Genomic DNA, 144,179 nt, shown 5'->3' on the forward strand with positions numbered 1-144,179 from the left:
GGGCAGATTAATAAATGGGAAACCCAATATTGAATTACCTTAGTCTCTTATGTCACGGGTGACGCCACCGTTTCTTCTGCCACGGAGAAATTCCTGGGTGGCAGAGTAAATTCACCCTTTCGCAGCCTCCGTGGGGGAATTCCTAGCTGCGGCTCATTGAAGACAATGCGTGCATTCACTATAGTGCATGCATGTCTTATCTTTGCAGACGCACGCCTGTAAAGCACGGACATGTGAACACACCATAGGGAATGCACTGGTCCTAATAGAAGCGAGTTTTTGAGCGAGTTTATGCACGCACAAAAACGCACTCATGTGAAGCCACCCTGAGCCCTAAGAAGGTCAGACATTAACTTATAGGGAAGCTATCTTCCAATAGGTGGTGCTGCAGAGCATTATACCATTTCCCAAGTGTATACTAAATTTCTCAGGGGATCATTATATGGCTTATAAGTCTTACGACTACTTGATGCCCTGTACAAGGAAAAACAGTACCCCATAATATAAATTTGTAATACAGAATGAAACATGATCATTTTATCTATGTGACTATTACATATCTTTTTAAACGAAGTAAGCAATAATGCGCAATAAAATAAAAAATGAGTTATGTAAATTGCAAACTTTAAAGGGATTGTTCCTGAATTGCATTTTTATCACCTATCCATAGAAGAGGAGGACATGGGACCCGCGTTCTTGGCATCTGTGCATGTCTCAGTGGTGAGAACCCACCGATCAGGATCAGATTTTTATCACCTATCGTATGAATAGATGCTAAAATGCAATTCTGGTACAACTCCTTTAACCCCTTAAGGGCTCAATCACACGGGCGTATTTTATGTGCATATGTTATCTGCGTTTGTGATCTGCATCTATATAGAACCAATGCTTTTCAATGGCAGCGGTCAGATGCCCTATATTTACCGCTGCGCATTTTCGTGCGCAGGTAAATATAGGGCAGTGGATTTTAAAACGCAGGTAACAGCGGCATCCGTCATTGAGAACATGTAGTGCCAACCCCATTGAGAACATATAGTGAAAATCGCCCTCCTCTGGCACAGCTGTGGCAGAGGAGCGTGATGTTCTCCCATTGAAGAGCAATCTGTAGCGCCGGCTCCATTGAAAGCAATCGGCTGCCAGCAAGCCCTGCAGTGATTTTCGGGGAAGGGCTTTAAATATAAGCCCTTCCCTGAAAATCATCACTAAAATGTGTAAAAAATAAAAAAATATATATACTCACCTCTCTGCAGCTGCTGGGGCTCAGGCGCTTCCAGCCAGGTCTTCTCCTGCACTGCTCTGAAGTGCTTTCAGCAGCCGGGGATTTAAAATCCCTGCCTGCTGAAAGGGCTGCCTCTGATTGGCTGAGCACTGTGACCAATCAGAGACAGCGCTCAGCTATTGAATGACAACTGAGAGCTGCCTGTGATTGGTCCCTGCACTTAGCTAATCAGAGGGAGCACTCACCCATTCATTGAATTCAGCCATTGATTGAATGTGACAGCATCCAGAGGTTTCACATCCAAGGAATCCCCTACTGCACCAGTCACAGCCGCGGAAAAACGTGGCCAAGTGCCTTTTTTTCTGTGTGCCACCCGCTTCGGTCATGCAAATTTATATGCGTTTGCGTTCAGCGCACAAAAAATTTGCACATTAAAACACCACAGTGACTGAGCCCTAAGGACGTGGCCTTTCTTTTTTTACATTTTAGATTTTTCCTCCCCTATTTAAAAAAATCATAACTCTTTTAGTTATCCATCGACGTAAATGTCTAAGGGTTTATTTTTAGCAGGATGAGTTGTATTTTTCAATGGCACTATTTGGTGTACCACATAATGTACTGAAAAACTTTTAAAAAATTTCAAGTGAAGAAATATGGGAAAAAAAACCTAAATTCCGCTATCTTTGGGAGGGTCTTGTTTCTACTGCGTAAAAACTGCAACAAAAATGACATGAGAACTTTATTCCATGGGTCAGCACGATTACTACTATACCAAATTAATATAATTTTTTTGCTGTACTACTCTGATTTTTTTCGAAAGACATCTCATTTTTTTAAATTATTTTCTGCCGCCATTCTCTGAGAGCCATAACTTTTTAATCTCTCCGTCAACATAGTTACACAAGGGCTATTTTTTTGACGTCCTATAGTGGGGTGCTCAGAACTGGACACGGTATTCCAGATGATGTCTGACTTAGGAAGAGTAGAGAGGGATAATTACCTCACGTGTTCTAGACTCTATGCTTCTCTTAATACATCCCACAATTGTGTTTGCCTTTTTGGATGCTGCATCACATTGTTGACTCATGTTCAGTCTATGATCTATTAGTATACCCAAGTCTTCTTCACCTGTGCTGCTGATTAGCTCAATTCCTCCCATTCTGTATATGTTGCTTTGAAAGATCGGACTTTTACGAATGCAATGATACCAAATCTGTTTTCTGTTTTTATTATTTTGATTCTTTTATTATAACTATGGCACAAGTTTTTTTTTTTTAAACTTTTATTACCTTTTAGTTTTTTATTAATTAACAAAACTAATTTTTACATTTTTTTTTTAGTTCCATAGGGACTGTTGCGGGTAGGTGCCTGCTGTAAGAAACAACCAACACCCACATTGTATGGATCAGGAACAACCCCCAACCTCCCTCCTTACAAACCCGAACCTCCAAAATGTAACTGTACGTCCTGCAGCGTTAAGGGGTTAATAAAATGTGATATATTACAAATCAAAAAATATAATTCTGTTATGTTTTTTTTTTATTATTGTGATTGTTGTCATCAAAGAGAAACAAAGTAATCTTGTGGATATGATATTTTTAGGCTGGGTTCACACGGGGCGGATTCCCGACGGAAATCTCGCGGTTTGGCCGCAGCAAAAACCGCAACATTTCGGAAAAAGCCGTGGCGGCTTTGAAGCGGCCCGGCCGCTCGCTCTTCCGTTGCGGCCGGCGCTCCCATAGAGGAGAGCGTGGCCGCAGTGTAAAAAAAAATAGACATGCTGCGTTCGGTAAATCCGCGCCGCAGCAGCAGCTTCTGCCAGCTTAGCCGCAGTGGATTTGTCATCCCGTGTGGACGAGATTTCTGAGAAATCGGCCGCATGCGGATTTGCCGCAGCGAAATTCGCACGGAATTTCCGCGGCAAATCCGCCCCGTGTGAACCCAGCCTTAAAGGCAAATAAAAAGAGATGATGTTGCAACAAGTCTTCAAAACTGCTTCAGTTTCTTCCTCAGGTCCTTTAGCACATTTTATTCTACTGCCTAACAAGGTACCAAACTGAGGTCATTTTTAAACCTCTTTATACCTTTTATGGATTATTCAAGTGTGATAATGATATTAAGATCGATATGGAATCCAATGTTACTTTTTAACAGTAGTATTTTACTACTGTGACAAAGTCTCCATTATCATCAGACTAGTCTCCCATGCCCTCCAATCACACTGTGGGGGTTTTCATTTAGTTCTGACTTAAGGCCATCAATCACCACCAGTGACAGTGAAAGAACAGAGGTCAGGATGAGGTATCACACTGTCCAGTGGAGCAGGAAGCAGCTCAGGTTTACTTAGGACCAAAATAGTTTAAACATCCTCTGCACTTTAGGAGGGGGTGCTATATAGGAGATAAGACATTTAACTCCTTTCTAGTCAGGGACTGTAGACAGATAGATACATTTTCATGACGTTACTGCATTAAAATGTCATGAGTTTCATCTCTCTAAACTACATTAATAGTATAACTGAGGTCCCAAGTAATAAGAGTCTACCAAGTCTGATACAACTTGACGCCATCCCCATTTACAACCAATTATTCGACCAAGCTGATATCTTTGGGAAAGACAGGCGTGTTTATGTGTCATGGGGGTCACATTGGGTAAATTGTTTATGTTTGGTCTTAATTAACTAGTAATTATTTTGCACTGAAGGATGTCCTCTATTAATAGTACATACTGGTTAGGGATGGTGATCTCTCTGGTGCAGGTCGCAATAGGATCAACCAGGCCCAATAAAACTAGTTAACAAATCAGTCATTTTTCCCAGGAAGTTAACGCTAGTTTTGTGATGCCTAGATCAACTGGCATTGTGTTTTTATTGAGTCATAACTTTGAATTTCTAACAATTGAGCCGGTATTTAAGCTCAACTGCAGCATACCAATGCAGTATATCACTGCATGCATCACATCCAGGGGCGTAACTATAGAGGATGCAGGGGATGCGGTTGCACCCGGGCCCAGGAGCCTTAGGGGCCCATAAGGCCTCTCTTCTCCATATAGGGAGCCCAGTACTATGAATAAAGCATTATAGTTGGGGGCCCTGTTACAGGTTTTGCATTGGGGCCCAGAAGCTTCAAGTTATGTCTCTGTGCAGCATGGTTTAGGTATGGGTACGGGTACAGGTACAGATAGAGGGGGGGCCTAGCTTACATTTTGCATCAGGGCCCCTGAGCCTTTAGTTACGCCCCTGATCACATCCAAGCATCACAAATTGCAAACATATGTGCAAATTAAGCCTGGCACATGCATCTGTTTGTTTTTGTAAACGTGTGCTTAAAACAGGAACAATTATGGTTCATGAAAAATCGCTGGATCGTTCAAATTTGAACGATAATGGTTCAGTGTAAACACGGCCAACGATCGAACGATGAACGAGAATTTGTTCACTTATTGGTCATCGTTCATTTTATGCAAACATGAAAATCATCGTTGGCCTGTTCAGTTTAAATACCGATAGTTCAGTCGTTCTCATTTACTGGTACAGTGAATGTGAAAAACTGAATGATTTCCTAGTGAACAATGTATCTGCCTGTATAAACAGGCTGCAAGAGCGAACAGGAGAACTCTGACATCGCTCATGCGAATGATAAATCGCTGCGACTAAAAGCACCCTAAGTTTGGACCTGCCTGGAAATGTAAAGTATACTTTGCGGAATAAGTTGGCGCTATACAAATAAAGATTATTATTATTATTATTATTATTCTTTTCAGGAAACAATCAGGCAAAATATTCACATTGGTTTTTCCGTGGCTTCCAGATGTTGTAAGTGTACTTCAGATTTCCAGGCAAGTCTAAACTTGCAAAAAACAGAGGCATGCGCCATGTGCAGTGATATGCTGCATAGGATATAGTGCCAGCTAAAATGCCAGCTCAGTTGGTACAAAATGAATGTTATGACTCAATAAGAGAATATTACCAGTTACCACACAAAATATGCATCAAGATCAATTATTTTGATTTTTTTTCATGGCACAGATTCTAAAGGCACTTGTGGAAAAATCTGTGCAATATGGAGTAAAGTGTGGATTTTCATTAAGCTCATTAGAATCCTAAAAATGCATGGATTACATGAGGCGTAACTTGAAGCTCCTGGGCCCCAATGCAAAACCTGTAACAGGGCCCCCAACTATGATCTTTATTCATAGTACTGGGCTCCCTATATGGAGAAGAGGGGCCTTATGGGCCCCCAAGGCTCCTGGGCCCGGGTGCAACCGCATCCCCTGCATCCTCTATAGATACGCCCCTGATTACAACACAGATTTAAGCATGGAATCCATGTCAGAATCTATGCTAATAAAACTCCATGTGAACAGGGCATATCCACTTAACTGAGTGGCCATCCATGCAAAACATAGACTGTCTGGGTCCATAAGAACAGGAGCTACTGTATATGTTAGGATCTATCAAGTCTCGCTCGTAGAAAGAGGGTCCTGTGTGGGAGACTCCCTCTATTGCATCTATATGCCCAAATAGGACATATAGAAAAGGGTTGTCTGGTTTCCCTCCATCCACTGGACACTTTCCTACATGTAGTTGTAGCAGAGGTTTTCCTTGTTATTAGAAGTGTGCACGTATTGTACATGCAATGTTAGAAACATTAATGTCTTGATTTTTGCAGGCTCCATTTGCCAGGGAGACGGAAAGAAAAACAGGCTATCTTGGTTTCCCACAAGCATTGGCAGGAGTAGTGAGAATATAGAAAATCAAGTAGAAAAAACAGGAAGTGGTGGTGGTGATACAGCAAATACTTGAAAGATTGACAGTTCTAGTGATCATTTTGCATAAAGTACTAATGGGCACTAATGCCCAATAGCACTTTATCAGCTTCATTTGCAAGTAAATGAGGCTCCAGCATGTGTTCTGGACTTTGCACTCAGCTGCAATGTCTTCGTATGGCCTGCCACTAGCTGTCAGCTAAATACAATGTAATCAGCTGCTCCCATGGAGAACACAGCGTGCGGACCCTGTTATCTCTCCCCAGCTAAACAATGGATTTCATGCTCACCTAAAAATCATCTTTCAGCCGAAGAGTGAAAGATAGAAGCATTTAAATGCAACGATTATCACTCAAAATCCATTGTTTGAACAACATAATTGTTGCGTGTAAATGGGGCTTAAGTCTGTGAGGTCATCAAGTGGATAGTTCTTCTTTGAACAAGTAGTGCTGAAGACAAATAAGATTGGACTTTTAAAATGCACTAAAAAGAGAAAGGGTAAACTAGGATCTTGCTGTGATGTTGCTGATCAGTTGACCCTGAGGAGAGACGTTTTTTCTGGTGGCAGACCCTGCAGCGACAAAAGTTATACTGTGAAATTCCGTTGTTCCATTAAAAGTTCTTCTGCATCTTCTTAGCCTGCATGTCACCATGTGGTCAAGACCCCTGAAAGCAACCCTACACCAGCCGGAGATCAAGAACCTCTGCTCCTGGGACTTCTATCGGCAACATGTCCCCCAAAGTTACAAGTCCCAGGTAAGCTTGAGAGTTATTGCGACTTCTTACACAGTTCCCCCTGAGCCTGATTTAGTGAAAGACCTCTAATACCTAACAAAACTTTGGAAACACCCAGTTTTTCAAACTGAAAATTGCTAGTCAGAAGCATCTCTGAGAAGTTCTCCACCATGAAAAGAAATGTATCCAGACTGGAGAACATAACAATGAATCCACCACATGCCGATAGTATGCACGGTTGTTGTACTGACAAAGGGTGGATATTTCAAGGAGTCCAAAATTTGAAGTAACGATCTAAGAGTCATAGGCTAAATGCCCATGGACGGATAATCACTGCAGGACTTGCAGTCAGACGCCCGCCACAAATCCGGCAGCAATAGACATGCTATGTTAACAGATTCTCCCCTACACACGAGCGGAAATCAACTGCGATTTTTCGCTTGCAGGGGAGAATCGCAACATGTCCTATTTATCACAGAAAATTGTCCGTCCGTCCCATGATACTCCGCGCTCTGAGCACAGCGGAAGTATCGTGGGAAATCGTGTCAACGCTCAGCACTAGTGCATCATGCACTGCACTGCGCGTGTGCCCCGGCTCACTGGCAGAGACTCTCACTGTGGATCCGGAGAGGTGAGTATAGGTGAGCACGGGGTCTGATTCCGCTGCAATATTTTGCAGGCGAAATCTGACCCAGCCGTTGGCAGGAGGCCATATGGAAGATTGAGCTGCTTTTATTTTGCTTTTTAACTATAATAAACACGTCCATCCCGAAATGTTGAGATTTTTTGCCTATCTACAAATCTCTGAAGGGTATTATACTTCCTTTATTGCTCTTATGTTCTTTGCTTCTCACACAACTGTCTCCAAGATTTCTCCTGTGTGCCCCCATACTCTGGAACTCAATACCCCAAATTATCAAACTCTGCCCCGCCATTGAAGCCTTCAAAATCTGAAAACCCACCTTTTTAGAAAAAACCTACAACCTACCATAACCCTGCTGCCACCACATACCATACAAGCAGTTTCTACCCTCACCTGTTGTTTTCCTCCCGCTTCCCTTGTAGATTGTAAACCCTCGCGGGCAGGGACTTCTCTGCCTCTGTTTCAGTCTGTCACTTATTTAGTCCACGATTATTGTACTTGTTTTTTCTCATGTTATGTACCTAAATCCTTTTTATATTTACAGCGCCCTGGAATTAATGGCACTTTGATGGAACATTGACTTCAGTGAGAACTGCGCCTGTCTGTAGCCACTACACAGGGGTCTAAGCAGCTGCCCGTATGTAGCGGCGCTGATAACATGCACCCGCTCAGCTGATAAGGCAGGTTTCCAGCCGGCAGATCCCAGCAAATCAACTATTGATGACGTATTCTCAGGATAAGTCATTAACAGTATTATGCCTGGAAAACCCCTTTAATAATACATATTCTTACATCCGTGCCAGAAACAGCAAGCATATTGCTTTGTCAAAATCAGAAACAATTATTGTATCCTTTAAGCACCAATATATATTCCAAGTACAAACATGGTTTATGCAAAATATTTTCTAGAAGAAAGGTAGAGTTGGACTAGGGTCATCGTGTCCAACCACCTGCTCAGTGCAGGATTCACTAAATCATCCCAGACAGATGTCTGTCCAGCCTCTGTCTGAAGACTTCCATTGAAGGAGAACTAACCACCTCCTGTGGTAACCTGTTCTACTCATTGATCACCCTCACTGTCTAATATCTAATCTGTGTCTCCTCCCTTTCAGTTTCATCCCATTGCTTGTAGTCTTTCCTTGTACACATGAGAATAGGGCTGATCCCTTTGCACTGTGACAGCCCTTCATATATTTGTAGACAGCTATTATAAGGAAACATAAAAATGGGGAAATTGGGGAACCTAACCATAACCTACTAATATGAGAGGACCCTACCTAAACCGGGGAGATAGACAGGTCTGGAACCAGGTCACATGTTACACAATAAACTGAACCACAATAATACAGGAGAAAAGATGTTTCAACACCCAAGATAAAGCAAATCACCAAACAGACTTATCTGAGTTAAGACGCAGGACAGAACTTTGAAATGCCAACTAGACGAGAAGAACCATCAGACTGAGGGTATAACTGGCGTCCTCTATAAGAGTATCTGGAATAAATATACACACACTACTGCTGATTGGTTGGCTGGGAATGCCCCCTCCCCACCGACTAATCAGTCCTGTAACTGGCAGAGAAGTGTCCTGGTCATTGTCCAGTACTGAAATGACACTGAGCATGTGCTGACGTGAGGATCACATGGGCCGAGGCCAATGTTGTGACTTTATCCCACACCCAATCTTGCGATGGGGCCAGCAAGCTGTGACACATATAGATACGAACCTGATTAATCAAGTGTGAATTTATTCAGTATTTTGTAGCAAAAAACATCCAAAAATAGTATTTATTAAAAAAAAGCCCTACATTCATAAGAACAACCGGAGATGCTGAAGGTGGAAGGTCTTCTCCAGAGGTGATATCTTAGAAACAGGATGTATTTCAATTAAATGTTTTAGCTACTGGATAAGCCATTTTATTGTTTTTAGAAAAAAAAAAGACATCACATTGGAACCGGCAGATAAAAATAACACGAGCTGCCAAACAGGTCTGATCCCGGCGTCCTGTGCGTTTATGAAAGCCCCTAGTGTCTGCTGAATTCATCAGTCCTTATTGACAAGTCTGGTTAAATTATCAAGTTGTATTTAATTTTGTACAAGCTTAGGAAAATGGATGTTACAGCCAAGACCTTGGTGTTTTCTTTTCCTGAAATGATGATTTATACGTCTTGGCTTCAATAGATAGGGTGTCAGGGAGACTTTATACCTCTCCGTCTCTGACACGTGAAGCACTTGGTTTCCAGTTGTAACTTCCAACCTCAAGCATGTTTCCCATTATACACTTCCAAGTGACTGCTATACTCACTGACTCACATAGCTGTTTTACATTTTCACTAAATATATATCACAATCAAAATAAAATACAGATGGTGTCACATCGATCAAGCAAGTACAGTACCGAATATTCACGGTTTTCTTTATCCCTCTTGATTTTTCTTCTATTCATTTGAAATCTTGTCGGCAATAAAGCTCGTTTGAAAACAGACACAATGGGCTGAATATAATGCAAATAATGTGTTCCCTATGGCCAGGGCAGAAATTTTCCATATGAGAAAGCTAGGCATGTGCCTAAATCAAGGACATAGTTATAGTGGATATAGAGGTAGCAGTCACACCCCAGCCTTGATGTTTGAGGGGGCCCAAAGGCTCCAATGCCAAGTAAGAAAACACCAGTATTATAAATGGCACATGGTAGTTGGAGTCCTGTTGCACATTTTACATTAGGGTTAGGAGCTTCAATTTACATCTCTGAAAATACTTAACAGGGTTGTCCAGTTGGGGTAAAAATACCCTAAGGGAGTGGACTGCGTTAAAATAACAAAGTAACTTATCAAACTGGTAACCACGACCTGTCTGTCCGTGCGTGAGTGAGTTTGTGAGTGACTTACATGCTCTGCCCCTGATCACATGACGGTGACAGCATCAAAGGTCCTTCATCCGCAGTAAGGGAGTTACATGCTCCGCCTCTACAAAAACATAGATTGTGAGCCCGAATGAGGATGGAAAATATCGAGTGATGTAAGGCATTGCATAATATGTATGTGCTATATAAATAAATGTGAAACACAGTGAGAATATACAAACTTCATGCAGATCTTGTCAGATTTGAACCTAGATAGCTACAGGAGAACCACCATCTTCTTCTTCCACAGTGGATTTGACAAGGATGAACTGAACTTACAGCAAAAACAGGATTCAACTTGTTCAGTTCGCTCAACACTACTGACCACTATAAAGAAGTATTAACACCTTAGTAACCAAGCTTATTTTCGTTATTCCATTTCCATTTTTTCCTCCCTCCTTTTAAAAAAATCGTAACTCCTTTATTTATCCATCGACGTAACTGTATGAGGGCTTGTTTTTTGCGGGATGATTTGTATTTTTCAATGGTGCAATTTAATGTACCATATAATGTACTGAAAAACTTTAAAAAAATTCTAAAAGGAGAGAAATGGAAAAAAAATTAAATTCCGCCATATTTCAGAGCGTCTTGTTTCTACAGTGCACAAACTGCAACAAAAATGACATGATAACTTTATTCCATGGGACAGTATGATTACTATGATACTAAACATATAGTTTTTTTTGCTGTACTACTTGTATTTTTTTTCAAAGACATTTAATTTTTTTAAATTATTTTCTGCCACCATCTTCTGTGTGCAATAGTTTTCTTTTTTTTCCCAATTAAAATAGTTGTGGGCTCAATTTTTGTAGGACATGCTGTAGCTTCCCTGGTATCATTTTGAACTACACTTTTTAAGCGCTTTTAATTGCATTTTATCTTGGAGACAGGGTGACGATGACGTTCATTATGCAGGGTAAATAATGTACTACTTTGATAGATCAAACATTTACGGATGCAGCGATACCAAATATGTATTTTTGTTGTATTATTTAGATTCCTTTATTATAAACATGGCAAAAAGTTTTTTTTATCTTTTATAACTTTTTTTTTAATAATTAGAAAAACTTTATTGATCTGATTTTAACTTTTTTCTTTAGTGCCCAGAGGGGACAACAACTTTTGATGCTTTGATTGCTCCTGCAGTATCATGTCATGCTATACCATTACATCATACTCCGATCGGACAGGCAGTCTATCAAGCCACCCAACAGGGATGGCTTGATAGACATTCTGCCATGACAGCACTGGGGCCTTTCAGAAGGCCCCTGGCTGCCATGAAACCTACATGGCTCCCTGCAATCCGTACTGGAGCCCCAAACATTGTTTGGGGGGTTTAAATGACAGCGGCATTTAAATAGTTAACAGCTCCAATGGGCAGCACAGCTTATTGGAGCTGTTGCCGCTGAGTGTCAGCTGTAAGAAACAGCTTTGATGTATGGAAGGAGGCTGTCAAAAGGCGTATCAGTGGTCGTTAAGGGGTTAAGAAATGAATCAGCACAGATTTATGTTGGACCTAAAAAGTTAACGTGTTAAAATGTGATCATGGACAGAATTACTAATACTGTCTGATAATCACACCTTGCAAATTTATAGTAGTCAGTCTCGAAATCTGCCAGATTCCTCCTAGTAAATCACGCTGTATGATAAATCTGGCACATCTATTACTTAATCATTAAACTAATCCCATCTAGCCCTACAGAGGCTACTCACTTGGCATATGCAATCATTCCATGGTTGGACGCTGGTGATGGGCACACAGATCCCAATACTCCGCAGCCTATTACACATTCACTTATTGTTTCACTGTCTTTGAGCAATTACGCGTCTCCAGGCCAAACCACAATGTTTAGAAAGCTGCATACATCGTGCCATCTGAGATAAAAGGAGGAAGTAATGGGCTGATTGTGGTTTACAAAGCAACACGTCTTCGTCGTAGGAAAATACTTGCTATTATACTTTCAGATTAAGTTCTCTGTTAGTTTTGGATGTGACTGCAGCACAGAAGACAGTCAAATTATGACAACAGTATTGTGCAAAAATCAATTTTTATTCTCTTACAGCAATTTGCCTAATATACCGTATTCATATTTATCCAGCTTTTTCTCAGGATTAGTCGTAGGGAGATATTGACGTCCGCAGCGAATTCTGTGCCCACATCTGGATACCTGGTACTGCATATTCAGAAATGAATCTCTTCATGCATCAAGTTGATTCATTTTCTCATTCTCTCTCTACATTTCCATTCAGACTTGCTGGAAGACTATTCTACATTGTATACTGAACATAGTCCACATCCGGCAATATTCAGTGTCGGACTGGAATGCTGGGGGCCCCGCTTAAAAAATTTATTCTGGGGGCCCCTTTACATGCAAATATTAACCGATCCTTGTTCACAAATATCTTGCCGTGGTATTCTTTATATATATATATATATTTCAATAGAAAGGTATCTGTGTTTGTATGCGGCCCTGTCTCCACCTAAGTATATGGAGAATGAAGCAGGTAGGATTTGTTAGACTCCCATTTACCCCAATATGTGCAGGTCCTGTGTGCATCTGGGAGGCTGGGGGCCCACCCTGACTCAGGGCTTACTGGGGAATTCACCTGTTCCCTGTGGGCAAGTCCGAGCCTGGTCATATTCAATCTACTGTATATCTTCAGTCTGTATGCACTTTGCTTGTTAATAGCATAAAGTGAATATCTGAACACTATTTTGCTTTTTTTTTGTTTAAATGAGTCCAAAGTTTTTTGCATATGCATTTCATAATTTATCTTTTTTTATTGGTGGAGTTTTTCCCATACAGAACTCCAAATTCCCTGCGTAGACATAAAGTTAAAGGGGATGTATCATCAGAAAATGGCCTGCTGTTTAAATCAAGTTTTTATGTCAATTATGTTTTTTGACATTTTTGGTATTTTTCTTTACATTTTCTGTCATTAGCTTATATGTAAAAAATTCCTGAATTCCTGCAGTTTCACACTGACTTCTAAGGCCGAAGTCAGATGAGAGATTTTTTGTGAATCGCGTCTATTAGAACCATTGGTTCCCTATGAAGTGTTCACATGTCCATTTTTTACAGGCACAAAATGCTCGCTCCTGCAAAAGACAGGACATGCGTACGCAGGTAAGGTCCGTGCTGCTCGTAATATCGTATGATGTTACAGGAAGTCCCCTCATCACTGAACACTGTGACAGCACTGTCACAGTGTTCAGTGATGAGGGGACTGCAGCGGGGACAAAAGAATCCCCTGTCACAGCTGTGGCAGAGGACCGCGATGCCATTCCATTGTTTTCAATGGGGCCGGTGCTACAGCTGCCCCAATTAAAAGCAATGGGATGAAGGCAACCCCCGCAGTGATGATTTTTGGGGGAGGGCTTGAAATATAAGCCATTCCCTGAAAATCATCCCTAGCTTTAGAAAAAAAACAAATGTTAACTCACATAGAAGCGCTATGCGGCTCTTCTCCCTGTCTCGGCAGTCTTCATCTGTCTTCTGGTGGCCAGGGATTGAGAAATCCCCGCCTACAGAAGGTGAGGGCTCTGATTGGCTGAGTGCTGTGACCAGATGCAGCGCTCAGCCATTGAATGACAGCTGAGTTTTGCCTCTGATTGGTCGCAGCGCTCAGCTAATCAGAGGCAGCGCTCAGCGATTCTTTTTTTTTACGTGCGTGCTGTTTTGCGCCCTTTAAATTCTGCGCATATGAATGCTTCTATAGGAACACATTGGTTCTTTTAGAAGCGCGAATTATACGTGCGCAAAACACATGCTCATCTGAATAAGCCCTAAACGAGAAAAAAAAATAGTGGAGCAGATTTAGTATGGAAAATATAACATTTTTTCTGGCGCAAATTGTGCCATAAAACTGTCTTGCATGCTTTGTGACAAATTTGCTGTGTGTTTTAGAGCCTTTCAGACATTTTTTCCACTTATCCAGAAAAGAGACGTGACTTTGTGAAAGGGGTGGGACCTAAATTGTGCCAAAAATTGTGTCACATTGCAAAAAATTGCAACTAGACAGTCTTAAAATTCAACATACTGACCACCCAAACATCGATCTATACTTTTAGCTGACAGGGCAACCTCTGTAAGTGTGCAGACTGGCAACTATATGAATATTAAAGGGGTGTCCAGTTCTAAAATGTTGATGACCTATTCTTCAGATAGGTCATCAATAGTAGATCAGTGGTGGTCCATTACTTGGAACCCCCAACAATCAGATGTTCACCAGGCTGGTGCTTTTGTATACTAAGCAAATTTCTGGAGCTCTGTTCTTACAGCAGTGGCCAGGCTTGGTATTGCAGCCCAAGTTCCTATTAAAATAAATTGGAACTTGGTCTGTAATACCAAGTCTGACCACTGCAGTAAGAATGAAGCTGTCTGCTTCCTACAGAAATCAGCTCGGTGCACAGGTACGCTGTCCAAGTTATCAGATGGGCATCGGGGCGATAGACCTCTGCCGATCTACTATTGATGGCCTATCCTAAGAATAGGCCATCAATAGTTTACAACTGTACAACCCCTTTAACTATCAATTTTTACATATAGAGTCAAGATGGCTTCTGCCTTAATCATACAAAGAAGATAGAATTAAAATATTGAGAACAATCAAAATATAAAGACATAAGAAAAGACAGATTTAATCAGTGATGCTTTCCCTTTAAAGAATGATGCTGGATATAATTTACATACTGTAGTTTAACAGTCTATACATGGATTTCAGCACCATATGCTGCATGTTTGAACATAGAGATCACATATAGTACTGCCATATGGCTCTAATGATTTCAAGTACAAGAAAAGTGAAGGTCTCTTGACAAAATAAACACATTTAATGCCTTGTGAAGGCACAAGTTACTATTCATAGACATCTTATGTCACTTCGTGAAATACAATGCAGACACCAGTCAGAAGAAAGAAGTTACAATCATTGCAAATGTAAAAGAGTCAGAATTTGAGTGAGGCCAATGGCACACTGGAATATTCTGCAAGATGCTACGGAATATTTCGTTGGTTGAAAATGGGTTAAATAGCTTAATACCACCAACAATTCTGAGTCAAATTTAGCATTCCATCATACAGTTTTTGACGTGGATTTTGACAGCGGAAATACATTGAAGAATCTTGTGGAATATTCCAGTACATGTGAAAGCAACTTATCATGATACCCTACTTACAGGATTGGCTAAGAATATCAAGTTATCCCTAATCCACAAATCCACTGAGACCCCTACCGATCCTAAGAACTGGGATCCCATGTCCCCCGAATTATATTGCAGTGAGGAGGAGACTGAATGGAGCTCTGGTTGTTCAAGTGCACCAGCGCTCCATTCACTTTCAATGGGACTGCCGGGTACCTGAGCAGCGCATTCACTCAGGTATTTCCGTCATGCCTATTGAAATGAATGAAGCGCTGAGCACACATGGTTGGCAAGCACTCCATTCAGAGTGACATACAGTGACCTACGTAGTGACAGAAGAGCGGGACATGGGAGTCCTGTTCTGCAGATCGTTGGGGGATCTCAGTGTTGAGACCCCCACCAATTAGCAAGATATCCCCTGTCCTCTGGATAAGGAATAACTTAATATACTGCCAAGGATGGTGAAGTTTCTTTAATAGACTCACAAACTTGAACAGAAACTTACTCTGAACGAGGCAAGCAGCATAGAGTCTGTCACAAAGGGCACAATCTTAGCATTTACACACAGAATTGATGCACAGAGCTTGATGGTTACACTTAGAAATGAGGCACAGCACTTGGCAGTTATTACAAGCAGTGCAACCGTTTCTATCAATCTAACTTCAACAGGTGGCTGATAATAGTAGTGGGAACAGTCTCTTCGCATTGGCCACAGTGTAACTCACAGTAGACATTCACAGAGCCCCTATATACAGTCCACTGTGCAATTCACAGTAGGCAGGCCTTGGAAGTCTGGCTGGGTCACAATCTCAAGTCTCTCTCTTACAGTTATAGACTGGAAGTGGTCTATAATCACAATGTCCAGAGTCACCTCTACTTAAAGAGAACTCATTCCAGGATGCCCAATCAGATACAGCAGGCCAGAGCAAGGTGCATGGCGTATTCACTGGTTCTTAGTCGCCCTGTCGCATCTCGGGGTTCCTTCTCCTCTCACTAGGCCCAACTCTGGCCACAAATCCTTAACACTGCTCATTAGCTCAGGACAGGTGTGTTATAGCTCTACAGCACTCTACTCCATATACTCCCTATAATTTATAGTACCACTGAAGCTTTAAATTACAGAATGGAATATGGGCCCCCTCAAGCATTACAAAGCATGCCATTAGGTATGGACCCCTCATTCTGGACCCCTCCATAAATGTCATACATGTTCTGTTTTATGTGGATGCACTGTGCAAAACTGTCATGTCAATTTCTGTATGTATGTTGCACAGCTGTAATGTCTAAAGGGTTAACTCCCCTAAAATCATTGCATGTCAGCTCTGCTGCTGCTGTTCAGTCTTCTTCAATCTGTGTTAGAGTAGGGTTCCATCTTACCTACATTAGGGAACTAACACAGAGCTGCATTGAAGCACCTTTAGCTTCCATGTTGGTGAAAATGGAGGAAGAGGAACGACTACCCGCAGCGTTTGGAGTATGGATGTAATCAGGGTGAGTCCCATCCAAAGAGAGAGAGCATAACCCCCCAACTTCCCAGTTTCACTAAAACAGGTACCCGTTCACACTACATGCTTTATTTTTCCTGTGTGACTGTCCCTCAATAGGATCACCACACAGAGGTACGTGATTGTGACACCCACACAGATGAAGTGCGGAGTGCATCTAGCCTTAGCCTTTTCCTTCTAAGTAATTTTCTTGCCAGAGAGTATGTGGAGAGCATCCTGTCTTTTTACCTCCTCTGGAGTATACTTAATGTCCAGGACCGGTGACATATAAATAACGTGTATTTTTCCTGTGTATTTTTCCTCTCAACCTCTAAGGTTTTGCCTGCAACTGCTGCCATGAATGATACCTGTAATTTCCTGTATATTCAAGATTATCTAAGTAAAGTTTACCGGGTCTAAACCGTTCCTGAGGTCATGAGGTACGATACACAAATCTCTGTGTTTATTACTCCGCCATATAGAATAATGGTGTGGGAATGGTGGTGTCACAACATGATATATATATATATATATATATATATATCAATAAGCATTCCCCTACATGTTACCACTTGGCTACACCGTGACAAGGGCTAGGCCTCCGGCCATACATAAATCCAGTGGTTTACGTTCCCAGTATTCCATAATCCCCTACCTTGGGCATCACCCTAGCGGGGAGTTACATAGTCACCAGTCATCTCCACTGGCCATATCACAGTCCAAGGATAGATTATATCAGAAGGGGGTGAATCAACTTTGTGTAGGGCTGAGGTATAACGTCTACCAGGACCCCACCTCTATCAAATATAATTTATAGTACTGCTCTAGCCTTAAACTACAGAGTGGATTATGGGCCCCCTCAAGCATTGGGGTGCAGTGAAACTACAACCTCAGTACCAGTATAGTTACGTCCCTTGATGTAGGCACATAGATGTCATAAATTGTCATGACTTTTTTTCTTGGCCGACAATCATCTGAAGAATGTAGTAAGCAGATTTTTGAATTGGCTGCCATAATATTTCCCCGAGGTCTCTTCTTCTAAATCTAGATTATTCATAAGAAGTAACACAAAGCTTTTCCATCTTATTTAACATTTTGGAAGCTCTCAAACAAAGACTTTCATACTTGAACTTTGGACATAGCTGAGCTGATTTAATTAATAGTCTTCTGAAAATCAATGTATTCCCCGAGTGCACAACTTTCCGTGTGTTCATCATAATTTCTTTATGAATATATGATAATTGGGGCTAATTTCGCTGGCTATTTTCTTGATGTTTTGAGGTCACCTACTGAGATGTGGAGTTGGATCTTCTTTCACTTTTTTGGCCTTGGTAGGTTCCATGGGACGTTTAAGCTTGTTTGACCCTTAAAAATGAAGAAAAAAAGAAACATGTAATTTATCACCCTGAAGTTCTTGAACAATCTTTCTGCAGTCCCTTTTCAACTAGCTGCCAAGATCACGTTTTCTCAACAAATGTTCAAACCCTCCAGAAGTTGCTTTCATTCCCAACATCCTTCAAGAAAGGAGTTTATTTGGAAAGCCCTAAAAAATAAAGAACAGATGGAGAAGGAACTGAGGCCTGGAATAAATGTTTCATCAAAATGCTGCCTACTTCAGTATGCACAAGGATAGTATAAAATGCTGAGCTCTTCTATATTATATGTCGAATGTGAAAAGACAAAAAAAGTGCATAGATTATATTCCAGGCCTATAGAATTACACATTTTACATTTTTCTTAAACCTCTTGCTTATCTTGTACGAGTTCTGAAATAAATGTTGTAATTCATGTCTAAGACTAAATTAATTTTGCAGGCTTCCTCTAGCCAGGAGGCAGGGCATTGTGGGATCTCACAAGACACACTAAGTTAAACATTTTTGTTGACATCTGCATTGGAGATTCCATTTCGGAGCCTCCATTGCAGACTTCTATTAAAATTCAAGACAAAATAGCGCTACATGTGTAGTGTCCCAGAACAGCATCATTCTGGACCCCTCCATAATTGTCACACATGTATTGTCTCATGTGGATGCACTGTGCTAAGCTGTCATGTCATTTTCTGTATGTGTGTTGCACAGCTGAGACATCTGAAGGGTTAACTGTGTTAAAATCATTGCCTGTCAGCTCTGTCTGCTGAATGTATCTATTCTGCTGTGTCATGTGGTATAAGTGAAGTTATAAATGTGAGTGTCTGAGAGCGGGAACAGAGATCCGTCTTGCCTGCTACAGAGTGCTAACACAGAGCCACATGGAAGCACTTTCAGCTTCCATGTAGGTGAAGATGGAGGAAGAAGAGCGACTACCCGTAGCGTCTGGAGAGTGGATGTGAGTGAAGTGAGTCCCTACCAGAGAGAGAGAGCACTACCCCAGTTACTAATAAAAGCTACCTATTCACATCACAGGCGTCTTTTCTGTGCGGCCGTCCATCATTAGGATCACTGCACAGAGGTAATTAATTGTGACACCCACGCGCATGCTGTGCGGGGAGCATCTAGGCTAAGCCGTCTTCTTGAGTAATTTGTCTGCCAGAGTGTTTGTGGAGTGATCTGTACCGCTTTTCCTCCTCCGGAGTGCTCCCAATTCCAGGACCAGTGCCATATAGATAACGTGGACTACAGGGTCGTATTGTTCCTGTGTATCCTCCCTACCTCTGAGCTATAGCCTGTAACTGCTACAAGTGAATTATACCTGTAATTACCTGTTATTCAAAGTTTATTCAAGTGAAGTTATACCGGGCCTTAACCATTCCTAAGGACCCAAGGTACTAGACACAAGTCTCCATGTTATTAACTCCGCCGCATTGAATAACGGTGTGTGGGAATGGTGGCGTCATGAGTGATATCTACTACAACCCCCCTCATCCCCTTAATTGGCACTGCCAGCCAAAGGAGCGTCGAAGCTTGGCGGGCAATCTACACTGGCCTTGGCAGCGTGTCAGCCCTCCAGGGCCAGAGCATAGTAAGTGCCACCATGGCACATCAGCACTTAACCCTCCCAGGTCTTCACGTTAGCCAGGTGCCCAGGGTCGCCTCTCTGGGGTGTTGCACATGCAGCTCTACTTTATGCTGGAAAATGCTGGAGGGCATAATGAAAGCTGAACGAACAGCATTAAAGTCAATGGGGTCCATTGGGTGCCATACGGTTGTTATAGGACAGAAAAACAGAATCTATTAATTCCAATATAAATGAGTGTGATAATCCAAAATATTTAGTCATCCATTTGGTCCTATTAAAGGAATACTGGGCAAAAAGTAGTGCGGGGTTAAAGGGGGTGGCAAGAATTTGGATCCTTTAGATAGCTGTCAGCCGAACCTGACTCTCCCATACGCATGCTCATGTGGCACAGAGTGTTAAGTTTTAATGCAGTCCTAATGCAGTCCTAAGTTCTCGCTTATGACTAGAAGGTTGTGAGTTCAATCCCTGAATGTTCAGGTAGCCGGCTCAAGGTTGACTCAGCCTTCCATCCTTCTGAGGTCAGTACAATGAGTACCCAGCTTAAATTACCCCTTTCGGGTAATAAGTTGGTGCTATACAAATAACAAGATACACATCCTGCCTTGGCTCGGCTGAGCGTGTATGTTTTCTCAATGGGAGGAAGTGAGTAAGCCGTGTCAGACTCCTATCGGTGTCTTATCTTCCCCAAGATCTGACATCAGAGAAAACTTGGAGGCCTCATACACATTAGATGTTAGTGGATTTGGTCAATGTTATTTTATTGTGAATGGCCAGCTTTAGAATCATACACTTCCCCTGCAGACTCTGCACAAGGCATAACACAGTGGATCAGTATTGCACAAAGTGTTAATGCAGGATAAAGATATTTCATTCTATATAGTTGAATAATATGGAGAAAAATCTTAAAAACTGTTGATTAGACGTTATAAGTGTAATAGAAAGAGATGCCACCTCTGGGCCTCCTACTATCACCAAGTAACTTGGCCATGCTTCTGAAGCGACACTCCATTATTTGGAAAACAGCCACCACTGCTAACCCCATACACGTCACGATCTCTGTGACGTCATCGGAAGCCCGCAATGTAATCGCGGAGGGTCGACGGGTTGCCATGGCAACAGGACACCAGATACAGGGGTCCTGCTTTGCCATTGCCTATGATCGTTTTACAAGCAATAAGGCATTGCAGTACATAAGTCCTGCAATGCCTTATAATAGCAATAATAGCTTCTATGGATCAGGTCCCCTTCATGGACATAAACACTGTAAAAAAAACAAAAGAAATAATGTAAAAAAAAACATCTAAAAAAAATAATAAAAAAAAACTTTTTTTGATCATTTTCTTCTATTTGTATGAAAAAAAATAAACATTTAAGAAAAACCCCACATATGGGGTATCATCGTGTCCGTAATGACCTGTACTATAAATTGAGCGTACTAAATATCCTGTGCAGTAAAAACTGTAAAAAACAAAGAAAAATGCTTATTTTATTCTTCATTTTACCTCCCAAAAAGCGCAAAAAGTGCAAAAATAATTATAATTCCAAAAAAGGGTTTGTATTGTACAAAAGTGGAAAAACCTAAAAAAATCATGTTTTTGGTATCATTGTAATCGTACTGACCCACAGAAAACATGTATTTTGTTATTAATGCTGTATGATTGACGCTGAAAAAAAAATTAAAAAGCATTGGTAGATTTGATGTGTTTTCTCTCCTTGCTCTTATTGCGTCCTTAAGCCCAAAATAGGCCATGTCCTTAAGGGGTTAAAAGGGAGCCTGCCAGCATCTTTGCATTCATAAAACTGCCTAAACCAGTACAATAATGAAGTCACGTACTTTCAAAGCATATTATTTTTAAACTTTTCAATCAATTCATAACTATAAAAGGAAAGTATAAACTTATGCCACACTCCATGGTAATTCCCAGTGAGTAGTCCGGTGGGTGAGATGCATAGTCTCTGGTGGACTGGCCAGACCATCTCTACTTGCCGGAATATGTCCCCTAATGCTGCCCCTCTCAGGCACTGCGCCGTGGATGACATAGCAGGTAGAGAATAGGCTCTTTTGACTTGAAACACTTTTTTTTGGCTCTATTTAAATAAAAGTTAGTCAATTGTACCAAAAAGTGCTATAAAAATGTTTCTTTGGAGGTCTGTGCCTTTTATCTAGTGTAATACAGTGGATGACATAGGAGACTGCGCATGCACCAGAAGAGCCCAGATCAGCACATGCGCAGTTCATCTGTCCCTTTAGTGGGCACATTCACTAGACTAAACTACACATGTGCCGATCCCACATCCAGATCTGTGATCAGCGGCACTGATTTTGAGCAGCGTGTGGATGACTTCACATATGTCATCCACGTCGTAGTGCCAGAGAGGAATGGTGTTAGAGATCATAGTCCAGTCAGGAGAGTTGGTCAGGCCAGCCCACCAGAAACGGTTTAGCCCACCCACCGGACCACTCACTGGGAATTACCAAGCAGCACAAGAAAAGTTTAAGGCTTCTTATTAAAGGTACGAATTAATCAAAAAGTTTAACAAAGTACATTTTAAAAAGTGCATTATGTCTTTATTTTACCAGTGTTTACTATTATTACAGAAATTTTACTAGGGTCTGCCTGCCTTTACTTCTGCTAAAAGCATGTTACAGGGCTCTGCCTATACTGCTGCCACTTAAATGTTACAGGGGTCTGCCTATACTGCTGCTGCAAAAATGTTACAGGGGTCTGCCTATACTGCTGCCATGTAAAAGTTCCTTTTAGGGCTCTTTCACACGAGTGCATGTGTTTTTACGTTCCCTCATCCGCGCCGTAAATTCGCATGAAGGGACGATCACAGCCTGAGATGATTAGCATTGTATAATTACCATTCACATGAATGGTAGCGAAAAAAATACGTCGCACCCCAGAAAACCCTCACTCGGCATAAATTCTCGGAATGCCTACATAGAGGCACCTGTAAGCTTTTCGCAGCGTTGGACGCTGCTAAAATAACTCCCCCCTCCTTTTTTTCCAGCTCCCATAGGAGTCTTTGGGAGCCGCCGCCATATATCTGCCAAAAGATAAAACCAGAACTATCTTTTTGGCCACCGTGTAAGCGTTGGCGTTTATTTCGGTTGCATATGTTCCATTTTTCACGGTGCAACGTTTTTATGCGTTCACTCCTGTGAACGAATGCATTGGAAACCAATGCCTCAGATGGTTGCGTATACTGGTCAGAAACACTATCTTTTCTCCTTAGGGAGAGCAACTATAAACTAGGTAAGGAGACTCAAATGGCCATGCATGCTCCTCTGGGTAATATGCAAATAAGAGAGATGGAATGAATTCTCCACAGTGCCACCTAGTGAAAGGCAGCATTCCTTCAAGCCAAAGTCAGACTTTTTATACAAGCCTTGTTACAATGACCGGTAATTTCCGGTCATTGTAACAAGGCTAGTATAAAAAGTCTGACTTCGGCTTGAAGGAATGCTGCCTTTCAATAGGTAGCACTGTGGAGGATTTATTCCATCTCCCTTATTTGTATACTGGTCAGGCGTGAATAAAGCCTAATTGTGAGATATACAATTGGTGGGAATGAGACTGGACAATAGAAAGTACTGTTATTTTTAGAAGGTAGCAATGAGCCGCCTATTGCAGGGCCCCTGCCCAGCTCCATTCCTGATTGGGTTATTTAGGAAACCTCCATTTATGACATTGCTATCTCTTTAAAGGGGTTGCCTAGTGGCAAGGATTTTTTTTTTCTTACAGGCTAGCACTGGTGTAAAATAATAATCGGAGCTCTACTCACCAGTTCCATGTATCCACAAATCCAGTGTTTCGTTGCTGCATACTTCCGGGTAGTACCATCACATTCCGTCTAGGCTCATAACCACTATAAGCAATCACTGGCGTTAATGTCGATACCGCTGAGGCCAGTGATTGGCCACAGTAGTCACAAGCTTAGACGGAATGTGACCACTCGACCCAGAATCATGGGGAGTAGAGAGGTCGGGACGTGAGCAGGTGAGTATAGCTTTGGTTATAATTTTACACTTGTGCCAGCCTGTAGGGAAAAAACCGAGTACCAGCTGACAATCCCTTTAAGAACTTTATAGGAGATTGCAATGAAATGTAATCTACTAGAGAAGCATTCCTGGCTTCAGAACCACGAGGGGATTAAATTGTGAATATAAACACACTTATTTCTTAGTTTTGCCTTCATCTTAGCAGTGATACATGAAATTCTCCTTTCACAAGCCTGTAAGATAAACCTGCTGATACATTGGTTCATTGCATGAACGAAATTTATTATGGTTTCTGACACCTCACTAATCAAAACATGTTTCCCCCCTTCACAGCTTCTTGCCAAATCATACGGCTTTGTTTGCTCATGTAACATACGAAATAGAGATTCCAGAGCCAAAATCCATCTGCTGTAAGGTGGGAGTATGGGGGAGGGCCGGGGGTTAGGGAGTCATTCAAAAATATTCAAAAGTAAATGGTTTCCTGCATTTAGGCAAATGCATTTCCCTTAGGATGTCATTAATAATTAGCCGTAGGAATATATGATTTATAGGTATATAATATTTCATCACAGAGCCATGGGTGTAAGCAAAGGGGGGGCAAAGGTGACAGTGGTGGATAAGAAGACAGCAGTACTATAAAATCAATATCCTCGTTTTAGGATTCTTTTACTGTATATTATGATTTTGCATTGGAATCTAGGAGGTCTTTGATTCCGGCTATTGCAGGTGTGTGTTGGCTGTCATAAGATAGCTCAGATCACAACTGTTAACCTTTTAAATGCCGCTGTTAATTCTGACAGCGGCATTTAAATGTCCCGAATAGCTCAGTCGCAATCCGGGTTTCATGGCAGCCTGGGGATGTTTGGAGGCCCCAAAGATGCCATGATTATTTGCCTATTAACACATGCCTGCCAGCATTAATAGGCAACCTGTAACACAGTATAATGCAATACCAAAGTATTGCAATATACTGTTAAAGTGATCAATTGATCGCAAGTTCCAGTTCCCTATGTAGAGTGAAATAAAAAAATGTATTATATTACAAAAAAATATATATTAAAAGTTTTTAAAAAATTTCCAAGCTGTCACATCTAAACATTAAAAAAATTGTAAAAATGATAATGTGTAGTGATGAGCAAGTATACTTGCTAAGGGCAATTGCTCGAGCGAGCATTGCCCTTAGCGAGTACCTGCCTGCTCGAGACAAAAGGTTCGGGTGCCGGTGTCGGGCGGGGAGCTGCCGGGCAGAGCGGGGAGGAACGGAGGGGAGATCTCTCTCTCCCTCTCTTCCCCCCACTCCCCCCTGCTGACTGCCACTACTCACCGCTCCCCCGCGCCGGCATCCGAACCTTTTGTCTCGAGCGGGCAGGTTCTCGCTAAGGGCAATGCTCGCTCGAGCAATTGCCCTTAGCGAGTATGCTCGCTCATCTCTAATAATGTGTATCTGTAAAGGTCCAATTTATTAAATATTGCATTATTACTGGTGAACACTGTCATATAAAAAATATGCAATGCCAAAATTACACATTATATGGTGACGCCATTTCTTAGAAATAATTGAATAAATGCAGTAAAAAGTCTTCTGAACCCCAAAATGATACTAATAAAAACTACAGTTCGCCCTGCAAAAAACAAAGTTATGATTTTTTGAAACTGTCAATGCCAGAACTACCAAATGTGACCTGGACGCAGGAGCAGCAATGACCATTGCTCACTAAAGAGTTGATGTTGTTCAGTTCCAATTGTATGAATTTTATATTGTAATAATTAAAGTGTGTGTGGACTCATTGTGAAGCTGACTGATTTGGCTTCGTGTTACTCCTGAGGGTTGCTCTAAGGGGTCCCGTAGTATTCAACCTTTTATCCCCTTTTGAAGGATCTGGCCATCGTTGCGGGGAACCTCTAGGTTGTTTTTCCCCCGAGTAGCCTCAGTGCAGTGACAACTGGCACAGGCAGGCCAAAAGGCACCTGGGCATGGTAATGAGAGACAGGCAAGGACATAGTCAGTGTAACAGAATGGGGTCAAGTCAGATGGAGTTCATGCAATATGGAAAATCTAGCTGGATGTCCGGTCAGGCGGCAATCTTGACAGGATGTAGTCAGAAAACAGGCATAGTTCAGTGAAACTGGTTGTGCAGGCAAGGAAACCAATTAGTAGATAGATAATCAAAAACATCTTCATTAAGAACACTATGAATCTTCAGCTCAGGCACATTCCAGTGAGGGGGGGGGGGGGCTACCTTAAATAGCCCATAAATGACTGTGATAGGTTGATGACAGGAAAACAAGTATGCATGCTAGCCCTTTAGGAGGTGGGTGTAGCATGCAGGCATCCTACCGGCAGAGGCAGTAATCACAGCAGTAGTGCATTGTCAACCACAGCTGGAGACCATATAAAAGGGTGCTCTAATAGAACGAAATGTAAACAAATGGCCATTAACCCTTTCCAATCCACTGTCTGACGTGTGAAGACATTATGATTTAAGGCTGTACAGCTCCGATGTTGGAAGACGTCCATTGGGGGTTCTCTTACTGTATATTGCCAGCCTCTCTGCTGTCGGAACCTATCCAACGTGTCACCTCATGCAGTACTGGCTTTAGCCAGCATATAGCGCCGTTGTATAACAGCAGAAAAAGAGTAAGCCCCCTACGAAAATCAGGATACAAATTGGATTGGAGAGGGTTAAAGGAAGCCTGACAGCAAAATAGACAAGATAAGGTGCTGCCAAAATTAGCGAAGAGAAGGTGAATCATACAGTACCTTATTTTCATCTGAAAGTGCAGGAATGAAGGAGAGCATGGTCATTTCATGCCCCACTAATGCGATGTATGCAAATTAGCTGCAATCTGTCCAATAGATGGTCTTGCGGTTAGTTGTTTTTTCAGGCTGTGTTTGTTCATTAATCAACAGCCAATCCCCTTGCCTAATTAATGATGTCTACAATTCCTTTGAGCTTCAGATGTCAAGGAGTGGAGTTGTGGATTAATGAGCAGATCAGAAACTTTCGATTAGCTATTATTAGACAAAAAACATTTATAACTTGTAATTTATTTTGTTAATCAGAAGAATTTTCTATATGTTGTTTTAAATGGGTTGTGCCATTCCCAGCTGTTTTACTGCAGCAAGCAGACAGCTCCATACATTAATAGTGGTGTGTGTTGGTACTGCAGACTGAGTCCCACTCACTTCAATAGAACCCAACCTGCAGTACCAACCTGGCCCAGTTGGCAATTTATGGAGCTGTCCTCCAGTGTGACAACTTTACCTATTCCCTACGCTGTATATATGCAGTGCAGCTGGCACATTATTCACATAAACTGGTAACAAAAAGTCTAAAAAATGCAAAAAGTAAACTTAACTGGTATCACCGCGTTCATAAAAGTCCAAGTATAAAACAATTTGTGTTATTTATCCAGCACAGTGAATGCCATAAAAGTAATTCAGAATGACAGAATGACTATATTGTGGCCACCTCACTTCTATAAAAAATGGAATAAAAAGTTATCAAAAAGTCAAATGTACCATAAATAGTCCCAATCAAAAATAACAGTTTGCCCTGCAAAAAAAACACAGCTCCATCAACGGAAAAATGAAAAGAGTTATGGGTCTCAGAACGTGACAACCCAATGGGATTTTTTAAAATATTTTTTTGTAAAAGCTTCAAAACATTAAAAAATCTTTAAAAATATGATATCGTAATTGTAGTGACCTGCAGGGAACACCATAAAACAACCCCCAAAAACTATGGCATAATTGTGGAGGGTGGTAAAGGGGGGGTCTATTCTACCCCCTTTTTTTTTTTTTACGCTTCTCTATATATTATATGGTACATAAAATGGTTCCACTGAAAAAGTACTACTCGACCCACAAAACAACAAGCCCTCATACGGATATATCGACGATCAAATTATAAGCTATGACTCTTGGAAGACAGGGATGAAAATAGAAGAAAGAAAAGAAAACTGGCTATGATGCCAAGGAGTTAAGGCCGAAAAGAGTGGCATCGTTAAGATTTTTAACACATTTTATAATTTATAACATGTAAATATTGTGCTATTTAGAAGAAAAATGTACAAAAATACTATAAAAGAAAAAATAGGAGACGACAATTTTTACAAAACTTTATTTTTTTAGAAAAATAAAAATTTCTAAAGCAGAAGTACAAAAACAATCTGTCTGTACAAATTACAAAACAGTATAATAAATGTCAGTGGCAGCTTTCATTGAAAGCAAATATATTAGATACCAGAAGTACCAATTAAATATAATGACCTTCAGCACCAAACATAACAGTGGTACCACTCAAAGCAACCAAGTAGCTTGCAGCGTTTTCTAAAAAAAATCTAGGAGAATGTAAAACAGCCGTCTTATCAATTGTTATGGGCAATTTCATCACTTTTCTTTTATAAATGTTTCCAATTATGCTTTGCGGAGAATATCTAGTCACTGACTAAGGCCGGGCTCGCATGAGTGTATTGTCGTAATATGCAGGCTGCGAAATATACACACGTGGCAGGCATTGGTATTCAGTGACATTGCGTTCTGGCTGTGTGCCACCTATAGCCATGTACTATTTTGGCGTGTAGGCTTGTGAGCATATTTTGTGCAAGTCGTGGGCACGTCAACATGGCCGCCTATGGCAGATTGGTACAGTGTATTACGTGCGCAAGACTCGCATGCAGAATACGCTGTACTAATACGTTCGTGTGAGCCCAGTCTAAAGGATCTGTTTACACCGATTTATCATTTGACTCGTTTATACAGGCAGATACATGGTTGACTCGTTCAAATGAGAAATTGTTCAGTTATTCACATTCACTTTATAAGTGAATGTGAATGACTGAACGATTGAACAATCGGTATTTAACCCTTTCCAATCCAATGTCGGGCCTGCCCCGATATCATCATTTTCCTCCACAGCTCCGATGTTGGGACAGGCCCGACACTGCCGTGCAGGAGTGCATCTGCACCTGATCATCAGACACATGGGGTGCAGATGCACTCCTGCACTGGTCCTGATCGAGGACCCCTGAGGAGAAGGCAGAAAGGGTTAAAAACCCTTTCTGCCTTTTCCTTTACACATTACATAGCGCTTAATTATCGCTATGTAATGCATGAAGATTCCGGCCGGCGATCATGTGACGGCCGGTGTCACCTCACCCTCAGCAGTCACATGAACACTGAGCCGGGAGCCTGAAGGGAGAATGCGGAAGTAATACTTCCACATTCCCCCCCATGGTGTAGTGACCACTTGCACCCTCCTGAACTGTCAGATCAGGAGGGTGAAGGGAAAACTTATTTTTTCTCATCCATTCTCCCCAGCTCCAATTTATTTGGAGCTGGGGAGAATGAATGAGAAAAAATAAATGGATTGTAAAGGGTTAAACTGAACGATTAGGGAATGAGCCAATGATGATTTTTTTTTATGCCTGCATAAAATAAACGACTAACAAAAAGTGAACAATTTATAGTCTGTCATTCGATCGTTGGCTGCCTTTACACTGAACAATTATCGTTCATTTTCGCTTGTTTGAACGATTTTTTGAACGAGAATCGTTCATGTAAAAGGGCCTTAAATCTAATTGTAGCAAGTAGTAGCCACAAGGACACCTAAAAGTTGTAAAAAAAAAATCTGAATCACCAAAATTCTTAGAAAGTAAATAAAATACCATAGGTTACCAATTATGACAAAAACAGGATCATACAACAATATAAACTCTTAATCAAATAATTTACAAAATGTGAAGGTTTTTGGTTACAAATTAGATTTGACTGTGGACGAGGCATCATATCATTAGGTAGCATTGAAATAAGTTATTGATTAGAACTGGCACATATGTCACATGCAGTAGGGAAGCCATTTTGTTTGGTGAAGTAGCATTTGGCCTACAGCTGTCAATTCATAATACTTAAATAGGTCCATAATACTGTGTCCTGTGGAAGAAGGTATAAAATCAGAGGCATATAGAGGTATAACAGGGTACATACTTCTAACTTGGGACGCTGTACTTTGGAGCTCTAATATGTGAAGGTGCATGATGCCTTACACCAGCTGATTCGGCAATAAGTTGCAATTACGCAAACTACTCTTTTCTCAGAGTAGAGGAGGTTTCGAACCCACTGGGCAAGCAGTAGCACTGTCAAAAACGAAAACCAAACTGCATGGAAATTTATTAACTAGAGATGAGCGAGCACCCAAATGCTCGGGTCCGCATTATTCGAGTCGAGCTTTTCGTAAAATTCGAGAGCTCTACTCGAGTAACGAACCCCATTGACTACAATGGGAGACTCGAGCATTTTTGTATGTGGGATGCCAGGTCCCGAGCATTTTTTTCCCTTGGTTGGTGTATTCTCTCTCTCTCTCCCTGCCAGACAAAAAAAATTTGCCATTGACGTGCATTGCGTCGCGGCAGGGAGGGGCCAAAACAGGCACGTCACAGCGGGGAGGAGCCAAAAACTGGGGCGGGGTCGAACATGGCTTGATGCTCATTCGAGTAACGAGCCCCATCGAGTATGCTATTACTCAAACGAGCATCAAGCTTGGCAGAGTATGTTCGCTCAACTCTGGTAGTAACGCAACTAGGGCACAAGGTGCCAAGTGCATTGGGTGCTTATTTTGGTCAATATGAGTTTTAGGTATAAAATGGTTTCCTCTCCTGTGTGTTTTTGGCAGGCACAGTTGCACAAACAACAATACTCTTTAGTTTGAAAAGATCAATTCTTTTGAAAGATCAACCATTAGTTTTCTGGCCATTCATCATATATGGTTGGCATAGAAGAAAACGTTGGTCTGGCTTTTTTTGGAGCCATTTAAGCTTTAGACACATATAGTACATATAAAGTGTACGGGGACGGGGAAACATCCAGACTAATCAGAATATTAATTTTATCAGACATCAATAAGTTACAAGTACAGTACAAAAATGGGTTTGTGTCTAAAACAATTAAACTACTCTGAAATTCTTTTATATTCTTGGATACTTAACATTTTTACATTTTTTAATATAAGATGAGTGCACGTGTGTGCATAGCTACTGTTAGTATACTAGTTCTGCCAAAGTTCTAATCTAAGAAAATGTAAAGTCATTCTTTTTTATATTTTGTGAGGTAAGTGTTATATTTGGTCATGAGTATTTTATGTTATTTTCCACTTAAAGGGGCTGTCTTACTTGCAGAACCCCTTGTCTCATGCAGCATAAGAGTATATGGACATTATAGATGGAGGGTCCCCCAACTGCATAAACCCCAGCTTACACTTTGGAAAACTGAACTCAATTCAGTTGGTTTTCTGTTGAGTTTTAATTACAGATTTAACACAACAATTAATTATATGGCTACCCATTCATTTAATGGCACCGTGTCCCCTTTAACATTCTTACACTTAAGGCCCATTTACATGCAACAATTAGCACTCAAAATTCGTTCAAACAAGGGAATATGAGAGATAATCGTTGCATGTAAACTCTGCTATCGTTCACTCTTCAGCTGAACAATGATTTTAAGGTGAGCTTAAAGTCCATCGTTCAGCCGTAGAGAAATAACAGGGACTGCTCGATGTGTTCTGCATGGCAGTCGGAGATTACATTTTATTGTGCTCTGCAAACAGCTCCAGAGGCCCTTTTACATGCAAATGAAGCTGATAAAGTATTAATGGACATTAGTGTCCATTAACACTTTAGGCAAAACGATTGCTAAAACTGTCAATCTTTCAATCGTTTGAAAGACTGTCCTTGCGTTTAAATGGGCCTTTAGCTTAACCCAGCCATATCAGCTGAGCACTAGAGGTTTGATAAAAGAGACCCATGGAGATCAGTTGATTCTAAGAAGGTATGGTCTAGATGGGACAACCGCTTTAGCTTACACCTATCAGAGGGTCTTTTATATTTGGTTCAAAACTGGAAAGGCATATATGTTTTTGGTACAATATTGGTGTTTACTTTGGTATGTATAAAATTGATGTCTTGGCTCTAATTTTGTTTGTTTTTGTTGGCATTTTTAAGTAGTAAACCACAAACTTTGTACATCTTTCATTGTAGAAGTCCATTTTTATGTTTTTAGTGAGGTACTTTCTTAAAACAAAGCTTGACCATATGGCTTAGAGAAAGAAAGAGAAAGAGAGTGAGGAAATCATATGGCTATAAGTAGAAAATGTCTAAACAAAAATGCACAATTTATAGTATTCTCTATAACGTTCTATGAAGTTTTTGCTGATTGTGAGTGTTGTGCCAGTATTTTTTTCCCAAATATACCAAAATGTGTGATATATTCAAATTATTCATTAAATTTATTAAAGGTTTTCCGGGACTAAGACTATCAGATTGGTGGGGATTCACTTCCTTTACTGATCAGATTTTGAAGAGGCCACAGGGCTCAAGCTTCTTCTTAAGCATGACAGCACATTTATTAGTCAGATGGCCTGAAAGAAGCTTAGTCCAATTTAAGTAAATTCAGTCTCCCTCTACAATGTATTGTACCTGGTATGCACTGAAGTGGTCACAGCAGACCCCACAATCTGATATTGATTACCTATTCGGAGGATAGTTCATTAATATATCAGTCTTGGAAAAACCCTTTAATTCAAGGTAAAATTGCAAAATCCTTAACTATAGACTATGCTTAGGGATGAATGGCAAAAAACATTTTTTTTTACTCGAATCAGTTAAAACCAGATGCTTTCGGCAAGAAGACAGAGAGATGGACATACTTAGCAGCCAAGAGCAGGGCAAGACATGCATTAGGAAGAAAGAAACAAGAGGAATGAAGAGGATACAATTATTAGGAGGAGAACGACAAGTGAGAAACCTGTATTAGGTAGCAGCAACTTGTATTACCTTGTATGACCAACTGCTTGTTAATGAGCCTGAGCCTACAGAACCAATTGGTTTTCTATGGAAAATTGCTTTTTAGTGCAATTTTTTAGTTCTGAAAGTTTTGAACATGCTGGATGGTGTTGAGTGAACCCAAACCAACCTTTAAGTAAAGTTCTACCTGAAACAGGGATCTATTGGTTTTGGTTCGCTCAACATTAGCTATGAACACTGCTATATAACACTGTCTAAGAGCTATATAAGCCGTGTATAACACTCTCAGTGTTATAGGGTGTTTTTATGACTTTTAGATAATGTTATGCACTAATTTTAGGGGTTTGGGTGAACATCTGGTTCAGTTTGAACTAATTCAGGCAAACAGGCCCAACTTTTCAAAAGTTTGCTTATTACTAGTGTTGGCTATTACATATTCCATCAAATTCTGATTGGTGGGAATTTTATACCTAGCCTTCCTGAATTCTTGAGTCTTATTGTATACTTGCTAGGTATCCTCAACAGCTAAGAGTTTTTCCTCTAGGTTGCATTTGATGAGCACTAGTAACCTAGCATAAAATCTTTTGAGTCTCTGAACCATGTGACCCATGTAATAGTTTTATACCTCTTTGGAAGTCTTGAAACATATAAGGTATGGCTTTGTTTTGGTAGAATCCTCATGGATTGACATCTTAAATTAAGATGTTTTATAATTAAAATCTCATAATTTACAATTAAACTAACACACAATTAAAACATAACAAATAATTACTCATCCCTGTAGAAAAAAAGGAAATATTATACACTGGACACAAATTGCCAGTGTACCATTGGACAGTCACACAGATTGTAAAGCCAGCAGCCTACTGACATTGGTGTGCAGGAATCAATCCAAATGTCATTTTTCTTCACCGCAGAAACAGCACTATATACAGTTTAAAGATAATCACCATATCCACCATCTTCATTTCTAACAGTGTATCACATTTTTGTCTTTTAAATCACATTTTTTTTTCTAAATTGCTGAATTATTGCACATCCATCCTGGTAAATTCAGGTAAATTTGAATAGCACTCTAGAAATTAGAATGAATATTAGTGCATTTTCCCAATTCAATCCATGGCAAATGACTTTAATAGAATCACTTTGGTCAAACTGTCATTTTCAGGTAGGTTATTTTGCTTTGATCAGCCGTAAAATTTCTTGAGCCTGCTTTGAAGAAAATAAGTTGTCGCCCTAAAAGGAGAAGAGAAAAAAAAATAAAAAAATTGTAAAAATGTTGTACAATATTTTTAGACGGATAAACAAATCATATTTTGGCTACAGTGTATAATTCTGCCGAACCCCTGAAGGAATGCCACCGTCCCTTTCTTGCGCTGATTTGTGGGGGTCCTGTAGTTTTTATTGCACATATGCAGAATGCTATAGAGGAAGCCTGTCATTTTGAACATGAAGTCTGATGTGAAAGGGAAATGTGATTGCTGCAGCCAATCACTGACCACATGGTGTTCACCTGTTACAACCACTGATTGGCTGAAGTGGTCACATGTCCATGGCAACAAGGATCAGAAAAGCCAGTGATTGGTTGTAGATGTTTCATGTTTGTGTCCATAGAGACTATGTAAAGCATCCTGTTGGGAGTTGTGGGGGTTTGTTAGGTTTAGTATTACTTTTTTATTATTTTAAGCCATTCTAAACATTTTTTTTTATCATTTTGGCCAGCTAAGAAAATCAATAATGTAATAATTGCAGAAATGTACTAGTCCATTCGCCAACACTTAGAACCAATAACTACAATGTCACAACCAGAACAAATTGATTTAGCAGGAGGGTTGGGGCTGTTGTTGCTAGGGCAGTAATTATCTTATGTGCGCCAGTCTTGAGTGTAATAAAGTGAATGTGGCTGTACTATAATATCAAACAGAGCTTAGACAAGAGTGGTGCTGTTTCTAAAAAGAAACTGTAGACCCTTGTTTCTAATCTTAGATAACCCCTTAAATAATCCCCTTCACTCTTCAGGCACTACAAGCCACTTGAGAAATCTAGAAAATTCAATGGTCTATGGAAGCTTTTTCAAAGCTTTATTAATTCCTTTTAGAAGGAACAAATCATATAATAAAATAGGTTTAAACGCATTAGAATTGGAAGACTTTCTGGATTAAGGGTTCAGTCAGATGAGCGTTTTTGTACACGCATCTAGGTGCGAGAAACGCATTCGCAAAATGCATGTTTAAAATTTGCATGACTGAAGCGGCAGATGTGTTTTTAAATTCGAACTTGTGCGGTCACATGATGGCAAAATTCACGCATAAATGTGCAGTTCCATCGCTGTCCCCTGCTGCAGTTGTGACAGCTGCAGCAAGGGATTCCTTGGATGTAAAACCCCTTGATGATGTCACATCCAGGGGTTTCACCTTGTTGTCGATGGGGCCGGCGGCAACAGCGTCGGCCCCATTGAAAACATAGGGAGAAGACTGCAATCCTCTGCCACAGCTGTGGCGGTGAATCCCTTCATCCCTGTGGGGAGTCTCCTCATCACTGAACACTCTGACAGCACTGTCACAGTGTTCAGTGACAAGGGGACTCCCTGTGGGGATGAAGATTTCCCCTCCCACATCTGGCGGCACTGTTGCCGCCCCATTGAAAGCAATTGGATGGAGACAACCCCTGCAGGGATTTAAGGGAAAGGGATTGAAATATAAGCCCTCCCCTGAAAACATGCCCTAGCTGCTTGAAAAAATATAAATAAATAATATATCACCTTTCTGGCGCTGTCCAGCTCCAGCGCATTTTCTCCCTGGCTCAACTGCACTGTTCTAAAGCATTTTCTTCTGGCTGGGGATTTAAAAAACCCCGCCTCCTGAAAGTGCTGCCTCTGGTTGGCTGAGGCTGTGACCAATCAGAAGTAAACTGTTACCTACAACTTCCAGCGTGCATAGAACTAAGATTTCTTCCAGGCATGACTTACTTCTGCACACTCCCCCCATCCTACTGATGCTACCTATAATGCACTTCTCATTGTCCATCTACAGAAATATTATACCCACTGTGGTTACCGCTATGTATTATTCCTCTCAGTATAGTCCCACTAAGTAATAGTGCCCTTGCTGTGGCCCCAATCATTAATAGTGACCCCACTGTGGTCCCACTAAATAATAAGGCCACCTCAGGTCCTGTGAGTGTGTGTATATGTGTAAAGGAGATGTTGTGTGCTCTACTAGTGGCTGCAGTTTTAGAAGTGGGGGCCAGACGGCCCAAAACATGAGCTGGGGGGTCAGGCCCTTAGTACCCATACACACACTAAAATTAATGAAAATGGACAATTTCAACCAAAAACGATTACAACAAACGATCATTTTAGCCAATTGAGGATACACCCTCATTGTCTGCATAGAAGTCATCCACATTTTACAATTTCATCCAAAAGTCTGTAAAAGAACATTTCCTTCACTCAGTGTCATTAAACATGTAGGGCCAATTTAAACAAATGCATGCCTGAAAAACGCAAGTCAATCGGGATTCAGCACTTTGTATTATGCTCATGCAAATATAAATATATATGCGTCTATACGCCCATGTGAATGGGCTCTAAGGGCTCAGTCACACGGGCGTTTATTGCCGCGATTTGCGCATGCGTCCGGCAATTTTTTAAAACCATTGCTTTGCAATGGTATCGGACACATGAGCGCTTTTTATGCGCTCGTCCGATAAATTAGAGAACAGAAATCGCAGATCGCACCTATCTGCGATCTGCGATTCCTGTTCTCTTCTCTATATGCGCTCAATGGGGCCGGCGGCAGCAGCGCCGACCCCAATGAGAACATATAGAAGACAAATCATTCTTCTCTGCCACAGCTGGAACAGCTGTGGCAGAGAAGAACGATGTTTGCCCATTGAATTCAATGGAGCGGCAATACAGCCGCTCCATTGAAAGCAATGGGCTGCCGGCGTGCGCGGGGTTAATTGTCGGGAAGGGGTTAAATATATAACCCCTTTCCTGCAATGCATCCTGAAAAGTGAAAAAAAAAAAAAAAAAGGATGTACTCACCTGCTCCCGGCAGCCTGAGATCCCCGCGGCCGTCCTGCAGTGGGTGTGAAGGGGGTGTGACTCAGGCTTGCCCCTGATTGGCTCAGCCTGAGCCAATCAGAGGCTGATCTCAGTCACACCCATTCATGAATTCATGAATGGGTGTGACTGAGACTTGCTTCTGATTGGCTCAGCGCTGAGCCAATCAGGTGCAAGCCTGAGTCACACCCCCTTCACACCCACTGCAGGACGGCCGCGGGGATCTCAGGCTGCCAGGAGCAGGTAAGTACATACATTTTTTTTATTTTTTCACTTTTCAGGATGCATTGCTGGGAAGGGGGTTATATATTTAACCCCTTCCCGACAATTCATCCCACACTCGCCCGCAGCGCTTGCATTCAATGGAGCCGCTGTATTGCCGTCTCCATTGAATGCAATGCGCTGGACAGCTCCGGCCCGTTTCTAATGAAACGCGGCTAGGAGCAGATTTTCGGGCGATTTTTGGGCCGATTTTTCGGCGCCGGTCACGCGATTTGCGCATGCGCATCCGTCATGCGATGCGCAAATCGCGTGAAAAAACGCCCGTGTGACTAAGGCCTAAGACTGTGAAGGCAAGCAGCTTCAGTCACTAGAAGGCCTACTATGTAGTTTGCTTTATAATCTGAGGCATTATTTTTGTCATTTAGCCTCCAAGTAACCTGTATTTGCAAAGTATATTTAGGTTTGCTATAGTTACTACATATTGGCATTCATAAAACCAGGCTTTTTATCCAATGTAGAACCAGACATAATTACTTTCTTGTACTCAGGTGCTGAGATCAGCTGGCTTTCTGCGTAGTTTCTATTACACAATCAATCCTTCTTCACATCCATTTCAACCTATCTTTCAGTAAAATGTTGTATGTTTTTGTTCCCAAGATACTTCTGTCTGATCCAATGACTGTTGAACTGGGCATCAACTCCATAGTCTGCATCCAAGTCAATGACTTCTACAGTGACATGGAGGAATTCTCACCTTTTCTTGTTCAGCTGCTCGACTTTTTATGTCCAATGTTTTTGATTTTCAAACTAACTCATGCCTACAATATTCTACAATTGGATTGTATCTTGTTCAGTTCTGTCTAGGAAGTTTTAACACAACCCTACTGAGAAATTCAAGCAAAATCAATGCAACAAGATCTACAAAGTCCAACAGAGAGACAGAAATAAATATAGAATTACCAGTCCAGGTTGTCTGATTAGCCCATATAAAAGCTTTACACTGCGAATGGCTTTCACAAACTTCTATGGCTTCATTGATATCAAACACGGAAAGTAGACATCCATTGTGGTGGTAAGATGGCCAACATCTGTAGTCTTCTTCAAGTATCGAAACATCTTTCACTTGCCTGTATTCTGAATGAAACAAAACAAGAGTTATTAACTTTGGTTCATGTTATAAACTCTACAAATACAAAGATGTAACTTACTGAATATTTCACATAGACAATCAAGGTGCGTATGTATATATATACAAGATATATATGAGACATTTGGCAAAAATTGGTAATAATTGCCAGCATTATATGGTAACTGTTGACAGATTAACAAGACTATGGGTTTCCATAAAATGTAATAGCTGTAGAATCTTTAAGTTGACTACTAATTCACCCTACACCCCATACACCACCATATACCTGTACATTCAGCTCAGTTGAGCATGCACATGTTCTGAATGTAGAGAGGTAAGAAAGATACTTTCATTTATTAACCAAACCTGAGCTCCCCCCATCAACCTGCATACTTGGCTGAGCGTGCATGTGTTCTTAGTGGGTAGAGAAGATTACATGTAATCGTTGGATAGCGCAAAACTGAACAGTAATCATTCAGTGTAAATATGCCCAACAATTGAGCCATCATTCATCGTTCAATTCATTCAGGGCTTAGTCACACGAGCGCATCGGCGCCCGTGTTACTGCATGAAGAAGACGGCCGCACTTCAGGATGGACGTCTCTCTGCAGCGCTGGAAGAAAGAACACATGACCGACAATGGAGCCGGTCACATGTTCTTTCTTCCGGTGGTCCGGAGATTCGTCCGCAGCGGCAGTGCGGCCGTCTTTTAGTGCAGGAACACGGGCGCCGATGACTAAGTCCTCAAGCATAATAACTTGACGATATAATCAGCCCATGTAAACAGGTAGTTGTTCGTTTATGAATGGTCTGTTTACTATAAATGTCGGCGGATGGCCGGAAGAGATCGCCATTGTGTTCCTCCTCCATTCAGTGAGCGATATTGTTCCTTTGTGAAAGCACAGAAGTGATAATCATGATGATGATTGTCGGGTGCTTAAAGCAGCTCTCCAGGCTGGGACAAAAAAAAAAATAATGGCCACACACTTCGCTGACTACCAAACTCATACCGTGCATTAGTATGCATTGGTAGTCCAAGTCTGCTCATGTGGGCAGCACTAGTTAATCAAATCAGGTGCAGTGTCTTAGACATTTAAGAGCATGGTCAAGCTGTTCTTTTTATTACCTAGCTAGTATGGCATAGGCTGACTACTTCCAAGACAAAATAGTTCTTTAAGGCGCCCATACACATTAAACTAAAGTTGACGAAAATTGATGATTTCAAACAAAACAACTGTTCATTAGATGAAATGTAACAATGAACAATCCTTTTAGCCAACCAATGAGAGACTGTCATCGCCTGGAAAGAAGTTGGTCACATTTGAAATCTTCATCCGTCAGTCGGAGAAAAGACCTTCTGTTCAAAGAACGATCTTCTGGGCATGAACGATCTTTCATCAAAAGAACGTTCCCAGAAACATCTATCGTTTCCTCTCCAGTGTCATTGAACATGTATAGCCAGTTTTAACAACCTTGGCGGCCAGTATGGACTAAAATGTGTATGGCTGCATCTGAGTAATGAACGTTCACCAGATCCTTCAATGGTTGTTCAGTTAGCAACCAACGTCTAATGTTTAGAGCCAGCTTTAGACATGCATAATAAATTAACACGAGCTTCAATTTACCCAAAGACCTGCCATTAGCTCTAGATATCTTAATACTGGGCAAACAACCCAAGGGTGAATAAGGCTGCAATTAGTTTTCACTGGTCGATAAGTATGTACGCTCTACCACTTGATAAAAGCAAAATGAATGGCCAAAGCCGGGCCCGCGAAAGCAATCACAGCTGCTTCAGAGCAGCACGGTCTTAATTTTTGATGTAACGAAGCAACACATTCACTAGACTCTCTTAATTAACTGGAAAATCCTAAGATTCCCATTAATAGATCATGATTAGGACTACACGGAATATGTCACTTAGTTTCCTCACCCTCCTTTTCTGTACTGACTAATATATTACCAGCCGGTCTTGGCTGCCGTTCAGTCTCAGATGGAATTAAAAGCCACCCTCTTGTTCCCTGTTCACAGCTCCTTCAAGTTTCCCGGCCATCACTGAGCTTCCTTTATTTTCCTGCAACCATCAGTGAATTAATCACTTTTAAATATAACAACTTAGCTCATTTATACTCATGCGATTTAGTTGTAATAACTCAGTCGGAGGATTCATGTATTTCTATTGCATGTAACATGCGCCATGCAAACTACACAGCTAGGAGTTGTGCAAAGCCTAAGTAAATAGTGAGTTATGCTAGACCCATGTTTATGGAGGGCGAAATTTAAACCCTCTAGCACCCCTCCTTCTGGGTTTTAATGAGGACATAGTAATGAAGCCAGTAAGACAGACTTTACATCTTGTAAGGGGATCTTATCTCAACCATGTCTATCTGAATTTCAAGGGGAGCGCAGATGTGAAAAATTTTCAGTGACGTCATTTACAAGCCATATGATGGATAGATTTCCCAGCAGATGGGTGAATTTTGAAATCTCATTGAATATTTACATAAATATACATAAAAAAGTTGAGTAAAACATTTTTTTACCAATGGGTCCTGTGTGGCACATCATCACAAAGCAGCTGATACTCAACTTTCCCTGCAAGTCCCCTGCTGTTAGCTCTGGGTCTCTACTGTGCTGCTTTGTGATATCCCATAAATATGCTGCTGTGGCCAATGGTAGAGCTTAGCAGACATCATTGAGCTCTGTCATTGGCTGCACCAGCCTGTTTATGGACATCACAACCTGCAATAATTACATCTTTGAAGAGACCTGGAGCCACCAAAGGGGGGTGAGTGGGGCGAGGGAACATCAGCTCCTTAAAGGAGATGTCCCGAGGCAGCAAGTGGGGTTATACACTTCTGTATGGCCATAATAATGCACTTTGTAATATACATTGTGCATTAATTATGAGCCATACAGAAGTTATAAAAAGTTTTTTACTTACCTGCTCCGTTGCTAGCGTCCTGGTCTCCATGGTGCCGACTAATTTTTGGCCTCCGATGGCCAAATTAGCCGCGCTTGCGCAGTCCGGGTCTTCTGCTGTTCTCTATGGGGCTCCGTGTAGCTCCGTGTAGCTCCGCCCCGTCACGTGCCGATTCCAGCCAATCAGGAGGCTGGAATCGGCAGTGGACCGCACAGAAGAGCTGCGGTCCACGAAGATAGAGGATCCCGGCGGCCATCTTCAGCGGTAAGTATTGAAGTCACCGGACCGCCGGGATTCAGGTAAGCGCTGTGCGGGTGGTTTTTTTTAACCCCTGCATCGGGGTTGTCTCGCGCCGAACGGGGGGGGGGTTTAAAAAAAAAAAAAACCGTTTCGGCGCGGGACATCTCCTTTAATTATGTTGTGGCTTGGGGGAGTTGTTTGGGAAAAAATTATTTTATCTTGGAAAACCCCTTTCAGAATTTTAAAGACATCCGGCAAGGCAAGTATCCCCCCCCCCCCCCTTCAACATGACCTTGTGACAATGTATTAACACAATATTCAGGATCCATGTTACACAACAGGGGTCACCGTTGTATCAAAAATTTGATGACATTTAGTGACGTGTAAAAGACCACACTTATCATTGGAATGGATGGAGAGATGGTCCTGGCTGAGGATCATGCCCCTTTTATACTAACAGACCCTGTATTATCAAGACTGGTATTTCCTACGCTTGCCTTAATAAAAAGTGTGCTCGAGTACAATGCACTAAAATTTATTAAGAGGTACGAGCCTTAACCCACTACTGTTCGCATATAAAGTCTTTTTATGGTGGCCGCTTACAGGCTTTCTTCCCATACATGCTCCTTTTTACAATGCTGCTTTGCAAGTCCAGAGTGGGTGTCCTCTGCCGGATATAGCAGAGCTTAAAGGGGTTGTCCCGCGGCAGCAAGTGGGGTTATACACTTCTGTATGGCCATATTAATGCACTTTGTAATGTACATTGTGCATTAATTATGAGCCATACAGAAGTTATAAAAAGTTTTATACTTACCTGCTCCGTTGCTGGCGTCCTCGTTCCCATGGAGCCGACTAATTTTCGCCCTCCGATGGCCAAATTAGCCGCGCTTGCGCAGTCCGGGTCTTCTGCAGTCTTCTATGGGGCCGCTCGTGTAGAATGCCGGCTCCGTGTAGCTCCGCCCCGTCACGTGCCGATTCCAGCCAATCAGGAGGCTGGAATCGGCAATGGACCGCACAGAAGCCCTGCGGTCCACGGAGACAGAGGATCCCGGCGGCCATCTTCAGCAGGTAAGTATGAAGACGCCGGACCGCCGGGATTCAGGTAAGCGCTGTGCGGGTTGTTTTTTTAACCCCTGCATCGGGGTTGTCTCGCGTCGAACGGGGGGGGGGGGTTAAAAAAAAAAAACCCCGTTTCGGCGCGGGACAACCCCTTTAACTGTTAGAGGTTAGCTGGTCTTCTGCACTAACTAGCAGGATCTGAGCTAGGTTTGATTATAGCAATTTAATTCTTTAGATACTGCAGTCAGTGAGACCGCAACATCTGAAGAGGCTACGGCTCGTCCCTCAAAAAATACGCTCCTTCAATAGAAGAAAAAACGTTATAACTCTAAGGCCGGCGTATTTGTGTGCATATTTGTGCGCAATATGCAAAAAATAGAAATCATTGATATCAATGGTTCATTCGCATTTCTGTATTCTGCGTGCGCATTTCGGTCAAAAAAAAAATGTTACATGCTCTCTGCATATTAGCGCGCCATCTATGAGCTGGGTTGGATTTACGTAATAATTTAAAGCAGTCCCTGGTGTAAATTACAGTAGGCATGTTGCGCCATAGGAGGCCACGCTCACTTGAAAGTGACTAAAAACTTAAAATATCACAATGTTTTTGCGCCATAAATGAAGCGCTAACATTCGCAGCTTTTTTACATTAGAAAATTGATGTAAATGCTTTAATAGTTCGGGTTCACAGCTGTTTTTTGCTCCCCATATAACATCTACAGACCGCATGTGGTAGCCCTACTTTATCCAGGACAGGCAAAAAAAAAATGCTGATCAGAGCGAAAGTGGCCAGTGCTCTACCTCTTCGTTCCATCGACTGGCGGAAGCAACAGCTCCATCTACTAAAACGTCTGAAAAGCCAAAAACTTTTCTGAAAACAATCTTTTAACTTATGCATTGTAACCACAATACGGGGAAATTACATAAAATAGAATTTAAAAAAATATCTAATAAAAAACAATATTTAAAATTCTGTAAAAACATAAATAAGTAATTCAAGTCCTAAAACCCAATTCTCTGACGAATAGCGGAAAATGATGGCTCTGGATCGGGACTCTTTCCTTTTTTATTTCTTCCTACCATAGTGAATCGGCGAGACGTCTGTTTCTGTTTCTTTTTTATTCTGGAAGTAGAGCTGCCGCTAGGAAATGGTTGTAGATTAGATCAATATTTACCTTTTAATTTTGCCCTAAAGGCTTTCCAAATACCGTATAATTGTTTGATGCCAATTGGAAACTAATTGGAAACAAAAGTCTTGTATATTTAGACCAAGTAGCGTATGCTTTTTCTCAAGTGACTCTGACTTGTGCTATCTGCTATACAAATATCAGGATATATACATATATATATATATATATATATATATATATATATATATATATATATATATATATATATATATATATGTAGATATATATATATATATATATCTAAATGTAGATATATATAGATATATATATTGGTTCTGGTCAGATTTTCACAATTACTGTATGTTGGTAATAAATGTTATTTTTTTTACAAAGAGCAAATCGCTGGAACAATTTATAGTCATATTTATTTACTAGACTATTAATCAATCCTTGGGTTTCTGCACACTGGACCATCGATTCATACACTGGTTTTAATTCAAAGAATGCTGGCGTGAAATATGCCAAATTTATTAAGACGTGTACGCCACTTACAAAATTTGGCACATCTTTCAGCGTTCTACGTGCCAGGAACACAACTATAGTCTATGCCTATCGTTGTCTCAAATTATAATAAACCTGGTAGCCCCACATAAAAGGTAGCAAAAGCTACAAAAATAGTTGCAAATTTTTGTGCAATTATTGTGTACGCAAATTATGTCCAATAAATTCTCCCAATAACAATGTAATCACCATGCGAGTCACTTATGACTCCTTTAGCGGTTGAAAGGCAATGTAGTAAAAAAAAAATCACTGCAGTTTAAGTGTTAAAAGGGTTACTCTAGCTTTATTTTTTTTAAAGAACAGAGCCACCTTTCTCCATGGGCTGCGTCTGGTACTGCAGCACATCCCCATTCGCTTGAATAGTGCTGTGCAACCTCTTTAAAAAATATATGGATGTTAGTACCAGGGCTACATGACAAAAATAAATTTCAAATGGCATAAGTTTTTGGGATTTCAAGCTGTGCTGTAGAACCATATAATATTATACAGCCAACATGATGGAGGCAGCAGTGGTGACATATCAGCTAGTAACTAATATCGAAATGTGCCTCAAGGCGGATGTAGTGTTGTAGGAAAAAATTTTAAAGGGTCATGTGACATTAAAAAATTTCTGCTTTTTACAAGAAATAGTGCCGCACTTGTTTACAGGCTGTGTGTGGTACTGCAGTTCAGCCCCAATCAGTTGAAGTCTATAGGAGTTTTGAAAAAAAGCACTATTGCTCACATTGCAGAGAGCAGTGCATATGCTCAACCTGCTTTCTCCTTTGCCTCTCTTTTCTTATTTTGGTCACTTGAAATTACGGAATAGACCACTGGAACCCCCACCTAACAGATATTTATGATGTAGACTATGGGTACACCATAAATATCTGGGGTCGGAATATCAGACAACATAACTTGTTCAAATTCTGATTAAAGGTAACTTTTTGAATGTCTTTAAAAAGGGTTGCCTGCATGAAGAAAGAAAAATGTGCCTAAAGCCAAGAATTTGGATAAAATAACAAAAGCAGGTGAAATCCCCCACTTAATCCACCATGGCTCCAATGCTGCTGCTCTGGTCTTCCCTGCTGGGCTTCGTTTATTTGGTGGCAGAGGTGACATGCCTGTATACACCTGAAGAGACCTCTGCAGCCAATTACTGGTTTTATCGGGATACAGTGCAAGACCCCAGTGATTGACTGCAGTGGTCACATGGGGTATAAGGGCATGTCAAAGCTTGATTGGATGAACTGGAGTGATAGTGTTGGAGTGGCAGGGGGAATAAAATTTCACAGCAAGGATGACAGATGGGCACCCATCCGGGTGATGTCACTGTGTCAGCCCCAGCCCGCATGGTTCACCAAGCCAGAACATGGTCATTGTTATTTAGTGCTGGACACTGAGGAGTGAATGGCTTCTTGCAGTTAATTAATTAACACGCGGGGCAATTAGCAGCCCAGCCCAAGCCAGGCAGTCTTCTCGCCACAACTTCTCCTCACCCATCTTCTCCTGGCTCCTTCAGTCCCCGGGTCAGGTCATCTCCAGCTGGCCGGATCCTCTTCTTCCTGTTATTAAGCATACATTCGCGGCTTTCTGCTTCCTGCAGGTCAGTGTAGACTACGTCACTAGTTATGTAGCATTCACTGCCTAGCAGGGAATGCTGACTCCTATGCTGGGCTATTGCCAGGACTGCGCATGCATGCTGTCTCATGGCAATAGTATATGAACATTCACAGCGAGACAGCATGCGTGCGCAGTCCTGGCAATAGCCCGGCATAGCATTCGGCATTCCCTACTAGGCAGTGAATGCTATGTCACTAGTGATGTAGCATACACTGACCTGCAGGAAACAGAATGCCTGCGAATGTATGCAACATCATAGGGAGAAGAGGATCCAGCCGGCTAGAGGTGAGGTGACCCGGAGGGACTGGAGGAGCCATGAGAAGATCGGTGAGGAGAAGATGCAGTAAGAAGATGGACGGGGGAGGAATAGGCAAGTATTGAATTTTTTTTTCTAATGACAGAACCCCTTTAAGTATGAATACTCAACCATAATTTGTTTTCATCAAGAAGTAGAATATAAATTGGTAAGGCACAAAATCAGAAGTGGTCCTGGCATGGGCAAGACATCTACTCAACTAGGAGTACCACTTTGTGGAGTAAGGAGAAGGACAACTTTTAATACCGCTGTTCATAGCTGTTGACACTGCTTAGCTTTTGGGGATGACTAACTGGTATGTCAATATAATACTCCACTGTCTGCACCTTTTTATATATCCTCAAATTCGAACAGTGAGCTCTTTTGGCCTTAATACATTGCAGCCCTCTGTATATATGGCTTGAATGACTTGACATCTGGCTTGCTTGACATCTCGCCTTGTTCAAACATTCCTAACGTGGACTGGAAAAATTCTAACAACTGAAAGAAACACATTCTATGTACAGAATACAGGTCAAGCGCTCTGACAATTAACATTCTTTTGCAGAAATTGAAATAATGTTAGAAACTAGAGATGAGCGAACGCGTTCGTCCGAGCTTGATATTCGTGCGAATATTAGGGTGTTCGGGATGTTCGTTATTCGTGACGAACACCATGCGGTGTTCTGGTTACTTTCACTTCCTTCCCTGAGACGTTAGCGCGCTTTTCTGGCCAATTGAAAGACAGGGAAGGCATTACAACTTCCCCCTGCAACGTTTAAGCCCTATACCACCCCCCTGCTGTGAGTGGCTGGCGAGATCAGGTGTTCGCCTAATATAAAAGTCGGCCCCTCCCGCGGCTCGCCTCAGATGCGGTGTGAGTTAGATGAGGGACAGTGCTGTTTATACCGGAGCTGCTGTAGGGAAAGAATTGGTAGTTAGTGTAGGCTTCAAGACCCCCCAAAGGTCCTTATTAGGGCCACTGATAGCTGTGTGTTGGCTGCTGTTAGCAGTGGGATTTTTTTTTTCTCAAAATCGCCTCTGCAGACCGTTGCACCTGGCATTAGGGACAGAAGTGCTGCATAGGCAGGGAGAGTGTTAGGAGTGAGTGTAGCCTTCAAGAACCTCAACGGTCCTTTCTAGGGCCATATTTATCCGTGTGCAGTACTGTCCAGGCTGCTGTTGGCTGTGCTGCATTTTTTTTGGGCTTCTCAAAATCGCCTCTGCAGAGCATTGCACCCTCCATTGATACTGCAGGGAAAGAATTGTATAGGCAGGGCCACAACACAGTTATTATTCATAGAATATACGCAGTGCTGCCTGTTGGTGGGAAAAAACTGAAAACAAATCTATTTGTCCAGCCTCTGTCCGTCCTTACGGGCGGTGGACACGTGTGAGCTGCGTGAAAAACATTGCTAAATCATACGCAGCCAGCTACGCTTTACTGCTGGGTTCGCCATTTGCTTTCCTTAATTGGGAAAAAAAATACCTGCTCTCCAAGAGTTATAATAACTCTGCTACCCTCACGTTCTGTGACACATAAGCAGGGACACAGCACAGTTATTAAACTTCTCATGTTCATTGAATATACGCAGTGCTGCCTGTTGGTGGGAAAAAACTGAAAAGAAATCTATTTGTCCAGCCTATGTCCGTCCTTACGCCTGTGGAGACGTGTGAGCTGCGTGAAAAACATTGCTAAATCATACGCAGCCAGCTACGCTTTACTGCTGGGTTCGCCATTTGCTTTCCTTAATTGGGAAAAAAAATACCTGCTCTCCAAGAGTTATAATAACTCTGCTACCCTCACGTTCTGTGACACATAAGCAGGGACACAGCACAGTTATTAAACTTCTCAGGTTCATTGAATATACGCAGTGCTGCCTGTTGGTGGGAAAAAACTGAAAAGAAATCTATTTGTCCAGCCTGTGTCCGTCCTTACGCCTGTGGAGACGTGTGAGCTGCGTGAAAAACATTGCTAAATCATACGCAGCCAGCTACGCTTTACTGCTGGGTTCGCCATTTGCTTTCCTTAATTGGGAAAAAAAATACCTGCTCTCCAAGAGTTATAATAACTCTGCTACCCTCACGTTCTGTGACACATAAGCAGGGACACAGCACAGTTATTAAACTTCTCAGGTTCATTGAATATACGCAGTGCTGCCTGTTGGTGGGAAAAAACTGAAAAGAAATCTATTTGTCCAGCCTCTGTCCGTCCTTACGGGCGGTGGACACGTGTGAGCTGCGTGAAAAACATTGCTAAATCATACGCAGCCAGCTACGCTTTACTGCTGGGTTCGCCATTTGCTTTCCTTAATTGGGAAAAAAAATACCTGCTCTCCAAGAGTTATAATAACTCTGCTACCCTCACGTTCTGTGACACATAAGCAGGGACACAGCACAGTTATTAAACTTCTCAGGTTCATTGAATATACGCAGTGCTGCCTGTTGGTGGGAAAAAACTGAAAAGAAATCTATTTGTCCAGCCTGTGTCCGTCCTTACGCCTGTGGAGACGTGTGAGCTGCGTGAAAAACATTGCTAAATCATACGCAGCCAGCTACGCTTTACTGCTGGGTTCGCCATTTGCTTTCCTTAATTGGGAAAAAAAATACCTGCTCTCCAAGAGTTATAATAACTCTGCTACCCTCACGTTCTGTGACACATAAGCAGGGACACAGCACAGTTATTAAACTTCTCAGGTTCATTGAATATACGCAGTGCTGCCTGTTGGTGGGAAAAAACTGAAAAGAAATCTATTTGTCCAGCCTGTGTCCGTCCTTACGCCTGTGGAGACGTGTGAGCTGCGTGAAAAACATTGCTAAATCATACGCAGCCAGCTACGCTTTACTGCTGGGTTCGCCATTTGCTTTCCTTAATTGGGAAAAAAAATACCTGCTCTCCAAGAGTTATAATAACTCTGCTACCCTCACGTTCTGTGACACATAAGCAGGGACACAGCACAGTTATTAAACTTCTCAGGTTCATTGAATATACGCAGTGCTGCCTGTTGGTGGGAAAAAACTGAAAAGAAATCTATTTGTCCAGCCTGTGTCCGTCCTTACGCCTGTGGAGACGTGTGAGCTGCGTGAAAAACATTGCTAAATCATACGCACCCAGCTACGCTTTACTGCTGGCTTCGCCATTTGCTTTCCTTAATTGGGAAAAAAAAATACCTGCTCTGCCACAGTTAATAACTCTGCTACCCTCACGTTCTGTGACACATAAGCAGGGACACAGCACAGTTATTAAACTTAGATAATTCATTCACTAGAGGCAGTGGGGCCTTTCGTTTTCCAAAAAGGGCAAAAATTATATTTGGCCTGCAGTCTTGCGCCAATTTATTTCCTGCCTGGGAAATCTAATCACTGGTAATACAGCATGCTGAGGGGTAGGGGTAAGCCTAGAGGACGTGGACGTGGACGTGGCCGAGGACGCGGAGGGCCAAGTGAGGGTGTGGGCACAGGCCAAGCTCCTGATCCAGGTGTGTCGCAGCTGTCTGCTGCGCGATTAGGAGAGAGGCACGTTTCTGGCGTCCCCACATTCATCGCCCAATTAATGGGTCCACGCGGGAGACGGTTATTAGAAAATGAGCAGTGTGAGCAGGTCCTGTCCTGGATGGCAGAAAGTGCTTCGAGCAACCTATCGTCTACCCGCAGTTCTGCGCCGTCCACTGCTGCCAATCCGAATCCTCTGTCTGCTGCTCCTCCTTCCTCCCAGCCTCCTCACTCCACTACAATGACACCTGCTCAGGAGCGGGAACACTCCCAGGAACTGTTCTCGGGCCCCTGCTTAGATTGGGCAGCAGCGGTTCCTCTCCCACCAGAGGAGTTTATCGTCACTGATGCCCAACCATTCGAAAGTTCCCGGGGTCCGGGGGAAGAGGCTGGGGACTTCCGCCAACTGTCTCAACAACTTTCTGTGGGTGAGGAGGACGATGACGATCAGACACAGTTGTCTTGCAGTGAGGTAGTAGTAAGGGCAGTAAGTCCCAGGGAGCAGCGCACAGAGGATTCGGAGGAAGAGCAGCAGGACGATGAGGTGACTGACCCCACCTGGTGTGCAACGCTTACTCAGGAGGACAGGTCTTCAGAGGGGGAGTCAAGGGCATCAGCAGGGCAGGTTGCAAGAGGCAGTGCAGTGGCCAGGGGTAGAGGCAGGGCCAGACCGAATAATCCACCAAGTGTTTCCCAAAGCGCCCCCTCGCGCCATGCCACCCTGCGGAGGCCGAGGTGCTCTAAGGTCTGGCAGTTTTTCACAGAGACGCCTGACGACCGACGAACAGTGGTGTGCAACCTTTGTCGCGCAAAGCTCAGCCGGGGAGCCAACACCAACAGCCTCACCACCACCACCATGCGCAGACATATGATGGCCAAGCACCCCGCAAGGTGGGACAAAGGCCGTTCACCGCCTCCGGTTTGCACCCCTGCCTCTCCCCCTGTGCCCCAACCTGCCACTGAGATGCAACCCCCCTCTCAGGACACAGGCACTACCGCCTCATGGCCTGCACCCACACCCTCATCTCCGCTGTCCTCGGCCCCATCCAGCAGTGTAGTTCAGCGCACCGTTCAGCCGTCGCTTGCGCAAGTGTTCGAGCGCAAGCGCAAGTACGCCGCCACGCACCCGCACGCTCAAACGTTAACCGTCCGCATCGCAAAATTCATCAGCCTTGAGATGCTGCCGTATAGGGTTGTGGAAACGGAGTCCTTCAAAAGTATCATGGAGGCGGCGGCCCCGCGCTACTCAGTTCCCAGTCGCCACTACTTTTCCCGATGTGCCGTCCCAGCCCTGCACGACCACGTCTCCCGCAACATTGTGCGCGCCCTCACCAACGCGGTTACTGCCACGGTCCACTTAACTACGGACACGTGGACAAGCACAGGCGGGCAGGGCCACTACATCTCCCTGACGGCACATTGGGTGAATTTAGTGGAGGCTGGGACAGAGTCAGAGCCTGGGACCGCTCACGTCCTACCCACCCCCAGAATTGCGGGCCCCAGCTCGGTGGTGGTATCTGCGGAGGTGTATGCTTCCTCCACTAAAGCACCCTCCTCCTCCTCCTCCTCCTCTGTCTCACAATCAAGATGTGTTAGCAGCAGCATGTCGCCAGCAGTCGGTGTCGCGCGGTGTGGCAGCACAGCGGTGGGCAAGCGTCAGCAGGCCGTGCTGAAACTACTCAGCTTAGGCGATAAGAGGCACACGGCCCACGAACTGCTGCAGGGTCTGACACAGCAGACCGACCGCTGGCTTGCGCCGCTGAGCCTCCAACCGGGCATGGTCGTGTGTGACAACGGCCGTAACCTGGTGGCGGCTCTGCAGCTCGGCAGCCTCACGCACGTGCCATGCCTGGCCCACGTCTTTAATTTGGTGGTTCAGCGGTTTCTGAAAAGCTACCCACGCTTGTCAGACCTGCTCGTAAAGGCGCGCCGGCTCTGCGCACATTTCCGCAAGTCCCACACGGACGCTGCCACCCTGCGCACCCTGCAACATCACTTTAAGCTGCCAGTGCACCGACTGCTGTGCGACGTGCCCACACGGTGGAACTCTACGCTCCACATGTTGGCCAGGCTCTATGAACAGCGTAGAGCTATAGTCGAATACCAACTCCAACATGGGCGGCGCAGTGGGAGTCAGCCTCCTCAATTCCTTTCAGAAGAGTGGGCCTGGTTGGCAGACATCTGCCATGTCCTTGGTAATTTTGAGGAGTCTACCCAGGTGGTGAGCGGCGATGCTACAATCATTAGCGTCACCATTCCTCTGCTATGCATCTTGAGAAATTCCCTGCAAACCATAAAGGCAGCTGCTTTGCGCTCGGAAACGGGGGCGGGGGAAGACAGTATGCCGCTGGATAGTCAGGGCACCCTCCTGTCTATTTCTCAGCGCGTACAGGAGGAGGAGGAGGAGCATGAGGAGGATGAGGAGGAGGGGGAAGAGACAGCTTGGCCCGCTGCTGACGGTACACCGGCTGATTGCCTGTCATCCTTTCAGCGTGTATGGCCTGAGGAGGAGGAGGAGGAGGAGGATCCTGAAAGTGATCTTCCTAGTGAAGACAGCCATGTGTTGCGTACAGGTACCCTGGCACACATGGCTGACTTCATGTTAGGATGCCTTTCTCGTGACCCTCGCGTTGCACGCATTCTGGCCACTACGGATTACTGGGTGTACACACTGCTCGATCCACGGTATAAGGAGAACCTGCCCACTCTGATTCCCGAAGAGGAAAGGGGTTCGAGAGTGTTGCTATACCACAGGACCCTTGCGGACAAGCTGATGGTAAAATTCCCAGCCGACAGCGCTAGTGGCAGAAGGCGCAGTTCCGAGGGCCATGTTGCAGGGGATGTGCGTAGATCGAGCAGCATGTACATCCCAGGCAGTGCAACAGTCTTTAAGGGCCTGGCCAGCTTTATGGCTCCCCACCAAGACTGTGTCACCGCTCCCCAGTCACGGCTGAGTCGGCGGGAGCACTGCAAAAGGATGGTGAGGGAGTACGTAGCGGATCGCACGACCATCCTTGGTGACGCCTCTGCCCCCTACAACTACTGGGTGTCGAAGCTGGACACGTGGCCTGAACTAGCCCTGTATGCCCTTGAGGTGCTTGCTTGTCCTGCGGCTAGCGTGTTGTCGGAGAGGGTGTTTAGTGCGGCTGGGGGAATCATCACCGATAAGCGTAGCCGCTTGTCAACCGACAGTGCCGACAGGCTAACACTCATCAAGATGAACAAAGGCTGGATTTCGCCAGACTTCTGTTCTCCACCAGCGGACAGCAGCGATACGTAAGCAATACGTAGGCTGCACCCGCGGATGGAAGCTACGTTCTCTCTCACCATCCAAAACGGGGACATTTGTGCTTCATCAATCTGTGTCTAATATTCCTCCTCCTCCTCCTCCTGCTCCTCCTCCTGAAACCTCACGTAATCACGCTGAACGGGCAATTTTTCTTAGGGCCACAAGGCTCACTCAAATAATTTTTCAGAACAATTTTTATAAGTTTCAATTAGCTTAAAAGCGTTGGAACTTTAACTTGAACCAATTTTTCGTTACACTGGGCTGCCTCCAGGCCTAGTTACCACTTAAGCCACATTAACCAAAGCGATTCACCTGCCATCTTGGTTGGGCATGGCCAATTTTTACTGAGGTACATTAGTACTGTTGGTACACCAATTTTTTGGGGCCCTCACCTACAGTGTAATCATAGTAATTTCTATGTTCTTCGCCTGCACTCATGGTACAGAAAGGTGTGTGGGGTTGGCCTACAGTTTAGCTACATAAATGTCACTTGTGCCTTGGCTATACTAAGGCTACTGAAATGGAACGAAGACTGCGCTCCCGCTATACTGCTGCTTCAGAATTGTTACTGGGGCCTGTCTTGAGTGCTACTATTGCTTACATGGAACGAAGACTGCGCTCCCGCTATACTGCTGCTTCAGAATTGTTACTGGGGCCTGTCTTGAGTGCTACTATTGCTTACATGGAACGAAGACTGCGCTCCCGCTATACTGCTGCTTCAGAATTGTTACTGGGGCCTGTCTTGAGTGCTACTATTGCTTACATGGAACGAAGACTGCGCTCCCGCTATACTGCTGCTTCAGAATTGTTACTGGGGCCTGTCTTGAGTGCTACTATTGCTTACATGGAACGGACACGTGGAGAGGACACGTAGTGCCTCAAAAACATCCCCCTCCTCCTCCAACAGGGAAAACATTGTTGGCAAATGCCTTTGCATTGGTTCGTCTGGCGGCAGTCCAAGAATTTCACCTTTACCGACACTACAAGAGAGCCCCCCCACCATCCCCCCGCCACGGCCCACTTAATCCTGGCCACATTCCGAAAACCAACAAAATACAACCGTGGTACTAGGTCCGCAGTCACCACCACATTACCACCAACGCGGTTACTGTTAAGGTGCATATAACCACGGACACGTGGAGAGGACACGTAGTGCCTCAAAAACATCCCCCTCCTCCTCCAACAGGGAAAACATTGTTGGCAAATGCCTTTGCATTGGTTCGTCTGGCGGCAGTCCAAGAATTTCACCTTTACCGACACTACAAGAGAGCCCCCCCACCATCCCCCCGCCACGGCCCACTTAATCCTGGCCACATTCCGAAAACCAACAAAATACAACCGTGGTACTAGGTCCGCAGTCACCACCACATTACCACCAACGCGGTTACTGTTAAGGTGCATATAACCACGGACACGTGGAGAGGACACGTAGTGCCTCAAAAACATCCCCCTCCTCCTCCAACAGGGAAAACATTGTTGGCAAATGCCTTTGCATTGGTTCGTCTGGCGGCAGTCCAAGAATTTCACCTTTACCGACACTACAAGAGAGCCCCCCCACCATCCCCCCGCCACGGCCCACTTAATCCTGGCCACATTCCGAAAACCAACAAAATACAACCGTGGTACTAGGTCCGCAGTCACCACCACATTACCACCAACGCGGTTACTGTTAAGGTGCATATAACCACGGACACGTGGAGAGGACACGTAGTGCCTCAAAAACATCCCCCTCCTCCTCCAACAGGGAAAACATTGTTGGCAAATGCCTTTGCATTGGTTCGTCTGGCGGCAGTCCAAGAATTTCACCTTTACCGACACTACAAGAGAGCCCCCCCACCATCCCCCCGCCACGGCCCACTTAATCCTGGCCACATTCCGAAAACCAACAAAATACAACCGTGGTACTAGGTCCGCAGTCACCACCACATTACCACCAACGCGGTTACTGTTAAGGTGCATATAACCACGGACACGTGGAGAGGACACGTAGTGCCTCAAAAACATCCCCCTCCTCCTCCAACAGGGAAAACATTGTTGGCAAATGCCTTTGCATTGGTTCGTCTGGCGGCAGTCCAAGAATTTCACCTTTACCGACACTACAAGAGAGCCCCCCCACCATCCCCCCGCCACGGCCCACTTAATCCTGGCCACATTCCGAAAACCAACAAAATACAACCGTGGTACTAGGTCCGCAGTCACCACCACATTACCACCAACGCGGTTACTGTTAAGGTGCATATAACCACGGACACGTGGAGAGGACACGTAGTGCCTCAAAAACATCCCCCTCCTCCTCCAACAGGGAAAACATTGTTGGCAAATGCCTTTGCATTGGTTCGTCTGGCGGCAGTCCAAGAATTTCACCTTTACCGACACTACAAGAGAGCCCCCCCACCATCCCCCCGCCACGGCCCACTTAATCCTGGCCACATTCCGAAAACCAACAAAATACAACCGTGGTACTAGGTCCGCAGTCACCACCACATTACCACCAACGCGGTTACTGTTAAGGTGCATATAACCACGGACACGTGGAGAGGACACGTAGTGCCTCAAAAACATCCCCCTCCTCCTCCAACAGGGAAAACATTGTTGGCAAATGCCTTTGCATTGGTTCGTCTGGCGGCAGTCCAAGAATTTCACCTTTACCGACACTACAAGAGAGCCCCCCCACCATCCCCCCGCCACGGCCCACTTAATCCTGGCCACATTCCGAAAACCAACAAAATACAACCGTGGTACTAGGTCCGCAGTCACCACCACATTACCACCAACGCGGTTACTGTTAAGGTGCATATAACCAGTCTGACTGGGGCATGCAGACACCTTGACAGAATGAATAGTGTGTGGCACATAGGTTCCCCATTGCTATGCCCACGTGTGCAGCTCCTGATGGCGGTGGCACAGGATTGTATTTCTCATTGCTTCTGTACAGCATTGTGGGCTATCGCCCCGCCCCTATTAAAGAGGGTCGCTACCTAGCCGTGCCAACCCTGTGCAGTGTGTGCCTGCGGTCCCTCGTCGTGGCAGACGCACTTCTAAATAGACATGAGGGTGGTGTGGCATGAGGGCAGCTGAAGGCTGCGCAGGGACAGTTTGGTGTGCGCTGTGGGGGGGAGGGGGTGCGGTTGGGCAGCATGTAACTCAGGAGAAGTGGCAGTGGAGTGTCATGCAGGCAGTGATTGTGCTTTGTTGGAGGTAGTGTGGTGCTTAGCAAAGGTATGCCATGCTAATGATGGCTTTTCAGAAGTAAAAGTTGTTGGGAGGGGGGGGGGGCCCACTCTTGCCGCTATTGTGGCTTAATAGTGGGACCTGTGAACTTAGGATGCAGCCCAACATGTAGCCCCTCGCCTGCCCTATCCGTCACTGTGTCATTCCCATCACTTTCCTGAATTGCCCAGATTTTCACACATGAAAACCTTAGCGAGCATCGGCGAAATACAAAAATGTTCTGGTCGCCCATTGACTTCAATGGGGTTCGTTGTTCGAAACGAACCCTCGAGCATCACGGGAAGTTCGTTACGAATAACGAACACCCGAACATTTTGGTGTTCGCTCATCTCTATTAGAAACCCAAATTTTTCCAAAAATGTTGTCAAATATTTTTTTTTTCTACAATGTACAAAACATTCAGCTGGAAAAAATGTCTTCAATGTTTCTGTAGACTAAGTCCCACACTGTCTTACCACTAACCATCAAGGTTTTGTCTCTCTAGAAAGGAAGCTTATTTAAATGAAGTCAATGGAATTTTGAAATCTCTTGGCAGTAAATCACAACATCAAAAGGTCAAAGTTCTGGTTAATTTCCAGACTAATGATGTTTAAGACAAATAAATACTTGTCTGATACAATAAATGTAGTCATAAACGTATAGGTGGCATACGTCAAATGTGAACATTCGACTGGCAAAGAAAAACAATGTGGAGAAGATTTGGAATTCTTGATTATTTCTTGTTTAATATTAACATGATGAGCTTAACACTTTCATGGCCAAAGGTCATTGATCACTTAAACTGTATAATGCAATACTCTAGCATAAGAAACGCTAGCTTTTATCCTTAGGGAGAGTACCTAGACGGTGAGTGAGGAGACTCGAAAGGCTATTCATGGTCCTCTGGGTAATATGCAAATAAGGGAGATGGAGTAATACCTCCACAGTGCCGCCTAATCTCTGGCCCGAACATGTCAGCTGCACCTCAAGAACATCACAAGAATCCGCCTTTTCGCTAAAAACGCTCACTGTTGCCCTCACCCATTCTCGGCCCGATTATTGCAAATCGGCCTCCCCCAACCCAGACTCTCCCCTGTCCAATCCATCCTGAAGGCAGCAACCAGGTTCATCTTCCTGTCCAGCCGCTACTCGGATGCCTCTGCCCTGTGCCAGTCACTGCACTGGCTACCCGTCAAATACAGAATACAACTCAAATTCACCACCTTCACCCATAAAGCCCTCCACAGCACCGCGCTGCCCTACATTACATCCCTCATGAAGGGCAAATACCCTGAAACAGCTATGTGTTTACTAACACTGCTCACCCATCCTCTCACTGCAGCTTCTTCAGTCCTCCTGGTCTTTCTTTACATGTGAATACTATGTGACTGCTACAGCCAATCAGTGGCCGCAACAGTTATGTGCCCATCCTAAGGGCACCACCGCTCAGTGATGGGAGTCATGATGCCAAGACTATGGCATGTGACTTCTGCAACCACTGAATGGCTGCACCAGTCACCAGCAGTACAGAATGTCACTGCTGGCCTGTGGTACTATAAGCAAAGACTGACTGTGGACAGTGGGAGCTGCAGTGCTAGATAGTCAGGGCAAGAATTTTTTGCAGGATGACCTGTGGTTTCTATTGGTATCATTTTGAAGTGCAGAAGACTCCTTGATCACTTTTTATTACATTTTTTCTTGGAGACGGGGTGACAAAACAAAAAAGCACAATTCTGCTGTTGTTTATTTTTTCTGATGACAGGGGAGGGATAAACTTTTAATATCCTTTATCCTTTACAATAATAAGAAACTTTTTTCACTTGTTTTTAATTTTTTTTTCGCTCCCCATAGGGGACTTACACTTGTGATAGTTTGATCCCTTATATCATATGCTGCAATAGGTATTGCAGTATATCTTATTTCTCCAGGCATTCTATTAAGACTGGCCTTAAGCCTGTCTTACTAGGCTGAAATACTTAGTAGCCCAAGAGACTTTCAGAGGGCCCCCTGCTGCCATAACAACTGGGCATCACCTCGTGACCTCGTCATGAGATGCGGTCATTCGGGAGCCCCAAGCGCTGATTGGGACATTTAAAGGATTTGCAGCCATCATTGCTATGAACTTTGATTTCGACTGTTATGGCTGGGCGTCAGCTGTCAAAGACACCTGACAATTGGCTGTGTATGGAGTGGGCATGGCTTCCACGGCTATATTATATTAACCCCTCGCATCTGGGACAGAAATGGGATGTAATTATATGTCCTGTACGCTAAGGGGTTAATAATATGTCTAATATTCACTTTCCATGCTTTATTTTAAATACAGTGGCCAGTAATAGTGCTTAACCCTATAAATCTTTTTTATGCACTTCTCATAACTTCTCCCACAGCCCCGTACTTTACTCAACCTTTGTTTTCTTTGGTTTATATATAGAATTTACTCTAATGAGGATTTGTCTCTCCACCAAAAATGCCTTGTGACCAGATTTTCATTGTTTTAAATAGCTGGAATTACCTTCAATCTGATTTTAATCACACTTAATGACCAGTTATTTCAGCCCCAGCAAACCTGACTGGATTTTACTACCAACTTTAGCTACCAACTGGAAGGACGCCCAGCGCTCTCTTCTAGCCCTCCAGGTCAGTGACCCCCAAAGTCATATGGCGTGCCATTTCATGACAGTTCACACTGTACTTGTTTTTGTGTGAATCGCTGCAAGTCCGTGAACTTTTCTTGTCATAACATGTATTTATCTCACATGTTGTAATAGGATATTCGTATGTCAGGGTTTATCTTCTCACAACGGCTCCTACTTTCCAGGTTCTATGAGATTAAAATAACATGGCGGCTTTCTTCTGGAAACAGAAGCACTGCTGCCCATCGGCTGTTTCTGGTATTGCAACTCAGCTATGTACAAAGTGGGCACTGTTTCTAAAACTATATATATATTTTTTATGTTTTGATACTTTTCCCACTTTAAAAAAAAAAAAAAGATGAATTTATTTGGTATTGCAACAATCAAATACCCCTAACTTTTTTTTCGATCATTGGTGCTGTCGGAGGGCTTTTCTGTTTGACAAGTTGTACTTTTTAATTATACCATTTGGTGATTCGTATGATCTTAGAACCGCTTTCTATTTGTTTTTTTTTTGGTGATGCGAGTGATGCAAGATTAGTTTTTTGGCCAGTTTTTTAACCCTTTCCAATCCACTGTCTGACGTCTGAAGACATTCTGATTGAAGCCTGTACAGCTCCGATGTAAGAAGACATCCGGCAGGGTATTCTTACTGTATATTACTGGCCGCTCTGTTGTTGGGGGCCTGCAGATGGCAGAAAGAGAAAGCCCCCTAGGAAACCGTGAATCCAATATTGGATTGCAAAGGGTTAATATATTTTTTCCACAGTGTTCATCATGCAGGCTAATTAATATATAAACTTTTTAACATAGGTTATAATAAATGTAGCAATACTAAATTTGTGATTTATTTTTTTTTACTTAGTAAGAGGGTAAAGGTGGGATTTTGACTAGTTATATTTTTGCACTTCGTATTACTTTTTATTTTTGTTTTATTTTTTAATTTTAATCACAGTGATTGGTCTTATAATACACTGCAATACTTCATTCAGCATTGCAATGTACTGCATTGACCTATGGGTCCCTGGTTCTGGCTGAGCCTCATAGGCCACTATAGAAAGCAGACCCAAAGGAACCCATCAGCACTCATGATTACATTGTTTGGGTCTGATCGGTGACAGAGGTAGTCCTCTCCCTCTATGGGCTTTCTATTTACGGCAGTCACATTGACCAAGGCATGCAAAGGGTTCTATGGCCAGGATAGGAGGTTTCTCTTCTCCCAGCCATTAAAGCTGGAGCCTGATACAGAACACCCGTGCCAGCCTTATTCCAATGTGCAGTTAAAAATGTGCTTGCATTGGAACCAGGCACCTTAGTCACCACTGTAAAAGGGCATATCAGTGGTCGCTAAGTGGTTAACCACACATATTCTTTTCAGACATATATACAGTATGTATAAAAAAAATCACATATAAAGCAAAGTTCCATTTAGCAAATGGAATAAAAGTTGAAAAAAAAAGTTCCTGGATCTCAGCTATAGAAACCCATTGTATTGTGCTTGGCATTTCAGTGTCTTTGTTGCAAAGGAAATCTAACAATAGGCTTCCAAATCTCCCCACGGTAGTTACGTCCGTGGTTCCAGAGCGGAGCCGCTTTGTAAGCCTCGGAGTACGGTGCGCCAGGGCTGCTGCTGAAACGACGTTCGGAGTACATTAGAATTTAAAGCACTATAAATGTTTTACAACTCAAACATTTTTAAAGCTTAAGACCTACATTTTTTTGTAACCCGATCAGGGTTCACCTTGTTAAACCTTGTTTTATGTGAACGCTGGGCTTCACATGCTGTTTCACTGGATTTTCAGTGTAATTGTTAATATCACTTTTCACACTTGGTGTTGTTCAAAGAAATCGCTTTTTTCCTATCGAAAACAGTGGGGTGACGCGTGAAGGGCAGCCGCTCCATATGTTATGCAGCAAGCTCTTTTTTTTTTTTCCTCCTTTAGTATAGCAGGCATTTTATAGAATATTTGGAACACTAGAGGAAGGATAAATCAGCCATTAAAAGGCTTGTGTTCTCTTTACTACAAACAGTTTAATTTCCTGTTTACAATTATGGGTTAATGTTGGTAAACAGAGACGAAACTGGGCCCCGAAGCGGAATCCCTAAAAGGACCCCCCAACTCTCATGGGTAATTTATAGTACTAGTCGCCTCCTATGGGACAGAGGGATCTTTGGGCCACTTTAAGCTCCAGGGACCTGTCTGCTACTGCAACAATTGCACCTCCTTTATTTATGTCCCAAGTTGACTCATCTAGTGTGACGGTAAATAATAATTCTCTTTGGCTGATGCCTGGGCAACACCTCATGTCATCTTGGGTATGACAGGATCTAATATTATATATTAATAAATAAATATATAAATATAAATATATATATATAATCCTTGCCTGATGGGGTGCAGTGTGTTATCAAACCAACCGCCTGCCCTTAAGGAGTTTTCCAGTACCCCAATTGTTTCTAAAACCTAGCAAGGGTGGTGTAACAACATAAGAGAAGTCATATTCACTGCACCCAATCCCCGTCACTCTTCTTCCACTGGTGTCTGAACACCCGCACATCCTGCTGCTGCAGCAGTGATATAGCGCCTTGATAGTTGGACATGTGACCGCTACAGCTAATCACAGGCAGTTATGTCATCGCTGCAGCAGGAAGTATAGAGCAGCGTGGAACCAGGCATTGCGAAAGTGAGCTGTACGGCTTCCAATGAGTTGAGTATGACTTTTATGCTTCTTTTATATTTTTTCACCACCTTGCCAGGTTTCAAAATTTTAGGGGAAGGGCTGGATAACCCATTTAATAATAACTCTAGAGAATTTATCAGAGTTGCTGTGCTGCGTTGCCCACTTAGCTCCCATCCGATATATTTGCAGGTAATTGTTGATAATACAATTCTTTAAATACAGTTTTCAGGTGGAGCTCCGTTTTAAATAATGTTGGGGGTACTTTCAAAACTGTGGTGACTTCTGTTCACACAAACATGCCGGTAGTCTATAATAAACCACAACCACCGTTCAGATCTGAGACTCATGAGAATTAATGATGAGCAAACTTTGAAATGTTCGGTCCGCCAAACTTTTGCAAAAAGTTTAGTTTGCTCAAATTAGTTCAATCTGAACCTGAGAGTGTTATATTGGGCTTTTTTGGCTCTTGGACAGTATTATACACCAGCGTTCAGGACTAGTGTTGAGCGAATCAAGCCAGTAGAACCCTGTTTTGGGTAGAACTTTGCTGAAACCTCGGTTTGGGTTTGTGCCGAATCGGACTTTTAGCAATGTTTGACCGGAAACAGGGTTCTATGGGTTCAATTCGCTAAACACTAATGAGGATGTATCCTTTGGATGTTTATTATATGTTATGTTTGCTTTATTTTTAATTACGGAATACAATATATTTTGCAGGTTTTATATTTTTTTCACACTTCTGACTTTTATGATGATTATCTGTGCTTAATAAAACGTATTTACATTCCACTAATGCATTGCTTATGGACTGGATACACGTACAGTGCCTGGCTTTACTATGTAATCACTCTACAAAGGAATGCTTGTATTATTTCAGCTATGGCGGACATAATTACACGGTGATGACAGCTATCACTCAGCAGACAATGAAATGAGGATCAGTTAGAGTAAATACTTACCAGCTTTAGGTACATGTGTAACATTTGACAGGTATAAGCCGCTCTTGTATAAGTAAAGGACTTTTTCAAACTGTGCAGCGGTTTCATCGATGCCCCAGCGCAGTTCACCTGAATAACATGGAAAAGTCAATTTATATAAACTTCCTGTTCTTGGAGTGTTCTAAGTCATCATTGCATTTCAAGTTGGCGTGAAGTTACCCGAATACAAGCATACAGCATATTTATGAAAGACGTACAGCAATTTCATATGGCAAAAACAACAGTTTCGGTCTGGCAGGGGCCATGTACAAATATGGCTATTCTTAAAGACGTTTTCAGAGGCTTTAAAAAACTTACAGGCTTAAAATACTATAAAAAAAGGAGAAAAATGTATACTCACCCACTGCAGTGGATCCCCATTCCAGCACTAGAGTCTTAGTTCCCGTTGCTCAGAACACAGAAGAAGCTGGCGGGCAGATAGGTGCTATTCATTGTGCATGTGACTGCTCAGCCAAATAACAGGTTTCAGCAGTGATTCCTCCATGGCCACTGAAGCCTGTCTGAGCAGTCACATGCACAATAAATGGCACATGACTGCCCGCTAGCCTCTTCCTGGGTTCTGAGAGGGGAGGACTAGGGCTACAGAACTGGACGGGGAGGCTCTAAGGCAAGTGAGTTTACATTTATTTCTTCATTTCATATCATTTTAAGTCCTGAAAAATCCCTTTAAAAGTATTTTTTGAATGAATGATCATCTATGTGTGATCTTAGGGATCTGATTCCAAGAACCACATCAGAGAGAAACTAGGGGCCATGTCCACTTCACTCATTTAAATGGTCTTGAATTGCAGTACATAGCACAACCACATGCACATATATGGAGCTGTGTAAGGTACTACAATGAAAATTGTTCCTTCTGCCCATCGGTAGGTGTCCAGGAGTTCAGACACACAATGTGTATGAACTTGTGGCCTCAGAACAAGTTTTCGTATCTATATTCTAGACATTCCCTTTCCATTTCTGGTCTAGTCTTCATTTTGATTCATCACACATACTGAATAGTTGACCGGTGAAATCTTGCTCAGCAATTTTTTAAAAACCCTACTCTGATTTCTAAAAATTGTACTAAAGGCACCATTGTTACAGGAATGGAAAAACTAAGAAGAAGGCAGGGAAGCACTTATTTTGGAGACAGATGCAGATCCAGAAGCGAAATCCCCATCTAACTAATATTTATTAAACATTCTGTATATAAAATGTCTAAGATAGAAATACTCCTATAAATTGAAAATTACATCTTATTATTGCCTCTGGCTGCAGGGGTGTAGCTATAAGAGGTGCAGACAGGCGCGTAACTATAGGAGATGTACAGAAGATGCTGTTGCCCATGGGTCCAGGAGCTTTAGGGGGCCCATCAGGCCTGTTTTCTCCATATAGGAAGCCCAGTACTATGAATAAAGCTTTATACTTGGGTGCCCTGTTACAGATTTTGTACTGGGGCCCAGAAGCTTCAAGTTACGCCATTGGGTGCAGAGGTTACCATTGCAACCAATCCTTGACCACTGAAGGGCCTCAAAGGTCCACCTGCCACAAAAGAGCACCTTAGTAGTATGAATAGTGAGGAGCAAACTTTTGAAAAGATTGACTTGGCTGTTTCAATGAACTTTTCAAAAACTTTGGTTCAGTTCGAATTAGTTCGAAATGAACTGGAGGTTCAAGAAAACCCTAAAACTGGTGTATAACACTGTCTAAGACATGTAAAAGCCCTGTGTAACACTATTGGAGTGGTTATATACCAGTATTTAGGACTGGTGTTGAGTGAACTGAACAAGTAGAACCCTGTTTCGAGTAGTACTTTGCCCAATAGAACCTTTAGCAAAGATCTAACCAAAACAGAGTTCTACTGGTTTCGTTTACTCAGCACTACTTATAAATGACCTATGGTACATGGTGAGTCACTTTTACAGATTGTACAGAGCTTACACTTCCATCTGGCACCTACCTGTTGCATTCACTATAGCATCCAGCAACGGCCTGAGGGATGGCGGTGCACTGTGAGGAAGGAGGTAAGTAAAGAAAAACCTGGAAAAAAAAACACATTCATGAATGGAAAAAATATTTAATGTTGGTTTGCACCTCACAAGTAAACTGTTCACAATAAAATTCCAACAAGCAGTAAATGGCTAAACTCTTCAGGAAGTATAGTTGTATATCATAATGAGAAGAAATCCACAAGTGACCGTAACCCAGCAGTCTGCCGCAGCAAAAATAAGGCCGGCTAGACACAAAGCTGCCTTGTAATCACCTGTGAAGGCCCCATTAACACAGCAGCTTGCTCTGGAGCTTAGAGGATTGTGGCTATTTTTAAGGATGTCTGGTACTTGGCTAAAATTTATGGCCCTTGTATCACCAATGGAAGATGTTTACATTTTTGGGTGTGCTCCACGACTATTTGAAGCTGCTAAAGCTGGAAAACTTGGAAAAGGATGTGGAAATTATAACAAACACAAGTAAAATGCATATAAATCAGAAAACAAGAGAGTAAAGTCCATGAACTCTCTGAAAAAGATTTTATATGAATACAATGTTTTATGCATTTTGTTTTCGTAAATATAAGGTTGCTGGATCAGTAAAGGGATCGAAAAATGAAGTAAATAGTCTTGTAACGCGAGAATCAAAACGTTTTGTTATATACTTCTATTAGGTATGTAAATGGGAGATATTACAATTACAATATACTCGCTAAGGCACATTACTCGAGCGAGTAGTGCCTTAGCCGAGTATCTCCCTGCTCTAAAGATTCAGGGACCAGCGCGGGCAACAGGTGAGTTGCGGCGGGGAGCGGGGGGGGAGGGAGAGAGAGATCTCCCCTCCGTTCCTCACCGCTCTCCCCCGCCGCTCCCCGCCCCCCGCCCCCCGCCGGCTCCCGAATCTTTAGAGACGAGCAGGGAGATACTCGGCTAAGGCACTACTCGCTCGAGTAATGTGCCTTAGCGAGTATACTCGCTCATCTCTAATTACAATGCCTCGGCAGCACCATCTATTGGAAGGCAGCTTCCTACAAGTCAACGTTCGATCTTTTTATAGGCCTATCACCACAACTGGGAATATAAGCCAAAACTAGAGTCTTCTCCCTCTTTCAGGGTTTTTGCCTCTCGTCAGGGTACAATAGGTTTCTGGCTGGCTGATTGAAACGCCTATAACGTTATTGGTTTCTCCTTGTGGAGAGCATTTAATAGGCGGGCAAAAACATGGGAAATTTGGTGGGGAAATGTTACAATGTCTTGGCAGCGCCACCTACTAGAAGAATATTGACTTTTAGAAAAGCTGCCTTCTAATAGGTGACACTGTTAAGACATAGTAACATCTCCAATTTGCATACCAAATTTCCCAGAGGAGCACTGCATGGACTATAAAGTCATGCCTACTAGGAGGCATCCACAAGAAGAAACTGTACCCCTCCCGATCCGCATATCTAAACTAGGAATTCTTCAACTTTACACTACTGTCTGCCATAAGCGATGATGGATTTTCCATACTGACAACAGTGACCCCACGATTTCTGCTGCAGATGTCCTGCTGTGTGTGCAGCAGATACAGATGAGGATTAGCCCCGTTGTTATTCAATGGGGCTAATCCTCGACATTTGAGCCAGAAATACTGAAAATTATTTCCACACCGGCACCAAAAATTTTCCATTGCATGCAAATGGCATTGCGGAAATTCTATTCACATGCATGGTATGTAGACAGTCATCGGATTTCAAGCAGATTTTGGCATGGATCCTGTAATAAAATCCATGTGAAATCTACATGTGTGAACTGGGCCTACAGAAGGAAACAAGCAGCAGGAGTCAGCAAGTGTAACTAACTGTATATAAGTTGTTCTCTCCCGTCAAGGTCATTCAAAACTTATATTCAGCCATTTCTAGGAAAGTTGGGTGACAGCATCATAACATTGTGAACTGAATGCCAAATCAGCCTATATTGCTATATGAGATAGGAAGATGTATTACAGCAAAACTAGCAGTTAAAGGGGTGGTCTATTGACGATCTATCCTCAGCACAGGTCATCAATAGATGATCGGTGGTGAACTGCCATTCAGATCCTCGCTGATCACTAGTACTGCTGCCATGATTAAAAGTGCAGGACACATATCATGCTGACCATAGCACAGTGGTGGCATTGGAGTATTGCATTAAATTAAGTGGGAGCTGTACCTGCAATGTGCTTTGTGCTCTTTACATAGTAACAGCGATACTGGTAATCAGTTTATCAGCGGGGATCTGAGAGGCGTACTTCCCACTGATCAATAGAAAAAGGATTTTTTTAAAAAGCCCCAGACAACCCCTTTAAAGGAGTCCTCAGAGTTATAAAAAATGCACAAAGGGTAAGAAAGGGTTAAAAAAAATCTAAGCCATACTCACTACACCATTCTCCAGTCTGTTGAGGGCCGCCATTTTTGTTCTCACAGCTGGTCCTTGTTAACAAAATGCAACAGTCATGTGTCTACATACACACATGACCACTGCAACCAATCACTGGCCTCAGCATTCTCGAGTCACATACCGCTGAGGCCAGTGATTGGCTGCAGCAGTTGTGTATATACAGAACGTCACAGCTGCGGCCATTGTCAAAAAAGACCAGAGTTGAGAATGGAAGTGGCAGCGATGGCGCTGAAAGTGGCAGCGATGGCGCTGGACCAGCTAGAGAACAGACTATGGCTTAGTTTTCTAGTCAATTAGTCTACTCTCTGTGCATTTGTATAGTTAGAAACCCCTTTAAATAAGAAAAAAAAACAACTTTTGTTTTAAGTTCTGATATTGGAGGGGTTGGACAATCACTTTTTGTTAGACGGGTACAGTAACACTAAATTAGTCCCTGGGTGTTCCCCAAGGACCCCTTTGTAATCAGTAGTAATCTATGGAAGTACATGAGAAATGAAACACTGTGCTGTGACCCTTGGAATCAATAAGCCATGTGTACAATGCACAGACATGGCGGGTCCTCCAGTGAGTGTAACGCTCTTTGTATCCACTCTCATGAAATTACTATATTGTATCATACTTTAGCAAACTGTTGCAAATAATAATAATAATAATCTTTATTTGTATAGCGCCAACATATTCCACAGCGCTTACATAGACGGGGGATACAGAAAGACAAAAGTACAAACATTACAGAACCACGGTTACATAGTAATCAATTGATGGAAACAATAGGGGTGCGGGTCCTGCTCCAACGAGCTTACATACTACAAGTAATGGGGTGATACAGAGGGTAAAGGGCTGGTGATGTGCACGGTATGGCGAGGTGGAGAGTGAGGGATGTTATACACATAGACAATGGTCAGACATTTAGCCGTGTGACGGCAGAAACAGTATGACTGCAGGAGCGGTTTATGATGGCTAGCAGGGATTGCAGTCAGTAGGTCAGGGAGCATGTTATCAGGGGGAGTACAGAGGGGTTTGTTTAGGGAATTCGGTATGCCTCCCTGAAGAGGTGCGTTTTTAGAGCACGCCTGAATTTCTGCGAGTCCTGGATTGCTCGGGTATCCTTTGGTAGTGCGTTCCAGAGGACCGGTGCTGCTCTGGAGAAGTCTTGGAGGCGGGAATGAGAAGTTCGAATTAAAGGGGCGCTCAGTCTGGTTTCGTTAGCAGAGCTGAGAGCCCGGGCTGGTTGATGGATTGAGATGAGGGAGGCGATATAGGGGGGCGCTGCGCTGTGGGGGGCTTTGTGGATGAAGGTGGCGAGTTTAAATTGAATTCTGTATTTAACGAGCAGCCAGTGCAGTGACCGGCACAGGGCAGAGGCGTCCGAGTAGCGGCTGGACAGGAAGATGAGCCTGGCTGCCGCATTCAGGATGGATTGGAGAGGATAGAGTCTGGTGCAGGGGAGGCCGATGAGCAACGAGTTGCAATAATCGAGCCGGGAGTGGATGAGGGCAACAGTAAGTGTTTTTAACGTGTCCACAGTGAGAAAAGAGCGGACTCTTGCGATGTTCTTGAGGTGCAGCTGACATGTTCGGGCCAGAGATGGATGTAGGGGGCAAAAGAGAGATCAGAGTCAAATATGACCCCAAGGCAGCGGGCATGTTGTCTAGGAGTTATGGTGGTGCCACACACTGAGATGGAGATGTCAGGATGAGGTCGGTTAGTGGAGGGTGGAAATACCAGCAGGTCAGTTTTAGAGAGGTTTAGTTTTAGGTAGAGAGAGGACATGGTGTTAGAGACAGCGGACAGACAGTTAGTGATGTTTTGGAGTAAAGGTGCAGAGATGTCACGGGAAAAGGTGTATAGCTGGGTGTCATCAGCATACAGGTGGTATTGGAGGCCAAAACTCCTGATGGTTTTTCCAATAGGGGCTGTGTAGATAGAGAAAAGAAGGGGGCCGAGGACAGAGCCCTGGGGGGACCCCAACAGCAAGGGGAAGAGGAGGGGAGGTAGAGCCAAGAGTAAACGAGTTATTTAACCCATCACTATCTGACTATTTTTTAGGAGTGTTTACAACACGAGAATAATTTGTGTCTACGAGTTAAAACTTTTTGAACATTTTTTAATAAAACGCCTCTCATTGCTTTTAAAAGAAAGCCGGGGCTTATTGTTGCCTGCAGTGCTGTTTCCCTTTGAAAGAATTTTATGAGTCAAGCCAGAGTTTTGATATGCCATCACTTGCCAAGTACCCCTATAATCTATTTACTAGCGGTTGGGTTGCGATGAATAAAGAGTTTCCACAAGAAGTCCATTTACTGCAGTTCATTTTCATCAGGGCCTTTTAGTTTGTTGAAATCATCAACCTTGTCCTAATGCAAAGTGTCATAAATCAGCACACGCTCACTGTCTGTTGAAAGGGAGAGAGAGGATTCTCGCCACAACCCTCTGTCTTATGAACACTGATTTAAGCCGCTACAAGGACGGCTTCTGTTAGTTCAAAGGGGATTGGGAAAACACAGCAGATAAAAAGGACAAGTAAAAAGGAAAGTTCACCGGGTCGTGTGTTAATCAGGAGGTAAAATATGTAAGGTCAACAGCAGATTCTGAATATCCTCTAAATCTAGAACACAAATTACTGTAGGAAGGGAAAGAACATCAGAATGGCATAGAAAAACTTTATTCCATGATCAAGCATTTACTCCAAATATTGATATACATGCAATTATCTATCAATCTAATATTTATCTCATAAATATCTATCTATCTAATTTCTTATATCTATCTCCCTATTTGCCCTATCAGTAGCTGTTCAATGGTTTAAGATAAGATAACTTGTCACAGAAAGTTGTCACAGTCAAGTTAAACTTTGCTACATATCTATCTAATATCTATCTATCTATCTATCTCATATCTATCTATCTATCTATCTTATATCTGTCTATGTATCTATCTCATATCTATCTTATCTATCTATCTAACTATCTAGCTATCTCATATCTATGTATCTATCTATCTCGTATCTATCTTATCTATCTATCTATCTATCTATCTATCTATCTCATATCTATCTTATCTATCTATCTATCTATCTATCTATCTATCTATCTCATATCAATCTATCTATTTATCTATCTATCTCATATCTATCTATCTATCTATCTATCTATCTATCTATCTATCTATCTATCTCATATCTATCTATCTATCTCGTATCTATCTTATCTATCTATCTATCTATCTATCTAAATATTTATCTATCTCATATCTATCTATATCCTATCTATCTATATCCTATCTATCTATCTACCTATCTTATCTATCTCATATCTATCTATATCTCATATCTATCTTATTTATCTATCTATCTATCTATCTATCTATCTATCTATCTATCTATCTAATCTTTGAAATCATAAAAATAACAATTATCCAATCTACTAATTCTTCGTGGTATTAGGCACTGTTAACAACTCCATAAAAAACCTTCCGAGGTCGGTAAAATGAGTACCCAGCTTGCTGGGGGGTAAAAAAATTAACTGAAAGCGCTGCGGAATAAGTTGGTACTATATCAATAACAAGTCTCTTTCCCTTTTGTCATGGAATAGTGCCAGATGGGCCATATGACAGACACCCATAGCACTCAAACGAATCCTATTAATTATTAACTATGAGTTCCATTAGGCCTCCATCATTTTGCCAGAAAAAAAATAGGGCAACATGCTACGCTATTTTTTGTTGCATGGAGAGCCTGATTATAGGTGTGACTAAAGCCTTAAAGTAACTGATTCCAAGAGGAGGAATTCTGTTGCATTAAAGGAATTTTACGGGAATTCATTTATCACCTATTCATAGGATAAGTGACAAAAGTCACTGATCCAAAAAATGGGGGGTGTCATGTTTTTTGCCTTCCTCTGGATCAACAAGGAGGGGGGGGAGCAGGCTGAACTAGATGGACATTGTCTCTCTTCAGCCTAGCATATTATGTTACTATGTTGCACCTCTCCCACCCACCCCCATTCCCACAGTGAGAAGGAGATTGAATGGAGCAATGGTTGTACATGTGTGGTGCTACTCCATCACTCCATTTATCTTCAATGGGACTGCCAGAGATAGCCAGGTACATGCACTCGGCTATTTCTAACGGTCCCATTGAAATGAATGGAATGCCTAATGCACATGCGTGGTCATCGCTCCATTCAATGTGATGTCATTGTGGGTGGGAGAAGCATCCTTGTAGTGATGAGAAGAGGGGAATATGGGTCCACCATTCTCAGGATTGGTGGGGGTCACAGCGGTTAGACCACCACCAATCAGACTTTTATCACCTATCACCACGGATAGGGGATAAAAGCTAATTCTGGTACAACTCCTTTAAATTATAGATTAAAATTTGGCTTTCTTTAGCTTACTATCCTAGTGCATGGTTGCTATAAGAACAATCGTTCTCATTGTTATGAGTATAGGTACATGCAGGAGATTTCTGGATGGGCATCCCAATTTTTCTTTAGGCTAGTCTCTCTCATAGTGAAGTCATCTTGTTGTGAACATTAACGTCTTGTACCTGTAGGCGTTGTAGAGGTTCCTCTTCTCATTCATGTTTTGGCATTTGCCTTCAACAGAACATTGAAGTGTAAAGTTCCTTGCTGGGAATTCCATGAAGCAGCCCTCATTGCTTGTACAAGGTGTCTCTTCCATGCTTGCATCATCTAGGTCAGTCACCTTCAGTTCACCATCAACGATTACAAACTGACGAGGGCGGAAATCCAGCAGAGTTATAGAGCCAAGCGGGGAATGGGCCAGGTAATGCAACAGCCGCACTAAACTAAGGCATATCTGCAATATACAACATTTTGAAATGGAATCAAATTACTACTTCCTGTTTAATTATTTTTAGGTTGCATTTTACTTCATAAGCAAAAATATTAGAAAGAGCAGTGCATTGTGGGAGCTCAGATAACAGTTCATGTTACATGACAATAGTGTAACTTGCAATATAGCTTTTAATGATAGCAAAAACTGGCTTACTGGCTGGTTAATCACCGCTACAGGCATTAGACTTTAAATAGACCATGGGCCACAACTTAGAGGGTGGTGGGACTTGCTCTGGGTGTCTTTAATGCTCACCCATTATGGATAGGACTCTTATGTTGATATACAATTATGTCTGGTTTGTTACTTACGGTACCTTCCACTCTTGCACAGCTTGAGCTTTGCCCTCGTTAGCAGCCTCTACAGCAATACCTCAACTCTATCTGAGCAAAACTTCCATATCCATTGCTACTTCAAGAGCAGGACCGCCTAAATATAGACTCTGCCAAAGATGTGTGGGTGAAACGACACTTTACGTCAACTGCCCCCCCCCCATGTTGCTCTGTCATCTTTGTGCTCCTCAACTGTACAACTGCACAGGAGAGCAATATAGTATATATCAGTTTTATTACATATATAGAAGTAACTGCTGTGAGGACTACTCCTCGCTCCCTTATATCTACTGTCTACACTTCGAGTTGCCATTATCTAACATCAAGTCAGCTCGACTCTTCAGAAAGAAAGATGGGCAACAGAGTTTCATTGAGCTGGTCTGTTTGAAGGAGTTGTTAGGATTTAACATTGATGGCCTGTCCTCATCAGATGCCTGAGACTTGAAGAGTACAGTTACTTCTTAGGGAGAGCACCTAGAATGTGTGAGGAGACTTATAAGGCCATGCATGCTCCTCTGGGAAATTTCTGCAAATGGGCAGATGGAACAATACCTCTACAGCGCCACCTGGGAGAAAAAAACAAAGCCAGAGTCTTATACAAAAGAGAAAGAGCCATGTAAAGACAGACTGTTTCAGGGTTTTTTTGCCAACTTTCCATTTGCATAAATTTTCCAGAGGACCGTACATGGCCTTATAAGTCTCCTCACACCCTCTAGGTGCTTTCCCTTAGGAGAAACTATACCCTCTTACTGATCCACCTCATAGGCCTCTCACCCAACCAAGCCAGCAACTACTGCACATTACATCGGTCTCAGTTCGCTTTTCCTTCTGAAGAAGTCTCTAGCTTTGGCTTATGTTCCCAGACAAAGTCTGTTAAAAGGTCTGACACTGACTTGCAGGAATGCTGCCTTCTAATAGGTGGCGCTGTGGTGGCAGTGTTCCATCTTCCCAGTTGCATAAATTCCTGAGACTTTCAAGATCAACTGGAAGACAGGTCTACAACACTTTCCTTTAGAGTGATACCCAACAGAACAGAACTCTTGCCTATACAGAGGGAAGTGCAGCTTATATCCAGCTCAGTCTCAGTCACACGAATAGGGCTGAACTTCAGTACCAAATTGATGGGGTGGATAGAATAGGTCATCAATGGTAAATCCTGAAAAATCCTTTCAATCAAGCTGTAATACTTCATCTACCCTGTGGGAGTGCATTGACTCATGCAACCTGAGCAATAATGTTGCCCAGTGGGGCAACCCCTGTAGTTGACTACATTTATATCTATGCAAATTCATTTCTCATTGTTGCATTATGCCCCTTGCTTTAATTTGCCTTTTAAATTTAGTGACTCTTAAGGCCCATTTACAAACAAAGATGATCACTCAAAAGATGGCTTTTGAGCGATCGTTTTGCATAAACTAATAATTGGTACTAAGGCCAATTAGTAGCTTATTAATGTGTGTGAGCTGCCTGGAGCTATATTCAGAGAAGAGCGGGTGGTCTGTTCTCTGAATACATTCCCTTCGTTCTGCCACTGGGCTGACAGCTGAGACAATGTTATCAGCGCTCCCCGCGGAGAACACAGTGTGAAGTCGCTGCTATCAGCTCTTCTGCCGAATGATGGATTTTATGCCGAACATAAAATCATTGTTCGACAGAAAAGTGAAAGATGGGCACATTTGCACGCAACGATGATCGCTCAAAAGATGGCTTTTGAGCGAATTTTGAGCGATCATCGTTGTGTGTAAAAGAGCCTTTACAAAAAAAGATAATTTTTGTCTCATGATAAAAGAAAAAGGAAGCCGTAGTGAATCAAAAACTGTTAACTTACTCGAAATCTGTCCTCCCAAGAAGATTGTAAAAGCTGAATCATTTCCAGAGGAGAACCCAGTTCAATGATAGTTGTCAGGGTGTCAGATATATCATTGCTGTCCTGATAACAATATCCGTAAAGCTGAAAAATCAGAATGCAGGCAGGTAAGGTCAATCCATATAAGAGGTATGCAACTGTAAAAACATCTCATTGCACCTGTGAAATACGCACAATAGTGATAACTTGGGCATCAATTTAGTTTCCAGGCTTTTACGTAATACTTCAAAGATCTAATTTAAAAATACAGCAGCTTACAAAAGTTGTTACAGAGATGAGCGAGTATACTCGCTAAGGCACATTACTCGAGCGAGTAGTGCCTTAGCCGAGTATTGCCGTGCTTGTCTCTAAAGATTCGGGGGCCAGCGCGGGTGACAGGTGAGTTGCGGTGGGGAGTGGGGGGGGAGAGAGATCTCCCCTCTGTTCCTCCCCGCTCTCCCTCGTCGCTCCCCGCCCCCCGCCGGCCCCCGAATCTTTACAGACGAGTGGGGAGATACTCGGCTAAGGCACTACTTGCTCGAGTAATGTGCCTTAGCGAGTATACTCGCTCATCTCTATATACAACTAATATTGGTGCATCGATCAAATGTATTACAGTTAAAAGTTGTCACTCCCAGGCAAGTGACTGAAATGACTAATAGAAATTTGGTCCAAAGTTCAAAACACTTATTGCTGAACTTCAAAACTATTTTCTAGGTCATTATCGGTAAATGCTACAATTGTAGCATTTATTGACCGATGATGACAAGATGATTACATGTGAAGCAATGCAAGCACACAACATTCCCCAAGTTACAAATCACTTTCCATGGGAAACTTTGAAAAACAAATCAGAATGCTCATTGTATTTTGTACTTTGAGTTTATGACAATTTTTGATTGTTAGCCCCGTTAGGATGGGTCCATGTGAAAAAATGTGTTAAAGAACAGATATATGAATTATCTCACATCAGAAAAATGATTTAAGAAAAGTGATCCTTATTTAGCAAAATATTGGGGGGAAATGACTCATGTTTATTGGCTGAACCCCCACTTTTATAAGATGCCATGGAATACTTAAAAATAATTGACAGTTGCAGCCATTCCATGATATTGATTAATCAAAACTAAAACTGCTAACAGTAAATGACTCCTCTGCGTATAACACTGCAGAATAGGTTGCTGCTATTCACTGAATTGCGACTCATTCTAGACATCCATCTAGTAGTGCATTGAACCTCCTTTGTCTTCTGGAGGAATACTGGCCCATGTGGACAGGAAGCATCTTGCAGTTGCCACAAATTAAATGGCTGTACTGACATGCCCTGAACAGCTGACAGGAAGGGGTCATCGATGCATGCACCTAGCACCAAATTCTGACTCTTCCATCAGCCTGGTGCAACAGAAATTCATCTGGATTCATCTAACCAGGTGATGTTTTTCTACCACTCAGTGATCCCATTTTTGCACTCTTTTGTCCACTGGAGTCTTGTGTTTCTGTCTCTCATAGACATCAATGGCGCTGGAACTGGTCGTCTGCTGTTATAGCCCATCCGTGCTAAGGAATGATAAGTTGTGCATTTGAACATGTTAGTTGAAGCACCATTGTATTCATCTCCAATTCGCTTGACTTTGTACTGCCTGTTTGCCAGAAAGATTCTTGACATCCTCTTGTGACCCCTTTCATTGACAAGTTGTTTATATTCACAGGATGCCGTTAGATTTTTTTTGCTCGATCACACCATTCTCAGTATACTCACCACGCCATTGGATGTGGAAACCCTACAGGCTTAGCAGTGAAATCCTGATCCGGGCTAGTCTAGCTCCGATGACCAGGCCTTGTTGGAGGTTGCTTAGATGGCTAGATTTTCCACGTCTATCTTGGATTCATACTGAAACCAATTCCATGGAAAACTTGATTCTATGCTGCTTTCTGGGGTCACGTGTCTAATTTCCATACAGGTAAAACTCCAATGACCAGTGTCTCTAATAAAATGGACAGCGTATATAAATAAACCGTAATTGGATAATTAAACAAACCCATAAAAAAATGCAAGATTTGGCAAAACCCACATTCCCTATTTTTTATATTTGGAATTAAATGTGACAGTACTGAATGATTCTCTTCAGTTTCTATAATATGAAATTAATTGCACTAGTGATCGTCTGACAGGGATTTCTAGTAACCTCTATTTTTGTTTCTTTTCGACATCTGTTTTGAGTACTGGGAAGTGTTCGCAGAGCAGATGAACGGCGAGTGCGCACTCTTTTCTTTGGCTAATACAGGCGGAATAATTGTTTTAGATGTATTTTGAGCTTTAACAGTAATCACTGTGTAGCAGTTAAACAGAACAAGACAGAACCTGGCACAGTTATTCCCATCATGGTCATTTCTCATTGACAAATATTAATATACTCATAGTCAATCTCCATAGCAGTTACTGATGCGTGCTCAGATATGGCTTTTGCTACTTTTACAACTGGCACCAAAATGCCCCCAAAAACATTCAATGTCAGGTCTAATTCTTATATATTCTATATGTTAAAGGCCTTTTTTCATCTAGTATAAAGAGTGCTTCACATAGTTTCCAAATTCAGTCCAGGTTAAAAAGTTCTATTTAGTTTATTAGACATAAGTATAAAGGAGCATTTGTTCAGAAAACTTTGTGTTTTGGTGTTGTTTTAAAAAAATGGTCAGAGTCCCAGGTTCAGAGGACAACTGCAGGAAAAGTGAATAGCAAAGAACAAAAAAGTATGCTCATCACCTCCTTCTCATCCACCCCGCTTCAATAGTAGGCTTGGAATTCAGTTTCCGAGGCAGGATCGTGCAGTCCACCACGAAATTCAAGCAGAATTAGTCCAAAAAAGGGGGTTAGCCATCGATAGTGTGAATAAACCGAGCCTTTATTAGAAATTGTCACAGTATAACTCACAAGAAAAGGACGCGTTTCAGTCTATGGAAGACCTTGGTCACCAAGGTCTTCCATAGACTGAAACGCGTCCTTTTCTTGTGACTTATGCTGTGACACTTTCTAATAAAGGCTCGGTTTATTCACACTATCGATGGCTAACTCCCTTTTTTGGACTTATTCTGCAGGATGAGTGGTCACTTTCAGGGCCATTTATACCAAGCAGGCATACTATGCTACTCCTTTGGGTCTCATGTATAGTAGGTATCCTGCCCTGGTTGGTCCAATGCCCTTTATTGGAGAATGACAAGATCCTGTGTAGAACACTCCTCTCCATATAAACCACGTAGTAAGCAGGGGTATAACCAGAAAATGACAGGCCCAATTGTAAACTTTTGAAAGCCCCTGCTCGGTCAGTTGCTGAGTCAGGATATTCTCTGCCACATAAGGAGTGCCTTGCAAAACTAACACCACAAACTAGAGTGCCTCCAAAAATAATAGTGCAACACAAAAAGTGTCCCAAAAAGTATGACACACAGAATGCTCCAAAAATAATAGTGCAACACAGAGTGCATCAAAAATAATCGCACGACACTGAGAATGTCCAAAAAAATAACAGCGCTACTTAGAGAATGCCCCCAAAGAGAGGACCGCTACACCAATAATAAAAGCCCTACATAGACTGCCTGCCAAAAATAATAGCCCTATACAGCATGCCTCAAAAAATCATAGCGCTGCACAGAGAATGCCCCCTTTATTGTCATGTAATTTACCAAGTTACTAGTATTAGTGCCATTGCCAAATATTACCTTATAATTCAGATTCTGTATGTGACTAATTGCACTATGCAGCAGTATGGCAGCTCCAGCTTGCAGTTCCTCAAATGCAAAGTCTGCAGTACCACGTCAGTCACTGACTGTCACAAATAGGAAGAGTCCACAGTTGGAGGAACTTGTCATTTTAAGGTGTTCACACTACAGCTCAGCCTAAAGGAATTGCCAAGACTTGTCTGGCTCTGCCTATTGTCGAGCAGAGATATAGTTTTCTCAAGAATGCTTCGCTGGATAGCTGCTGCCTAAAGTTCATCCCTGGAGGGCTTACACTTTCATCAATGGGGATGGTGGGGTCAAGCTGCTAATAGAAAGCAAGCAAGGTGGTGGGAAATTGGCCTGAGTGTGGAGGGGTAAAAACACCATTACTAGGTTACAAACCCTGACACCACAATGGGTACGAATTTGATCAGATCCTCCAAAAAGTAGCTCTTTGTAACCACACTTCACTCCAGCTGATTGACAGCAGTCCCAAACCAGGGAACCCCCTCTATTAGCTCAAATTGCCATAAAAGGGATTGTGAAAATAGGTTTTTCTAAACCAGAAAACCCTTTAACAGCATCATCACTCATTTTAATTCAAGGTGACCACAAGGTAACTCCAAAGTGCAGCTCTTTGAAACCTCGCTCCATTCCAGTTGATTTATGGCTGCTCCAAAGTCGAGAGCTTCCTCTATCATCTCAAAATGCCGTAACTGGGTATTTGAAAATAGTTTTCTAAATTAGACAACTTTTTTAACATTATTATCCACTCATTTTAGGCTACAAACTGAGTAGAATATCATTGCAATAGCAGAATATAATTACATGTGTGACCATGATAAATGACACACATTTCATGATATTGGACCAACTTTATAGTAATGCAAACCTAATTCTTATTGGAAAAGTACTTTGGGTTAAAAGAGATTTCACTGCACTGTTTGCCTTTAACACTTTACCAGAAGTAAATAAAAAGCACTTAGTGGCTAGTAAAATACTCCATTAAGCACTGTTTTATTAGGCAAATAACTACCCATATGGGACAAAAGTGGTTTAGTGCTTATTCACATTGCGAGGCATTTTCTTATTATACTCTTATAATTACTTTGCTTGTAGTAATGTCTCAGTCCGAAGGTATCTTTCATTATTTTGATGGCATTTTGATCTATTAAATTCATATTTACTCATCCCACAACATGGTTCTGTCCGAATGACTTAGGTGACAGGTGCACTTTAAGAGACGAACTATATAGTACACTATAAAATCTAATGGGAATGGGAATAAAAAAAAAAAAAAGATACGAAAGTTCAACGTACTTTCAGATATTCCCAAGACAGGAAATCTATTGTGTAAGAACATACATCAGCTCTACTTATCATCATAGTGGCTGTCTATAAAACACTAACCAGGAACATAAAAATACAAAGTGCAAACACTAAAGATAGAATAATAACCAATAACATAATATTCACTAAGGATGGATTGAACTAAGATCCTGAACAGGCGGCCACAACAAACATATGGCACTTCACTTATTTTGCTATGTCATTCACTGTTGCTTGTTATTATTGTAACCAGTTCGCTCTTGCATAACTCATGTAAAAGATAAGGGGCCCCTAAGATAAAAAATTCCCTTAGTAAATACGAGTCATACTTTCCTGAAAAGTTATAGGAAGGGCCCACTAATTGTAACTGAATGACAGCCGATATTTGCGCAAAGTTCGTACAAGGGTGTGTCAACTTTCTTAAACTGGCCATACACATTAAGTAATTGTTGGCCAACAGACCTTTATTAAGACCGCTCCACAAAGATGCATGTTCAGCCATTTAATTTAAACGGGGAGGAGGGTATAAAGGTGGTCATATCCCTTTGCAATCCAATTTTGGATTCAGGGTTTTCCTAGGGGGCTTTCTCTTTCTGCCATTATACAATGGCGCCATCTGCTTGCTAGAGCCAGTACTGCGGGATGGGACATGCTGGAGAGGCCTCCGACAACACAGCAGCCAGTAATATACAGTAAGAATACCCTGCCGGACATCTTCCAACATCGGAGCTGTACAGCCTTCAATCAGAATGTCTTCAGACGTCAGACAGTGGATTTGAAAGGGTTAATATGTATGGAAGCCTCCTGATTCTCTCCATATGGCAGATGTCATGAAAGATAAGAATCTTTCAGTAGGATTTCAACATGCCCAAGAAAAAGACAGTGCCAGAGGATTCTTCCCTCCCTATATTCAGAACACAAGCACAATCAGAAGAGCCTAGTGTGTGTGTATAGGGGTGTTGGGTGAAGGTGTTGGCTGGATGAGGGTTTGACAGACTGCTATCTAATATGTATGGGCACCCTAAACTGCTGCCAGACACCTCTCGAAGTAGCTCATCTTCCAAGACAAAGGATTGGCAAAAATCTTACATTTGGCTATCCATGTAGCTTGTAGGCCTCTGTTGTGTGGCTCATGTCTGTCTGCTAGACCCGGAACACTTGTGCATAATCGGTAGTGAAAGCAGAAGCAGGCAGAGACTAAAGACTGCTGCGCCTGTGCAATAAGACGTTTGAGTGGTGGCCTGGAGGCTAGAGCACAGGAAGAGGTGGTCCTCAGAGTAGTTCCTTCCTCCAACTCATCAGGCACCAACATTGCTGCAGCTATGCTCTATAGCAGGTGACTAACACTTGCAGCACAAGCCCGCTGCCCAGAGGCAATTTTCCCTGCTAGCTGCGGGTTTGCGGCCTGCCGCTTGCTTACTTGGAAGCAGTCAGGACAGCAGAGAAAGGTAATGGCAATTCCCCAGCCTGCCATATTAGAATTGTCCAACGGCCCCCGATAACTGAGCCTTACCGGAGCTTTTGTGTCTCAGCCTACCAAATTCCTACAGATTCCATTAACTTCTGTAAACAGGAGTTAATTGAATCTGCAAGAAGCAGCAGCCGTGATTTGAAGAAAGGCAAATCAAAGTCTGTGCTAACTAGAGATGAGCGAACGTACTCGTTACGAGTACTTACGCACCCGAGTACCGCCATTTTCGAGTACTGCAGTACTCGCGCGTAAAGATTCGGGGGGCGCCGTGGCGGCACGGGGGGTAGCAGTGGGGAGTGGGGGGGAGAGGGAGAGAGAGAGGGCTCCCCCCTGTTCCCCGCTGCTCCCCCCCGCACCGCCGCGCCTCTCCCCGCCCCCCGGCGCCCCCCGAATCTTTAAACCTGAGTACTGAAGTACTCGAAAATGGCGATACTCGGGTGCGTAAGTACTCGTTACGAGTACGTTCGCTCATCTCTAGTGCTAACCATACTCCCAAGCCAAGCCCTCTTTTTGAGTTTGCCTCACGACTGACTTCCAGTGACTGAATGGGGCTCTTAAGGTAACAGGCATTGGGGACCACTGAGTTAAATTGTTGGCCAATCCTCCTCCCTCCTATGCCCAAATCATCTGGTTTGGACTCTAATGATTATGATCCTGGACTTTTCAACAACTGAGGTGATATTTTAGTTCACCCAGTGTTCACCCTGACCCAAAACTCTGAAAGGGACAACCAGAAAAAATGCATAATTATATAACACTAGTGACTCTTGACATTTAGAGTCTAGCAACCCCGTTCATATACCAGTCACTGTTTTGTATGGAATTTTATGTTGTTTTTTTATGTAAGACAATTTTGTAAGCAATTTCATAAAATATCATATCGAACCTTGCCGTACATACTAGTAATCTGATCATACAAAATGAAAACCGCTTTTTAACGATTAGATTTCCACCAACTAAAGGGCCTCTCGGAAGGTTTGCTAAATTTAATCTGGGAAGAATACAGTATTTGTACAGCCGTGAGTAGTTATGGGAAAGTGAGAGCCTGTGTGCTGCGTACTGTCCCATGTTAAGCCCATTCTAGTTCTGACACAACCAAAAATGATTAGTGAAAACTTCAAGTCCAATCTATTACCTGGTTAGGACTACAAACCCTCCAGTGCCCTAATTCTCTGTTGTTCCTTTCTGGTTTCACTTCTCTGGTAATAGGAGAATTACATTTATTATAGGACTCCTGTGTTGCACTTTTGGAATCCTGTACTGCTATACAACTCAAATGTAAGAATAACCTGAAAGTCATTAGTAGACACAAACAGAGAAAAGGAGCCTATGAAAACCAGTAATTGTCTGCACAATGTCAATATGCAGCCCGAGTCTGATACATTTTTGTATTCACAAATTGTCTGCTCGGGCCTCAATTGACTACTTCAAGACACAACACGGTAAACTTCAATTCCAAAGGCTGACCTTAGTTAATCATAGATAAGACCCATTAGTGACGTGAATTGATTTTCTTGGTAAGAAGTGATTATCTCCTATGTCTTCCAGCCTACATAACTATTTTGTGTCAAATTGGCATTCTGCATTACTACAGATTAAAATGACACAGCTGGCCTTACATGACAAAGAAAAGCAAAGGTCAGACTCCACACAAAAGCCAACAAGTCTTTCGAACAAAACACAAAATAGACTACATTATTCAGCTGTCAATGGTTGGTAAGTATAGGCAAACTCGAAAGTCCCGGATTCCACTAAGACGGCATTACATTCGGATTTTTATTTTTTTTTTCATTTTGGCTCATTTGCTTACTGCCACATAGTAAAACGCATGAAGTAGCAGCAACAGTAAAAAGGTTTAGATTGGTCACTGTGTAAAAATCCAAGAGCAAACCTTATTTAGTCAGAATATCTTGACTGTTTACAGAGCGATGTGTGCTCGGCATTCTCTACAATCCGCTGACTATGGACGAGAGCATCGAGCTCCGAAAACTGCAAGGAAGTAATTGCTTACAACTCGTGTTTATCTATCTATCTTCCCAGCCTTTCATACCAGAACAGACAAAATAATAACAGTGATGATAATATATTATATATATTACCCATTTAATGACCAGCAACTTTTTGAATTTTTGTTTTTTTCATCCTCTTTTTCTTGTTTTTTTGTGGAATTGTATTTTTTATAGTTCTATTCATCTGCCTCCCAAGCCCTCTCTATATCCCACCCGCTGTATATTATTATTATTATTATTATTATTATTATGGCATTACAATTGGCCAAACACAAATTTACCGTAGATGAAAAATGATAAAATTAAAAATAATCTTTAATTTATTTTAAATATCCAAATATAATCTAAACTTTTTCAAGGAATCAAATGATCAATCATCACTTTTTTTGTCATTAAGTTAAAACAGGATATTTTCACGCATAATTGCAAGTGAACGAAGATCACGGGGATTTTTTTGTATTAGCATGGATATATAGTCGTTTTTCCTTTATTTGCTATATGGATACACAATCATTTATCTACAGACATACCTACAATATATGTTTAACTACTCCAAGTGTTACAGTGAAAGGTTGTTTAAGAAGGCATAAGGACACGGCTTACTACATAATGATTTCATTACAAGATTTATCAGATGCTAATTGCCAACTGGGAATTAGATGAGAGCGGTGCGGTAGCAAAACATCAAAAAGAAATGGCAAATTGAAAGAAACCCATAAATAACATTACAGTATATATAATAGTAATACTAATGTATTTAGTAAGGTGTGTGTGTTCATATATCTTGTGCAAACCTGCATCAAAATTATAGGTATAAGCATTTTAGTTGTTAGGTGATGGACATAGGACATGGTCACATGGGGTGGATTTGCCGTGCATCTCCCGTGCGGATCCTCCGCTCAAAAAAATTCACAGTAGCCGCAAAGTGAATGAAAATGTTCAAAATCTCGTCCACACGCTCCACAGAAAACTCACGTGCAGATTGACATAAGGTGCAGAATTTAATTCTGTAGCATTTCAATTTTTATCACTGCGGAATCCACCTCTTCTCAATGCGCAAGTGGATTCCGTATCAAAATCCGCATTATAAACCGCATCAAAATTCGCACCAAATGGTGGGGGGGTTGATGCAGACTTTCCGTTACAGATCTGCCAAAGAATGCTCACTGAAGGCATTCCATGGGTAATCCGTTGCATGTGAAAATGCCCTATAAGTTTGCTGTGTGCCCATTGTACAGAGTTCCACCCGTGTGGTTTACATGACTGTTGGAAGATCCATCAACGATTTAACACATATGGGGAGCTGTCAGCCTATACTTGGGTGTCTGCACTCGTTAAGAAAATTAATTGGATCAGTCTGAGTCTACTGGCAATGTTTCCTACACAAAAAGTCTGCTGAGCCAACACACACGATAAGGGCTCATGCACATGGGAGTATTACAAGTATCTTCAACTTGAGTCATAATGTGGCATCCCCAGAGGTATGTACGCCCCTACGGAATCCGGTATCTCTCCAATTTCATATGGAGATTTAGTTTTGTTGAATTCTCCCTTAGAAGCATTATTTCCGATGACATGGACTGTACATGGAATATATAAAAAATTATGTAAAATGCACGTGATTATGATTAACTGTTAAAGATTTTAATGTCTGGGGGATAAAAGCTTCACAAGAGACATCGTCAAAAATCAATGACATCATCAAAAATGATAAAAATTGAGCAAAATTTCTACTAATTCAATAGAACATGAAAAAGATCAATGTATTTGTACATGATGGAGTATTGAGTTTGATACGTGGTGAAAGTTTCCTTGTTCACACACAAGGTCATCCAAAAAGTTTACTATTTCATCTTTCTGTCAGTATTCTTGTTGGAGAAGCAACATTAAACAGTGATATCATCTAGTCTAAGTGTCCATTTTCTGTTATCTCTTTCATTTTCTGCTCTGCTTCCAGCTGATTCTGTTCTTGTGCACAATCCCCGCATATCCCGGGCCTCTCACATACTCATTCTGGGCTCTTAACTCAATAGCCTGGACTTTTCCTTCCTAGACATGTGTATCTGTCGTACATTATCTGTAATCACAGACACCACTCTCTCACACTATACAGGCTTTGACATCTAATGCCTCCCCCTCCTGGTTCCAAGTATTTCCTTGAACTGCCAATTGCTAGAGACCCCATCACTGCCAGCTCCTTGTAAATGCCATGAGATGCAGGCCATGTTTTCACTTATTTTTAGAAGCTCTCCACTTGACAAGGTCTCTCCTTCCTCTGCTAATATATGAGAACTTTTTTCTTTGCGAACTTATACAAGACCGCCAAATTTACTACTGCTGAGGCCCGGATGTTATCTATTTGTACAAAAGTAGAAACAAAGTTGTATAAGACAGCAGGGAAACATGTTTTTGGGACTGAACTTTGGCAATGCAGCCTAGCCATGTTATGGATTTTGATAAGCAAAACTATTTTTTGCCCCACATAGCCTATATTGGAGATGAGACATTCACTGGATATAAGTCCAATCGGTAAGGTCTACTATCTTAGTGTTTACAGAACTAATACAACAGGATTACGTTGAGTCACAAAATGCAACTATATTTCCAAAGATGTGTTACATGGGCCCTTATAAATACGGAAGATGGAACAATACCTCTGCAGCGCCAGCTATTGGATGGCTACATCTCTTCAAATCAATGCTTGACGCTTTAAACAGGTCTGTAGAGCAATGATTAGGAATTGAAAAGCCAAGCCAGAATCCATACACAGACAGCTGTTTAGGGGGTTTGCCCCTCATTAGTATGCAGTTGGATCCTGGCTTGGCTAGTGAGAGACCTATGACCCGGGTCATCACTCCTTAGGGAGAACACCAAGAAGGTGAGTGAGGAGACTTATAAGGCCATCCATCGAATATCCAAACGGCCTATGTAGGATAGGCCATTGATAGTAGATCACATGGATCCCCCATGGATCAGCTGCTTGCCAGGCTTGTGCACTCATGCACTTCAATAAGAACTTTGCATGTAATAGCAAGCTGGGTCACTGCAATAGAAACAGCACTGTGTGCTTCCAGTACATTTCTACGCACAAGTACACCAGCCTAGTGAACAGCTGATCAGCTCCTGATGATTTATTATTGATGGTCGATCCTGAGGATAGACCACCAATAGTTTAAACCTGAACATCCCCTTTAAGTTCTGTTTACTGGTCCAAGGAAAGGCTAAAAGTGACCTGAGCCCATGGGCATTAAAAGTCATGGGCCTTTTACCAATACTACAACCTTCATACACTTGATTTGGGTTAATAAAATTAATTTGAGCACTTAAAAACTTTGAGTACTCCTAAGGCCATGAGTATTAAGGGACTGCCCTAATGCCCATTAGTCATTCTATCCTTGATTGGCCCTTTAATTACAAAAGTTATTAATTTTGTAATATAACAGTAGGCAGAATTGGTCATCTGGATTCTAGAAAAGCTGGGTAAGAACCCTTGTGTTAGCCATAATTGTCACCACATGCTTGGCCATGAGTGATAGCCTATGATGATGATGATGGTCATCGCATTCCATACCCATAAACAGATATAGATAATAAACAGCTGAATAGCATGACTAACAAGTTGAGGATGATTCAAGGACTGTTTTATATCCTTGCATCTGTATTCAACCCTTCCGGCATCTATATGATCTATTCAATATGAAATGATATATCAGTGTTATTTGTCATTATATGATCTAAAGCAAGGATAAAGTAATATCTCTTCTAGGGGCTGAAATTATGGAATTAGCAGTCCTCCAAAGAAGTAAATGCCAAATATGATTACAGTAAATAAGTATCTAATCATATTAGACACGCTCAGGCTATAGCATTACTTCATCCTTAACCTCTTTATAGCAAACGCAACTGTTTTCCAAAAATCCAGCATACAGCTGAAGCCGGCAGACATAGGACTAATATGTAACGGATGAAGGATTGTTTCCCTAACGAAATCATTGCAGATCTGGATGTGGGAACGTTGACTTTTATGAGCATGTCGTAACATTTGATGGACAATTACTGCAAAACACAAACATGCACTTTACAAGCAGCTTCTAATGCTTCTTGCATGTATGCAGGTCAAAGACAAGGTGTGTGAAACACTGCAAGGTAAGCAGAGTGAGGCTTCACCTGCAAATAGACAATCCTGTAAGGCCGGCTTTCTTATGCAAAGAGCAATTGCACTTTACAAAATATACCAAGAAATAGCAGCAGGTGATTGGAGAGGGAGGAATAGGGAAAAAATGCACTGGCCCTTTAAGAAAGGGGGCAGGAGTGCATGCAAGCCCTACGAGCAGATGTCAGGGGTAAAGGACAGAGCATGGCGTGCAGCGTGTGGACAGTAGGGGCTTCTGATTGTGGCCTCAGCCCCAGTATCAGGTGACCAGAGGGAGTGATGGGTGTGGAGTGACAAAAAAGGTTGACAATCACTATGTGTACGTGGACGTAACGGTCAGATAAAGGACATCTGGAGAGGTCTCTGGAGCCAGTCATTGGCCCCTTACCTATATTCATGATATCATTGATCTCAGTTAAAGGGGCTGCCCAATGAAATTAACTTATCCACTGGAAAGGTGATAAATATCTGATTGGTGGCAATCTCACTCCTGGGTCTCCCACCAATCACAACATTGGAGGTCTTGGGTGTCCCAGAATGAAAGGAGTTGTGGCCACGTGTGCGCACTACTGCTCCATTTATTTTTATGGGACCGCTGAAGACAGCTGGGACGATTGCTTTAACAGCAGCTATGGACACTTGGATGCTGCCCTAATGCTCCAGCGGTCAATATGTTATTCGGGAGAATTTCATGTTAAGCCTGTATCTAGCAAGCTATGTATTGTTTCTCCTGTGAGTCTTTGTAGCAATCTAACATGAGAAAAAAATATACATATATATATATACATATCTGTGTGAAATAAGTCATTTATAGATACAGTATGGGCATATAGACCTCTATAAGTATTGTATTATGGCCCCATAATAACCCATGTTGATGAGGCCCACAATAAGTGGCACAATGAGTAGCTGCATATGTCTTAGATTTCGAACAGCCTTACCCCGATCCTTTCTTTTTTTATAAGAGGGGCATCATGCAATAATATAAAAAAATAAAATCTTATTTGTATAGCGACAACATATTCCAGAGTGCTTTCAGCTCATTTTTTTATTACCCCTCTCACCAATCTGGGCACTCATTTTACCGACCTCAGAAGGATGGAAGGCTGAGTCAACCTTGAGCTGGCTACCTGAACCACGTAGGGATTGAACTTGCAACCTTCAGGTCATGAGCGAGAGCTTAGGACTGTATTTCTGCTGCCTTAACACTCCGCACCACTCAAGGCTAAATGAAGCATATTTCAAATGCCTCATTTTGTACATCCTTTTGACACAGATTGACCATAAATCCATCCCAACTTTCTAATTTTTCTGTATTTTTGTGTTCATAAGTGAAATATTAATGAACATAAATATTTTTAACCATTACTGATATCTCTGTCCCTGTGGGACATGTTAATTGCAGTCATACAACTTCGGCAATAGGTTAGGCACGGGAGAAGCAGGGGGTATATTAAAAGGTGATGAAAACTCCATGGATGGAAGCATCGACCTTCCCGTAAAACTCTAGCGTCCAAATGAAAGATGTCAATTACCTCACAAAGCAGACGTTTGTATTCAGTAATGGGGGAGCGCGGTATTTATAAAGTGACTAGACAAATGTCTGTTGTAATCCAGGACACCTATAGAACATGGCGGCTGGCAGATTTCCCTTTATAAAGCGACCAGTTTGATCATTCTCCGTATTGAATATTGCCATCATGTCCTAGCCGAAGTACTAATACCATACTAAGTGTACGATATAAGAGGTGCTAAGGCCGAGCTGTGTATGTGGAGCCTGTACGTTGGCAAACAAGAGTCCCTATGGCTTTGTACTACTTAGTTTGCTGCCATATGGGGCCTCTATATGGCATCATATTAAAGAGATATCCTCCCCTCCCCTAGAAATAATGAGAATATCTCTTTAACAATACATTCATTCGTACATGCTACAATTAGATTTCTGTTGGATTCATATGGAACCCAATAAAAAATAACCCTAAATATCTCTATAAGAAATCTCAAGCACACAGACAGACAGTGTGCTGCCATAGGGTGCTATGTATAGTTTAATATGGATCTGTAGAACTTAGAAATTGCACAGAACTTAATACAGTCATACACATGAACCGTGAGGGCTCATTTACACAAGCGTAATCTCATTGTGTATTACGCGCACAATATACACTGTGAATTGAGTCAATTAAAGTTCATTGATTTCCATTGATCCATTCAAACTTGCATATATTTTTTGTGTATGTTCTATTTTACCACATATTACGCACAATAGAGCCCTATCAGGTGCAGTCACAAATCACTGCCATACGGTGTGATACACCGACTCACACAGCGGTAAAAATGCAGCATTATACCACACACATGTGAGTGAGCCCTAAGAGTTTAAAGTTTAGATATGGTACTTTGGTATTCTTATTACTTTTATTGCTCCCTCAGATACGGGAAGCAGTGCTGATAACAACATACATGGGTGCAGAAAGTACTAACATCACGCAGTGGTTCGTTGGCTGTATATCTATTGCCTGTGACCAGGAGTAGGGAAACTCTCGTTATGCCCAAGTTGGATTTAAGAATGCACCTACTACCCTCAGTCTCTAAAGCTGAGCGTGATATCTGTGGAATGGACAATAATTCATTTATAGGGGTTTTCTAAAGAAAAAAAAGTCATTGAGGGGAGGGATGGCACAAAAATAACAAACTGAGCCATACTCGCCAGTCTGTTGTTCCCCCGATCCAGTATAGCTACTCTAGTCTCCACTGCTCATGTCCAGGAAGTTGCTACATCGTCACATGCCAGTCATAGTTTACATGACCATGGAGTCAAACATTGCCTTTAGCAGTCATGTTTCCATGAAACCCCCTTCTCTACTTTATTTTGGATCATTTCGACTGATACAAGAAGAGTGAGTATCTGTAAATACAACATAGTTATAACACAATCCCCCATCCATAGAATAACTTTATGATTGGTGGAGGTCTGACTGTTCGGACCTCCATTGTTCACGAAAACAGAGGTCTGATTGGTCCTGGGTGAATGGAGCGTGCTACTGTTCCATCCACACCAGTGACACCACATTCACCAATTGTAGTTCATGACATCACTGGATAAATATTCCTATGTACAATGGTTTATGGGGAGAACATCTAAACAAATGTAGCATAATTTGGGTTCCAGCTAAACTGCCCCATTTTCTTTAGGCCCCTTTCATATGGCATAATGTTCAAACAGATTTTGACATGGATTCCACTCTAAAATCTGTCATAGAATCGGTTAGAATTTCAGCTCCTATTATTTTCCACATGAAGATTTGAAATTAGTATAGCAGAAAAAGAAAAGCGATAAGTCACTTATTGATGAATTTTCGGGACAGCTAGTCTTTGAAAGGAGCTAATAGGGTGCTTTAGCGTGGATCAACAGCAGTGCAAACAGAAAGTCTGCATCAGACGTTCAGGCCAGTCTCAAGTTTCAGCGACCAATTTTACTGCAAAAACACAGTGAATTCTTCCACCATGTGAACATACCCTTCAAAGGAACTCTTCAGTGTAGATACATGAGATACCATATATACGTAAGACATTTTTCCTCTAATTGTCCAGGTATCTATTACCAATCCATAGAATTGTTTCAGAGGATTCTTTCCCAGAAGCATAAATTTATAATGAAGAGTACGTTAACTAATACAAACAGTATAATTACAATAATCAATGATAGATACGTGTCATATGTGAACCTGTAGGCAATAAAGTTGCCCTGTCACATGACTGGTCCTTTGAAAAGAACTCATGAAAGACAAATATGACAGACAACAATTACTAAAAACAAAAACTTTTTTATAAATCTGAAATTTCTGTATTACTGGTTAAAATATGGAAAACTCCATGATTGATATATTTTAGACTTTATATTTTCCTGAATTTGATTATTTTATAAGAATCTTGGGCAATATTGAGTTCCCAAAGACCAAAAGCATCCAATATCACATAAATATGATCCGACAATTTAATAAACCCATATTCTCTCCCCAATTATATCATTTGAATAATTTGTGATGCTCATTTTACATTTTTGTCTCTAAATTGAAAAATAAAGATAAGAAGAAACTGATGGAAATTGGCTGCATGAGAATAATTTTGGAAAATTGCATATGGACCAGCTGTTATCGGTGATAAGGGTCATTTTTAGTGTTTTTATTCTGGATATTACAAGAGATGACCTTATTTGTATAAAACAGTTTCTTCAGGGAATTACTTCTTACTAATTCATTAAAGAATATCTACTTTAAATGTCTCTAAAAAGTTGGGTCTTCATCTTTGCTCTTTAATGAAATTAATTAAGCATTGTTTGCGGCTTGTCTCTGTAAATTGAATGGGACAACTTGATGCTGTAGGTCACGAACAACGGAGAAGAACATAGGTTTTTTAAAGTTTTTTTTTCTTCATTTTTCCATCTGAAACATGAGAATGAAAACGACCATTTAACTTTCAAGTTGGGAAACAAAAGTTCTTCCTGACAGAGGTAACCATCAAGAGTATTTGATACATAGCAACTGGGAGGCAATTAGAGTGCTGCTAAGTCTTGTGTTAAAGTAAATCAGTGACCCAAATCCCCCTCTTTCCCAAATGCCCCCTCATTATTAAATCTACTTTAATGAACAAGCCTCTCAACCAAATACATTTCCATCTTAATGGGAGCGCACCTGCCCATCACAATGGACTTAAAAGAAAGGAATTTAAGTAATGTCAAGAAGATGTATCCAAAACGAGCGAAGAGCCTAATAAAATGAGTTCGACTTTATTTAGAATTTCACCGGTCAATTCAACTTTTTGTTCTTTTATTTTTTAATCAGAAACCTCTACTTTACTTTTCAGGATACCGAGGTTATGTAGATGTCTCATCACCTCTGTAAAGTCCATTGTTTGCCTTCCTCATTTTACAGTGTATAATGGTGCCGATTACATGATAATACCATCTAATCCATTTTATGTCGACAGAAGGAGGTACAGGACATGCTGTGTTAGCAGAAATTGTCAAACGCTTCCCATAAGTCACTTGCGCTTTATAAAAGTTATGTCCCAGTTTTCTTGATCTGCAGGCATTAAACATAGCTGATATATTTTTCCAGAAATGCATTATTTCAATCTGATAACTTTAACCCTTTAGGCTTCGGTCCAGATGGTAGCCCTATTATCTCCTGGAGATGGAAACATCCAAACTTTTTTACCCAGTAAAACAAAAAGATATTTAAAATTGAACCCTGGGTTCTAAACCTCTAATATGTGAACCCCTTATAGTCTTATGCTAGATTGAAGTTCTTGGATACAAAATTACTGCGACATAATATGACATAGAGCAAAAAAACGAGCAAGAAGCAAAGCTACAGTATGATTACTTCCTGTAAGTGTAAAACAAAAAGTTTCGAATAAATTTAAAAAAATTATTGAAAGTTTATACAAAGGGGCTAATTGACATAAGCCAGCCAATTAATCCAAGGTAATAAATGAATTTCTGTGAAAAAGAGGAAAAATGCCAAATAGCAAAATGACAATATAGAGAAGACTGATGAGATTTTTCTAGCAAAAAGCTGCAAATAAATGATCGAGGGCCACATCATTTTAGGTTATAGAAAATATGATAGACGGTACTTAAGGGAACTTTTAGTATGAAAATGATCAATACTATATACGTTCGATATAAAGGAGCAGTAGCTGATGCTTAAGAGATTTTGAACGACTGGTAATTTACTACCATTGGGCCTTTGGCTTTTTAGATAAGTTTTTTCTTTAGGTAAAAGTGCAGAAAAATATAAAAATTAGATAATTACAGTTTAAAATGATATTAGAGCATGTCTCCATTTTTATTTAGAGGGTGAGAGAAAATTATTTTACGAGCTTTTCTGCAAAAAATTAGAATGCTAAATATGGTGCAAAAAGCATAAAACACCCCATTTGTACATAACCCTATAGTACTGTATAAGAATAGAACGAGGAGATTTTGCAGATGGGGTTATATAAGACACATACAGATGTGAGCTATATTAAATTTGACTGTAGCAAGCGCTTCAACTATCGAGACGATAGGGTAACATATTTAAAATTAATGTTAATATCTTTTTTGGATTGTAGCTGCTAAAAGCCATGAAGTTCTAAAATGTTCCAAGAAAAATTCTGGAATATACGGCAAATAAAAGTATAAAAATACAACAAATATACTAATTATAAAGCATAACAATTTCAAATGGGATTTTCCGATGTTTGGTAGACCTCGAAAATCTCAAAGACACACTGGGTGCCCAACCCAAATATGAGTTCCATAGACAAACATTTTTTAAGTTTAGTTTGTCCGATTCCTGTGAAAATCAATGTGATAAAACGTTTAGTTACAATATTATGTTTTTCATCTCTGTTTTTGCAAAGTTTTCCTTGCCGGTTGTCTCTTGCAGCCACAGCTAGCATCACCTACACATGGAGACAACCGGTGATTTGTGACTGCTAATTTATGACATAATTGCTGTGTACTGAGTCCCGTGAACCATAATCTGTTTCTAATGAACTTCTCCTTCATCCATTGGCTGGGAGCAAAGCTGCTGCTCTTCAGGAGATGAAATGCATTGCTTCTGCTAAGTCATGGTTTTCAGTGCAGGCTTGGAGATGGCTATCATGAAAGCCTGTGTGTATCTGTCTGTTTTGTGTTAGTGTGTTGGTGCCCCTCAACAATGACATATTAACAAGCCTGCTAGAAGATCCGAGAAGGTAGTAATAAGCTCTGTTATAATGTTATTCTTTGCCTGGCTGAATGGAAAGCGTCAACATTTTTAAATCATTGCAATCTGCTTCCATTATCAGCTTGCGAGTGGAGATCAGATCACCGCAACACTTGGAACACAAATATCAGATATTGTACAGTTGGAGTAGACACAATATACATATATTTGTTAGGGTATTTGTAAACTTTTGGGCTATTTCACACAAGTGTATTTTCAATCTGTGTTCTGTGTGAGCCAACTAGACTAGACTCCAGACAGTACACGGACCCATAATAGTCAATGCATCATTTCACACACCACTTTTTTTTACATGGGTACATGGATCGCATAACCCCCCCCCCAAAAAAAAAACAACATTCTGATCTGACTTACAGATTAGACTCGCTAATTCAAGTCAATGGGGGTGCACAAAAAAACGGACAGCACATAGACACCTTCCATATGCTGTCCGTATTTCGTGGACCCTTTGCTGAGAGATGCTGAAAAAAATTAATTAGGGTCTGTTTCCGATTTCTTTTTGGGGATGTCAAAAACAGATGATATACGAAAATAAAAACGGACTTCCGGACTGTATATAGATGGCATAGAAAACTGTACTAAGGCCAGTTTTTTGATGACACTACATAGATGAGTTTTTATACATGTGTGTGGCTTTCGGGATTCTAAAGGTGTTCTTACATGGGCCGATAAGTTGACCTGCAAATTTTGGTGCGAAATTCCATAGTGTTGCATTTGGGGGGAAAAATTCCATTCATGTGAAAGCACCTTAAGGGACCCTTCTCACGGGTGTGATTTTTCTGCATTCTGTATCACATGACGTGGTACATTGTGCCCCAAAATCTGCACGGTTCTTTGCAGAATTAGATGCAGAATGAAAGTGGCTTAGCTTTGGTGGCAATTCCACATTAAAATCTGCAGGTTTTAGTGTAGAATTCACAGCATTGGATTAAGGTGTAAATTTTTGGTGGGGAATGCGGGAAATTTTTGCCCATATTAAGCTCCATAACAGAACAGGGCAATCGCAGAGAAATTAAATTCCTTGCAACTATTTAATGTCCATCACTAGTGAACTGAAAGAGCAGTTCACTTCTCTGGTCCTAAATAACCTGGGCAAGGCAGTGTGGCTTTTAACACCCACTGGCACCTAGAAATCAGTGCGCATGCCCCGCCAACCACTACACTGGGTATCAGCAGAATACAGTTCCTGTTTAGCACAGTCTGCAATCTGTGAATAGAGAAGACAGGCTGTCATTAACCCTTGATTTCTCCGCCACTGAACTACGCAAGTATAAACTGTTCTGCTATAAGGTTCTGCTATATATTAAGGAATTGCTTTAATATCCAATACCCTCTGTAGAGAAAAATACAGAAGCTGTGAAACATTACAGCAGATTTGGGATGCCATAGTAGTTTTACACACAATCCTGTGCGGAAGTGCAACAGTAAATCACATTGAATTGACTCAAATGACCAACTCAACTCTGCTACATCTCTATTTATAAAGCATATGGGGAGTTTTTTGAATACATGTGTCACTTGAGCCCCTTCAAATAGCTGATCTGAAGATTACATGTACTTATTTGTGGTTGGCACTACCGACTACCTTGTAAATGTTATTTATTGCCTGTAAACCCATCATTGTACTTCTATAGTCTTTAAAGCAACAATCTGCAGTTTTATAGTTCACAGGCAGCCGGCCTGTAGCAGGTCAACCAGTGTTAGCGATGTAATGAATGGATATTAAAATCATATAAAGTATCACATGACGGGCTTTGATCTCCAGAAGGTCAGCAATGCGTCTGATCTCCTCTGTGACAACTGAATTACGTTTGTTGTGGTGAATGCTAAATTAAGAAAAGCGTGCTATGTATAGATAATCCGAACAATACAACGAAACACGGGGGATTATCTAGACAACGGTATCATGGTGAGAGAAGAAGAGCGCTCATAGATAATCTGGGCACACCAATATAAAACCGTCAGATCACATGCAGTTTCTCCTGAACTACTGCTATACAGTAAAGCCGCATTGTCAGATACTGGATGATATCTCATATTAACCCCATTAGTGTACAGTAGTTGCAGAGATACAATAACATCATCACCAGATTATGTACGGATTAGCCAATTTTAAAATATCAATATCACCGCATCACAATCAGATTATACATAGATGATGTACTGATACTATAGTAGCGTATCATAAGCAAATTCTACACACGTTATCTACTGCAACTGTAATATCAAAACACAATCCCGATATCATCACATCACAACCAGATTATTCATAGATTATTACTAGCGTATTACATCACAACCAGATTATTCATAGATTATGTACTGATACTATATCACATCATATCCAGATTCTACACACTATCTACTGCAACTATGATATCAAAAGACAACCATGTTATAACATTGCAATCAGATTATAGATAGATTATCTACTGATACTATAATATCACATCATAAACAGAATCTACACACTTTATCAACTGCAACTATAATATCACAAAAACTCAACTTCATTATCATCACATCACAACAAGATTATTCATAGATTATTACTGGAGTATTATATCACAAGCAGATTATACATAGATTATCTACTGATACTATATTGTATCATATCCAGATTCTACGCACCATCTACTGCAACTATAATATCAAAACACAACCTCAATATCATCACATCACAGACGGATTATTCATAGATTATCTATTACTAGAGTATTATATCACAAGCAGATTATACATAGATTATCTACTGATACTATATTATATCATATCCAGATTCTACACACCATCTACTGCAACTATAATATCAAAACACAACCTCAATATCATCACATCACAGCCAGATTTTTCACAGATTATCTATTACTAGAGTATTATATCACAAGCAGATTATACATAGATTATCTACTGATACTATATTATCTCATATCCAGATTCTACACACTATCTACTGCAACTATAATATCAAAACACAACCTCAATATCATCACATTACAGCCAGATTATTCACAGATGATCTATTCCTAGAGTATTATATCACAAGCAGATTACACATAGATTATCTACTGATTAGAGATGAGCGAACGTGTCCGTAACGGACACATCCGCACCCGGACACCGGCTTTAGCGAACACTGGAGTGTTCGCGCGTAAGTGTCCGGGTGCCGCCGGGGGGCGGGGAGATGCGCGGCGGCGCGGGCGGCAGTAGCGGGGAACAGGGGGGAGCCCTCTCTCTCTCCCTCTCCCCCCCGCTCCCCGCCGCACCCCCCCGCGCTGCCACGGCGGCCCCCGAACTTTTTCGCCCGAACACCGAGGTGTTCGCAAAGTTCGGTGTTCGGGCGAAAAAGGGGCGGGGCCGAACGTGTTCGCTCATCTCTACTACTGATACTATATTGTATCATATCCAGATTCTACACACTATCTACTGCAACTATAATATCAAAGGACAACTTTATTATAACATAGCAATCAGATTATACTTAGATTATCTACTGATACTATAATATCACATCATAAGCAGACTCTACACACTTTATATACTGCAACTATAATATCATAAAAACTCAACTTCATTATCCTTACATCACAACCAGATTATTCATAGATTACTACTACTTAGATTCATAGATTATTCATAATTCATAGATTATTACTACTACTATAGTATAACATCAAAAGCAGATTACACATAGATTATCTATTGATGCTATATCACAGCGCAACCAGATTTAAAGCACTTTATCTACTGCAACTATCATCAAAACACCACCTCAATATCATCACATCACAATCAGATTATTCATAGATTATCTACTACTATAGTATTACATGACAACCGGATTATTCTTTATCCACTATAATTGCAATATCCTCAAAACACAACCTCAATATTATCACACCACAAACACGATATATACTGTAGGTTGTCTACCACTACTACAGTATCAGCACATTGCAGCCAGATTATACATAGATATCTACGGCTACTATAGTATCATCACTAGTGATAGGCGAATTTTGGAAAAACTTGGTTCAGCAGGTTGGCCGAACTTTTGCAAAAAGCTTGGTTCGGTCCGCATTAGTTCGACCCAAACTGGAAGTTCACCAATACACTTAAAACTGGTGTATCACACTGTCTAGGAACTATAAAAGTGTTGAGCGAACCGAGCTAGTAGAATTTAGCTAAAAGCTTCATGCTGAACCAAACTTTTAGCAAAGTATGATCCAAAACTGTTCGGTTCGGTCAACACTAATCATTACAATTAAACTGGATTATACCAAACTAATCCACAGTGCAGTATAGTACATAACAATATAACCAATATACTTCATCTAAATGACAATATCTACTCAATGCCACTAAATTACTCACACATTCACAATATAGCCACAATTGAATCACTTTCTACACTTCTAATAGTGTTAAGAAAAGGCAATCACATTGTTAACAAGCTATGTAAATTATAATCCTATCCCAATGTGATCACTCTGTAATATCATTACCATACATTTTAAAACTGCCCCACCCATCAGACTAATGAATCGCCCATATACAAAGAGATACTTTGCTAAAATGGGATTTTTTTTTAGAGGAAATTCCAATCCAATCACCAGTCTTGTGATAGGCACCATCATCTTGCCATGTCACCCGAAATGCGTCTAAGTAGGGGCTACCATGACAAATTTACCGAAACATTACCAATTCTATATACTTATTATTCCATAAACATTGCCAAGGGACCAAATACATTATTATCCAAGACATAGTCATTGTCTAGGGCCGAGAAAGTGATGCCTTAGGATCCTTCTAAAGAGTAGGAACACAGAAGTATGTCAAAAGTAGAGGAGATAAACTACAACATCTGTCATATCCGCTGACATGAGAAAACATGAAAAGTAGGAAAGGTGTACCGAAAACAATCTGATCAGATTAGAACATTGTCGGAGCCATTTCTCCAAGACTGAATCAACAATGCTGCACTTGTACCTCATGAGGGGAAACTGTTCTGCACAATATTTTTATAATTATCAATAGTGCTAAAGATTCTACACACCGGATCCGTGTTGTTCAGACGGCACACAGATAGCCTTGTTTTGCCTCTTGAAAGACTGGGCTTGATTTACACTTTTCCTGCTCTAAGTAAATGAGCTGAGGCTCAAACTTCTCACTGCATCTAATAAAACCTCCAGGATTGACTTTTTTAGGGGGGTGTAGCCCTTTAAAATACTTAGACTGTCCTTCTAGAGTGAGTTTGGAAGCATAAAAATCTTTAGCCATGTGCTACTACTATAAGACACTATATAGTACTATTAACATTACAGTACCCTGAGGCTCATTCACATGCAAAATCCTTAACCCAACTGTTTCATGTAGCTGCCTGGTGATTGTGCAAATTTTTATGCATACATATAGCAGGGCTGAGTTTGTCAGATGCACATTTGACACAACTGATCATTATATTACAATGGGGCAGGTTCATTAAGGTCATCTAATACATGCTGGTGAGGCAGTCTGAAGATGTGTCAAATCTATCACAATGATGCACGCTGATTGATAGATTTGGCTCACGCCCAACTCAGTTAACTACCTTATCCACCTATTAGATGTCATTCTGTAGACGAGGTCTTTGGATCTAAAAACTGGCGCACACTAATACTAAACTGGCGCATTTTACAACTTGACAAAATTGTGCGTCATTTTCTAGACAACTTTGAAAGGTGTCCGGCAAGGCGACAATATCTGTTCTACTTGGCGCAAGTCATTAATAAATTTGTCAAAAAATGATGTGCGCCAAAATTTTGGTGCACCTAATTCTGGCTGAAGAGGAATAGTAAATGTCCCCACAATGTATTAGCTATGGTCATACATGGGACTGTGGGTAAATTTACGAAATTTGACATGGGCCGACGATTGGACAAATGTTTGCATCTTTGAAGGCTCATTCCTGATCATTGCCCAGTGTAAAGGTGCTCAGAGATTGATAAAATGCTCATTTGTCATTCGTGGCATGTATTACGTGGGCACAAAAATGTTGGTGACCTATACACTCATATATATAGGGGGTGTGCCACCAACAATAATGTACAATGGTTCATAGTAACGATTGTCCATACAAACCACCACATGGAAAGTAAATGTTAAATAAACCAACGTAGAATGACTTGATCGCGTTAGTTGGGGGCAATAATCTGGCCATGTCAGAGGACGCTTACTCAGAGTTAAATGAAAGAGTCAACTCTACAACATTTTCCGGAATTTTTATCAAATTGACAAGGATGAGGCATTTATCCATAGAACTGCATATTCAAATGATGGCTCAGCGTCATCAGGCCTTTGGTAAACCCAAAAGGTGATATGTTTTCCTTAACCTGCATCCCAAAGGGGGCATCTGTACTGTAATGCCTGATATATGCATCAGTTTGTATTTCTTAAGCTTGTCTCCAGAAAACATAAGTCAACAGAGAGAATGTGTTTCATATCCAAGGCATACAGGGAGCGCATCTGGAAAGTACAATCCAAATACATAACTGAAAATGTCGAATGATTTGTATCATCGCCGAAGAAAAAAAATCTCTGGAGTCCTGTGAATGATTCAGGAAGAAAAATTAAGTCTGCTTGCAAACAAGGCTGTCTGGAATTGCAAGGAGGAATTAGCAGAAGGCAGAGCATCTCAGTATATTAGAGAAACTTTCGAGGATCATTGGCAAATTTCCATGGGAAATTTCCTACTAATTTTGTGTTTCTTTTTGGATTTCTAATGTTTACCCAATTTTTCAATTTTGTTCCCTTTCATTTCAAAGGTCGAGCTATATGGGATCAAAATACATAAAGTGAATATTTTCTTGGAAGACAATGAATGCATGAAATATTTAGTATTGAAATGAATGGTTAAAACACAAAAATTTCTAAAAACACTATTTTGGATCCTCCTAACCATATTCAAGCATGCTGATACTCAGTCTTACCTGTAGGATGTTTCGGTGCTGAAGTCTTTGCAGTAATATCATTTCTTTGATGATCTTGAAGGACGCCAACCTGTAGCAATCTTCCAAAGTCCTATAACGATTAAGACAATTTTGTATGTCATGTCCCCCAAAATCGACAGATTTTAGTGCCACCGACACTGTGTCATTCAACACCAATTTATAAACAGCTTTCGTGTAGCCTGAGCCTAGATAGCGTATGTTGGTTCCCTTACTAATGTCCTGGCAACCCAACAAAGGTGGCTGTAGGGACAGATCTATTTTTGAACTGGGATGTGACTGAGATAATATGTCCTTATCAGAACTGGATCTCTTAGGGCTTTCCCATTTCTGGTTGTGTTCAAATGAAGATTGCTGGGCCAGGTCCATAAGCCTTCTTTCTAAGGGTCTCAAAAGCCTTTCCGTAGCCGACACCGGAGCCTGGTGTTCTCTATAGCGGATCACCTCCTGATACCTGTCTTGGAGTTGCTTCAGTAGGTCCATAGATATCTCGTTGTCTTGCCATGATTGTCCAAGAGGTATAGGAGTCCCCATATCTTGTAAGTGATGATTATGATCGAAGCCTGGCACAGAGAGTAAATTCAACAAAGTGCCAAGGAAGAAGGATAGACAGAAGCCGCCTGCAACGACAATTTTCCTTCGTCTCATTCTCAGGTTGAGTCCAGGTCTCCAGCTTTTAGCGCTTCTGTTTAGGTTGAAGGATGGAGGCTGAAGAAGTGTTCCTTCACATTGTATTCCTAAATCCTCGCACTGTTGGACATCTTCACTCATAGGATGTAGACACTTGAAGGATTCTTAGGACAAAACTTTATTTTTGTCCCAGCTTTCTACTCCAAGGTCTATTACGCTGGTGCCTTGACTTCTCTCTGCAGCTCCTTATCCTACACAGAATGGATGTTCGCTGCAGGACTGTCAGAGAAGGAATGAGGGGGAAGGCGTGTTTTCGGAGGGATCTCTTAAGGCCAGCCTCTTGCTGAGTGACAGCATCAGTCATTCATAGAAGGATAAAACACTTCCCCTTCTCCTGGATTGTACAAGGCTCCTACATTTGCATCGGCACATGTGGCTCATTGCATTTTCCTTGTCTCCAAACTTAAGGATGAGCTGAGATTAGGCTACTGCTTCATAGTTTTTTTTTTACATGCAGTGAGGTCACAGCCTGCAAAACACAAGAAGACCTGAATTGCAGATCATCGGGTGCCCCCAGCAGTTTAACTCCTAGTAAAGCAGGCAATATTTGACACAGGCAATCTCTGCAGCGCACATATGTACAACAAGCAAGGTGTCCTAGCGCCTTGATTACTACCGCACCTCTCTCTGCAGACTGATTCCATTGCCATATTACCCTGGAAAGTATCATATTACCTGGTTATCCCTCACCTCCCTCTCCAGTGCTCAGCAGTTGTATGTTATTTTACTCACCACAGGGAAACATAGTCAATGGGAAACATAGGGAAGAATTAACCCCCTTATTGCTGGATTCATGTAACCCCTCTAAATGTCAGTGCAAAGCAGAAAATTATGCATAAAACTTCGTGGAAGACCAATTCCACCTTAAAATAATTTAAAAAAAAGAAACTTTTATGAATTTTTCAGTGCAATTAAAAAAAAAAATACTTGGCAGTATTTTTTTTTTTTTAATTGCACTGAAAAATTCATAATTGTAACTTTTCTGGCAAACTTTGGGAGAACCAATAGAACAAACTTTATAGCACCTGTTGTAACCCAGCTTTCCCTAACTCCTGAATGGTAAATCTGTTTAGTTAGTAGGACAGGCATCACATGGTTTTGATTTTTAATGGGTTCATTCACATGCGCATATTTTTTCAACGCAAGAAAAACAACGCAGCACGCTCTATTTTTCTGTATATTTGCGCATCAAGAGTCGCCCTAAAAGTCAATGGGAATGTGCGCAAAATATGCTAAGATAGGCATGAAATAGGAATTGAATAGGAAAAAGAAGACATTTGGAACTCATTAGACGTATCAGTCATTTCAATCAGTGCAGGTTTTTTTCCCTGTGCGCAAATGAATGCGCTCTTGTGTGCGGAAAAAGTACAGTAAAATACGCTGGTGCACATGCACAAAAGCATTGCTCATTCTGCAGAAACGCCACGCTCCTGCGTGCGCAAATACGCCTACACTTGTGTGAAGGGGGCCTTAGGCTAATGTCACACAGGCGAGTGCGATATCGAGCCCTGAAACTCGGCCTGATATCACGATTGCCAACATGCGATTTCCCCAAGGATGTATCAAAAACGTCTCGCATCACTTTGGGGAAGCAGCAATCCGCCGCCACAGCTGTCAGCAATGGGAAAGCTTGTGTGCACCGAGCACTTGGTGCGCTGCTACCACCAGGCCCATTGGAAACAATGGGAGATATGATGCGGGACCACGCCCAAAGATAGGATGTGTGGCTTTTTTCCCCCTGCACCGCAGCAGGAAAAAGTCACCCATGTATGACACCAATCAAATATTCGTGCAAGATTCTGGGCCGTGTGAAACCCGGAAAAACATGCCCTGAGAGTGCACTTACAGGACTGAGTGCTGCATCGGTCCGCAAAACTCAGACTGATATCACACTAGCAAACCCGCCATTTTTTATGTAAGTGTGGTGCGTTTTACGAGAAAAATGCATCGCTTCACTGCACTTGCAAGTTGTTCCAGTGGTAAAATAAAAATCGCATGACACTTGTAGGAAACTCACATCTACATGAGAGTGCAATGCAAGTTTTTTACTCATTAATAGGAAATAGTGGTCGAATTTTCAGCAAAATCGCGGAAAAATAATTATATTTTTACATTTAAAATAATGGGTTTTTTTAATGTGTGATTTCTATGCATTTCGCACGAACGTATGTACATTCGCACTGCCTTTTCGCTGAATGGATGTTGCGTACTTGTGCGTGAAACTGCGTGATTTACTCTTCTTTTTGCAAAAAAAAAAAATACAACAATGCTCTCAGGGCGGACTCAGATGAATGTTGTTTTCTCCCCTTATGTGGCGGTGATAATAACGGCCGCATAAGGGGACCAAACAAAACCACTGATTTCAATTGGATTTCAGTGGTTTCGCTGTCACTAGGGCAGACATAAGACCTGCCATATTTTTTCCGCATGTAGTGAATACTATGTGTGGGAAAGATCGTCCGGCACCTATCTTCCCTCGGTTATTTTCAAACTTCTGCGCTCTGGTGCGGAGTTTGAAAAGCCGATGAGGGGGAAGAACTTCCCCTTGTACAGATGCAACTACGCTGTGTGCCGCCGAGCAGAGTTGCGCCCACACTCATCAGAAGAAGCCCTCAGCCATTGAAATGGCTAATTAGTCTCATGACTACAAAATATTCTTTTTTCCTGCGCAAATGCGAAGACAAGCAGAACATGCTGCGTATTTCTTTACACAACCGAAATGCACACAGGAAATCTGTGCATATAAATCAATGGGTTCTATTTTCTATATCTTGCACGCTCAGATACGCTTGTGTGAATCCAGCCTGAGGCTTTATTCCTATGAGCGCATATACAGCGCGTTTTCATGCCCGGGTGCATATACGGTACTTATGTAAAGCATTGATTTCCAATGCAGCTGTTCACACGGGTGAATATACGGCGCATAAATACGCCGGCAGTGCAAAAAAATAACATATACATGGCCAGCACATATACGCTCAGCCAAAACATAGTTCTGGAACTATCTTTTGGCCAATATACACCGGCGGTTCCCATAGACTCCTATGGGAGCAGGGAAAGAGAAGGGAGAGGGAGGCATTTTTGCAGCGTCCAACGCTGTAAAAACCTTACAGGTGCCTCTATATAGGCACTGGAAGGCATCCCGAGGATTTTGGCAAAGCGAGGGTTTTCCGTGGTGCAGCATATTTTTTCGCTAAAAACGACGCTCACGGTCATATGAACGGACGAGAAAACGCTGGCGTGATTGCAGAAAAAAGCCCATTTAGGCAATTATACGGAGCAGGCGTGAAAACATAAAAACGCCGTCGCCGTATATGCGCTCGTGGGAAAGAGCCCTAAGGATGCTTAATATGAGCGTAATATGAGTTTCTGCAATCCACACCTAAAGACGCAGCTGAATCTGCTGCTGCAGATTTCTGCTCCGTAATCGGGGTGGGAAATTCTGCGTTTCTAGGTGCAAATTGCAGAAATATTCCGCTCATGTCAAAGTACCCTAAAGGCCCTTTTGCATACAACGATTATCGCTCAAAATTCTCTCAAAAGCCATCTTTTGAGCAATAATCATTGTGTGTAAATGTGTGCCCATCGTGCACTTACCGTGTAAGAGGGACCGCACGCTGAGTTCTCCGCGGGCGGTACTGATAACATTTTTCAGCTGCTGTCCCGCTGGAGAACAATAGTGATGTATTTAGAGAACAGACCACTCGCTGTTCTCTAAATACATGCAAATAAAGCTATTTGGCTACTAATGGGCAAATGATTGCTCAAAATTGACCGTTTCTGAGAAATTTCGAGCGATCATCTGTGTGTGTAAATGTACCTTTTGACTCTCTTCATAACTGCATCAGAAGCTCCATTCTGAGTCACCAATGTAGTTCTGTCCAAAAGCCCTTGATGGAATAAGACAGCATGCTACACTAATACTTCTGGGAGAATGCTGGACTGCATTATGGAAGATGGATGGACCGCATTATAGTCGAAAGGGTTCATCTTCTGTTATAGGTTGGATCTGTTCCCTGTCGGGATGCCTTTCTCCTGCTCCCATGATGGAGCATGGGAACAGTGACCCTGAATGCAGTTGTGAACTGGGCCTAAGTATCTAACCTGATTTGCCACTCAGGAGTTATAATAGGGACTGTGTCAGTTGCTGCAAACAGAAATAGCTGAGAACAGAATATAATGTATAGACAGCTATAAATAAAGTAGTGTTGCTCATCTTGGTCAGCTGGGCGATAAAATCGTCACGAATTTTGCAAAATTGAATTGAGTTAATCCAAACAGATTATTGGCGAAAATAGCGGGAAAACTGATTTTCTCATGATGCCTACTGCAGAGGTCAACGTGCAGCCAAGCAGCAGCTAGCACGTCTTGCTAATGCAACTACGAATTACTTACAGATCTTACGCAGCTAGCAATGGAGTTTGGGAAATTCAGTTACGCTGCGCTAAACATACAAGCTATACTATGTGGCCTTTTGTTCTCACACAATGTGTCTACCAGTGACTGTGGCCTATTAAAGGGGTTGTCCCGCGGCAGCAAGTGGGTCTATACACTTCTGTATGGCCATAATAATGCACTTTGTAATGTACATTGTGCATTAATTATGAGCCATACAGAAGTTATAAAAAGTTTTATACTTACCTGCTCCGTTGCTGGCGTCCTCGTTCCCATGGAGCCGACTAATTTTCGCCCTCCGATGGCCAAATTAGCCGCGCTTGCGCAGTCCGGGTCTTCTGCAGTCTTCTATGGGGCCGCTCGTGTAGAATGCCGGCTCCGTGTAGCTCCGCCCCGTCACGTGCCGATTCCAGCCAATCAGGAGGCTGGAATCGGCAATGGACCGCACAGAAGCCCTGCGGTCCACGGAGACAGAGGATCCCGGCGGCCATCTTCAGCAGGTAAGTATGAAGACGCCGGACCACCGGGATTCAGGTAAGCGCTGTGCGGGTTGTTTTTTTAACCCCTGCATCGGGGTTGTCTCGCGCCGAACGGGGGGGGGTTAAAAAAAAAAAAAAACCCGTTTCGGCGCGGGACAACCCCTTTAACTTGGTGGTGTAATTTTTTTCATATAGAATAAAAAGAAAATCAGACAGGGAAACAGCAAATACACACAGTGCATGTCAGCGGCCTCAGAACATGAAGAAAGCAATTTGGCACTTCAAGCAGCTCCCACTGAAGCAACAGCTCCATTTTCTGCAGACAAATTTGGCAAGAATGGAAACAACCTCAACACAACATGTAAGAACAGCCAAAGACCTTTGTGCTGTTTTAACATGCTTAGAGGAAGCAACAAAATTGGTCTGTCATGATGATGCACTGATCTATATGACCATCACTGTTGTTTGCCTACTAGAACAGGGCGTCAATGACATGTTATTGTGAGAGAAGAAGGAGGAGGAGGAAGGGACACCAATCTCCCAATTGTCTTACCAGTCCACCATTACTCAACACTACAAGTAGGGTGGCTTTGGGCAAGTAAGGGGGGAGTCTTCTACAATATATTTCTCCACCAATGGGAAAACTATAAAGGAGGAAGAAGAGGTGGAAGAGCAGGGGAATAATATAGGTACAGGGGAAGGGGCTATGCAACGTTCTTTTAATTCATCACAGACCCCAATTATTCTACATGGATGGCAGGACCAGATGGAGAACACTCTTAGGCCTGACTCTGAGGAATGTGGTCCATCACCCTTGGGCACTTTGAGGCATATGAGTGCTTTTATGCAGTAATGCTTGCGGAAGCCCACATCAAAACCATTAGATCATTACTGGGTGGCCACCCTCCTTAATTCCCACTACAAGGCAGTAGAGAGGAACTTTAAAATGCAGCACTATCAGGAGACACTGTTAAGCACCTCTAGATCAGCATTTGCCCATGGCCACGGGGATGCATCAGCACTGGATCGCAACTCTGAGGCTCATGGCGGTTGAGTAGGAAGCCACCGCAGCATCACCACCATTGGTGGCAGGGAAAGTCTAACAGTTGTGGCATAGCTTTTTCAGCCCACCGCAAAAGCACAGGGTAGGACTGACAGTCACATGCAGCACTTACCCATATAGAAACAAACACGATGCCAGCAGCACAATCCAAAGCATGGTTACCTGGAATCAGAATCAATGGACCCAATCTAGAATCATAGAAGAGAGACGTGACAACATCCAAGGGGCAAACATAAAAAGTCTTTATTCCTCCAAGAAAATAGTAGCAACGTTTCGACCACAAGTCAGTTTTCATTTATATATTTTTGTGATAGTATTCAATTTTTGGATGTCTTGGTATCTTCGAAGAATGGGGATCTGATTACAGACCTTTTTGTGAAGCCGACTGGTGTAATGACCCAGACATAGGAGGTATTTAGGCAGCAGGGCAAAAATGAGATGGTAGTCTCGGTGGCTTTACTGCTCCTCCTGGCAGATGGTAATAATGGTGGTCAGTTGGGCTGAACTAAACCAGTGGTAAAAATAATAAATTAAAGTAAACAATAGGCAGCTGTTATGGCCTGCTACCCACGGAGTCAGGTAGGGTAAGATGTTAATTTGTCGTGACGCCAGTCCGTATGTGGGTAAGGATCTATTCCGAACAAGAAGTATAAAAATTGGAGAACTAAACAAAAATAGGGGTAGTAGTCCTGGCTCTCCTGTAGTGTTGTGTGGTACCTCAGTGCAGTTGTTGTGGTAATCCCACGACCAGGAAGTGATCTTCTGTGGGCCAACGAGGACTGCAGGACACGTGGCAGAGCTCCAGAGAGCATTGGAAGGCTGAGCCTTTTAGGTAAGTATTCCTTTATTTATTTATTTTTTTATTGTAGCTAGGGCTTATTTTGGGGGTGGGGCTTAACCTTCTTATAATAAAATTGCGCAAGTTCATCGCGGGCAGCAGCAATGCGATGCATGATTTTTCACAAGAAAACGCATTGCTAACACTACAAAATCTCTTACACAACACGATTTTGTAGTGGCGATATCGCTGTCGCCCATGTTAAAGAGGCCTAAGGGCCTGTTCAAACGTGCCAACTAATGAATGATGTCAGAGTTAGCTTGTGCAGCCTGTTTATAAAGGCAGATACATCACTGGCTCGCTCAAACGAGAAAAGGTTCCTTTCTTCATATTCGCACATGAGAACGATTGAATGATCGCTACTTAGGCCTCGGTCACACGGGCGATTTTCCGTGCGATCTGCGCATGCGATGTGCGATTTTATAAAACCACTGCTTTGCAATGGTATCGGACACATGAGCGCTTTTTATGAGCTCGTCCGATAAATTATAGAACAGAAATCGCAGATCGCACCTATCTGCGATCTGCGATTCCTGTTCTCTTCTCTATATGCGCTCAATGGGGCCGGCGGCAGCAGCGCCGACCCCATTGAGAACATATACTAGACAACTCATTCTCCTCTGCCACAGCTGTAGCAGCTGTGGCAGAGAAGAACGATGTTTGCCCATTGAATTCAATGGAGCCGGCAATACAGCCGGCTCCATTGAAAGCAATGGGCTGCCGGCGATCGCACGATGAATTTTCGGGAAGGGCTTAAAAATATAAGCCCTTCCCTGAAATTCATCCAGAAATGTGTAAAAAGTAAAAAAAAAATATACTCACCTTGTCCCGGCAGACGGAGTTCAGCCGCAGCCGGCCGGCAGTTCTCCTGAACTGCTGTGAGTAGTATTCAGCAGCCGGGGATTTAAAATCCCCGCCTGCTGAATGAGGCATTCATGAATGGGTGAGTGAGAGCTGCCTCTGATTGTTGAGGGCTGTGACCAATCAGAGGCAGCTCATTCAGCAGGCGGGGATTTTAAATCCCCGGCTGCTGAATACTACTCACAGCAGTTCAGGAGAACTGACAGCCGGCCGCGGCTGAACTCCGTCTGCCGGGACAACGTGAGTATATTTTTTTTTTTACTTTTTACACATTTCTGGATGAATTTCAGGGAAGGGCTTATACTTTTAAGCCCTTCCCGAAAATTCATTGTGAGATCGCCCGCAGCCCATTGCTTTCAATGGAGCCGGCTGTATTGCCGGCTCCATTGAATTCAATGCGCTGGACAGCGCTGCACTGCTCTAGCCCGTTTCTAAAGAAACATGGCTAGGAGCAATTTTTTCAGGCGATTTTTCGGCCCCGGTCACGCGATTTGCGGATGCGCATCCATCATGCGATCCGCAAATCGCAGGAAAAAAAAGCCCGTGTGACCAAGGCCTTAAATTGAACGATAAGTGAATGAGCCAATGATGATTTTTATGCATGCATAAAATGGACGAACGAGAACTGAACGATTATCATTTGTGGTTTAGTCGTTGGCTCAGCTTAGACTGTACGATTGTCATTCACTTTCACGTGTTTGAGTGATTTTTTGAATGATGTAAAAGGACCTTTATATAAAAGACAACACTGGTGATATTGCAGCTGCTGCTGTTCTTCTCCTGCTTTCCCTATTTTCCTCCTACTTTTTCCCTAAATGAAAAATATGTCAATGTGGAAATACGGAGCTGCAGCTCTCAGGATTCTGCGAGGAACACACTCTGCCCTCAAGGGGCTGTTGCCACTGATGGTGCAACTGCTGCTCTCCTTCTTCTGCTTCTGCCATGTTTCCTCCTCCTTCTTCCAAGACAAAAACTTTCTAAAGCACAAGAAACAGCATTTAATTTTTCTTGGAGAAGGCCCGTGCTCGGCTGTTCTGTTCACCTGGGAGAATTTGTCCTTAGCACACCTGCTATCTTGCTTAGCAAAATTTTTGGCAGCTCCACAGCTGTTCCTTGGAGCAAGCCCGTGCTTGAGTGTTGTGTTCACTACGCAGAATTTCTCCAGAATTTATGACATGTTTTTAAAACTTGGGACAATTTCTGATCTAGGAGACCCTGTGTGGGCGCTCTTTTGTTTTCAGTGACACCCCTGTACAGCGATTGATCCCTGCACCACTGTACACTATTTTGACCAATTTTCTGAGAGAAGTACACTATTCCCCAGATGTGTGGTTGTATTCCCATGCAATTTGAGGAGCTCGGCTGTATTCTGGAGGGCAAATAGTGAACTCCATTTTTCCTCCCATTCAGAGTCAGAATCAGCTGTCCCGATTCACAATGATTTTGGTGAAACCAGCTCAATACTGATACGAACCGACTGCACTAATCGCTCATCACTAAATCAGAGTACTGTACAATGTGTGAGCTAGAGGTCAAATAATAGGGAAAAATTATACAAGGTTTTCTATTAAAATAAGGCACTATATGAAATATTAACCCTTTCCAATCCAATGTCGGGCCTGTCCCGACATCATCATTTCCCTCCACAGCTCCGATGTCGGGACAGGCCCAACACTGCAGTGCAGGAGTGCATCTGCACCTTATCATCAGACACATCGGGTGCAGAGGCACTCCTGCACTGATCCTCATCAAGGACCCCCGAGAAGGTAAAAAGAGTTTTTAACCCTTTCTGCCTTCTCCTTTACACATTACATAGCGCTCAATTAGCGCTATGTAATGCAGACAGATTCCGGCGGGCGATCATGTGACCGGCGGTGTTACCTGACCCCAGCGGTCACATGATTGCCGAGCCGGGAGGCAGAAAGGAGAATGCGGAAGTATTACTTTGCATTCCCCCCACGGTGCAATGAGCATCTGCACCCTCCTGAACTCTGTCAGTTCAGGAGCGTGAAGGGAAAATGTATTTTTTCTCATCCATTCTCTCCAGCTCCAATTTATTTGGAGCTGGGGAGAATGGATGAGAAAATATAAATGGATTGGAAAGGGTTAATATACGATTAGGACACCTTCCCGGCTAATCCATCTGTGAGCAGTAACACTTTTGTCAGCAGGTATAAAATACTTGCTGTGTGGTAAAATAAAGTGCACTTGTTAGGGCCTAGAACTGCTGAAGCCACATTTAGTGTGTCTATGGTTTTGAAGTGCAATTATAAAATATTAAAAACTGGATAGATAGATAGATATGAGACAGATAGATAGATAGATAGATAGATAGATAGATAGATAGATAGATAGATAGATAGATAGATAGATAGATAGATATGGGATAGATACATAGATATGAGATAGATAGATAGATAGATAGATAGATAGATAGATAGATAGATAGATAGATAGATAGATAGATAGATAGATAGATAGATAGATATGGGATAAATAGATTAGATAGATAGATAGATAGATAGATAGATAGAAAGATACATAGATATGAGATAGATAGGTAGAAAGATACATAGATATGAGATAGATAGATAGATAGATAGATAGATAGATAGATAGATAGATAGGAGATAGTTATGAAATAGATAGATATGGGATAAATAGATATGATAGATACATAGATATGAGATAGATAGATAGATAGATAGATAGATATATAGATTCATAGATATGAGATAGATAGATAGATCTGGATAGATAGAAAGATAAGTATGAGATAGATAGATAGATAGATAGATAGATAGATAGATAGATAGATAGATAGATAGATATGGGATAGATACATAGATAGATAGATGAGATAGATAGATAATCGCTCATCACTAAATCAGAGTACTGTACAATGTGTGAGCTAGAGGTCAAATAATAAGAAAAAATTATACAGGGTTTTCTATTAAAATAAGGCACTATATGAAATATTAACCCCTTCCCGCTCCATGATGTACCGGTACGTCATGGGAGCCTGGTACTTCGCGCAAAATGACTTACCGGTACGTCATAGCGCGAGATCATGACTGACCTCGCGCTATCCCGCAGTGGGAGCCGGCTGTCAGAAGAGATGCGCCCCCCCGCTGTTAACCCCTTCCCTGCCGCGATCTAAGTAGATTGCGGCAGGGAAAGAGTTCACAGAGGGATCGCGCTCCCTCTGTGTCTCCGGCTGGCTCTCGCGATGTCATCGCGAGAGCCCGGCCTGTCACCATGGCAACAGGACGCCAGACACTGGCGTCCTGTATTGCCTGTGCCTATAATCGCTGTATAAGCGATAATGCATGGCAGAGCAGTAGCTCTGCCATGCCTTATGACAGCGATCATAGGCACAGTGCTGCAAGTCCCTCAGAGGGACTCAAATAGTGTAAAAAAGAGAAAAGAAAAGTGTTAAAAAAAGAAAAATGTAAAAAAAAAATGTAAAAAAACCCCTTTTTTATGCTTTTTCTAATATTAGCATAAAGAAAGGTAAAAAAAAATTAAACCCCCACATATTGGGTATTGACGCGTCTGTACAGACGAGTACAAAAAGTTAAACATGATTTTTATTTTTTACAACAAAAAGCGTAAAAAAAACCCGCTAAAAAACAGAGGTAAAATGCTAATTTTTAGCATTTTGCCTCACAAAAAATGCAATAAAAGTGATCCAGAAAGCCGTACATTCCCCAAAATGGTACCAATAAAAACTACAGCTCGTCTCTCAAAAATAAGCCCTCATAGAGCTCTGTACATAGAAAAATAAAAAAGTTACAGGACTTTGAATGCAGCTATAGAGAAAAAAAAAGATTTCCAAAAAAAGACTTTTTATTGCAAAAAAGTGTAAAAACCTAAAAAAAATAATAATTTTGGTATCGTTGTAACCGTACTGACCCGCAGAAAAAATTTAGTGTGTCATGTATGCTGCATGATTAACGCTGTAAAAAAAAAAAATCTATGTCAGAATTGATGCGTTTTCTCTCCCTGTTATCATAAAAAAATAATAAAAGTTTTACGATATAGTCTATGTACCCGAAAGTGGCACTGATAAAAACTACAGCTTGCCACGCAAAAAACAAGCCCTTATACGGCCGCGTCGACGGAAAAATAAAAAAGTTATGGCTTTTGAAAAATGAAGATGGAAAAATACCAAAAATCGCTTGGTCCTCAACGCCAAAATAGGCCATGTCATTAAGGGGTTAATATACTGTACGATTAGGACACCTTCCCGGGTTCTCCATCTGTGAGCAGTAACACTTTTGTCAGCAGGTATAAAATACTTGCTGTGTAGTAAAATAAAGTGGACTTGTTAGGGTCTAGAACTGCTGAATAGAGATGAGCGAGCACCAAAATGCTCGGGTGCTCGTTACTCGAGTCGAACTTTCCGCGATGCTCGAGGGTTTGTTTTGAGTAACGAACCCCATTGAAGTCAATGGGCGACTCGAGCATTTTTGTATATCGCCGATGCTCGCTAAGGTTTTCATTTGGGAAAATCTGGGCAATTCAAGAAAGTGATGGGAACAACACAGAAACGGATAGGGCAGGCGAGGGGCTACATGTTGGGCTGCATCTCAAGTTCCCAGGTCCCACTATTAAGCCACAATAGCGGCAAGAGTGCCCCCCCCCTCCCAACAATTTTTACTTCTGAAAAACCCTCATTGGCAAGGCATACCTTAGCTAAGCACCACACTACCTCCAACAAAGCACAATCACTGCCTGCATGACACTCCGCTGCCACTTCTCCTGGGTTACATGCTGCCCAACCCCCCCGCATGACCCAGTGTCCACAGCACACACCAAAATGTCCCTGCGCAGCCTTCAGCTTCCCTCATGCCACACGCTGGCCTCATAGCCACACCACCCTCATGTCTATTTATAAGTGCGTCTGCCATGAGGAGGAACCGGAAGCACACACTGCAGAGGGTTGGCAGGGCCAGGCAGCGACCCTCTTTAAAAGGGGCGGGGCGATAGCCCACAATGCTGTACAGAAGCAATGAGAAATCCAATCCTGTGCCACCTCCGTCAGGAGCTGCAAACGTGGGCATAGCAATGGGGAATCCATGTGCCACACAGTATTCATTCTATCAAGGTGTCGCATAGCTCAATCCACACTGCAAGGGGAAAGCCGTCAGCGCTCTGCCCCCTACCCAAGTCAGTCAGTCCCTTTGTGCCAGACAGGTCAAACACCGCAATGGGAACTAAATTTGCACCAACAGCATAGGTGGGTCCTAGGAAACCCAATACATGAACAAAAAATTGATCTGAGCGGCCAAACATGGCAGACTTGCACCGCGCCCACGACATAGGCGTCGGCCCACAGATTCAGCAATCCTAGGCTGGAAGCGGACTTTCACTGCACCCAGGACATAGGCCTCTGCACAAACCCTAAGCAATCGCGTGCCTACAGCAGACTCCAATGCTAGCGTAGCTGTGCACGTCTTATTAGCGCTGTATTGATCCTGTAGTTTGTCCCAATGCAGTGCCCCGGATAGTAGAGCTAATGTCAGATTAAATACAGCTGGGCTTTGGCCCATACTGCATGCCCCAGTCAGACCGGGGTTCTTTATAAGTAGACACAGGCAGGTACAACTCCGTGTGGACCGACAGCATGGGTGGGACTCAGGAAGCCACCGGCGTTACATAAATAAATCCCATTGCCTTGCGCAGCACAGCTGAGGTAACGTCAGATTAAATGCAGGTGGGCTTCGGCCCACACTGCATGCCCCAGTCTGACCGGGGTTTTTAATACATAGACACAGGCAGGTACAAATCCCTAATGTAAAGTCCGTGTGGACCCAAAGCATGGGTGGCTCCCTGGAACCAACCGGCGGTACATAAACAAATCCCATTGCAGTGCCCTGGACAGCAGAGCTAACGTCAGATACAATACAGGTGGGCTTCGGCCCACAGTGCATGCCCCAGTCAGATTGGTAATATGTACCTTAACAGTAACCTCGTTGGTGGTAATGTGGTGGTGACTGCGGACCTAGTAGCGTGGTTTTATTTAGTTGGTTTTCGGAATGTGGCCAGGATTAAGTGGGCCGTGGCGGGGGAATGGTGGGGGGGCTCTCTTGTTGTGTCGTTAAAGGTGAAATTCTTGGACTGCCACCAGACGGACCAATGCAAAGGTATTTGCCAAGAATGTTTTCATTGTTGGAGGAGGAGGGGGATGTTTTTGAGGCACTACGTGTCCTCTCCACATGTCCGTGGTTATATGCACCTTAACAGTAACCGCGTTAGTGGGAACTGGCCTCGCCGCCATCATGTCTTTGGGAAACCTCCGTTTCCACACCCCAGTGACATAGCATTAGCAGCGGTATAGGCAGAGCCCAGAATTAGTAACATTTCAGCGGTAGCATTAGGAACAGGCCCCAGTAACATATCACTAGCAGCATTATAGGGGGAGCACGGTATTAGTTCCATTTCAGTAGTAGTAGCAGTCCAGACAGGCCCCAGTAACAATTCCGAAGCAGCAGTATAGGGGGAGCACAGTCTTAGTTCCATTTCAGAAATAGTAGCACTCAAGACAAGCCCCAGTACCAATTCCGAAGCAGCAGTATAGGGGGAGCGCAGTCTTAGTTCCATTTCAGTAATAGTAGCACTCAAGACAGGCCCCAGTAACAATTCCGAAGCAGCAGTATAGGGGGAGCACAGTATTAGTTCCATTTCAGTAATAGTAGCAGTCTAGGCAGGCCCCAGTAACAATTCCGAAGCAGCAGTATAGGGGGAGCACAGTACTAGTTCCATTTTAGTAGTTGTAGCAGTCAAGACAGGCTACAGTAACGTTCCCGATGCAGCAGTTTAGGGAGATAACAGTCTCTTTCACATTTCAGTAGTTGCAGTATAGACAAGGCCCCAGTAACATTTATGTAGCAAAAGTGTAGGCCAATACCACACACCTTGCTGTACCATGAGTGCAGGCGAAGCCCATAAAAATTACAAGGATTGCACTGTAGGCAAGGGCCCAAAAAAATTGGTGTACCAACAGTACAAATGTACCTCAGAAAAATTGCCCATGTCCTACCAAGAGGGCAGGTGAAACTAATTAATCGCTTTGGTTACTGTGGCTTAATTTGTAACTAGGCCTGGAGGCAGCCCAGTTAAAATAAAAATTGGTTCAGGTGCAAGTTTCAACGCTTTAATGAGAATTGAAACGTATAAACATTGTTTACAAAGGTCATATGACTGAGCCTTGTGGGCCTAACAAAAATTTCTCGTTCGGCGTGATTACGTGAGGTTTCAGGAGCAGGAGCAGGAGGAGGAGGATGAATATAATACACAGAATGATGAAGCTAAAAGGTCCCCGGTTTTTGTGGTGATAGAGAACGATGCTTCCATCCGCGGGTGCAGCCTACGTATTGTTTAGGTACCGCTGCTGTCCGCTGGTGGAGAAGAGAAGTCTGGGGAAATCCAGGCTTTGTTCATCTTTATGAGTGTAAGCCTGTCGGCACTGTCGGTTGACAGGCGGGTACGCTTATCCGTGATGATTCCCCCAGCCGCACTAAACACCCTCTCTGACAAGACGCTAGCCGCAGGACAAGCAAGCACCTCCAGGGCATACAGCGTGAGTTCAAGCCATGTGTCCAGCTTCGACACCCAGTAGTTGTAGGGTGCAGAGGCGTCACGGAGGACAGTCGTGCGATCGGCTACGTACTCCCTCACCATCCTTTTACAGTGCTCCCGCCGAATCAGCCTTGACTGGGGAGCGGTGACACAGTCTTGCTGGGAAGCCATAAAGCTGGCAAAGGCCTTGGAGAGTGTTCCCCTGCCTGCGCTGTACATGCTGCCTGATCTCCGCGCCTCCCCTGCTACCTGGCCCTCGGAACTGCGCCTTCTGCCACTAGCGCTGTCGGATGGGAATTTTACCATCAGTTTGTCCGCCAGGGTCCAGTGGTATAGCATCACTCTCAAACCCCTTTCCTCTTCGGGAATGAGAGTGGAAAGGTTCTCCTTATACCGTGGGTCGAGCAGTGTGTACACCCAGTAATCTGTGGTGGCCAGAATGTGTGTAACGCGAGGGTCACGAGAAAGGCATCCTAACATGAAGTCAGCCATGTGTGCCAGGGTACCTGTACGCAACACATGGCTGTCCTCACAAGGAAGATCACTTTCAGGATCCTCCTCTTCCTCCTCCTCCTCCTCAGGCCATACACGCTGAAAGGATGACAGGCAAGCAGCATGGGTACCCTCAGCAGTGGGCCCGGCTGTCTCTTCCCCCTCCTCCTCATGCTCCTCCCCCTCCTCCTCCTCCTCCAAAATGCGCTGAGATATAGACATGAGGGTGCTCTGACTATCCAGCGACATACTGTCTTCCCCCGCCTCCGTTTCTGAGCGCAAAGCGTCTGCCTTTATGCTTTGCAGGGAACTTCTCAAGAGGCATAGCAGAGGAATGGTTACGCTAATGATTGCAGCATCGCCGCTCACCATCTGGGTAGACTCCTCAAAGTTTCCAAGGACCTGGCAGATGTCTGCCAACCAGGCCCACTCTTCTGTAAAGAATTGAGGAGGCTGACTCCACCACCGAGCTGGGGACCGCAATTCTGGGTGTGGGTAGGATGTGAGCAGTCCCAGGCTCTGACTCGGTCCCAGCCTCCACTAAATTCACCCAATGTGCCGTCAGGAAGATATAGTGGCCCTGACCGCCTGTGCTTGTCCACGTGTCTGTTGTTAAGTGGACCTTGGCAGTAACAGCGTTGGTGAGGGCGCGTACAATGTTGCGGGAGACGTGGTCATGCAGGGCTGGGACGGCACATCGGGAAAAGTAGTGGCGACTGGGAACCGAGTAGCGCGGGGCCGCCGCCGCCATCATGCTTTTGAAAGCCTCCGTTTCCACAAGCCTATACGGCAGCATCTCCAGGCTGATAAATTTGGCTATGTGCACGTGTAACGCTTGAGCGTGCGGGTGCATGGCGGCGTACTTGCGCTTGCGCTCAAACACTTGCGCTAGCGACGGCTGGACGGTGCGCTGAGAGACATTGGTGGATGGGGCCGAGGACAGTGGAGGTGAGGGTGTGGGTGCAGGCCAGGAGACGGTAGTGCCTGTGTCCTGAGAGGGGGGTTGGATCTCAGTGGCAGGTTGTGGCACAGGGGGAGAGGCCTGTGGTGCAAACCAGAGGCGCTGAACGGCCTTCGTCCCACCTTGTGGGGTACTTGGCCATCATATGCCTGCGCATGCTGGTGGTGGTGAGGCTGGTGGTGGTGGCTCCCCGGCTGATCTTGGCGCGACAAACCTTGCACACCACAGTTCGTCGGTCGTCTGCACTCTCAGTGAAAAACTGCCACACCTTTGAGCACCTCGGCCTCTGCAGGGTGGCATGGCGCGAGGGGGCGCTTTGGGAAACAGTTGGTGGATTATTCGGTCTGGCCCTGCCTCTACCCATGGCCACCGCACTGCCTCTTCCAACCTGCCCTGCTGCTGCACTTGCCTCCACCTCTGAAGACCTGTCCTCAGTAGGCTTAGCAAACCAGGTGGGATCAGTCACCTCATCGTCCAGCTGCTCTTCCTCCAAATCCTCTGTGCGCTCCTCCCTCGGACTTACTGAAATTACTACTACCTGAGTGATAGACAACTGTGTATCATCGTCATTGTCCTCCTCACCCACTGAAAGCTCTTGAGACAGTTGCCGGAAGTCCCCAGCCTCATCCCCCGGACCCCGGGAACTTTCCAAAGGTTGTGCATCGGTCACGACAAACTCCTCCGGTTGGAGATTAACCATTGCTGCCCAATCTCGGCAGGGGCCCGAGAACAGTTCCTGGGAGTCTGCCTGCTCCTCAGAATGTGTCATTGTTATGGAGTAAGGAGGCTGGGAGGAAGGAGGAGCAGCAGCCAGAGGATTCAGAGTTGCAGCTGTGGACGGCGTAGAAGACTGGGTGGTCAGTAGATTGCTGGATGCACTTTCTGCCATCCACGACAGGACCTGCTAAACACTGCTCAGTTTCTAATAAAGGTCTACCGCGTGGACCCATTAATTGTGAGATGAATCTGGGGACCCCAGAAACTTGCCTCTCTCCTAATCCCGCAGCAGTCGGCTGCGATACACCTGGACCAGGAGCTCGGTCCGTGCCCACACCCTGACTTGGGCCTCTGCGTCCTCACCCCCGTCCACGTCCTCTAGGCCTACCCCTACCCCTCAGCATGGTGTATTACAAGTAGAGCAGAAACAGAACGCTGTAATTAAATGTGCCGCTAATGGCCTGTGGTTGGAGGCTGATTTCACTTACGGAACGCACAGCAGAGCTAGGAAACAATTATGCGCAAGGCTGGGTATTAATCAGCGACTACTCCCCCCAGCAGACACGGCGTAAACTGAAGACGGTCACTGCCAGGCCAAATATAGTATATTTTTAAACTTTTGGGGAAAAAGACCACTGCCTCTGACATACACTGTATTTCGATTTCCCTGTTGGAGGCTGACTTCACTTACGGAATGCACAGCAGAGCCAGGAAACAATTATGCGCAAGGCTGGGTATTAATCAGCGACTACTCCCCCCAGCAGACATGGCGTAAACTGAAGACGGTCACTGCCAGGCCAAATATAGTATATTTTTAAACTTTTTGGGAAAAAGACCACTGCCTCTGATATACAGTGTATTTCGATTTCCCTGTTGGAGGCTGACTTCGCTTACGGAACGCACAGCAGAGCCAGGAAACAATTATGCGCAACGCTGGGTATTAATCAGCGACTACTCCCCCCAGCAGACACGGCGTAAACTGAAGACGGTCACTGCCAGGCCAAATATAGTATATTTTTAAACTTTTTGGGAAAAAGGCCACTGCCTCTGATATACACTGTATTTCGATTTCCCTGTTGGAGGCTGACTTCGCTTACGGAGCGCACAGCAGAGCCAGTAAACAATTATGCGCAAGGCTGGGTATTAATCAGCGACTACTCCCCCCAGCAGAAACGGCGTAAACTGAAGACGGTCACTGCCAGGCCAAATATAGTATATTTTTAAACTTTTTGGGAAAAAGACCACTGCCTCTGATATACACTGTATTCCGATTTCCCTGTTAGAGGATGACTGTGGTTACTGAAAGCCCAGTGCAGCCAGGAAACAATTATGCGCAAGGCTGGGTATTAATCACAGACTACTACCCCCAGCAGACACGCAGTAAACTGAAGACAGTCACAGGCAGGCCAAATATAGTATATTTTTCCACTTTTTGGGAAAAAGCCCACTGCCTATATAGCCAGTATACCTCTTTCCCTGCCTCACCAGTACTGGCCCTATACTCTGTAAAATGACTGAGGACTAGAGATGAGCGAACGCGTTCGTCCGAGCTTGATATTCGTGCGAATATTAGGGTGTTCGGGATGTTCGTTATTCGTAACGAACACCATGCGGTGTTCTGGTTACTTTCACTTCCTTCCCTGAGACGTTAGCGCGCTTTTCTGGCCAATTGAAAGACAGGGAAGGCATTACAACTTCCCCCTGCAACGTTTAAGCCCTATACCACCCCCCTGCTGTGAGTGGCTGGCGAGATCAGGTGTTCGCCTAATATAAAAGTCGGCCCCTCCCGCGGTTCGGCTCAGATGCGGTGTGAGTTAGATGAGGGACAGTGCTGTTTATACCGGAGCTGCTGTAGGGAAAGAATTGGTAGTTAGTGTAGGCTTCAAGACCCCCCAAAGGTCCTTATTAGGGCCACTGATAGCTGTGTGTTGGCTGCTGTTAGCAGTGGGATTTTTTTTTCTTCTCAAAATCGCCTCTGCAGACCGTTGCACCTGGCATTAGGGACAGAAGTGCTGCATAGGCAGGGAGAGTGTTAGGAGTGAGTGTAGCCTTCAAGAACCTCAACGGTCCTTTCTAGGGCCATATTTATCCGTGTGCAGTACTGTCCAGGCTGCTGTTGGCTGTGCTGCATTTTTTTTGGGCTTCTCAAAATCGCCTCTGCAGAGCATTCCACCCTCCATTGATACTGCAGGGAAAGAATTGTATAGGCAGGGCCACAACACAGTTATTATTCATAGAATATACGCAGTGCTGCCTTTTGGTGGGAAAAAACTGAAAACAAATCTATTTGTCCAGCCTCTGTCCGTCCTTACGGGCGGTGGACACGTGTGAGCTGCGTGAAAAACATTGCTAAATCATACGCACCCAGCTACGCTTTACTGCTGGCTTCGCCATTTGCTTTCCTTAATTGGGAAAAAAAATACCTGCTCTGCCAGAGTTATAATAACTCTGCTACCCTCACGTTCTGTGACACATAAGCAGGGACACAGCACAGTTATTAAACTTCTCATGTTCATTGAATATACGCAGTGCTGCCTGTTGGTGGGAAAAAACTGAAAACAAATCTATTTGTCCAGCCTCTGTCCGTCCTTACGCCTGTGGAGACGTGTGAGCTGCGCGAAAAACATTGCTAAATCATACGCACCCAGCTACGCTTTACTGCTGGCTTCGCCATTTGCTTTCCTTAATTGAGAAAAAAAATACCTGCTCTGCCAGAGTTATAATAACTCTGCTACCCTCACGTTCTGTGACACATAAGCAGGGACACAGCACAGTTATTAAACTTCTCATGTTCATTGAATATACGCAGTGCTGCCTGTTGGTGGGAAAAAACTGAAAACAAATCTATTTGTCCAGCCTCTGTCCGTCCTTACGCCTGTGGAGACGTGTGAGCTGCGCGAAAAACATTGCTAAATCATACGCACCCAGCTACGCTTTACTGCTAGCTTCGCCATTTGCTTTCCTTAATTGGGAAAAAAAATACCTGCTCTGCCAGAGTTATAATAACTCTGCTACCCTCACGTTCTGTGACACATAAGCAGGGACACAGCACAGTTATTAAACTTAGATAATTCATTCACTAGAGGCAGTGGGGCCTTTCGTTTTCCAAAAAGGGCAAAAATTATATTTGGCCTGCAGTCTTGCGCCAATTTATTTCCTGCCTGTGAAATCAAATCACTGGTAATACAGCATGCTGAGGGGTAGGGGTAGGCCTAGAGGACGTGGACGCGGCCGAGGACGCGGAGGGCCAAGTCAGGGTGTGGGCACAGGCCAAGCTCCTGATCCAGGTGTGTCGCAGCCGACTGCTGCGCGATTAAGAGAGAGGCACGTTTCTGGCGTCCCCACATTCATCGCCCAATTAATGGGTCCATGCGGGAGACGGTTATTAGAAAATGAGCAGTGTGAGCAGGTCCTGTCCTGGATGGCAGAAAGTGCTTCGAGCAACCTATCGTCTACCCGCAGTTCTGCGCCGTCCACTGCTGCCAATCCGAATCCTCTGTCTGCTGCTCCTCCTTCCTCCCAGCCTCCTCACTCCACTACAATAACACCTGCTCAGGAGCGGGAGCACTCCCAGGAACTGTTCTCGGGCCCCTGCTTAGATTGGGCAGCAGCGGTTCCTCTCCCACCAGAGGAGTTTATCGTCACTGATGCCCAACCATTCGAAAGTTCCCGGGGTCCGGGGGAAGAGGCTGGGGACTTCCGCCAACTGTCTCAACAACTTTCTGTGGGTCAGGAGGACGATGACGATCAGACACAGTTGTCTTGCAGTGAGGTAGTAGTAAGGGCAGTAAGTCCCAGGGAGCAGCGCACAGAGGATTCGGAGGAAGAGCAGCAGGACGATGAGGTGACTGACCCCACCTGGTGTGCAACGCTTACTCAGGAGGACAGGTCTTCAGAGGGGGAGTCAAGGGCATCAGCAGGGCAGGTTGCAAGAGGCAGTGCGGTGTCCAGGGCCAGGGGTAGAGGCAGGGCCAGACCGAATAATCCACCAAGTGTTTCCCAAAGCGCCCCCTCGCGCCATGCCACCCTGCGGAGGCCGAGGTGCTCTAAGGTCTGGCAGTTTTTCACAGAGACGCCTGACGACCGACGAACAGTGGTGTGCAACCTTTGTCGCGCAAAGCTCAGCCGGGGAGCCAACACCAACAGCCTCACCACCACCACCATGCGCAGACATATGATGGCCAAGCACCCCGCAAGGTGGGACAAAGGCCGTTCACCGCCTCCGGTTTGCACCCCTGCCTCTCCCCCTGTGCCCCAACCTGCCACTGAGATGCAACCCCCCTCTCAGGACACAGGCACTACCGCCTCATGGCCTGCACCCACACCCTCATCTCCGCTGTCCTCGGCCCCATCCAGCAGTGTAGTTCAGCGCACCGTTCAGCCGTCGCTTGCGCAAGTGTTCGAGCGCAAGCGCAAGTACGCCGCCACGCACCCGCACGCTCAAACGTTAACCGTCCGCATCGCAAAATTCATCAGCCTTGAGATGCTGCCGTATAGGGTTGTGGAAACGGAGTCCTTCAAAAGTATCATGGAGGCGGCGGCCCCGCGCTACTCAGTTCCCAGTCGCCACTACTTTTCCCGATGTGCCGTCCCAGCCCTGCACGACCACGTCTCCCGCAACATTGTGCGCGCCCTCACCAACGCGGTTACTGCCACGGTCCACTTAACTACGGACACGTGGACAAGCACAGGCGGGCAGGGCCACTACATCTCCCTGACGGCACATTGGGTGAATTTAGTGGAGGCTGGGACAGAGTCAGAGCCTGGGACCGCTCACGTCCTACCCACCCCCAGAATTGCGGGCCCCAGCTCGGTGCTGGTATCTGCGGAGGTGTATGCTTCCTCCACTAAAGCACCCTCCTCCTCCTCCTCCTCCTCCTCTGTCTCACAATCAAGATGTGTTAGCAGCAGCATGTCGCCAGCAGTCGGTGTCGCGCGGTGTGGTAGCACAGCGGTGGGCAAGCGTCAGCAGGCCGTGCTGAAACTACTCAGCTTAGGCGATAAGAGGCACACGGCCCACGAACTGCTGCAGGGTCTGACACAGCAGACCGACCGCTGGCTTGCGCCGCTGAGCCTCCAACCGGGCATGGTCGTGTGTGACAACGGCCGTAACCTGGTGGCGGCTCTGCAGCTCGGCAGCCTCACGCACGTGCCATGCCTGGCCCACGTCTTTAATTTGGTGGTTCAGCGCTTTCTGAAAAGCTACCCACGCTTGTCAGACCTGCTCGTAAAGGCGCGCCGGCTCTGCGCACATTTCCGCAAGTCCCACACGGACGCTGCCACCCTGCGCACCCTGCAACATCACTTTAAGCTGCCAGTGCACCGACTGCTGTGCGACGTGCCCACACGGTGGAACTCTACGCTCCACATGTTGGCCAGGCTCTATGAACAGCGTAGAGCTATAGTCGAATACCAACTCCAACATGGGCGGCGCAGTGGGAGTCAGCCTCCTCAATTCCTTTCAGAAGAGTGGGCCTGGTTGGCAGACATCTGCCATGTCCTTGGTAATTTTGAGGAGTCTACCCAGGTGGTGAGCGGCGATGCTACAATCATTAGCGTCACCATTCCTCTGCTATGCATCTTGAGAAATTCCCTGCAAACCATAAAGGCAGCTGCTTTGCGCTCGGAAACGGGGGCGGGGGAAGACAGTATGCCGCTGGATAGTCAGGGCACCCTCCTGTCTATTTCTCAGCGCGTACAGGAGGAGGAGGAGGAGCATGAGGAGGATGAGGAGGAGGGGGAAGAGACAGCTTGGGCCGCTGCTGACGGTACACCGGCTGATTGCCTGTCATCCTTTCAGCGTGTATGGCCTGAGGAGGAGGAGGAGGAGGAGGAGGAGGAGGATCCTGAAAGTGATCTTCCTAGTGAAGACAGCCATGTGTTGCGTACAGGTACCCTGGCACACATGGCTGACTTCATGTTAGGATGCCTTTCTCGTGACCCTCGCGTTGCACGCATTCTGGCCACTACGGATTACTGGGTGTACACACTGCTCGATCCACGGTATAAGGAGAACCTGCCCACTCTGATTCCCGAAGAGGAAAGGGGTTCGAGAGTGTTGCTATACCACAGGACCCTTGCGGACAAGCTGATGGTAAAATTCCCAGCCGACAGCGCTAGTGGCAGAAGGCGCAGTTCCGAGGGCCATGTTGCAGGGGATGTGCGTAGATCGAGCAGCATGTACATCCCAGGCAGTGCAACAGTCTTTAAGGGCCTGGCCAGCTTTATGGCTCCCCACCAAGACTGTGTCACCGCTCCCCAGTCACGGCTGAGTCGGCGGGAGCACTGCAAAAGGATGGTGAGGGAGTACGTAGCGGATCGCACGACCATCCTTGGTGACGCCTCTGCCCCCTACAACTACTGGGTGTCGAAGCTGGACACGTGGCCTGAACTAGCCCTGTATGCCCTTGAGGTGCTTGCTTGTCCTGCGGCTAGCGTCTTGTCGGAAAGGGTGTTTAGTGCGGCTGGGGGAATCATCACAGATAAGCGTAGCCGCTTGTCAACCGACAGTGCCGACAGGCTAACACTCATCAAGATGAACAAAGGCTGGATTTCCCCAGACTTCTGTTCTCCACCAGCGGACAGCAGCGATACGTAAGCAATACGTAGGCTGCACCCGCGGATGGAAGCTACGTTCTCTCTCACCATCCAAAACGGGGACATTTCTGCTTCATCAATCTGTGTCTAATATTCCTCCTCCTCCTCCTCCTGCTCCTCCTCCTGAAACCTCACGTAATCACGCTGAACGGGCAATTTTTCTTAGGGCCACAAGGCTCACTCATCTAATTTTTCGAAACAATTTTTATACGTTTCAATGCTCTTAAAAGCGTTGAAACTTTAACTTGAACCAATTTTTAGTTAAACTGGGCTGCCTCCAGGCCTAGTTACCACTTAAGCCACATTAACCAAAGCGATTAATGGGCTTCACCTGCCATCTTGGTTGGGCATGGCCAATTTTTGGGATGTACATTAGTACTGTTGATACAGCAATTTTTGTGGGCCCTCGCCTACAGTGTAATCAAATTAATTTTTAGCCCACCTGCATTACAGCTGACGTTACCTCAGCTGTGTTGGGCAATGCAATGGGATATTTCTATGTACCGCCGGTGGCTTCCTGGCACCCACCCAGGCAGTGGGTCCACAGGGAGTTAAACCTACATGTGTCCACTTGTAAAGAACCCCAGTCTGACTGGGGCATGCAGTGTGGGCCGAAGCCCACCTGTATTACGCACGACATTACTACCTCAGCTGTGTTGGGCAATGCAATGGGATATTTTTGTGTACCGCCGGTGGGTTCCAGGGAGCCACCCATGCTGTAGGTGCACACTGAGTTTTTAATACATCTGTACACTTCTAAAGAACCCGTCTGACTGGGGCATGCAGTGTGGGCCGAAGCCCACCTGTATTACGCACGACATTACTACCTCAGCTGTGTTGGGCAATGCAATGGGATATTTCTATGTACCGCCGGTGGCTTCCTGGCACCCACCCAGGCAGTGGGTCCACAGGGAGTTAAACCTACATGTGTCCACTTGTAAAGAACCCCAGTCTGACTGGGGCATGCAGTGTGGGCCGAAGCCCACCTGTATTACGCACGACATTACTACCTCAGCTGTGTTGGGCAATGCAATGGGATATTTTTGTGTACCGCCGGTGGGTTCCAGGGAGCCACCCATGCTGTAGGTGCACACTGAGTTTTTAATACATCTGTACACTTCTAAAGAACCCGTCTGACTGGGGCATGCAGTGTGGGCCGAAGCCCACCTGTATTACGCACGACATTACTACCTCAGCTGTGTTGGGCAATGCAATGGGATATTTCTATGTACCGCCGGTGGCTTCCTGGCACCCACCCAGGCAGTGGGTCCACAGGGAGTTAAACCTACATGTGTCCACTTGTAAAGAACCCCAGTCTGACTGGGGCATGCAGTGTGGGCCGAAGCCCACCTGTATTACGCACGACATTACTACCTCAGCTGTGTTGGGCAATGCAATGGGATATTTTTGTGTACCGCCGGTGGGTTCCAGGGAGCCACCCATGCTGTAGGTGCACACTGAGTTTTTAATACATCTGTACACTTCTAAAGAACCCGTCTGACTGGGGCATGCAGTGTGGGCCGAAGCCCACCTGTATTACGCACGACATTACTACCTCAGCTGTGTTGGGCAATGCAATGGGATATTTCTATGTACCGCCGGTGGCTTCCTGGCACCCACCCAGGCAGTGGGTCCACAGGGAGTTAAACCTACATGTGTCCACTTGTAAAGAACCCCAGTCTGACTGGGGCATGCAGTGTGGGCCGAAACCCACCTGCATTAACCCTTTCCAGTCCACTGTGTGACCTGTGAAGACATTAGGGTTTAAGGCTGTACAGCTCCGTTGTTGGTAGACGTCCGTCGGGGTTCTCTTACTGTATATTGCCAGCCTCTCTGCTGTCGGAGCCTATCCTACGTGTCAGCTCATGCAGTACTGGCTTTAGCCAGCATATAGCGCCGTTGTATAACAGCAGAAAAAGAGTAAGCCCCCTAGGAAAACCATATACAAATTGGATTGGAAAGGGTTAAGCACAACATTACTACCTCAGCTGTGTTGGGCAATGCAATGGGATATTTCTATGTACCGCCGGTGGCTTCCTGGCACCCACCCAGGCAGTGGGTCCACAGGGAGTTAAACCTACATGTGTCCATTTGTAAAGAACCCCAGTCTGACTGGGGCATGCAGTGTGGGCCGAAACCCACCTGCATTAACCCTTTCCAGTCCACTGTGTGACCTGTGAAGACATTAGGGTTTAAGGCTGTACAGCTCCGTTGTTGGTAGACGTCCGTCGGGGTTCTCTTACTGTATATTGCCAGCCTCTCTGCTGTCGGAGCCTATCCTACGTGTCAGCTCATGCAGTACTGGCTTTAGCCAGCATATAGCGCCGTTGTATAACAGCAGAAAAAGAGTAAGCCCCCTAGGAAAACCATATACAAATTGGATTGGAAAGGGTTAAGCACAACATTACTACCTCAGCTGTGTTGGGCAATGCAATGGGATATTTCTATGTACTGCCGGTGGCTTCCTGGCACCCACCCATGCTGTAGGTGCACACGGAGTTTTTACTACATCTGTACACTTATAAAGAACCCCAGTCAGACTGGGGCATGCAGTGTGGGCCGAAGCCCACCTGCATTAAGCACGACATTACTACCTCAGCTGTGTTGGGCAATGCAATGGGATATTTCTGTGTACCGCCGGTGGGTTCCAGGGAGCCACCCATGCTGTGGGTCGACAGGGACTTCACAATAGGGAGTTGTACCTGCCTGTGTCTATGAATTAAAAAGCCCGGTCTGACTGGGGCATGCAGACACCTTGACAGAATGAATAGTGTGTGGCACATAGGTTCCCCATTGCTATGCCCACGTGTGCAGCTCCTGATGGCGGTGGCACAGGATTCTATTTCTCATTGCTTCTGTACAGCATTGTGGGCTATCGCTCCGCCACTTTTAAAGAGGGTCGCTGCCTAGCCATGCCAACCTCTGCAGTGTGTGCCTGCGGTCCCTCGTCATGGCAGACGCAATTCTAAATAGACATGAGCGTGGTGTGGCATGAGGGCAGCTGAAGGCTGCGCAGGGACACTTTGGTGTGCGCTGTGGGGGGGAGGGGGGGCGGTTGGGCAGCATGTAACCCAGGAGAAGTGTCAGTGGAGTGTCATGCAGGCAGTGATTGTGCTTTGTTGGAGGTAGTGTGGTGCTTAGCAAAGGTATGCCATGCTAATGAGGGCTTTTCAGAAGTAAAAGTTGTTGGGAGGGGGGGGGGGCCCACTCTTGCCGGTATTGTGGCTTAATAGTGGGACCTGGGAACTTGAGATGCAGCCCAACATGTAGCCCCTCGCCTGCCCTATCCGTCACTGTGTCATTCCCATCACTTTCCTGAATTGCCCAGATTTTCACACATGAAAACCTTAGCGAGCATCGGCGAAATACAAAAATGTTCTGGTCGCCCATTGACTTCAATGGGGTTCGTTGTTCGAAACGAACCCTCGAGCATCACGGGAAGTTCGTTACGAATAACGAACACCCGAACATTTTGGTGTGTGCTCATCTCTACTGAGGACGCTATGGTCTGCACGCCCGATATACAAAAAAAAATAAATTGTGCAACACTGCTAAAAGCAGCCTTAACAGTACTGCACACGGTCAGATGTGGCCCTAAGAAGGACCGTTGGGGTTCTTGAAGACGAATATAACACCTAACACTCTCCCTATATCAGCAACAGCAAGACAGCACTTTCCCTGATCTGTCAGCATGCATCTGTGGCGAGCCGCGGGCGGGGCATTTTTAAATACTCGGGTGTCATCTGATCTCCCCAGCCACTCACTGCAGGGGGGTGGGATAGGGCTGGAATGTCACAGGAGGAAGTTGTAATGCCTTCCCTGTGTTTCTATTGGCCAGAAAAGCGCACAAATTTCTCAGGGAAGGAAATGTAATGGAGTCGAGCACCGGTGGTGCTCGTCTCGAGTAACGAGCATCTCGAACACCCTAATACTCGAACGAGTATCAAGCTCGGACGAGTACGCTCGCTCATCTCTACTGCTGAAGCCACATTTAGTGCATCTATAGTTTTGTGCAATTATAAAATATTAAAAGCTGGATAGTTAGATAGATAGATAGATAGATAGATAGATAGATAGATAGATAGATAGATAGATAGATAGATAGATAGATAGATAGATAGATAGATCGCTAGATAGAGCATGATAGATAGATGGATAGATAGATAGGAAGATAGATAGGAAGATAGATAAGAGATAGATAGATAGATAGATAGATAGATAGATAGATAGATAGATAGATAGATAGATAGATAGGAAGATAGATAGGAAGATAGATAGATAGATAGATAGATAGATAGATAGATAGATAGATAGATAGATAGATAGATAGATAGATATGAGAGAGATACATAGATATGAGATAGATAGATAAATAGAAAGATAAGTATGAGATAAAAAGATAGATACGAGATAGATAGATATGAGACAGATAGATAGATACGAGATAGATATAAGATAGATAGATAGATAGATAGATAGATATGAGATGTATAGAAAGATAAGTATGAGATAGATAGATAGATAGATAGATAGATAGATAGATAGATAGATAGATAGATAGATAGATAGAAAGATACGAGTTAGATAGATTGATCTGAGACAGACAGATAGATAGATCGATAGATATTAGATAGATAGATAGATAGATAGATAGATAGATAGATAGATAGATAGATAGATAGATAGATAGATAGATATGGGATAAATAGATAGATATGAGATAAATAGATATGATAGATACATAGATATGAGATAGATATTAGATAGATAGATAGATAGATAGATAGATAGATAGATAGATAGATAGATAGATAGATAGATAGATAGGAGATAGTTATGAAATAGATAGATATGGGATAAATAGGTATGATAGATAGATACATAGATATGAGATAGATAGATAAATAGAAAGATAAGTATGAGATAAAAAGATAGATACGAGATAGATAGATATGAGATAGATATAAGATAGATAGATAGATAGATATGAGATGTATAGAAAGATAAGTATGAGATAGATAGATAGATAGATAGATAGATAGATAGATAGATAGATAGAAAGATACGAGTTAGATAGATTGATATGAGACAGACAGATAGATAGATCGATAGATATTAGATAGATAGATAGATAGATAGATATGGGATAAATAGATAGATATGAGATAAATAGATATGATAGATACATAGATATGAGATAGATATTAGATAGATAGATAGATAGATAGATAGATAGATAGATAGATAGATAGATAGATAGATAGATAGATAGATAGGAGATAGTTATGAAATAGATAGATATGGGATAAATAGGTATGATAGATAGATACATAGATATGAGATAGATAGATAGATAGATAGATAGATAGATAGATAGATAGATAGATAGAGCTGGATAGATAGATTGATAGATAGATAGATAGATAGATAGATAGATAGATAGATAGATAGATAGATAATCGCTCATCACTAAATCAGAGTACAGCAATTGATGAGAATGAAGCAGCATCCAGGGAAATTATTTCAAAGGAAAATTTTAATCCACCCAGCACATACAACGTTTCGACCACTTGAATAGCTGTGGTCTTTGTCAAGTTAGATAAATAGATAGATATGAGACAGACAGACAGATAGATAGATAGATAGATAGATAGATAGATAGATAGATAGATAGATAGATAGATAGATAGATAGAAGATAGATAGATAGATAGGAGATAGATAGATAGATAGATAGATAGATAGATAGATAGATAGATAGATAGATAGATAGATCGCTAGATAGAGCATGATAGATAGATAGATAGGAAGATAGATAAGAGATAGATAGATAGATAGATAGATAGATAGGAAGATAGATAGGAAGATAGATAGATAGATAGATAGATAGATAGATAGATAGATAGATAGATAGATAGATAGATAGATCGCTAGATAGAGCATGATAGATAGATAGATAGATAGATAGATAGATAGATAGATAGATAGATAGGAAGATAGATAGGAAGATAGATAAGAGATAGATAGATAGATAGATAGATAGATAGATAGATAGATAGATAGATAGGAAGATAGATAGGAAGATAGATATGAGAGAGATACATAGATATGAGATAGATAGATAAATAGAAAGATAAGTATGAGATAAAAAGATAGATACGAGATAGATATGAGACAGATAGATAGATACGAGATAGATATAAGATAGATAGATAGATAGATAGATAGATATGAGATGTATAGAAAGATAAGTATGAGATAGATAGATAGATAGATAGATAGATAGATAGATAGAAAGATACGAGATAGATAGATTGATATGAGACAGACAGATAGATAGATCGATAGATATTAGATAGATAGATAGATAGATAGATAGATAGATAGATAGATAGATATGGGATAAATAGATAGATATGAGATAAATAGATATGATAGATACATAGATATGAGATAGATATTAGATAGATAGATAGATAGATAGATAGATAGATAGATAGATAGATAGATAGATAGATAGATAGGAGATAGTTATGAAATAGATAGATATGGGATAAATAGGTATGATAGATAGATACATAGATATGAGATAGATAGATAGATAGATAGATAGATAGATAGATAGATAGATAGATAGATAGATAGAGCTGGATAGATAGATAGATAGATAGATAGATAGATAGATAGATAGATAGATAGATAGATAGATATGAGATAGATAGATAGATAGATAGATAGATAGATAGTCAGATAGAGCTGGATAGATAGATAGATAGATAGATAGATAGATAGATAGATAATCGCTCATCACTAAATCAGAGTACAGCAATTGATGAGAATGAAGCAGCATCCAGGGAAATTATTTCAAAGGAAAACTTTAATCCAGCCAGCACATACAACGTTTCAACCACTTGAATAGCTGTGGTCTTTGTCAAGTTAGATAAATAGATAGATATGAGAAAGATAGATAGATAGATAGATAGATAGATAGATAGATAGATAGATAGGAGATAGATAGATAGATAGATAGATAGATAGATAGATAGATAGATAGATAGATGGATAGATAGGAGATAGATAGATAGATAGATAGATAGATAGAAGATAGATAGATATGAGCTAGATAGATATGGGATAGATACATAGATATGGGATAGGTAGATAGATAGATAGATAGATAGATAGATAGATAGATAGATAGATAGATAGATAGATAGCTATGAGATAGATAGATAGATAGATAGATAGATAGATAGATAGATAGCTATGAGATAGATAGATAGATAGATAGATAGCTATGAGATAGATAGATATGAGAGAGATAGATAGATAGATAATTAGATTTAAAAATATGTTTCTTTTTGCTGCGCAATTGCTGGCGATGCTGCAGGTACCTGCAGCCTAACCGCAATATCAATTGCGGATGGTTTGCAGTTTGGATGGCCTCCATTGACTTCAATGGAGGCCGTCTAGACGGAGTCCGCAGCAAAATAGAACATGCTGCGGTTTTTTCCACCGTTCTTAAAAATCGCAGTTCGTTTTCGCTAGTGTGAAGGAAAAAGCGATTTTTACATACCTTCAATACATGCCATTTGCGGCGGATGCCAATGCTGGATTCCGCAATGCAAATCACCAGTGTGCAACCGGTCTAACTCTAAGTGCAACGATCTACTGGTTGGCTGGGATCTCTGCAGAGCATATGCAATGGTTCCCGGCTACAGGCTACTGCTGCATCCTGCTGTTTGCATAGAAGGCTTTGATACATTTTACGACTCAGCCACATTCATTTATCTAAACTGTTTTTAAATATGTTCAGGGAGAAGCATATAAGTGTCTATCACATATAATACAATTCTCTCCTGGTACCGAATAGGGAGGAGGGAATATCATCTGCAGTTGTACTTCTCTGCTGTTCCTCTGATCTTTCAGTTCTGGGACCAGTTTTCAGCCACCCAAGACTGCCTAATGCACTATACCTGGTCTCTGATTGGCCAGAGCTGCTCATGTGATCAGCAATGGTCAATCACAGAGCAGTGTGCATTAGGTAGTTACAAAATTGCAATAGCCATCTTAACCAAAATCAGGGCTATAAACTCACAGACTGTAGTGATGGTAAAGAAGAATAACCCTCTTCCCCCATCAGTTCCAGGACAGAATTTTGTCACGTAACACTTTAAATGTTTCTAAACCACCTTCAGCTAAAGACAGCAGCAGAAAAGATAAAAATGGTTGGGTAAGGGTGATAGACGGAACGATTAGCGTTCAAAAGAATCGTTCAAACATGCGAAAGTGAACTGTTCAGTCTAAACACGAGCCAACGACTGAACGATGAATGAGAATCATTCGCTTTTTGTTCGTCCATTTTGGGCAGGCACAAAAATCATCTTTGGCTCGTTCACTTATCATTCGGTTTACACAACGCTCGTTCATTCGCTTGTACAACGAATGTTAAAGACTGAATGATTCTGAATTATTTTCATTTGAACGAGCCAACGATGTATCTGCCTGTCTAAACAGACTGTACGAGAGCCAACGAACTAGTAGTGATGTCACTTGCTCATTCAAATGAGAATCGGCTCATCTAAAAGGACCATATGAATTACAGCCAGCTCAGCGAATAGGAAGCAATATACTAAAGTTTACTGAGCTGGAAAAGCTTTGCATACAATTACATCATAGCACTTCTTGCACTCGCCACGGAAGCATTGTTACATTTACAGTACTACAAACGTAGGGATCCTGATGCTCTAACATAAAATGCAATATATACTGTGTTTCCCCGAAAATAAGACCTACCCTAAACATAAGCCCCATACTGATTTTTTAGGATCTTCGAGAAGGCTTGAAATATAAACGCTCGATGAACAAAACACAGCCATTGGTTCTTCGACAGCTGCTCAGTCAATCAATGCTGCATTGGATGAGCCAATCACAGCCATCACATTGGTTCATCGAGCGCTGCATTGATTGGCTGAGAAGCGCTCGAGAACCAATCAGAGCTATCGCTTCCTAGAGGCAGGATTTATGAATCCCATAAGCAGGAAGTAATCTGTGGGCGAACGAGGACTGCAGGATGTGTGGCGAAGCTTCGGGAAGCAGCGGGAGGACACAGACCGAGCATACTAGGTAAGTAAAATAAGACCTTCCTTGGAATTAAGACCTAGTGCCTCTTTTGGGGGCAAAAATTAATAAAAGGGTGACTACCCAATACAGTTCTTTTTCACTGCGAAATTTACCGCAATTTACCGCAAAATCGCAATTTTGCATGATCGCGATTTTAACATTAACAAGTCCCATAGACCCCTTGAGAAAAAAAATGCTGCGAATTTCGCAGTGAAAAAGAAACTGTAGTGAGTAGTCACCCTAAGACAGGGTCTTATTTTCAGAGTAACACGGTAGCACAGCAAATTCTGCTCAGCTGTGTCTTAGTTGATTCTGCATCTAGGAAAGCAGAGTCATTTTAGAAATTAATTTTGAATATGGATGCGGATTTGCTGCGGAATTGCTATGGATTTTGGCGATTGCAAAAGGCATAATTGACAGCAGTTCCACATCAAAATCCGCATAAGACATGCTGAATTTGTGGTGGACTGGTTTGTTACGCTTCATTCATATGCGAGCTTTCATGCCCGGACGATATACGCTGCCCATCTGATGTATTGGTTTACAATGCATCAGTTCAGATGGATGTATTCCTTTGGCGTAAAAGCGCCAGTTCGGCATAGGAGCGCATTTCGGCTGGGCACTTTCACGCCGGCCAGAAAAGATAGTTCAGGAACTATCTCCCTGGCTGGAATATGGTGGTAGCTCCATAAACTCCTATGGGAGCTTAAGGTAACTGCCGGGGAAGGGAGGTGGGAGGGAGTTTAGCAGCCTGACTGCTAGACTCCCACCCCCTTCCCTCATTCTCTCTGCCCTTTGCCAGCTGTTTGCAATGGCAGGAGTTAGTTGCTAAGCTCCCACCCACTCCCATTGCTGGCAGCTGACAAGGGGTAGAGAGGGGGCGGGAGCTTGGCACACTGGCTCCTGCCTTGTCCCACCACCTGCCCTTGCTGAAAGTTGGCGAGGTGGCGGAAAGGGGGGGGGCAATTTAGCAGAGCCCAATGGCATTCCGAGCTCGGTGTATACTCGCTAGACCAGGGCCGTCTGAACGGGCGCACAATCAGCAAATTTTGGTTGTGCTGTGACCATAACACAGACGACTGAAAATAGCTACGCTCATGTGAAAGAGGCCTTAATGTGTGAAGATCCAGAAGACCTTATTCAGCAAATGGATTTTAGTGCAGAATTTGTGCATGTTCCACACCAGATCCTCTTACAATCCACATCCCATTGATTTTAATGTGAATTCCGTGTTGCTGTTTATACCATGCCCATTGCATTGGATGAAAAGCAACCCCACACACGAATAGTCTCAGGATGCTGGACTCATGGTAGCGTTCACCTTTTCTTCTCCGGACAATCATTCTTCCAGATGTCCCAAACAGTCTGAAGGGGGCTTCATCAGAGAAAATACCATGCAGGGATTGGACTGCAGAGAACTGGGCTAAAAAGTTATTTTACTTGTTTTCAAACAACCCATAACTTCGTACACATGGAATCCAGGGGATATATTTCCCTACTAATCTTCATAAAACTTCCATGAATTTCCATATATTGTATGCAATCAATTACTAATAACATAGCGATTGGAAGAGAAAAAAAAATACTGTACATCTGCGGCTAGCAAGAAACGTTGCCTGGCTTCTGAAGGGTTAATGAAGTCCCACTGTTATACTGTAATAGGTTCATTTCTGTGGTGGAAAGAAAAGTTGCAGGGGCATTTAGGGAGGATAATGGAGGTGGAAGGATAAAGCTGTCCTCTTTAGGCTAAATCTACAAATCATGGACTCTACATGGGGTAACCCTTGCCCTGCTGGAGACAGTGAATGGTAGGGGTGAGTGCTAATGACATAGTTATCCATCAAGGCCCTATTATACTGCTGTTAGCAACTAATTAAGAAATACAATGGAAGTGTAGAGTTCACAAAGAAAAGAGCATCAACACCAGAGAGTCATAAAAAGTTAGAAGGGAATTTCAAGCTGAAAGTTCACTCTGTTGAAAAGAAGGTGGCAGTTGCCAGTGCTGTGCCCGACGGGCGCCTCATTCTAATACATAGAAAACACTGCAAGTAATGCTGCCTTCCGGACAATGCTCACACCAGGCCCCCCGTACTCCCATACGCTGTTATTATTCATTACTTAATGCCTTCCTGGAGCTAGTTTAGGTAAATGAGGACTATCAAAAGCCGATGAAATGGCCGAGGTCAGAATACATTACCCAATTACAGAATGCACATCCAGAGCCAGCAATGACGCTTGTGCAATACACAGAACATGGTAATTACACATTTTCGCTCATAAACACTATTTCTGCAGCCAGGAGGCAAAATCACATCATGCTGTATAACTGAGTCCATGTTTGTGGCACACTGAATTAAACGTCGGCTTGGCGGTCGCGTCTCAACATCTTGGGTGTAGTCCACTTCATTGAGAGGTGTGATGGTTCAATAAAAAAAAAAAAAAATCTTGTCTTTGCAGGGGTACCCCAAGCTTTTCTGATGCCTGAGGTGAAGTGTGAACGAGTGCCCACGAAACCACGGCAAAAAAATACAAATACCCTACACGTATTTGAAGCATTGTGCATCTACCGAACATATATTTGAAGCATTGAGAGTAGTCTGAAGTGGCAGAGTAATTGTGGCCCCTTTAGTGGCCTCAATAATAGTGCCCCCCTTAATTACCACAGTAGTAACTTTTTACTGGTCCCAGTAGTAATATTAGCCCCAGTAGTAACAGTGGCCTTCTTAGTGGTCCCAGACGTCATAGTGAGCTCCATAGTGGCCTCAGTATTAATAATGCTGGGGCCACTATGTGGGATACTAGTAATACCATTCCCACCTCCTGTACTGAACCTCCAGCCGGACAGTAGCCTGACCAGCAGGGCACTCGCTTTGTCGGCCACTGCGCTATTATCAAAGGCTGTGACCCTTGACCTTTCTACCCGGCTTCTGCATTTCTGTATATAGAAGCTGGCCTGTACAACGCAGATGCCGGGAGGAGAGGTCAGGGGTCACAACCTCTGATGGCAGCACAGCAGCCGCCCAACTGTAGTTGTAGACAGAGTGAGTGCCATGCTTGTGAGGTTGCTGCTTGGTCGGCTTGCATCCCGCAACTGATTTAAATGGCTATTTAGCCTAATGCGTTCCAGATGTTTTTTTTCTGCGGAATTGCACAGCGTATTGGGCATCTCCTTGCCTATTGCGCCTAAAGGTAATTTTATCGCAAAAAAGGTTATTTTAACTAATTTATTGAAATCAATGGGTTCTACTCTCTATGTATTGCGTGAGCAAATTCTACCGCTTGAAGACACCCTTCACCGGAGCACTTATCTTTCAGTAAGTGGGGATGGAGCTGGCCAGAGATCGCCCCCCCCCCCCCCCCCCCCCCCGCCTTCATTCGTGGAAAATAGGCAGTCATTTATAGATGAATGACTGCCAATTTACACAGGCCGCTCGTTGTTTGATTTTTATGGCTGCATGATCTTTACGAAAAAAGGGTTATCGCTCCTCGTTCTAATTGTGCAGATATTTACACTGAAGGATACAGCAAGAATCTGAATGATAAGTGAGCCTTCCCTTACTTTATGACGGGGCAGGCTAATGAATAGCCATTATTTACTTCTCAGCTGTAAAATGTAGAGTTAAACAAATGAGGCAATTGGTAACGGGGTGTAAAACTTAGCAAGCTTCCATCTGATGGAAAGGACACAAGGGAGGATGAATACACAGCACTAGTTCATGTACTTCAGGAGTGTGCTACAGTGTTTAATTAAAAATGGTCAAATCTTGTTATTTGTATAGCGCCAACTTATTCCCCAGTGCTTTCAGGTCATTTAATTATTACCCCCCACCAAGCTGGGTACTCATTTTACCGACCTCGGAAGAATGGAAGGCTGAGTCAACCTTGAGCTGGCTACCTGAACCATCCAGGGATTGAACCTGCAACCTTCAGGTCATAAGCAAGAGCTGAGTACTGCATTTCTGCTGCCTTAAGGCCTCATGTCCGCGGGTAGGGTGGGATTTCGCTGCGGGCTCCCGCCTGCGGAATCCGACCAGCAAGAGGACACTGCTTACCTGTCTGGATCATCTGCGTGGCTGTGCCGGTCCCTCCATCTTCTCTTAATGCAGATATGGCAGGTGCACCAGCCGGCGCACCGCCGCACATTTGCAGTGGAGTTTTTTTTTTTTTTTTTTAAATCTCCTGCTTTCCCATAGGATCCACGGCATGTCCGCAGTGTCAGCTGCGGGTGTGCTGCCGATCAGACGGCTTCTATTGACTTCAAAAAATGGTGCATGCTAAGATTTTTTTCCCCGCACATCGGGAAAAATGACACCCGCAGGTATTTAATTGCTTGTTGTACCAACTTAACCTTTTTAACACTGGACCTCAGCAAATATAAAGAAGTTGGAAGATCTCCAAGTAATGCTTTTCCATCCGGCAGAAACAAGTACTTCAACAACAGTTCTGTTTCTCCTGTTTTTACCCAAAACCTGAAATGTGGTCATCTATGCAGAAGACCATCATAATGGCTCCATAATCGTCAAATACAAGTTGAGTCATGTAAAGGAGCTATAAATATGGTTATGTGTTTCAGGGTATTTGAGGGTACTAGAGATGAGCGAGTGTACTCGCTAAGGCACATTACTCGAGCGAGTAGTGCCTTAGCCGAGTAGCTCACCGCTTGTCTCTAAAGATTCAGGGGGCGGCGGGGGAGAGCGGGGAGGAACGGAGGGGAGATCTCGCTCTCCCTCTCTCCCCTTCGCAACTCACCTGTCACCCGCGCCGGCCCCCGAATCTTTAGAGACGAGCGGAGAGATACTCGGCTAAGGCACTACTCGCTCGAGTAATGTGCCTTAGCGAGTCTACTCGCTCATCTCTAGAGGGCACCAATCCACATGGGCACCATAGAATGACCAGATCTATCTACAATGCCCACCATCATAGAATGGGGGGGTGACAATTTTTCTCTATGGTTTCAACAGGTACCTTAGAAGTTTTCTCTATACTTTCGACAGGTATCTTAGAAGTTTTCTCTATGGTGTCCCAGATAGCTAATCTGTAAAAAAGAAGCCTGCAGTACAGTATATAAAATCCATGGCAGCTCCTCACAATGCCTCCTGCATAATTATAAACTCCTCTATTTACCATCACCCAGGGTTGTAATTTAAGGATTTGCATACCGCCTGTGTGTAGAACCATCCAAGTGCTATTTACATTCTCACAAATTCATTTCAGAAATCATTAGTAGGGGATTATTAACTTCAACACAAAGCAAACACAATTTAAGCCTTTCAATTCAGGTTTCCCCTCTGGAAGATCTTATCAGATAATAGCTCAAGGACACTGTATTTAAAGACTGGAAGGGAAAGGAACACTTGAATTGACACAGGTACTTTACATTACAATCTTACCTGTGGGTGGTTTGGGATTAGGGTTTGTGGAATGTAAACTGGCGGTTTCTTTGGAGCTATTTTGTGTTTGTCTCCCTGTCCTCCCATGCTGAGAGAAGAAATTAGATGCCTCTTTTCATTATAAATGCTAATGAGACAGACTTCACACTGAGACATCCTGCAAAAGAAAAGACTGTTTCTCTATTTATCTGTTTCTTGTTTAATTTGCCCACTTTGAGTTGACCCTCTGGATACCAAGGTAGGGCCAACTCTAGGCTACAGCATATTTGCTACTGCTGTCCACACAAGAACATGTACTGTTCCAGAACCCTACTGGTTAAAGGCAGAGGTGTAACTTGAAGCTCCTGGGCCCCAATGCAAAACCTGGAACGGGGCCCCCAACTATAATGCTTTATTCATAGTACTGGGCTCCCTATATGGAGAAGAGAGGCCTTATGGGCCCCCTAAGGCTCCTGGGCCCGGGTGCAACCGCATCCCCTACATCCTCTATGGTTACACCCCTGATTAAAGGGCATTTAGACACAACGATCATCCCTCAAAATTCGTTATAACGATCAAAAAAGAGCGATGGTTTTGCTTTTAAAGACGGACGTTTAGCCTAACGAAAACCGTTGGAAAATAGACATAGGGGCCGGGTATTTCAGTCGTTAGATTGTCGTTGTGTAGTGTTTGCATTAAACAATAGTTAAACAATAATTGAGCGATAGTTTGTAGTGAAGGGAAGGAAAAGAGCTTTGTAACGGCTAGTGAAAATCAAGGGGCGCTTATCTGATCTTTAGAAAAAGCCTAGCTGTTTAGCATCGACAGAAAGAAACTAGTCTTTAATATACAAGTAAAAAAAAGATGCCTCTTAGGGCTTAGTCACACAGGCGCATCGGCGCCCGTGTTACTGCAGGAAGAAGACAGCCGTACTTCAAGATGGACTTCTCTCTGCAGCGGCGGTAGAAAGAACATGTGACCGGCTTCATTGCCGGTCATGTGTTCTTTCTTCAGCGCTGCGGGGAGTCATCCGTCTTGAAGTACGGCTGTCTTCTTCCTGCAGTAAAGGCTCAGTCACACAGGCGCATCGGCGCCCGTGTGACTAAGCCCTTATAGGCGATCTATGTTAAGGAATTGCAATAGAGTTATATTAAAAAAAACTAGGCCGTACAAAGGATAGTATTTTTTTCATTGGAATGTAAATAATCTCTAGGTCATCCATGTCAAAAATACATGCAGTTTTGTGTATTGCCCTATGAGTGACCTAAAAGAATCTGTGGTTGTGTTTAGGGAAAAACATAGGTTTTGTGAATTGACCTTTTCAAAAATTCTGTATGTGTCACGTTTCTGAGACCTTAGCACGTGCGTTTAAGCCAATGGTTGTGCACTAGGTGGGCGCGTTAAAATCAAAGCTTTGCCCTCCCGACAGCCAATCGCTCTGCCTTCAGCCGGATGAATGTACGCCCCGCCAAACAACACTCCCCTCAAATCGCTGAACGGCTGAACAAATGTCATTTTATCCAAACGAAAAGCGAACTGCCGAATGATGGAATTTAAGCGGACTGAAAGACAATGATAAATGAATAGGTAACGAAAAATGCACGATGGGCGCACATTTACACGCAACGATTAGCACTCAAAAGAAAGCTTTTGAGCAAATCTTGAGCAATAATCGTTGTGTCTAAATGGGCCCTAACTCCTTATTGCTGTGGGGCGATCTCTCTTAATACAGCGCGGGCGCCGGCTGTTTATAACAGTCAACTCCCGGCTGCAACAGCTCCGATTAGCGGCGCGGCTGATCGGGACTGTTAGCCTTTTAAATGCCCTGAACAATGTTTGGGGGGTTCCATACGGCCCCCGCGCGATGAGATTGCATTCCCATGGGGTGGCTTGATAGACTGCCTGCCCGATAGCAGTATGATGTAGTGCTGTGGCATTATATCATACTGCAGGAGCAAGTTTTACTAATTATATTAAAAAATGTAATAAAAGTTAAAAAAAAAACCTTTCGCCATATTTACAATAAAAGAATCTAAATAATAAAACAAAAATACATATTTGGTATCGCTGTATCCGTAAATTTCCGATCTATCAAAGTAACGCATTATTTACCCTGGACGGTGAAGCCGTCATACAGCTATGTCGATGGATAAATACAGGAGTTACGATTTTTTTTTAAATGGGGGAGGAAAAAATGAAAATGGAAAAAAAGGCTCTGTCATTAAGGAGTTAAAGGAGAACTTTCAGCAATGGAAACCATAAGACCACAGAAGGCCCAGAATAGCCCACCACTTTCAGTACTTTGACCTGACTCACAGTGGGTAGCCACTTTATTAAAGACCCCCATCTGGTAGCACATTAGACCTCTGTTGGCCTTCAGAACCTCAGCAATCCGTCCTTGCATTTATTTGTAGGTATCAGAGGACCCAAGGTGTGCCAGGAAAGCATTTCCCACTCAATTATTCCATCTCCACTAGCCTTAACTGTTAACACCCAATAGGAAGGGTTCATCGATTCATGCTGCTTACAACAAATTTGGACCTTTCCATTAGCATAGTGCATTCTATTCTTATATGTGTGACCTGAAATAATGTATTTCCCTTGTATTGAAGCTGCATTTCCCTCATGTTCCTTTTTTAATGCTTTTATTATATGTGTAATTCTCAATGATAATCTCTGCAGTCCTGTCTTGAACATTTACTTTGCGGTGATAATATAATGCAGTACAAATGTACTGCAATGTATTTCTATAGTAATCACATGATCAAGGGTTCCACTTCCCTACAGGGACATTAAAAAATGTGGAAAAAAAGAAGTTATTTAAAAAAAAAAAAAAACACTTATAAAAGGTAAAACAAAACTTTTTCCCCCCTTTAAAAAAAAAATAAAAAATTAAACAAACATGTTCAGTATCACTACATCCAGAAGAACCTATTGTTATGATCGTGTGGGCAAACTAAGCACGGAACCCACACGATCGCGACCAAAGGAGGACTGGGTACACACACGGATTTCTGGCAAACTGACCCTGTGCTTTGGGGAGGAATGGCATGACCCTACCTAAGCGGGTACATTGCCCCAATAAGGGCAGCCCAGCGGTCTTCGGATTTGGGCCCTGGCTGATCCTAGGAGCCACACACCAGAACAGGACACATTCACATGGCTCATGACACGGACTGAACAACAGGACACAGAGAGCCAGAATATACAGCATACAGCAGCCACAATGCAAAAACTAATAGCAGATAAGCTGAATATAAATGCGAGGTGTTAGTTCGTACAGTGGCCAATGAACTTAAGCTGCAAGCCCCGGCAAGGCCCCTCGTGTCTTGCATTCCCTACTCTAGCAAGACACATCTACTAGAGGGCCCTAGGGGCCAACCTAGCACAGACATAGCAAACAAACTCAGCAGACCAAACTGACACAAAATAAACGTACACACGGACATGAACCACAAGACACGGATCACACAGCAAGCTGCAACAAAACAGAGAACAGGACACATGTCACAGAAATATCCAAACAGTACAAGACCAGCTTCAGACTGACCAGGAGCTGGGTTTATATGTGAGCCCAGACCCAGGGGATTGGCTAGCAGGAAGTACCATCCCCAGCCAGCTCAATCAATTAACCCTATGAGGGCTGTGCTGCTGGAAGCTTTAAACTACAGATCCCAGCAGCACACGTTACACCTATATAATAAATTGAACACACTACTTATTCTGCATGGCAAAAAAACTAAACAAAAATAAAAAAGAGCCATTTGTTAATTTTGTCTCCTAAGGGTGGCTTCACACAAGCGTGTTTTCATGCGCACATAGATGCGTACATATGTGCGCACCCCTGTACGTCCAAAAACACCCGTGTATGCAGGTGCGCGCATTGCCTTCAATGGAGCCATGGAGCTGCAGCTGTTGCCGCTGGCTCCATTGAAGGCAGTGGTCTGCCAGCACCCCTTAATTGTTTTTCAGGGAAGAGCTTTAAATACAAACTCTTCCCTGAAAAACAACCATGTTAGTGTAAAAAAAAAAGATATTTTATATATATATATATATATATATATATATATATATATATATATATACCCTGTGTTTCCCCGAAAAATAAGACAGTGTCTTATACGAATTTTTGTTCAAAAAGGTTTAACTTTTTTACATGTATAGATGCCTGGACACTATTTAAATTGACTTTTTTAATTAACTGTTAGCAGGGCTTAATTTTGGAGTAGGGCTTATATTTCAAGCATCCTCAAAAAGCCTGAAAAATCATTTTGCATCCTCAAAAATTCTGGAAAATCATGCTATGTCTTATTTTCAGGGTACGTCTTATTTTCAGGGAAACAGGGTATATATATTGTAGAAGTGCACTACAGAGAATGACCTGTAGGGTGCAACAGACAGGCAGTCTGGTGCCTAAGATAAGGGGAAAACACCCACAGGTGTGGTCAGTAAGTAGGATAAAGGTGTTCCCTCCTGCTACAATCAGTGATGAAGTGGGCTGCAAGCCCAAGACAGGTCCAGTGAGAGGGACCTGGGCTGTCAGAGCCCGAGACAGGTCCAGTGAGACGGAAAGGGGCTGTAAGAGCCCGAGACAGGTCCAGTGAGAGGGACCTGGGCTGTGAGAGCCCGAGACAGGTCCAGTGAGAGGGACCTGGGCTGTGAGAGCCCGAGACAGGTTCAGTGAGAGGGACCTGGGCTGTGAGAGCCCGAGACAGGTCCAGTGAGAGGAACCTGGGCTGTGAGAGCCCAAGACAGATTCGGGGGAGACCTGGACTGGGTGCAAGAGGTCTGGAGAGAGACCTGAACACTAAAGACAAGCTGCGCTTCTGGACTACTACAGGTCTGTGAAAGTAAATGGACTTATTGCTGTTTAGCTGAGTTGTGGACTTAATTGCTCCTCCTGTAGACTGTTGGAGGATTAAATTGATGGACTTTGCAAACGTTATCATTTTTCTGGAG

At 43.1% G+C, this 144,179-nt stretch overlaps 1 protein-coding gene across 1 annotated transcript; it reads right to left on the reverse strand.

Moving 5' to 3' along the window:
- Positions 1–28,015: 28,015 nt before the first annotated feature.
- PKDCC (protein kinase domain containing, cytoplasmic) lies at positions 28,016–101,066 on the reverse strand. The gene is made up of 7 exons (XM_066595578.1): positions 100,035–101,066; positions 73,591–73,713; positions 71,123–71,394; positions 64,131–64,210; positions 62,150–62,257; positions 37,906–38,079; positions 28,016–33,893 (listed from the first exon to the last, which is right to left on the reverse strand). The coding sequence occupies exons 1-7, from the start codon at positions 100,821–100,823 to the stop codon at positions 33,808–33,810; spliced, it is 1,632 nt and encodes a 543-aa protein (XP_066451675.1). The 5' UTR covers positions 100,824–101,066; the 3' UTR covers positions 28,016–33,807.
- Positions 101,067–144,179: the final 43,113 nt, after the last annotated feature.

This window comes from Eleutherodactylus coqui, chromosome 3, assembly GCF_035609145.1.
Source record: "Eleutherodactylus coqui strain aEleCoq1 chromosome 3, aEleCoq1.hap1, whole genome shotgun sequence".
NCBI classification, from domain to species: Eukaryota; Metazoa; Chordata; class Amphibia; order Anura; family Eleutherodactylidae; genus Eleutherodactylus; species Eleutherodactylus coqui.

Excerpts from the sequence above, each read along its gene's own strand:
- PKDCC (XM_066595578.1), bottom strand. The coding sequence starts at position 100,823 with ATGAGTGAAGATGTCCAACAGTGCGAGGATTTAGGAATACAATGTGAA. Across the intron at positions 73,714-100,034 it reads AGCACCGAAACATCCTACAG|CTTTACGGATATTGTTATCA; the intron begins GTAAGACTGAGT and ends CTGATTTTTCAG. Across the intron at positions 33,894-37,905 it reads TAATCAGACAACCTGGACTG|GGCGACAACTTATTTTCTTC; the intron begins GTAATTCTATAT and ends TTCTCCTTTTAG.